Source organism: Urocampus carinirostris, chromosome 1, assembly GCF_059441175.1.
Source record: "Urocampus carinirostris isolate Australia breed hairy pipefish chromosome 1, RoL_Ucar_1.0, whole genome shotgun sequence".
NCBI classification, from domain to species: Eukaryota; Metazoa; Chordata; class Actinopteri; order Syngnathiformes; family Syngnathidae; genus Urocampus; species Urocampus carinirostris.
This window is the reverse complement of record NC_142349.1, coordinates 28,815,438-28,937,333: the sequence shown is the minus strand read 5'-3', so window position 1 is coordinate 28,937,333 and position 121,896 is coordinate 28,815,438. Positions and strand designations below refer to the sequence as shown.

At 39.2% G+C, this 121,896-nt stretch overlaps 4 protein-coding genes across 6 annotated transcripts in view; 2 read left to right on the top strand and 2 right to left on the bottom strand.

Moving 5' to 3' along the window:
• The first annotated feature begins 1,195 nt into the window (after positions 1 to 1,195).
• Positions 1,196 to 38,411, top strand: llgl1 (LLGL scribble cell polarity complex component 1). Of its 2 annotated transcripts, none has more exons than XM_088333660.1 (24): positions 1,196 to 1,545; positions 7,467 to 7,564; positions 15,341 to 15,422; positions 15,505 to 15,665; positions 16,910 to 17,056; positions 18,328 to 18,490; positions 18,648 to 18,783; positions 19,539 to 19,593; positions 19,835 to 19,989; positions 20,132 to 20,352; positions 23,950 to 24,017; positions 24,458 to 24,632; positions 25,454 to 25,558; positions 27,085 to 27,377; positions 27,459 to 27,609; positions 27,691 to 27,829; positions 28,600 to 28,913; positions 30,320 to 30,511; positions 30,588 to 30,660; positions 30,734 to 30,839; positions 34,702 to 34,766; positions 37,027 to 37,162; positions 37,244 to 37,330; positions 37,412 to 38,411. In XM_088333660.1, exons 1-23 carry the CDS (start codon positions 1,465 to 1,467, stop codon positions 37,320 to 37,322), a joined length of 3,195 nt encoding a protein of 1,064 aa, XP_088189786.1. In that variant the 5' UTR covers positions 1,196 to 1,464; the 3' UTR covers positions 37,323 to 37,330; positions 37,412 to 38,411. The 2 variants fall into 2 exon arrangements, with proteins under 2 accessions (XP_088189786.1, XP_088189778.1); XM_088333652.1 differs by having other exon boundaries at positions 1,198 to 1,545; positions 37,024 to 37,162.
• A 551-nt stretch (positions 38,412 to 38,962) lies between these two features.
• flii (FLII actin remodeling protein) lies at positions 38,963 to 57,614 on the bottom strand. The gene is made up of 31 exons (XM_088333639.1): positions 57,476 to 57,614; positions 55,032 to 55,142; positions 54,317 to 54,388; positions 53,122 to 53,202; positions 52,376 to 52,623; positions 52,158 to 52,261; positions 51,875 to 52,050; positions 51,182 to 51,339; positions 51,006 to 51,090; positions 50,782 to 50,929; positions 49,929 to 50,059; positions 49,736 to 49,843; positions 49,560 to 49,664; positions 49,309 to 49,488; positions 49,131 to 49,213; positions 48,953 to 49,027; positions 48,766 to 48,849; positions 48,481 to 48,652; positions 48,292 to 48,399; positions 47,962 to 48,153; positions 44,561 to 44,659; positions 44,396 to 44,485; positions 44,179 to 44,318; positions 43,896 to 44,103; positions 43,679 to 43,833; positions 43,554 to 43,614; positions 43,348 to 43,476; positions 43,135 to 43,241; positions 40,969 to 41,074; positions 40,839 to 40,904; positions 38,963 to 40,767 (listed from the first exon to the last, which is right to left on the bottom strand). The coding sequence occupies exons 1-31, from the start codon at positions 57,536 to 57,538 to the stop codon at positions 40,633 to 40,635; spliced, it is 3,780 nt and encodes a 1,259-aa protein (XP_088189765.1). The 5' UTR covers positions 57,539 to 57,614; the 3' UTR covers positions 38,963 to 40,632.
• A 3,391-nt stretch (positions 57,615 to 61,005) lies between these two features.
• Positions 61,006 to 67,522, top strand: LOC148374205 (desumoylating isopeptidase 1-like). Its single transcript, XM_088333626.1, has 6 exons — positions 61,006 to 61,186; positions 61,456 to 61,477; positions 61,677 to 61,746; positions 63,033 to 63,142; positions 64,935 to 65,057; positions 65,979 to 67,522. The coding sequence occupies exons 1-6, from the start codon at positions 61,096 to 61,098 to the stop codon at positions 66,067 to 66,069; spliced, it is 507 nt and encodes a 168-aa protein (XP_088189752.1). The 5' UTR covers positions 61,006 to 61,095; the 3' UTR covers positions 66,070 to 67,522.
• A 26,951-nt stretch (positions 67,523 to 94,473) lies between these two features.
• Positions 94,474 to 121,896, bottom strand: part of LOC148374201 (protein shisa-8) — a 113,973-nt gene continuing 86,550 nt past the window's right edge. The window contains exons 4-5 of one of the 2 annotated variants that reach the window (XM_088333588.1): positions 111,264 to 111,380; positions 94,474 to 99,230 (exon numbers count right to left, since the gene is read on the bottom strand). In XM_088333588.1, coding sequence (XP_088189714.1) covers positions 98,728 to 99,230; positions 111,264 to 111,380 — 620 coding nt within the window. In that variant the 3' untranslated portion in view covers positions 94,474 to 98,727. The remainder of the gene's footprint in view (positions 99,231 to 111,263; positions 111,381 to 121,896) is intronic. The other variant, XM_088333596.1, reaches the window with a different exon arrangement.

Genomic DNA, 121,896 nt, shown 5'->3' with positions numbered 1-121,896 from the left:
CAACTTAATTGAGTTTGAAACACGTGGTGTACTGGTTTACATTAGGGGCACCTAACCCCAAGCCCACCAAGCCGGTCCCGATTAAGCATCCGCGCACCTTCGTTTTGGTATTTTTGGTACACAAATGTCCCAGCGAACCTGACATTTAGATGACGGATGTATCACAAATGGATGAAAGTTCTGCTTGAAATACATCTCTTCACAAAAAGCTTTTTTGGGGAAACGAGTATTTTCAAGAAGTTTAGCAACGTTCAACTGTTGTTTACTAAACAACAGTAAAAACTAGAAACTGACTTCTTTTATAGAAAGTGAGGGTTTAAGCTTTCTATACATCTACAGAACTCCTTTTTTGTAGGCCTTCCAAAATGAGTCAACATAGTGGGAATTAAATATTAAAATGTATCGTTTACCAAATTGTTCGAATTAGTTATCTGACTCCATTAACCAAACACAACCTACATTCACCCAACAATGCGCGCTCGTTTCTTGATGGAAAAGATGAACAAGAAAAGCCGACACACGGGGCAGATTTAATTTAATTAACAATTGAACTAAGTGAACTCCATCGTAAATGGCCGAATTAGTCGAATTAGTGTTGTCGGAATCTCTTGGAAGCCGTCTCTCTCAAGTTCTCAAGCTTTCTCTTCTCGACCCACGTGTTTCTGCAAGATGGTGTGCCGGCTCCTCCCATGGGCGTGCCAATGAAGCCCAGCGTGAGCTCCACCACCTCGCCGCGATGTCTGGAAAACTCAAAACATCGGAGAGCGTTTCTCAAACAATGCCTGCCGTCATCCGTCATCAGGGCCTTTCTGCGTCGTCGGATGTGCTGACTATCTTATCAGCCTCACGTCCCGTTCCTGCCATTCCTGTAAACATCATTCTCCACTAGGTTGCCCTGAACTTTCACTGCTCATTGAAGTTAAGCCTACTCGGTGAAAATCTTCATTGAACTCAATCAATGTAACTTGTATTCAATCGTATAAAATCCTCTATAGTCAAATGTATAAAATCCTTCAATGGAAAAAAACGTGACTCTTAACATTTGAGAGAAACGTCCGACATTGAATGAGTTCATTTGTGGGGATCCGGCTCCCGTCGATCACTTCCAGGAGCCGACTTATAAAGCCGTTTTGTTCGCTAACGACACCTCACTCATACCGTTGGCTGTGTGGGCGTCTCCGAGTGATTGGCTGCAAATTTCTCGCTTCCCTATTGGTTAGCAACAATGGGCTCCGTGTGAATCGAGAGAAGGGGGAGCGGCGGCCAAACCATCCCGGAGTCCAGCCCAGCCAGAAGAACTAAATCGGAAGAGAACCGCGCGCAGCGTCGAAGCCTCGTAAGCTTGGCGCTCTCCCTGCATGGGCTAGTCGGCAGGCTATTAAGCTAGTTTAGCTTGAGGTCCGACTACGCCGCCAGGGTGTGCCTCAACCTCCCCCATTTGCGCCCCCTCAGCCCGGCTTGAAGATGATGAAGTTTCGGTTCCGTCGGCAGGGCACCGACCCGCAGAGGGAGAAGATAAAACAGGAGCTATTCGCATTCAGCAAGGTAAAGTCGCGGTGCGAGACACCCAAACTACAGCTAATGTTCGAGGCTCGCCGCAGTATTCAGCAGTGTTTCGTGTTTTCTGTTTTCTGAGCTTTTCCTAAAGCAGTAGAAGAGACCGAGGGGCTTTTGTTGATAACTTGAGGGCAGTCTTAAGTTGTTGCTCGGTGTGTTGATTGAGCAAGGGCCTGCATTCCACTTTAACAAACCCAACACGAAAAACGGACTGTCACGGGCATGATCATCTCTCACCTTTAGAATAGATGTACCGTTTTGAAGACAACTCTGTGAATAGTGTGGATCCGAGGAGAAAATGTTTTGTGTTGGAGAGGGAGGCATTGTGAGAGTTCCTAGAGTCAATCGGGCAAATGAAGTGGTGCATTTGAATTAGGGGTAAGAAATACCTGTCAACCTCCAGGGCTCCATCCCCTTTACAAACTATCGTAATTCCCCTTGCAACATATTTTTTTCCCAAACGTGTTTATTTATGTAGTCTAACATGTTATATTGTAGATGTGTTTCGTTTTATCATATATATTGTTAATTAACATTTTGTTGTGGGATACTGAGTTGCTCAACATGAATGAGGTTTATTATAAAAAGTTCCAAAATTAAGTAGCTTGGACGTTCACTGTAGAAGGAAAAAAATACATGCAACTATAATTAAGTAGAATGAAACATTTTCTTATTCAAATTATGAATTCATTTTCTGCATTAAATTATTGTAATATACCGCTTAAAGGGATAACCACAATCCTGTCTTTTTTCATTTTCTCCTTTTTATACTTCCTTTTTTTCTTAAGTTCTTTATACAACAATAATGATTCTTAGTATAATGCGTCAAAGCAAGTGAGCCGTTTGAGAGCCGGCTTTCTTTAATGAATTGAGCCGAAAAAGCCGGTTCTCTAAAAAGAGACAGACTTCCTTTCACTACATAACTACCACATGAAATCCGAGGCAGCAGATGCATGCGCACAGTAGCATCAAACCGCTCGCTTCGTTTGCAACAAAAAATATAGAGATAGAGGCTACCGCGGCGAACTTGTTTGGCTTGATTGATTTGCGGTTTCGTCATAGTCGGTGTATACCGGATGGTACCCATAATTGACAAATTTGCGTTTTTCCGTACATATTTTCTTGTATGTCGTACACATCTTCAAATGCATAATAAACGTACTTTGTACGGCAAGAACGTACAGGTTGACAGGTATGCATTACTTCAGGTTCGAATCGGTCCGGCCTTCTTTCGCTGACTTCTTAACTCACCCTTGGCGCGCGTCCATAATGATTCTCAGTTTATTTTTCTCCGTGGAGGATATGCGCTTTGGATTCTGTCCCACTTTTGCACAATGCATCCTTAGCCTGACAAATTACCTTCATTTGAAGGACTGAGCCAGAAGCAAACATGAATTTTCATATTTTATTCGAGAGGACTTTTTTGTGAGGAGGAGAACTTCTCGCTCGCTGAGTTTTTAGAACAATGATCCACCGGCTTTGTTTTAAGTTTAGAATCCGCGCAGTGGATTCTAAACTCGCCAAATTTGTGTTTACTTTGGGCTCAGTCCCTCAAATAAAGTTAATTTGTTGGGCTCAGACTGGTTCAGGCTTCAAAACCTGCTGGCCAGGTTGGGTCGGGCTGGATTTCTTAGGCCCTATCTCACCTCTAGTTTGACTTCAAATAAACGTAGTTTGCGCGGGCAGAAGATACCTACTGTAGTTATTTGTGTGCAACTTGCACTACATATTTTTTCTCACTATCACACTTATTGGCGGTACCAGGGACGAATGTCAGAAAATGGACAAAACGGAAAGTCATTGAGATATAAATAAATATAAAAAGAATAAAGCACAACGTGGGAAACAACTCTTTGGTGTATCTGATGATGAATCTAACTTTTAAGGACATTAAATACATATTGTAAATGTTATGTTGGTATTGTGTTAATAGTTGTCAAGAAATTGTTTTAATCACGGCTGCACATATTCAACGTTTGCTTAGTTTGAGCTCAAGAAAAAGTCAAACAAAATGTTCTACCATTTTTTTTTTTAACCAAATATAAATACAATATTTTCTCCATACCCTTCTCACCTTTTTAAGCCGTATGCCATTTTAATGCCTACTTAGTTCCAAACAGCTCTGCTGGTAGCAATCATCCATCTGTAAAAGGTTTTTATGTGTAGAATTCTTAAGTGAGATGTGTGGACAGTCCACTTGAACATTCCCTAAATTAGCAACCTCTTCCCAACGCCTTAAAAAACGCACTTTACTTGCTTGTGTGAATCCAGATTTCCACGAAAAAGTCTTTGGGTTCAGTACACTGTCAACTTATTTGACCCACTGAATCCAAATCACTTTTCATTTTCATTTTGTTATTTGTAGCAATCATTTTACACTGTTTTGGAATAAACACAATCCGTTCTACAAGCACAATGCTGTATGCAGGGTTCGTATGGATGCTGGAAATCCCTGAAAATACTAGCATTTTAATGTTTTGTTTTCAAGGATTTAAAAGTGCTTGAACTTTGGGTGAAGTGCTTGTAAATACTTGACATTGTTGCCATTCAAGTCTGCTTAAAAATGACACAAACACTGCTCTCTGGTGGCCTCGCTTTGCCATTAAATTTATTTTTCCCTCGTGTTTTACTGCAGCCAGCATTAGTTTGTACAGCCTTGCCTTGCGAGACGCCCCCTATGGGTTGTGCCCAAGAGGACAGGTGCATGTTATACCTAAACAGGGTACTATGAATTGTGGAATGATTATGTATCCATTATTAGCCTTGCAAAAAATTAACATAGCTTTTCCCAGTGGTAAATTGTAGTGGGAAGAACTTCCTGCAACTGAAAATGTAAGCTACATATTACACTCATTTGTATCCAAAACGTACTGTATATGCAGAGATATTTGGCTCATATACAGGTATATTTGTAATTCCAAAAATCGTATGTCTTGAAAAATGCACTTGCAAGATTAAAAATGACATTATATTTGTAAATCATGGATATACATGATTCACAACGGGTTTTTTCTTTTAATGGATCTGGAGATATTTGAAAATTCGCTTTGAAAATCTGTATCTGATCTGTTTAAGTCCATCTGAACACACCAGACCCAGAGCACTTTCATATAGGGTGCTAAATCAGATATATATCCAATATTTTTAAATGTGACTGCTGTGTGAACGGTTGAGACGTATTAATACGACTTTTACATAATCCATAGGCTTAATCATGACTATTCTGCCTTCAACCGGGCGGGAAGAAGCGGAGAAATCAACAACCACTTAGGACAAAAACACGGAGTGTCAATAAATACAACATTCATAGAATATAAACACTTGTTTATTTTGTAACTCCCAGAACAACCAAAATTGCATCGCAGATTCACACGTCGCCCGAGTTCATCAAGCAATAGTATCCTCTAGTAGTAGTTAACAGTATTTATGTTCAAATCCCACTACACAGACATCATTTAATGAGGTAAAGCAAGGTTTTGGATTTGATTAATATTCTGGGGGACACTGCTCGACTGGTAACATCCATGACTACTTGCAAAGACATTAGTGAATTGTGTGTGACATCACGTGTCCTTTTCTGCGCATGCTCGACAATTGTGGCCCGTTCACACAGGAAAATCAAGTCCCATACAAGTCCCATTTAGAAAGATATTTGAACACTCTCACAAAAACATCAGATTTCATCCCAAAAATCCGAATTGAGCATGAAGCTCCACCGTGTGAACCTAGCCTTGGTCACTGACTATTGAAAGGATTCGTCGAGTAATCAGATATTTTTTCCTTAAATTTATGATTGTGATGGTCTGTATGAATTAACTTTTAACAACAATTGAAATAGCAATACGAAGTGCTGTAAACAAGTCAAGTTTTACCATGAAAATTATTTTGTATTTTATAAACATTAATACGTTTTGTGGTGCCCTGGTTTTGGGCCATGGACACTTTTAAGTTAATAATTTACTTTCAAAAAGTCACACTTTTTGTCAACATGGCGTTGTAAATGTAAGATTAGGCGTAAAAATCCAGCTGACCTAGGCCGCGGGTATAAAAGCCTGAACCAGCCCAAACATGACCGATTAACTTGATTTGAGGGACTGGGCCCAAAGCAACCAAAGTTTCATTTTGGCGCTGTGCATACTTAGGCACCAAAGTGTCTTTTTCGGTTGAAGTACGCGCAGTGCAGAAATCCAGCAGCTTTGGGTTTACTGCGAGCTCAGTCCCTCAAATCAAGTGTGCACTTCAGCACAGAGTATTTGCGGCCGCGAAGTGCACCATTTCGGTGCCAAAGTACGCGTGGTGCTTAGGTGCAGCGCCAAAGACTGTTCCTCAAGTAAAAGTACAGTATAAGTCGAAGTAAAAAGTAGTAGTCATCCAAATAATGACTTGAGTAAAAGTGCATATTGTGCAGAACCTCCACAAAGAAAAACACTAAAGAATGTGGCAGGAGTCTGAATTGCATTGATTTTCACATATATTAAATTTCAGTTATAGGTAGTTTCCTGCACAAAAAACAAGCTGTTTAAACTTTGCAGAGACCTTAAACCTGAGTCAGCCTCCCATCAGTTTGGACAACTTAACCTCATTTAATAGTTAGTGCGGTTGTCATGGCAGTGAAGCTCTCGCACTCTTTATCCTTCTAATTTTCTTTCCTAAAATGTGAAACTTGCAAGGTCGTGTTTTATTTTGGGACGCTGGTTAAACTTAATTGGTTCTAAAATGCAGGAATTGGAAGTAACTCACTCGAATCAAATCACCATGAACAACACAGAAAAAAATGACCCAACATAACAATGCTTACAGAATCATTTGACATTCAAAGGTATTATGTGTTTCTATGCTTCATATTGAAAGTATCCTGTGAAATTTAGTTTCTTGTTATAATATAATTGTTATCACTATCATGGATTACAACATAGTGTACATTGTTCACAATTAGATTAGACATGGCACTCCTAAATAAATATGTAATAAAACACTTCAAAGAGAAAAAAATAAAGATAACGATTGGGAAAAATACATACATACATACATACATACATAGGCAATATTTACAAGGTATTGCTTTTTGACTGGACTAGGTAGTAAGTGCATCATTAAGTACTGTAATGACATTCCTGCCACAGAAGTGTTGGTTACACTGTAAAAAAATAAACACATCCACACATACTTTCATCTGCGATACCAGCTGTATAACCAACACAAAGGTGCTCTCTCAGGAGGGGTTCGTGCCTCTCGGACCCCAAAACACTTCAAGCCAGTTTCATGTTTGACTTAAATCAAAGTTCTCCTCTCTTGTTTATTCACTGAGAAGACCTTAACTTCTTATGCTTTTTCTCTTCAACATTTATACTGCATATTTTACCCTGGAGTGTCATGTCAAATCTTGTTGCCTACAATGTTTCACAATGCTGATATCAATTCTTATTCCATCCCCTTCCTTTCACACATAGCACGGTGTGATAGGAAAGAAGAGCAGTCAGCTGAAGTCAAATCTGATAAAGATGCTATTGCTTCTGTTAACAAATAAATGCTTTGTTAACTCAAGAGTCCACAAGATGGAACCTTTAAATGGATTTAATTTTTGTGGGTGATCTTTTTCTTTTAAAATGAAGGCTGCCATTTTTGTAAATCCTTCACCAATTCAATTAAGGGTATCCTCCCTTTTAGACGCCTCAGTCAGACCTATTCAAACACACGCAGACATTAAGAAGATGTGTCTTAAAGGATGTTTTGCCTTAAATGAAACACATATAGGCTTCACATTCATTTTTCAAAGACAATATTTGGGGAGATTTTCATGTAGGGAAAAGGTTGATCCTTGATCATACACATCTGTCCACATTTGGGGAAATATCATTTTAAATCTGCGCATTCATTGTGTGTTTCTGTCTGTGTCACTTTCCCCAAAGACTGTAGAGCATGGATTCCCACATCAACCCAGCGCACTTGCTCATGACCCCCAGCTGCAACTCATGGCTATTGGCACAAAGGCAGGGGCCATCAAAGTGTATCCTTTCTCAAGGTTATATCCAAATGGATAGTATGAGGAGTAGGTACATTAGCTAAGTCTTTTGGAAATGTTTGTTTTGTGTTATTTGAGGGTTTGCTGTAAAATGTTTCATTTTTTCACGAGTTAGTGTAATTCATTTTTAAACAAGGCTGACGGAAGTTGGGATCCAATAGGTGGGTCTTAAGCTAATGACAGCGCTTAATAAACTGGTGTAAAATTAGAAATGATATGCAGTCAAATCAAATGAAAATGCCTGTTTTAGCTACCGCTCAAACAAATTTTGATGGACGAAGTGGTACGTAATGTGACCTAAATTTTGGTCTTAGGCTTTTACTTATTTCACACAAATTCAGTTTCAAGTATGGTCACTGATCTTTCTTTTCAAACAATGTTTTAAATATTGTAAAATTTGGTGAAGTCGTGCATGTACCTTACACAATTGTTCCATTTGGTGGGAGAACACTGATTTCTGGGAGTTTGCAAGTCACTGCCTTACTAAGGAACATTGGACTATATGATACAATTTTACCGGTAGGTCAAACACATTTGAAATATCGATGCTCAAATTTGGATATTACTGTAGCACCAAAAAAAAACGTACAAACTGTTCCCAGCTGTAATTAAACAACTTCTATTGTGCTGGTCGGATACAGCCAGAGCAAAAACAAAAATTGATTTCCAAGCACGCTCTTTCAGACTGTTGGAAAACTGTTACCCTTGTTTTCAACTTTCGTTTATCAAAACAAAGACACACTTTTCTGCCCAATTCTGCATTTTTTAAGAGACAAGGTCACTACCGAGATATGAGGGATATTTCCTATTTTTAATGTTTATAAACTTGGTAGGGTATTATTTTAGAACACATCATTCCCTTATATCTGGAATTTGGAACTTCTTTACTTGCTGCTGCCATCTCCTGGCTTAGTCATAATCGCAGCCTCTGTCAGCCCACTCATTATGTGTGTGCTAGAATGTATATTCCTGAGACACACTCGAATAAACTAATCTTGGGCTCTGGGTTGGTTTTGATTATGACATCTTTTCTTTCACCATTGTAATATTACACTGATAAAATAAAGTGGGGGGAAAAAACGTGGAGACTAGTATGACGTGACTTCAGCCCCCCCCCCCCCCCATCCCCCAATCTTCCTTTATAATGTGTTCTGCCTCGACCAGCTTTGCTAAAAGTAAGATTAAAATGAAACAAAAGGGGTTTTGAACTCAGTTGGGCATTGTTAACACATACTTAAAAAAAATTAAAAGTTAATTTATCTATTAAGGACACCTCCAACGATGCATTTCACCTTTAACTGCTGCCGTGAATTGCAATTTAGCAACAGGTACAGAAATATTGGTCGCAGTGTGTGGTGGAAGTTGGCAAGGACAGACACAAATAAAAGATCCTATTGAAGTTATGCTGACTGATCTGCATTCTCAAAACATTGACGTTGGATCACAAAGGAAAACCAACAATTGGCTCATAAGAGATTTTTCTGATGAAATTTTGGAATCCTTTACATTTAGAGCTTTGCCTGGTGGCAAGAGGATTCAAGCACGAGTCCAAATTATTTCCTTTTGACACATGTTGTGACGAACACTGGCACTATGACTGAGGAGGTTTTATTGTTGGTTGTCAATAATTTTTAGTTGGCATGCTCTTGCTTGTTGGTTTTTAGGACTGAGTGTTAAATAGATGAATGCTATCAAACGGTGGCCAGGTTTCTTGTTTTCTATGTTTGTGTCATTGTGTGAGGTGGACATAAAAAGACAAACGTGTGTGTGTGTGTGTGTGTGTGTGTGTGCGCAAAAAGAGAATCAATTCTTTGAAATGCCAGTTTCAGTGTTTCAGAGAGGAGGGGGATGAACAAGATAGACTGGTGGTACCAGGCTATTGGAGGGGGGAGAGAAAGAGAATGATGTAATGAAAGACTGCGTATTGGAGTGATGCAGTTAGATACAAGCTATATCGAAGAAATTTCTCTTAAGAGTGTCAAATGGGATGAAAAATAACTTCACTGCTCTCCCATAAGGAATGATACAGCAAAATCCAGGCAAGTCTTCCCCATGTTTTAAGAGTCTCAAATGCTGCTGGAATTTCTGAAATTCAGCACAGACTACAGAGCATACAATGTTGAGGAAATGTGCAGCCGCAGTCTGGAAAACTTGAATTGAGTCATTTTAATGAATTAGGCCACACCTACAAGCTTGCAGAGCAGTTCACATGATTTGTTCACATGATCCACCTGCAGATAGCAATGGCATTTTGTTTTCTATTTCTGCAAAAACATTTGGCTAACCCAACTGCTTATGTCTACCATTCTGTTGGTTTATTAATGTATGTTTTCCGGCAATAAATACATGTATAAATTGCAAGTCTTTCTGTAGCTTGTAAGATGAGATGGTCTGTTTTTTTCAGATCTAAAAGCATCTTTTACCATGCTAAAACAGTATTTCATTATTTATAAATTTCCCAAAAAAGTAAAAAGAAAAATCTGATTCATAATTGATTGATAATTTGATTCATTGATTATGTGCAGTTGGCAACTTTGTCTTTGATGTAAACATATAATTTAAAAAAATCTTTATGTATTCTAAATCACTAACAGTCCACAATAAAACACTTGATGTAATAGCAAGCATGTGAAAATAAAAGGTGGCATGAAGCACAAGCGCCCACTCGGGTTATAGTAGCAATACAACAAAGTAATTCGTGTGACCCCTATGGGGATCAACCTCTCCCAATCCTGGCTGTGTGTACAGACATTTTGGTAAGTGTCTGCCATATTTATTTTCCATGTCCATGTTTACATTCCCCTAATAATTTCAGGCTCCTTAACAAGGTCTTAACCTAGAGGCCCAGGTTAACATACTTGTTCTACAATTCACACTGTACATTGTTGCCAGATGTTTGAGGAGTAATATTACAGGCTTTAGTTTTGGTCTGAATTACTGTCTGGAGCTTGTGCAGGGAGTGGGACAATGTGTGTGAGATATTTTGTTTCCATTATGCATATGTCAAGAAGCATAGCAAAAGATCATGAGTGCAGGCAAGGAAATAGTCATGGACTCCTGTCTTCTGTCGTGGAATGTGTGCCCTGAGTTAACCCCTCTGTGTGTGTGGATCGTGAGTAATAGCTTTGTTGCTCAGTCTTGTCTTAATAAAGGGAGCTTTTGAACTGGTTTCCAAGACAACCAGTCCAGTTGCCCAGGATAAAGTGTTCTTACCAAAAGACTTAAATCTGCATCCCTGCTCATCTGACAAGTGTTAGCTTGGCTTACCCTAGAAAAGAGTTAACTTGAGGTTGAAGTGTAGCCAAGTCTGACTTTATCATATCTTGTACTCTCTGGGCTAAACTCAACAAAACGTTTGTGACGGCACACGTCTAGTATCGGTGACTAACTCTCTGAGGATGAGCTAATATTTACACATTTGCTCACAGATACATCATTGCTGTGTGTGTCAACGTGTTTTCAGCAGTTCAGTACATTCCAACGGAAAACATTTGAGTTCATGGTACGAATCAATAGCTACGCCAGTTGAGTTGGCATAAGTTTGTTTACACAACAAGAATCCTGGTAATAACCGGGTTAATTAGCGTATTTTCACGACTATAAGGCGCACCCCCAAAATAATTTTGTTGTCATATTTTCCATACATAAGGCGCACCGGACTATAAGGCGCTACAGTGAGAATGACAACAAAACAGTCAGATAGTTCAGTCAAACTTTTTAACCCCCCCTTAACATTCTGGCGGCTTGCAAAGAAGCAAATACGGTGTCTGAACGATGTCACCAATCACTCAAATTCGTCATTCCACATACCATTAGGAAGGTTGTTAAACTCTTGGGATTCAAGATTTGCCAACCATTTCTTAGTTTCTATTTTCTTGTGGACAGCAAAGTAAGAATTTCATTGTTCAGGGAATGCGGTGTGGTTCTTTACTGTGCATATAACAATAAACACTTTGATTTGAAGTGAATATGAAAATTGACTCATCACAGAAACCTCAAGATCAAAATGAAACAAGATACTGGGAAAATATAAAGCCAGGGTAGCTCATCAAAGTCGTCTTGCAGCAACTGGTCCGCTTATACCGTGAGTGTAGTAAATCCAACCGTGTGAAATATTTAAACACTCCGAAACATGCCATAATGCTGACAAATAAAAGAAAAAATCCGCCGAGAAGCATCTGCACTGATGGACATTGCTTGTTGCCAGCTGTCTGTTTAGCCACATAATTCCTGTTAACAAATACAAAGTAAAACATGTTTTCTCCATGCCGTAGAGCAACCTAACGTGTGATTCACATTTACCTTTTTTGGCCAATTGCAGACTTTTTTTGCCCTGCTTTAGCCTACGCGAGCCTGTAAATGCTGAAAACGACCCGCCTCCTTTACCCCCGAATAACTATATAATAGCCAATAGTGACCGATTCAAATAAACATCGAAACATTGGTTAGGAAATGAAACACTGGTGTATATATATCCCAGCATACACCGCGGACTACTTCTCCTACGGGGATAATCTAGTCGCCGGTTGCGAGACCTTGCGACTCAATATTGATCCATATACAAGGCGTACTGTATTATAAGGCTCATGGTCGGCTTTTGAAAAAAAAAGGCTTTTAGGTGAGCCTTATAATCATGAAAATACTGTACATTGTTTTTAATATAGTTAGTGTTAGCTTACAAAACTCGAATTCTGACAGTATTTGGGTTATTTTTGGCAAGTTATGAGGCATTTGTTATGGAATCCACACCCACTCACTTTCTCTACATAAGGTACATACAGCTGTTGCATTTAATCATTAAAAAGTAATGCAAAGTGGATAACATTTCAAATCCAGAATCTGGCGTGATTCTGCTGAGGTGTCTTAAAAAGGCTAAACTTTAAAGTTTTATACGTGCAAATCAGAGGGGTATAATTGTTGCTAGATTCATAGCAAAACAACATGTTTTTATTCGGGGTATTTCAGAGGATTGATGCCGTGGTGTAAAATATTGCTCAGCTCTTGATGCGTCTGTTGGAGATTTCAAAGTGACTATATCAGTTACATTGTTGGCAATTGGGACACATGAAATCCCAGTTGATGTAAAGGGTGGGGATTATATGAAGAATGTTTATTTGCATAGCTCTAAATCACAAGAAGTCTCAAAGGGCTGTATCACGTACAGACGTCTACCACACCATGCCCTGATCTGAAACCTACATCAGGGCAAGGAAATACTTAAAAACCTGCTCATAAGGAAATTAAGAAATCTTGATATTGTGTTTCTTGATGGGGGTTGGAGTTTCTTAGCTTGTTTTTAGTGTGGACGATGTGTGTGATAATAAAGGTTGAAGTCAGGAAAATGTTTGTTTTTTTTAAACATTTTGTTCTGGATTCAAACACATTTGACCACTTATCGAGTGCCTTTTTAGTATGCATTGTCCTCTTTTTACAAAAATCCTACGTCATCCGTTCTTTCTGACATCCATATATTATTTGTGTGTGTGCGTCATTGGTTGTCCTGCCTGTGTCGTGTGCGCATGGAGTACAATGTCTTCTGTTTGTGTCTATTCAGACCGTGAAATCACTTTATCCCTTATGCCTCACTGGACATATATCTATGTGTATAGTGTTTGAAATATTGTGAGTTTATGCAGACACCATTGTTAACATTTGGAGCAAGGAAAGAGACCTATCTATAAATTCATTGGGCTATTCAACAGGTTAACAAAAAAAAACATGTTAGAAGATGTGACGTCTCTTAATCTAGTCTTTTGATATATGTAATGTTTTCTTGTAAATTTTCACTTTTTTGTTGCCTGTGACTTACTGTTTGAGTATTTTGTTTTCCCCCTCCAAGGATTGTTTCTAATTAGCGCCTTGCTGGTATTTCTTACTTGTCACGTACGATTGGACTTTACTGGATCATGTGCATTTGTCTTTATTTGAAGTTTCTGAAGTTCTTGGCAAAGCTTTCTGTTCGTTTGCGGCGGCTCCCTTCATGTGTCAGTTTTGTCCAACTTATGTTGTCCTACATTGAGCACAGTTTTATTTGACATTTTAAAATATTTTTATAAATGGAGTTTTGATGGAATAGACAAGTGAGTTTTGATTCTGTTTTTGTATTGTTTGTATGCTGTACTGAAAAACAAAGGGACTTCCTAAACAAAAGTAAAACATTAGCAGGCTATTTGCGTTATTGCCTTCCACATTTGAAGCCTTATTCACTGTAATCCATGCTTACTTTATATTTCTTGATGGGATTGGCCAAACCTTTCTCTTTTGCATTGACTGAAATAACTATTGTTGTAAAAATATGTGCTTTATATATTTGAACGGTTAATATATACATCAGTGAGCGTTTTATTATCAATGTATGTTACACATTGAATTACCAGGACAATGGTGGACTTGTAGTATAGCCTATGCATCTATGGGGAGGGAAGTTGACTGAAACACATACACAATGCATTTATGGTAGATGACATTCCTTCTATGACATCATCACTAATGCCAGGAAACATCTGGGGAGAGTGAGTGATTCTAGATAGGAACTTGGAATTATGAGTTGTCATCGAATCTCAGCTGTGTGTGTGCCTAATGTATTTGAAATACATCCATCCATATTCTAGACCGCTTATCCTCAGAAGTGTTGCGGGGGTGCTGGAACCCATCCCAGCCATCTTTGGGCAGTGGGCAGGGGGACATCCTGAACCGGTTACCAGCCAGTCGCAGGGCACACAGAGACATACAACACTTCTTTTTAAACTCTTGTGCTCTATTCATTTCACATTAATGGCCCCATTTCCTTTAAGAAGTATTTCCGACAAAGGTTGTGTTAGTGTTTGAATCGCCTTGAAATTACAGTACCGTAAAATGCTCTTGGTCACTGAATAACGCAAAGTCACCCCTACCAGCTTAATACACATTTGTGAATTAAAAAATTTCCTCAAATTATTTTACAGAAAATTAACAATACTAACATTCAAGTGACTCTTATGGCACTAGTTAATTTTAATTGACTGCCAAAAATTTAATTTTACCGCAACTATGTTTCAGTAGTCCAAGTCAACTGTAATAAGCGCTAACAATGATACAAAGTAGGAAACGATAGATGATAATATAAGTATGCAACCATTAATCTACATGGAAATCTACAAATTTGATCATTCATTTATAACCACCTATACAAAATTCCTAATGAAATGTTATTTTGCTAGTTCGCGATTTTGAGAACACACCAGTGAACACTAAATTGGTGACCCTTTTAATCACAGCAAAAACAGTGTTTTTTTTTTTTCTTCCGACAACATTTGAAGGAAGCTTTTTTTACTTAGAAGTTGCAGTGTCAAAAAGTTTTACTTGGAAAAATTCGGAGCGCCCACGCACTCCGCCAATGTGGATATGTGGTGCAGAAAATATGTGGTGGATAGACTGCAGTGTGGAGGCCCGCCTTCTTCACGAAATATTTAGATGGTGAAGATGGCTGGGGTGGTTGGTTGGTAGGGGATTTGGAAAGACAGTGGGAGTGTGTGAGTTGCCAGCCAAGTCAAGCTAGTTCTACCAGATATAAACTTAATGGAAAATTAAGGATTTAATGTTATGGTAGGGCAGCACGGCGGCTCGGTGGTTAGCGCGTGTGCAGCACAGTTCTAAGGTCTTGGGAACCTCCTGTGTGGGTTAAAATCCAGCTACCAGCCTACCTGTGCGGAGTTTGTATGTTCTCCCCGTGCTTGCATGGGTTAAAACTATTATATTTGTGGGTCTTAACATTATGCTCAGTTATGGGGCACCTGGTGTGGAGTTCACAGGACTACACAAGGACATTACTGCTGTCATACAACTTCACTTCCTGCCAGGGCAGGTAAGCACAAAGCTAGTTCTTTTCATGTCTTGCTAATAAAAATTGATGAGACTACACAAGTTTGTGGTGTTATGTTTTGCAGGGTCGCCTGTTGTCACTTCTGGATGACAATACCATTCATTTGTGGGAGCTGACTGCAACGGCATCCAGGCAGGGGGGCTGGTTTAAGAGAGAAAATGTGGTAATTTTGCAGGAAGTGGGTAGCTACTGCCTTCCAGGAAGACCGGGCATTGAGACCTGCAGGTATTGATCAGCAAATGTATTTGTTTTTGTTCTATTAGAGTGTTGAGTCAAACTTGGGCCTTTATGAAGCAAGTGCAAAAGGTTGGAAACGGAACAGTGTCAATGTTTTGTATCAAAACAGGCTCGTCAAACTTTATACAGGGTTTGTATGGAAATACATAAAAACACTTAAATGTTGTGTTTGGGTAAATAGCTTGTAAATGCTTGAAAATGTTGCCATGTTTCTAAACAAGTCTTCTTAAATGAAGCTGATACTGCTCTCTGGTTGCTTCGCTTTGCCATTGCATTCCTTCTTCTCTTGTGATTAACTGCTGCCGGCATTAGTTCGTATGGCATTTTTCTATGAAGCGTCATCACTCGCCATGGGTTGTGCCCAATGGGACAGGTGCATGCTACGCCTTAACAAGGCACCATAAAATATGTATCAGTTCAAGGATTATGTATCACTAACAGTATGGACATTTATTATTGGCCATGTAAAAAAATCAAGGTAGCATTTCCCAGTGGTAAATTGTAATGGGAAGAACTTCCTGCCACTGAAAATGTAAGCTACATATTACTGCCATTTTAGCAAACACCTTTTTGGGGAGAGACTTGTCTCGAACATATATGTATTTGATTGACAAACTATCTAACATGTCTTGATTAATGTACACCCATGATTAAAACTCGCTTATGTAAATTAAAGATATATTTTTGTCTTTACACATAACATTATTTACGTCTGATTTTATTGTTTCGTTTTAATGGGACTGGAGGAATTGAGAAATGTTCTTTGAAAGTTGCTTAGGAGGTAGAGCGCTCGTCTTGGGATCAAGGGATCCCAGTTCGAATCCCGGCTCGTCCGTGTTACTTGTCGAAGTGTCCTTGGGTAAGACACTGAACCCCTAATACCCCCAATAAGCAGGTTAGCGCCTTACATGGCTGCAAGGTTGCTATTGGGAAATGTGGAGCACATTGTAAAGCGCTTTGGGAAGTCATTGACTTGAAAAGCGCTATATAAATGTTGATCATTTCATTTCTATTTTAAAACTGCTTGAATTCGGCTATGAAAGAGGTGTACCAACCCTGTTTGTAACATGCCTTTCTAGGGCTATGATCATTTAAAATTTGTGACCATCATCTTAAAAATTTGGATACTCACACTTTTTGTAAGAGAAAGCAAAATAAAACTTAAACAATTTAATTTCTTCTTATTTCTTCTAAAGAAATAACGAGCAATCTTCTTTCCTAATTCCCTACAGTACCACACGAGTGACTGTCCTCCTCCTGCTGAGGTCACATGAAACCCTCTGCATCGGAACAGAGGGTGGTGGCGTCTACTTCCTGGATTTGTCCAGTATGTCCCTAAAAGACAAGCAAACATTGCTCCAGGATCGGATCACACAGAGGTGAGATGCTTGCAAATGTTATTCTTACAAAACAAGTTTAAAAATGAATTAGAAGTTGTAAAATTGAACTCTACTTAATGGTTAAATCAGTGTTTTGGTATTGATACTGAATTTTCTTGTATTTTTGCATGTAAAGTCAGACAAGTTTCATTTTTCCTGGGTTGGCCTTTGGTGACGCAGCAATGATTTTGTACTGTGTTACTGACTGGCCCACCAAATCCCTCATTTAGCAGTCTTGTCTAAGTAAGTAGGCAGGGCAGAGGCTAATGAGGATACTGATAAGTATGTGTGTGTGTTTGCGGGGGGATACAAGGGATGGGAGGTTTTGCACAGTGAGACTTTGTACCAGCTGCCAACACGCAATGTTCCGGGTGGGGAAGTGTCTGCTGAATATGCAACACATCGACACACACATACATGCACATCCTCGAGTCCCTTTTTGCAGGATGCCTGATTCCCTAAAAATACTTATAAAGACAATGGAATTCTGTGGTAGGGACGTTTGTGCCCCTATGATTCTGGAGCAGATCATCCTTGCCTTGTGTGAAGAGTGTGATTAAAAAAAGCATGCAAGCATTATTTTTCACAATAATTAAGCTCAGCGCTACTTTTGTTTTGATTCGAATCCGCCGCCCTCCCCCACTCTCTGACCACTGTTTCCTCCCACTCTCTTCCCTGTCCTATAGCTGATGGAATCCTCCTACATTTCAAGGGTGTGTCCTGTTGAACATTCTTCCTCAGAGGAATGTCTTGTTTGTGAGGTCCAGGAGTTTGGATCCTGCTTATTATCCACTTCTCTCCTGGTGTTAGAAAAATAACAGCCTTGGCTTACATTTATGCAATACTGTATTTCTGTCATGCATGCAATTTATTTTTCCAAATTATGCCTTTATTTTAATGGAAAATGTGTTCTTTAAAAAAAAAACATGACAATCAGAATCGAGTTGTCATTGAAGAAATAACTAGACTTGGCCTTTATGTCTGCAGACATAATCGTTTTATCTTGGTTAAAAATATACATGATTCACACCGGGTTTTTTCTAATAATGGTCCTGGAAAAATTTGGAACGTTGGCTTTGAAGATCCCTGAAAAGGGCTCGTATGGCCATGAAAAAGGTGTATGAACCCTGTACTATATTTCATCATTTCTTATTATCTAAATACTTTTAATGAGCAGTCAACTTTTTTCAACTTTTAAATATTTATTTTTTGAAACTAAAGGTTTCAGATTAAGTTATATTGCTATTAAACAAGACATTCAATGTTTTCAGCCTGCCAGAGGACTACAGATGTGGGAAATCATTAGGGCCTGTGGAATCTCTTCAGGAGCATCCTCGGCAAGCAGGGAAGTTTCTAATTGGCTACAGCCGAGGCTTAGTGGTCCTGTGGGACATGAGCAGCTGCAGAATAGAGCAGCTTTTCCTTGGGAATCAGGTACTAGCGCAAACTGGTCAGATGTTCTGTGGGGTTTCTTTTATTTGTATTTGTATTACTGCATAAAATATATAATATATATCAAATATCATGGTTTTGACATTCTGTAATTGTTTCTGTCAGTCTTTTGATCATATCCTGTACAAATTTTTTACAGCAGTTGGAGAGCTTGGTGTGGGAATGTTCGGGAAATCTATTCATCAGTTCTCATAGCGATGGTGGCTACTCTGTGTGGACAGTTGCTAATGGTGATGGCAACACTCAGCAGCCAGTGTCCTCTACCATTCCGTATGGTGAGAAATGGTCACATATGTCTGTATTTACCAGCTGAAATATATTTGAAGGGTGTTTAAATGGGTGCCCATTTGAAATGATACAGCACAGTGACATAGGGTTCCCTTCAGGGCTTCAGTTTAGCTGGTTAGAGAAGCTAAAAAACTTACTTTTCTTTTTAAGCTAGTCATGTATCTGCAGCATCACATTTGCGGGTGTGATCAATATGTCATAATGGCCTGGAAAAGAGAACCTTTGTGTGAAACTCGTCAATCTATTCTTGTTCTAAGAAACTGAATTGCCAAGATATCCTACAATATTGTGTACTACTCCCTCAAAGAATGGCACAAATGGGCTTTAACCAGAGTAGAAAAATGACAAGTATTAGTCTCTAGTGTGAGAACTAGACATCTTGCAGGTTCTCAACTAGCAGCTTGGTTATATAGTACCCACAAAACGCCTTTGTCAACATCTACAGTGAAGAGGCTACTCTGAGGTGTAGGCATTCAAGGCAGATTCGCAAAGAAAATGTCATATCTAAGACTGACTGACAAAAGGAAGAGATGAATATGGGCAAAAGAACAGACATTGTACAACTCATTGGATAAACAAATGTGCGACTTTTTCATGGAAATTACAACATCGTCTGAGTGACCCAAACCGTTTGATATCTAGTGTATTTTCACTTCATATTTTGCCTTTCATGTTGCTTTGTATGTCCATAATTTTCTAGATGCAATACAAGACTAGTTATTTTATGTGGTTATCATTTCAGGTCCCTTTCCTTGCAAAGCAATTAACAAAATCCTATGGAGGACAACAGAGACTGGGTGAGTAAAGTTCCTATTTAGATAAAGATTATCCCATATAGTTACTTATAACATTAGCAGCGTTTTATGCCATTTTGACGTCTGGATGGTAAATTCACAGTTTGAAAATTACTATGATGACTATACAGATACAGTACAAAGGTAATGATTCTACATTGGATTTGTTAAGTTCGCGAAATAACTACAACAAGTTTCCAAGATGACAAATGAATAACCACACACATCTTGTTTGCCTCTCTAGGTCACCAATTTTGCTTTACAGCGGGGGGATGCCTAGAGCCAGCTATGGAGACCGTCACTGTCTGACCATTCAGCAAGACAAAGAGCATGTCACCCTGGACTTCACTTCCCGGGTCATTGACTTCTTTACAGTCCACAATATTGAGCAAGAGAGAGGTAAGGGTATTACCAAAAATTGAGATTACCAAGTATTCTATTCGCCTACTTTGAACGTTTCTGAATGCTAGTTGTTGATCTATTGTTTCATATAAACCACATTAACTTATGTAAGAGATTTAATGTCAGTTTCTCCCTGTAGATTTTGATGACCCATCTGCACTAGTGGTCTTACTTGAAGAGGAGCTAGTTGTGATTGATCTTAAGACTCCCGGTTGGCCTTCTATGCCCACTCCATACCTGGCTCCTCTCCACTCATCAGCAATCACATGTTCCTGCCACATAACCAATGTCCCTCCCAAACTTTGGGAGAGGCTGCTCAATGCTGGCAAAGGACAGCAGGACCATGGACACACACTCCGAGTGAGTCAAGATTTACTAGTCTGAAGTATGGTCTTTGGGAACTCAATTATGATACCCACATTTTGGTTAGCGTGTACTACCATGAATAGGAGACTGAAAAAAAAATCTAGATTTTTTTTACTTCTCCTCATTTATTTAACTTAAGTATATTGTACAGGGCAAACTAAATAGTTGTAATGGTTCACAGTTTCATTTGTTTGACCTCTTGGTTCCATCACATAACTTCCCTTTTCGGCTAGCCACTTGGCCTTGTTTCCACTTCCCCCCCTTCCATTTCTTTGGGTGGGATAAGTAAAAATTTCAAACATAATTCATGACGACTCTGTCATCACTTTGAGCTGCCATTATTGTGACATATGCGACAATTGTTCATTTTTTTTTTGCATTTATAGTTTTTCAATTTCAATCAACTCAAAACAGTAAGGCTCAATCCCAGCTTTCATTTACCCATTCAACCTTGTTATTTTTTCTCATCCACCTACCACCTTTTTGTTAAAGGAAAAAGAACGATTTCTTTATGAATTATGAAAGTACTTCTTGCTTAGCACTCCATTACTTTTGGCTGTGGCATGCCTCTATTGTTCCTTTTTTTTTTTTAGCTTTATTTCGACAGACGCTAAAGCGGTTATATTAAAAGGGGTTACAACAATAAACTCTGTTTTTTAACTTGCATTAGAAATAACTGCAGTGCTTATCTGGTGGAATACTTAATTCTTATTAATTCTTCATTTTCCCGCAACACCTGTGCTTTTCCTTCTCTTCAAGTATCCTATGTTGGAATTTACATTCCATAACACAACATGAAATCATAATTGGTTCATTCACTCCCAGGATTACTTCCAGATAGTTGGTAATGCTGAAGGGGCGTGGCCAGGGAGAAGCTAGGGTCGTCCTGACCTGACTTGGTGAAAAGGAGCTTGTGTCACTCAGTCATATAGCTCACGCTACGTTTTTCAGAGGGTTTGGACTTTCTTACTGTTATCTTGAACGTGCTTTGCAAGAGTAGGGAGTAAAATTCCCCAGAGCCGCCTTTCACTCCTGCCCTTGGTACTTTACCTGGTCTTGAATCTCCCTTAGGGTGGAGCTCATGTGACCAATTTTTTTTCATGTATTCTTTTCTTACCCCACAAAAATGTTCCACTTCCACCAAAAACTACACAGCAGAAGTTTCAGTCATGTAAGTTGATATTTACAGGGAGCTCAATCACTGTATGAATTTGAATTAGCGCCCATGAGATGGATAGATAGATAGATAGATATATAGATAGATACTTTATTCATTCCCGAAGGAAAATTCACATTTCCAGCAGCATCCCTGAGCTGAGAACAGTACAATAATAAAGCCAAAAGAATACAATATACAAATACCCAGTGTGACGTGCAAATGCCCACTGTAGCGTGTTATATAGAGTAACTAAATAGTGCTTCACAGAATACATATTGCAGTAAGATTCAGTAATATCCAATGTAGGTGGTGTGGTTTAATGTGGGCCTTTACTCTGCCGGGTGGAGTTAAAGAGCCTCATGACATGAGGAAGAAAAGATCTCTTCAGTCTGTCCGTAGTACAAGACATTAAGCCGGTTACACACACAAAATAATGATGTCTTAGGTAGATAATAAAAACAAGAAGAAAAACTCATCCTTTATTAGAGTCTCTTTATGCCTGTCAGGAAAGGTTGTGCAGTGTTTTTCAGCAATTTGCAGCAGATGCTTCAGATCAGTTTTATCTTTTGTGATATGAGCAGAGTATTCCTGAATCAGCAACACACCTAGTCCTGCAAGATCATTGACCACACTGATCCCGTGAACAGTTTCCAAAGCTTGTTTGAAATCATCCCGGAATTACCATTCGTGTGGTTCAACATCAAGCTAACCAACAGGAAGGTCCATGATTTTAAAGAAAGTGCTAGATCTAGAGGACACAAAGTTTTCTAGACATTTGGTAGTAACGGTGTCTAAATCTAGATACCCTCTTTTGAAAATAGAAGTTTCATCTATGTTGATCTTGTTTTTCCATTGCAGCCACCCTAAGTTGTTTTGTTGATGCACTGACTTGATTGTCAAACAAAGCGAGTGTAACCGTTTCTGGTGTTGGATACCACAGGCAATTGGAAAATTTCTGAAGAGCAGCCTTAGATTTTGCAGCATTTACGTTTGAATATTCCACCAAAGACTTAAAAAAGCTGCAAATCAGTACGAGGGGCACTTGGAGCAAGAGGTGCCTTGATCTAGGCCTTCAAGTAGATCGAAACATCCGTATTTTTAAAGAATAAATCTGATTTGTCATAACTTGTTCCTGGTTTATCATCTTCCGAACTACTACTGCTACATGATAATTGAACTGACTCATTGGCAATTCTTTGCTCAGCTTCCGATTCTAGGTGTTGTGTCAAAAAGTTGAGCATTAGCATGAGCAATGTCAAACAAGTCATCAAGTTCTTCTTTGAACTCTTTTTCCTTGGCTTTTTGTGTTGCTGTTTGTCGTCCTGTGTTCTTTTTTAGCAAACGCCATGCTTGATAATGCTTTTAAAGTTTAGTCTGACAATTTTGTGGATCTCAAATTGTAATTCTTGCTTTATTCCAAAATGATGATATTTCTTTCACTGTCACTGCGGAAGACGCTCTGATGGGCTTGTGCAATTCCAAGTGTTGATAAAGAAAGAAACCAAGAGCCATGCAAACTGATGACAGCTCTCTTCCAGTTAGTTCAGACACATAAGTACCAAGCAGATGCACTTCTTTCTTTGATCTAGTTGAAACCATGTTGTTCATGGGAAGACCGCCTGCAACATGAATGAACATTGATTAGAGAGTCTCGCCATTATGTTTCCTGACTTCATGCAGATGTAATATCTGTATCATGGTGTGACAAATGTATTTTGTGCAAGCTGTGATCAGGAAGATAATGTAAGTGAGAAATGTTTGAATGTACTGAATATTTACCTGATGCTGATCTTTGAATGTCAATCACTTCTTGGAGGACAAAGAAGGTCTGCTGACCTTGTCCTCAAAAGTAGGTCAAGGGAAATTACACCAGTTGAATTAGACTGATCTTGCTGAGCAATGACTTGTGGTTCATAATTGTTTGGGATATAAATTTGCACATCTATGGCTTATCCCGGCATCTCTTGAACTCCCATTTAAGAAAACTGATAGAAAACGCCAAACTTCTCAGCATTTTAGCTACCTCTAAAATGTATTTTATTTAGACCAAACTGCACAGCGATTGTTCTTTTGTGTAATGGAACACAATTAGGGGGTAAGACAGTGACTTTTTGCAACTTTGAAAATTAGCTCCACCCTAATCTTTCTCCCTAGGAATTTAAGTTCCATAACACAAAATTGACACATATACATAGATTGATTTCCTGTCAGAAGGGTTTCCAGTTAGTCAGTAATGGCAGATTGACACAGGTTCAGAGTGCTATAACCTTTCATATCTTTATAAAAGTAAGTTTTTGTCCGATACTCTTCCCCTTCCCCTACTCTTTGCAGAGGAATGGGACAGTCTTTAAGTCTCCTTTTGTCCTTTTGATCTGTTGTCTCATTATTGCCATTTGAAATGATAATCTTGTAATTTGCTTTTGTTTTTATAGAGCTGGCCCATTTGCGGAGGGAAAAACCTGGCTCCTCCTTCGAAACAACAAGAACTGCTTTTGACAGGGTACCTTCACATGCGCACACATGTACAGACATGTTTGGTGTTTGTCTTTAACCAAAAGTTACAGCCATAACATATCAACGTTTACATTTCTTAATGTTGTGCCTCAAGGATTTTCATTAAACATTATTCACTGGTTAGAATTCTCCTGCATTGCTATGGCAACAACTAATAAGCACACTTTAAAACATGAGTGGGGCACATGTTTTGCAGGGGCGGTCTTTGCTCATTGCAAAAATAAAAACACAAATGAATGTGATGTGTAGTAGGTGAAACTGTAAAATGAAGCAAATGCATTACGTACTTATTGTACATTTACAGCAAACATTTGTTTTAAGTATTTCTGTTAGTATTTTAATTGAAAACAAGGGTACATTTATTTTAATCCATTTAATATATTTTCAATTTAGGTAGTTTTTCGATGACACAATTTGCATTAACAGACATGAGGACGGCACAGTGCGTTTCTGGGACGCGTCGGGGATCGCCCTCACGCCGCTGTACAAATTGAGCACGGCCAACGTCTTCCACACAGATTGTGACCCCTGTGACGAGCCCCATGATCCTTGCAATGACCCAGACATGCAGCAGGAGGAGGAATGGCCCCCGTTCAGGAAGGTGAGAACACAACAGGTGCAAATGGAAGACTGGGTCATAGCTCTTATCGAGAGTAAAGTGATGTCCGGGCCACATGATCATCAGATTGATCTTATATGTGTTTGGACAAAGTGAATACAGTATGTTCCCCCGAGTGATGTGTGTTGAATTACCTTCAATAAAAAAATAAAGACAGGAGCAGTTGATGAATATTGAAATTGAGTAGTAGGACAACATTGTCGACGCTTTTTTTTTTAGATATGATTGAGACCTTTTTCTGAAAGACATTGCAGCTTGTCAAGATGGATTTCCTAGTTTTCAAATTCCACACCTGTTTGGCGTGTTTTTATATTCCTTTTACTTCCCACGCACTCGCCTACATGGAACGACACACTTATCTGCTGTATCCTGTGGTAACCTCGCTGCATGTTTAGGAATGGGGCCCTCTAATAGGAAAAGAGAGCCCTCCCCCACCCCGAAGCCCTTCAGTAATGAAAACCAGACCCATCACCCCACTTCTTTTCTGTTAGACTTCCAGCAAATTCTATTCAAATTTGGTATGTGTATGTGAAAGGCGGTTTCATAAATTTTCCCCAAGTGTGTTTTCAGTGTGTTCAGCTCTAAAATTGAGCTGCTTTAAACTGAAGTGAGGGACTATAGTTTTATAGTTCTTCAGTTGGAGAGGGGGGAAAGGTTTCCTCTTTGTTTTTATATGCTCAAACTCCTGACTGTGTTGATGACCTAACTGTGGGTGTATTCCAGCTGGCTTCTATTTTCCTCTCCAAAGTGGCACAATCGTATTACATTGCGAAGGTTTCCCTAATAAAGTGTTTTGTTTTTAGGTGGGCTGTTTTGACCCGTACAGTGATGACCCCCGCCTGGGCATTCAGAAAATAAGCCTATGCAAGTACAGCAATAGGTTGTTGGTGGCAGGCACGGCTGGCCAGGTAACTGAATGAACAATATTTGTACATGACTTAACAACCTTGCTCCACTTGCGTTGTGTGACTTTATGCGTTTTTCATTAATATTAAGCAAAATTTGTGGGTAATTGGTCGCTGTGTCGATCCGTACCTATGGTTATTATGAAAAATATTAGTGCTGTCTTTTCATTTTCAACCAGTCCACTATTACTGGATGTGTGCTCTCTCATCAGAATATACACGTCTTTATTGTCATTGTTAACAACTGAGTGAACAGTGTTTGGAACAAGATTACACATGGCACTTCCAAACAAGATAAAACAAACAAGATAAAGACTTAAAAGAGAAAAGTAAAATAAAAGGTCAGAATAGATAGGCAAAAATCTTAGTAGCGTTTGTCCTTAGTTGTAGGTGCAATCGTCTTATGTAATATGAGTGCAATAAAAAGTGGCGAAATAACCTCTAGCGGCATCAAAATGACCAAATAAGGTATGAAATACCCATTTTTCCATACAACTGGCAAGGGATATATTTTTCACTGTTTTGCTTGTTTTAATGATGTGTATGCCTACATTGGACCTAATTTGGGTGAGAGTATGATAAAGAACAACTTGGAGAAATATTGTAAATACAATGTGCGTTTGTAGTCAAGTAGTCAACTAAAACCAACTTTAAATGATGGATCAACAGTGGTGAGTGGTTTTATTAATACAGTATACCGTATATTCCGCACTATAAGGTGCACCGGATTATAAGGCACAACCCCTAAAAATGTTTTTATGATTTTTTTTTCTTTATGTAGAGCACATCGGACTTTAGGGGGATCAAATTAAATGTACAGTAAGAGCTGTGGTTGCAAAACAATTTTAAAAGTCTGTATTTGTGAATTGATAAGTTGGAATATATTACTGATCACATAAGCCATAACCTTGTATGCAACGGGAATTGAACCGGATCGCGGCTGTATCCCATCAAATGGACCACTCGGAGATGTCATCTGTGACCTTAGTTGTCTAGTGGATAGAAACTGGCGCTCTTCCTGCTCTGTATGCTTTTGTGGTCAGTAACTCATTTTCCTTGCGAGACTGGGTGATTAAGATTCATTCCTACCCGTGCTATCCGGTTTGATTCCCGTTGTCATGATTGTTATGCACCTGTGTTCAGTGATAAAATTAATCAACTGATAAATAATTACACAAATATGGGAAATCATTTCCATTTTTGTCAGCATAAAAGGCGTACTGAATTATAAGTCGCATGTACAAATTTCTGAGCAATTTTAGTTGTTTGTGCCTTTAAAATACGGAAAATCTGGTATATATTTTTTGCTCCCTAAAGTAGCAATAGCTTTGTGCAAAACTTAAATGATACCCCATAAGGGAAATTTGTGTTGTGCTTGGGTCTAGTCCAAACATCTTCCCTTCTCTGTGTTTTGTTGTCAGCAACCCTATGATATTTCTAATTTTTTTCTGTAACATTTCCACTTGCTGGATACCCTGGAGGCCCTTGTTTTGTTTCTAAGCTCCCCTGCGTGTTTTGTGTCTCCTTAGGTGATCCTGCTGTCGCTGAGTGACGAGCGCTCGGACCACACAGTGGACATGTCTGTGGTGGACCTGCTGCAGGACAAAGAGGGCTTCACATGGAAGGGCCACGACCGTCTGGAGCCGCGCCTTAAACCCGCACCCTTCCCTCCCGGTTTTCAGCCTCAGGTCCTGGTGCAATGCATGCCTCCGGCTTCTGTCACCTCTGTGGCGCTGCACGCTGAATGGAACCTGATCGCCTTTGGAACCAGTCATGGCTTTGGCCTCTTTGACTACAACAGGAGAAATGCTGTCTTGGCCAGGTATGACAACAATTTTACATAGTTTAAACAAAGTGTGTTTCTGCTGTATCGTTCTAACTCAGTTCAGTGTTTTTCCTTCAGATGTACCTTACACCCAAATGATTCCTTAGCTATGGAGGGTCCTCTCTCCAGGGTCAAGTCCTTGAAGAAGTCCTTACGGCAGAGTTTCAGGCGTATCCGCAAGAGTCGGGTGTCTGGAAAGAAGCGCACAATTACCGCACCCACAAGCAAGGTGTGTTCTTGCTCGTCCCAGAAACTTGAGAACAATTGATGGCCTTGATATGATTCTGTCATTTCGTTGTGTTCTGTCAAGGTCCAAGAAGCCAACGCAGCCCTTGCAGAGCACGAAGACATTGCTCCAATCCAGCGAAGGATTGAACCTCGATCAGCTGACGACTCATTGTCGGGAGTCGTTCGATGTCTGTGCTTTGCTGATACCTTCTTGCGGGATGGTGCGTTAATTTGCTCACTAGTATTATCTCTGTTTTGTATGTCTGACAATCGATTCAGCGAGTAGAAATTTAATACAAATTGCACAGGTCCCATTTTTATCTCTGAGCCATATGTAATCATGAAAAGAGCATAGGTTACCGACCCCTGCTCTACACAAAACTGTGTCATTTGTACCACGACATCTACTGGGCAAATATTAAACAATGCCCTTTATATATAATATTCCTGTCTAATTGCTAGTTTTTTGTTGTAAAACCGACCACTATCCATGGGATCTACTGTGACAATCAGCACTTGTATTGAAAGAATGACCAGCCTTTATTGTCATTAGAATATGGACTGTATCTGAAACCTGTTTTTTTTTACCATTTTCATGCTACACTAACAAAAATCTGCTATGATGAGCACAAAGTTACACTTCACCCTTCTTACCCCTTTTCTTCTTGCTATTGTGTTGCACGTCCTGGGTTACCAATGCTAAAAGTTAGATAGGCGTGGAAGAAAAAAATATAAAACTCAGTTTGGCATTGTTTACTCAATATTAAGACAACATTTTCCCCTTCAACTTATAAGGACACCTTAAACGACGCTACCCAAAATAAAATGATCCTCTCGAGCAACTGCTGTTGGCCACCCCACTAGGTACCACCTCTCAAGGGCCCCAAAAAATAGTCAAATTACCAATTTAACTTGTATTCCTTCTTTGTTCTAATGTCTGCATGATTTGTTAACTCCAAATGGAAGCTGATGCTTTCTGATTGTTTACCAGGGACCCACCACGGACCCACTCTGTGGGCAGGGACCAACTCTGGCAGCGTGTACGCGTACGCGTTGGAGGTGCCCGGTGTGTGTTCGGGCCGTGGTTCCGAACGGGGAAGCGCCAGTGAGAGCGGCGCCTGCGCGGAGGCTTTGTTAGGAAAAGAGATCCAGCTAATGCATAGAGCCCCGGTAGTGTCCATTTGTGTGCTGGACGGACGAGCCAAACCGCTGCCCGAGCCGTATGAGGCCTCGCAGGACCTCGCCATTGCTCCCGACATGGCCAATCCTCATTCTGTGCTCATCGCCTCTGAGGAGCAACTCAAGGTATCCTTATACCAAAGTGGTCGGCAACCTTTTCTGTACCAGGGACTCCTTTCATTTCTGACTATATTCTTGTGGCCCAAACCAATAAAATATATAACCACAACATTAATTAACTGTTCTAATATTATGCCATAATCAACTGTGTAAACACTAGACACTGGGGATCTAGATGACACAGTTAAAAGCATTTGATTTGATCTCATCATACTATTTTTGCTCATGGTCCAACATTGTTTGGATGAACTCTTACCCATAATGTTCTATTACAACCAGAGGTGGGTAGAGTTGCCAAAAAAACTACTCATGTAAAATTACTGTCACTTCATAATATCACTCAAGTAGAAGTAAAAAGTAGTCATCCAAATAATTAGTAAAAGTAAAAAAAAGTACTTGGTGAAAGAACTACTGAAGTATTGAGTAACTGCAGCAATATCTTATTTAAAAAAATAATATAAACAACCATTCAACAAGATCCTCAAAATCCATCCAATCAACAAAAAAATTACATTTAATTTAAAATAGATAATAAACAAGGTAAATTAAGTACTTTAATAACCAATAACATTATAATCGTAAAAATCAAAGAACTACATTAAGCACAAGTAGCACAGTATTTAAAGTCCAAGTACTTTTTAAGAGGCTCTGCAGGCAGAACAACAAGCTAGCCCAGGGTTCCGCACCCCAAAATGTTGAAGGAGCCATATTGGACAAAAATAAATGTCAGGAGCCAAAAAAAATTAAATGCTTTTTACAAACCTTATAATGAATTCAACACATGCTGTCGGTATTTTCAAAATCACTAAGTTAGATGCAGCACATCCTGTGGAGAATGACGTGACTATCTAATCTGTTGTATCATACCTCCTCAAGGTAATAATGAATTACGGATGTTCATGTTGACAATGTCTGTGTATTGTTTGTTATTGCAATTTCTGTTGCAGCCAGGTCATCCTGGAAGGGGGATTACCTCATATGCACCCCTTCTTAAGGTTTCTTCATTTTCCTCATACTGAGGTTTAGAGTTTTTCCTTGCCTTCATGTATGTTTTAGATCAGGGGATGTTGTAATAATAGTCTGCGGTTTGCAATAATCTGTGAAAACTTTTGCAGATTAGCCCTTTGAGACTTCTTGTGATTAAGCTGTACAAATAAACATGTCTTGACTTGACAATGTTTAATTGTTTTGATATACTGTAATTAAAGAAATGCAATTAGGAAATCCAATTCCTTATGTCCTTTTATTTTGAGGATTAAAAAAACAACAAAGGTGCGTAATGTGCCTTTTATCTGGCCTACAAAAAGAGTGGTAAATAAAATCATAATTATTACACTTTATTTACACTTTCTGTGGAGTTGTTTTACCCTTTTTACCTTTGGGCTCCTAATATGAGATATTTCTGTCTGTAGGTGTTCTCCTTGCCTAAGGTGAGCGCCAAGACGAAATTCAAGCTGACGGCTCACGAGGGCTGCCGGGTAAGGAAGGTCGCGCTGGTGCTCTTCAGCTCCACGGCTCAGGAAGACTACAGCGAGCACACGCTGGTCTGTCTCACCAATATGGGTGACATGCACCTTTTCAGCATACCTGGCCTCAGACCGCAGGTAGATTCAAAGGTGTTAAATAGCTTTTATAAGAAGCCCCCTCAAATCACACTTTTTGCCTCTTGTGTTGTCTTAGGTGCGCTACGACTGCATCCGCAAAGAGGACATCAGTGGCATTGCATCATGTGTATTTACCAGAAATGGACAAGGTGAAGTGTCAAAGACTGTCCATAGTTGTCAACATTCCAAGCGCGTCTGTCTAATGATCGTGCGTCCGCGCAGGCTTCTACCTGATCTCGCCCTCGGAGTACGAAAGGTTCTCCTTGTCTGCAAAGGTTTTCACAGAACCACTGTGCTCTGTCGCACTGGAGCGGCTCACGTTGGCCAGGTAACTTCTCTAAATGTAGACATTTTTTTCAGTAGAAAATAAGTGAATAAAAATGCAGCCCACCAATGAGCGCCTCCTTAAGGCTGGTAAATAAACAGAACACAGTTCTCTTTCATTTTTAACATATGATCATGACAATACTTACAAAAACAAACACATTATATAATATATATAATATATATATATATATATATATATACTGGACTGTCTCAGAAAATTAGAATATTGTGATAAAGTTCTTTATTTTCTGTAATGCAATTAAAAAAACAAAAATGTCATACATTCTGGATTCATTACACATCACCTGAACTATTCCAAGCCTTTTATTATTTGAATATTGCTGAATTTGGCTTACAGCTTAAGAAAACTCAAAAATCCTATCTCAAAATATTAGAATATCATGAAAAAGTATACAAGTAGGCTATTCAACTAATCACCTGAATCATCTAATTAACTCGAAACACCTTGCGAGGGTTTCCTGAGCCTTAAAAACACTCAGCTTGGTTCAGTAAACTAAATCACAAGTATGGGGAAGACTGCTGATCTGTCTGCTGTCCAGAGGACCATCATTGATACCCTCCATCAGGAGGGTAAGACACAAAAAGAAATTTCTCAAAGAGCAGGCTGTTCACAGAGTTCAGTTTCAAAGCATATCCACAAAAAGTCTGTTGGAAGGGAAAAATGTGGCCGGAAACGCTGCACAACCAAGAGAGATGACCGGAGCCTTAACAAAATTGTGAAGAAGAGCCGCTTCCAGAATTTGGGGGAGCTTCAAAGACAGTGGGCTGAAGCTGGAGTCCAGGAATCAAAAGCCACAGTTCACAGACGTGTCCGGGAAATGGGCTACAATAGCCGTATTCCCATGGTCAAGCCACTTCTGAACTCAAGACAACGGAAGAAGCGTCTGACTTGGGCTATGGAGAAGAAGCACTGGACAGTTGCAGAGTGGTCCAAAGTCCTCTTTTCAGACGAAAGCAAGTTTTGCATTTCATTTGGAAGTCAAGGCGCCAGAGTCTGGAGAAAGGCTGGAGAAGAGCAAAATCCAAGTTGCTTGAAATCCAGTGTGAAGTTCCCACAGTCAGCAATGGTTTGGGGAGCCATGTCAGCTGCTGGTGTTGGTCCACTGTGTTTCATCAAGTCCAGAGTAAATGCAACTGTGTACCAAGAGATTTTAGAGCACTACATGCTTCCATCTGCTGAAAAGCTCTATGGAGATGAGGATTTCATTTTCCAGCATGATCTGGCACCTGCCCACAGTGCCAAAACCACCAGTAACTGGTGCACTGACCATGGCATCACTGTCCTTGATTGGCCTGCTAATTCCCCTGACCTGAACCCCATCGAGAATTTGTGGGGTATAGTTAAGAAGAAGATGAAAGACACCAGACCTACAAATGCAAATGAGCTGAAGGCCGCTATCGAAGCATCCTGGGCATCAATAACACCTCAGCAATGCCACAGGCTGATTGCCTCCATGCCACGCCGGATTGATGCAGTAATCCGTGCAAAAGGATTCCCAACCAAGTACTGAGTGCATCAATGGACATTTTCAAATGTTTGATTTAGTTTTGCTGTTATAAAATTATTTTTTTTACTTGGTCTGAGGAAGTATTCTAATATTTTGAGATAGGATTTTTGAGTTTTTTTCAGCTGTAAGCCAAAATCAGCAATATTCAAATAATAAAAGGCTTGAAATAGTTCAGTTGATGTGTAATGAATCCAGAATGTATGACATTTTTGTTTTTTTAATTGCATTACAGAAAATAAAGAACTTTATCACAATATTCTAATTTTCTGAGACAGTCCAGTATATATATAAACATGTTTGAACCCGAGTAAACTGAAGCAACATGGTCTATCCAACAGTTTAATACATGTTCTGCAGGGTGTAAAAAGAAGTATATAAAATCCGTCCATCACTGAATAAAGATAAATATATTTAGATAAATATATCAGACTAATGTTTTTACCCAAGATTTATATACAAAAAATTGCGACAACAGTAAAAAAAAATATCAGTTCAACACACTAAATGCTTATTTAAATGAATTTAAAAAAACATATTGATTTGAATAATAAGCAAAAATACATAAATACACAGATGAACACGCATTGTTAAGTACCCATAGGTCAAGAAATCGGTATTCATTTTACATGACATGAGCCTCACCAAGGCGGCGCTGACAAAGTTGTCCACCTTGCTGCTACGGGTACCCAAAAACCAAAAGCCTTGTGAAAGGCTGGGTAAGAAAAATGTTGTGGTTTAGTCTCCATAGTTCGTTATCTTCGTTGTGCTTAAAAACACTTGTTTTAGGTTTCATGACAGTATACAGCGACATCTAGTGGTCGAATATTACACAGTGCCCCTTCAAGCCTTGATACTTATGTACATTTTAATTAAAACCCAACTATATCATAGAGAAGGGGTTGGCAAACTTTTTGAGTAGCGGTTAAAAATAATTTGGCATATCATTTTCGGTATCTCGACAATACATAAGGTAAGAAAAGAAGATGTAGGCGTTTACAATTGTTTTCATATCGTTTTCTTCATTTCAAAGGGATATATCCCAATTTTAGGCACTTTCTTTTCTTTTTGGCATATTTGCACGTTTTTCATTGTAAACATTCCATTCATGCTAAATATCTTTTTAGAATAGCAGCGACTCTAAATCAACATGCAGACATTTACTTGTTATAACGAGTTTCTGTTGTCTATAGTCCATTTCATTCAATTGGTTTTAAAACATTCAGAAATAAAGTAAAAAGTAAAGTAAAGCCATTCATAATGTCTACATATTAAAGACTAAAGTTTGATAGCGCTAAAAAACTTGAACTGAAAAGGAGCTTGAGTGTTTTTCCATAAAATGTAACAAATATCTTGATGATTTCACAAAACATTTAGCCAGCAATTTAAAAGTTAGCCTTAGTGCAGAAGAAATCAATGCTTCCTGAAAACAATCTGTTTTATCGGGAGAGACGCACAAAAACACTGGAGACGAGCACCATTTTATATAATCATTAAATTTGTTTTTTGTTTGGCGGGCTGGATTAAAAAGCTTGACAGGCAGTGTGTGGCCCATGGACCATAGTTTGCCCACCAGTCATAGTGTCGTTGTATTTTTATTTATTTTTTTGGGGGACAAATCATCCTTGTCAGAATAATTTTCCCTTACATCACTTTCAGATATATACTTAATACTTGTTCATGTATACATACCGTATTTACTAGTGTATATCGCACACTAGTGTATACGGGCAACCCTTACTTTTGATTAAAAAAATTATAAAAATGTTGTTTCACTTTTCCTCAACTCAAACTAAATATCACAAGTGACAAACGTTGAATATGTGCGGCCATGATTAAAATCATTTATTGACAATGTCAAGTATCAACACAAGACCAGCATACATTTTCCATTGTATTTAATGTCCATTCTGATTCATCATCAGATACACCAATGAGATGTTTTCCCCTTTTTGCTTTTTTTGCATTTTTTTTTTTACATCTTTCAGGGCAACTTATTGGTTTTCTCCATTTTCCTTTTGTCTCTGGTACCATGACTAGAAATAGTGATAATGAGATGAAATTGAATGCCTTTTCATATGTGTAATGGTTAGGATTCGCTGTCTCTAACGTGACCCGGGTTCAAATCCCGTTGTATCCAATGTTTTACGATTGCTGTCAGCGATATTATTCGACAGATGATTGCACAAATTCAGTTTTATACTGTCGCCGAAACTTGTGTGTAACACACTCCCAAACTATGAGTTCTTTTTTTTTTCCAGTAAAAAAAAAGCGTGTTATACCCAGTTGAATACAGTTTCTATGTAGTTAACTGTGTGTGTTGATGGTTCTCGTCAGCGATGGCACGACGGCGTTGCTACAGGCCAATGGAACGCACAGGAAACAGACTGCACAGGCCGAAGGTAACGCACAACAACAGTCCCACACACGAGTACACGCAGGCTTGTTTTCTTTTTTTTTGTCTGTGCTCCATTTTTGTCCCTGCTCATTGCTGGGGTGTTCCTTTACCCAATTAGGGGACCCCTCTGGTTTCCATGGTGACAATTCAGCACGCCCCAATTGTCTCTGCTGTTTGGTAAACGAAGGCCTGTTTCTTGTCTATCATGTGTTTGATGATTATTGTGGCATGCCGGCAAGTGCTTCTAAGTTGTGTCGCATGGGGTTTCATGGATTTTGTACTTCCACAACGTTTTCAGTTCCAGAATCCACATGCTTTGCCATTCTTCTGTCCACCCATGTCAACATCGACAGGAGCTACAAGGAGTTTAATGGCCATCACCTCAAATAGATTTTCGACCGTTACTGGAGAAAAAAGAAAAGTTATCGTTACTAGTAATTTTATTTGAAAATCAATCTCTTACCCCCTGGATAATTGACACTCAAAAGTAGTCTGTTACTCTGAAAGCAACTATCTAGGTACAAACTACCATATATGTCGTTTTTTTCTGCAATATAAAGCGCACTGTATTGTATGGCGCACACCCCCCAAAAATAGTTAAAAATATTTTCCGTACTTAAGACGCACCGGACTATAAGGCGCGACAGTAGGAATGTCAACAAACCAATCAGATAGGTCATTCAAACTTTATTAACCCCTGAACTGTTGAGAAGCAAATACGTGTCTCAGACACATACATACAAAATCCCCGTACGATGCCACATTTCACCGGAAAGCTTAAACTCTTGGGGTTCAAGATATACCGACCATATGAATATATACTAATAACAGAAACCTCAGGATCAGTCTGAAACAAGATACCCGAAAAATATAAAGCCGTGGTAGCTCACCAAAGACGTCGTCTTGCAGCATTACATTGGATGATAATACACAACTATGGTCTCTTCCGTGAGTGTAGTGAATCCAAACGTGTCAAATATCTACATACTCCAAAACACGTGAGAATGCAGAAAAATAAAAATTCCGCCGAAAAGCATCCCAGCATCGATGGACGTTGCTTGTTGCTAGCTGTCTGTTTACCCCCATAATTCCTGTTTACAAATAGAGTAAAATAATTTTCTCTAGGCCGTAGACCACCCTAACTTGTGATTCACATCTTTTTGGCCGATTGCAGGCTTTGTTTTAACCCGCTCCTGCCTATACAGCCGGTAAATTCTAAAAAGTATCGACCTCCTTTACCTCCGAATAACCAATACTGACTGATTCATTGATTGGAAAGGAAATGCCTGTATATACATTCCAGCATGCACTGCGCACTACTTCTATGGGGGAAAATCGAGTTGACTGCTGCTTACCGTAGTTGCGAGACTAAATATTGATCCATATACGAGGCGCACGGGATTAAAAGGCGCATGGTCAGCTTTTGAAAAAAAAAAAAAAAAAAAAAAAAAGGCTTTTACGTGCGGCTTAGACCAGAAAATATGGTACTCGCACCAAAGCCGACAACCTAAAGCTGCTATAAAATTGCCACACAATTAAAAGAATTAAACATGTTCACTAACCTGTGGAAGCGGTGAAGCTTTCACATTTTTTGTGTAATCTTGAGAGCTTACAAACCAACACTTAACCGAGACACTCCATAGTCACTTGGTCTACGGGCCTTTAACAACTCGAAGATCTCCTTTTCCATTGCTTAATACAGTCCAAGTGAGTTTTTTTCCCCCCAGGCAAGTTTGTATCGCAAAAAAACTTCGGCACTTTTATTATAAATTCTGTTCTCATCTTTTAGCCATTGGTTCTTTATTCATGTATAGGCCGTGCCCCCTCCCCACGCGCTACCTACCGTATGCTAGTGACACACAACCAAATTTAGACATTTAAGCAGACCCTCTGATCTGAATATTACATCTTATAGTAGTAAATACAGCTTAGATGCGAGTATGTACAGTAGAGAAAAGGCCGTCCTTTGCAGAGCCGTACACGCATGCCAACTCCTTTGACGACCCAATTTGCAGTGTGAGACCAGCAGACCAAGGGTTTATTCATTCCTCCTGACAGACGGGTGAACAGGATTTAATTAGATGGTGGTGAAAGTCATCAACTGCTTTAGTAGAAGAGTAACGCACACTGTCGTGACGACATTTGAGCCACACATTTTTCACAGCGACGCGTTAACAGTACCCGTTACCGAGAAAATGCGTTTCAGCAAATGTGTCGTGAGTTATGAATTCATTCTAGCATTGTTGTGACTTGTCCCCTAGCAGGAAGAGTCGATGAGTCTCCGAGCTCCCTGTCCTCCCCCGTATCGGACACGCCCCTGGACTCCCCTCTTAGCTGTGCTGACATCACTCTGGAGTCCACTGGGGAACTCACTGTGGAAGACGTCAGGGATTTCCTCACGTAAACAAATCTCTGCTTGACTTTGTTGAAATCTCCTTAAAAGTGAATTTGGCCTCACCATTTTCTTACTTGGTTGTGAAGCACCGTGGACGAGGAGGAGAACAACCTGAAGAACATTCAAGAGGAGGAAGGTCGTCCTGCTGGCATCCTCATCAATTAAACACGAAGGTCAGTCAACACAACAGAGGAGGTTGAGATTTTCCTTTTGTGTGATCGCCAGTTTAACAAAGACTTTGTTGCTCTTTGCAGGAAGGCGCTCAGGTGGCTGTATGGACTTGATTTCAGTGCTGGACCACAAAACATCTCACCATTCCATCTTGAGCCCACAGTGAAGCCCCCCTCTGTTGCAGTCTTCCGTCTGGGTTCTTTGGAGCCCACAAACCTCTGGGGAGAGCATCATCCATTTAACCCCCCATCCACAGACAAACTTAGAACCACTTACCAACCTCACCCATTCCATCTAACATAGGACCATTAACTACTCTGTTTAATTCATTCCAGAGGTTGGTGACCTGTGTCTAGATTTGTAGTTCCTCCACAACACCAACAATATAGTACAGGCTGCAAAAAAGGCCTTATATGGAAGTCGGTGTTGCATGTTCAGGAAGGTTTTTATTGATATTGTAAAGGTTTTTGAGGAGGCGGTGGTTGAGATTTTTGGACGCCCAAGCACTGGTAACACTGCTTTTGTGCACGAATAGTTGGGTTGGTCGGAAATCCCGATTCGCATCCCGCAGAAAACTGAGACAAGTGGCGACTGAGGAAAAGTAAGCTTGGATGACAAGTGTGTTATATGAGTGTGAAGAATGCACCCGTTTGGCATACATTTGGGTGGAATGTATGCTGGCAGCAGAACTTGAATCACCAGTATTTTTTTTCCATGAACTTTTACTATGTAAAAACAAATCTATGTATACATACTGTACCATGTCTTTTATGTAGGGTACATGACATGAGTCACATGTTCAAGCCTAGACTAAAGTTTTCAGCTTCTTTTAAGTGTTAGACTGCCTAAAAAGGGACCTTACTACCAACTTTTTTAGCCTAACTTGTAAAAAGCTTCCAACATGTTTAGTCATTTTAGTTATGATTTGTGGATTCCTCAGACAAATTAACAACCGCTCGGCAGTGCTGGCAATTTTTTTTAGTTTCAGGCACCCCACTATTCTGTTTTGTGATTTTAATAGTATTTAGCATTAGCATTTCAGCTGATGGATTGTGAATGTTAATAAAAATTTACTCTAAGGGACATTGTTTGTGCTGGGTTATTTTTGAAAGTATGAATTTGAAATTGAGATTCCATAACTATTATCAATTTAATAATAATAATAATAATAATTTCCTTTGTATTGTCATTCTTTGTAACAATGTACACAGAACGAAATGTCGATACACCTGACCCGTTGTAGCGAGCCGATGCAGCCGCAGCCAACAGAGGGCGCCGCCATTTTACCAATGTTATAAGTCTTAGGTATGACTCGGCCGAGGCGCGAACCAGCGACCTCCCAGTCTCAATTTAACGACAAAGTCATGTCACTTATTTGTATAGCCCTTAATCAGATTCTCAAAAGGGCTGCATGAGTTCAGTAATAGAAACCATATCCCCTGATCTCAAACCTACATAAAGCCAAGGAGCGTTCTGGGGGTCTCCAATAGCATCTAAATGTGTGTTTCATCCCAAATTACTTTTCGAACGAGTTTAATATTTGTATTCATAAATTACATCACGATCTAAATCCGTTATTCATAGGCCAGCTGAAAACTGCCAATGTTTCTAACAAAAAAAACACAGTAGAGTAATGGAGGGATATAGATCTGATTTTATTTTTTATAAAATAAATAAAGCATCTGCAGGTGGCATCGAAAAGCTCGCGCACATTCCCACCTGTACATAGGGGAGGCGCACATTAAACAGGCACACAGGGCACCCCAGAGGAATTCCAAAGATTTGCAATGATTGTGCTAAGATGTGTTCTTCAAATGATAAAAAAAGTTTTCCCATTGCAGTATCAACCAAACACATTTAAATCTACTATATTTCATAATAAACTTTGCTTGCTAAAGTGCCATAAAAGCAACTTTAGTAAGCATAGACGCAAGGATATTCAAACCAATGCACATTGTGTCACTCAATAGCATCAAATAATGGATGTTTGGTGTATGCTGGCTAAAAGGGTACAGAATGGGTATCTTATCAAGTATGTGAAAAAAAACATTCCATGGTGGAGCAAGGGCATTTCCTTCCTGGTCTCAATGACATCATAATGTGCTTCAGATGAATTGTGCAAAATGGTCCTGAGCATGGGTGTCTTATCCAAAAATTTTCAGCGGATGTGCAGGCTAATGGTCTGTTAATCGAAATCACGAAACTAAAATACATCCGAGAGAGCCATTCACGACTTTGAGGAGCAGCAACTATTTCCTCACAACTAAAACAAATCAATGTTCTTGTATCCATTTATCCCTTATCTTCAGGTGGAATCTGGTTGGTGGAGCAGCAGCTTCAGCCACTTGTCAAGCTCATCTAGGAATCTCAAAGGGTTCCCAGGACAGCTCAGAAATGTACTTCTGGGTAGTCCCTTAGACCCACTCCAGGTGTGAGATCCCCGCAAAACCACCAGAAGTGTCCAGATGCTGGCGCTGACTCATTTGAACGCAAAGCAGCCGCTCTACACAGAGTTTTTTTGGACTACCAAACTTCTCACCATCTCCAGGGGAGAGCCTAGCCTAAAACATAACTCATTTCCACTGCTTCTATCTGGGTTAATGTCCTTTTGGTCATGGCCCATAGTTTGTGACCCCCAGGTGAGGTACAGCAACTGATCGTTTTGCAGATGTCAGGATGAGCTTTTTCTGATCAGGTCCTTCATCACGATGGACCGGTAGGGAATGCACATAACTGCGGACGCTGCACTCGAGATTCTACACTCTTCTACCTGGGGCAATATTTAATCCCTGACCAGGATAGGGCATGCCACCTTCTCCGGTTGAGAACAATGGTCTCTGAGTCAGTTGTGAATTGCTCAAGGCTTGAGGAAGCTAACAGCACATTCTCTGCAAAAATCAGATGCAATTCAGAGGACCCAAATCCAGACCATTGCACGCCCTTGTGTCTAGAAATCTCTCCATAAAAGAACAGAATCGGTGACAAAGGGCATTCTTTGGAGAAGTCGAACTTACACTGAAAATGAATTAAATGCTGACAATGCCACATCAGACTGTCAGGGACCCCATACTCTTGCACTTGCTAGAATATTTGAGAACAAAAAAGGACATAATGGCCTTCCTATCGAATAGAGGGTTTTACCTTTGATATAGCTGTTGATTTCCAGTTGGTATATTTTTGTTTAGGCCAAATACAATTCTGGCAAGACAAAAACACTTTATTTTGACCTACTTGTGTTGGTCAGCTGAAAATGTTTGGGACACCCTGCAACAGAGGAATTAGGCAGTCTACTGCGTGAACGCCTCTATGCTGGAGGAGTTTTGAAATCCCCCCAAGCGTGGAAGCAGCGTGTGAAACAGTGAGGCTCGTTGCCCTTGCGCACCAGTCGCAGTTTTCTTGGTTGTTGGCTTTCTTTAGAGCGCATGTGCTGGATGTACACCTGCCGACAATTTACAATTGAGTTGAAAGAAAACTCAAGCGGGAAATTCAAAAAAAGATTATTCCACTGACCTGACAGGCTTTGAGACTCAGCTTAATCTCTACCTGGCTGGTCTGGGTACCGACCCACATGTACACCTAGTGGCGATACAACAAAGTGAAGCATTGTTGGGTTTGATTTCAAATTTGAGAAATTTCTCACCTCTTGGCCGTTATCGAGCAACATAATGTCGTCGTCGGCCAAGTCATCCTGGCAGAAGTCGGAACACTTCTCGGACACAGAGAAATAACCTCTCTCGTTGGAACATCTGCAAAGGGATAACAAAGCCGCAAAGGTCATTAAATAGAAATGCAGTCGAAAACGAGGACTGCAGAGTAAAGCCCCGCGCACAGCTACCTCAAACGGGTTGTGCCCCAGCTGGCAATCAACATTTTGCCTTTGGCGTGAGGTTAGCAGGGGGAACTTTCTCGAAAAAAAAAAACGACACGGTGCCAATGATGTCAAGTATCCAACGTGTTTGATCATTTTGCCGCGCGGTCGCCAAATTTCTTCAAGTTGCGCAGCACAGAGGAAAATGACGAGCTGCCCTTTTCAACAGGTGCACTCTCAAAAAAACAAAAACAAACCACCGCAATGAAAAGCAGCCCTGGCCAAGCCTGTATCTCACCAACACCATATCCATTACCCGTGAAACTGATGGCATGGAGCTACAACTTCAGGGAAACTACTACATTCATGACTTATGTATTTTGATCATCGCCAAGACCTGGCTCAACCCAACCATGCCTGATGCTAGGGTGCAGGTAGCCGGCTGCTCCCTAAATCGCTTTCTTACACTAAAACGGTAAGCAATCCAATTTCGTTGTACGGTACTATTGTATAATGACGATAAAGACCATTCAATTACAATTCTGTGTTTTTGTCTCTAGATCTATAGTCATTTTGTTAGTCATACATAAAATTACTGATGTCTAAAAAAATCTATAGATGTCACATACAGGTTTTGACTGTATGGAATGCAACTCCCCAAAAAACAAGGGATTACTGCAATACATAATGAGCAAAATAAGAGGTTTGACAGTTTGAAATATTGAATAAGTCCTCAATTTCCACATCTGAATTGAAATGGGAGTTATCAACAATGCTACAATTCTCTTTCTGTATAATTTGAGTAATTGTCAGGACTGGGGATTCCTTTAATCTTGGAGCAGGGGTGTCCAAACTTTCCAGAAATCTGGCCAGATTTGGTAAACTGAAAATGTGTGAGGGATTACTATTTAGCCTGGCATTCTTTGAAAAGTTTCTAAAAAATTCACCTTCAATAAAAGGTTTTCAGTGCTTGGTAATTAGCGTCGTAACCTCATAGCCTGCCTTTGTGACATTTTTGTGACAAAGCGCTGTTAAAACAATTTCCAGTTTCACCTTTACAAAGCGTTTATTTCCAGTAGGCTTTTTGTAGTTAGCATGTTTGGTCTGGCAAAGCCTCTTGATATCATTCTTTGAAAACAGCCAGTCTCTTGGCAAATTACGTAGACGCAATTTTTTCCGATTTAGCTGAAAACATAATCAGATTTCCACTTGTCCTGAAAGACACCCATGCTTTATACCCCAGTCAACATTACTGGTGGGCCACGTATTAATTTCATGATAGAGGCCGCAGGCCAGTAAAATTGATCATAGGCCGTAACTGGCCCCTGGGCCTGTCCTAGACGACAGATGACAAGCAAATGCAATTTGTTCTGTTGCTAAACCACCAATGACAACACAAATATATGACTTTTCATGTCTGTGTTGCAATCAGGCACTATTATTCACGGTATGGTTGCCCTGTCGTCGAGAAACATAGGCTCGCATTTTCCACGATGCAACTTTCTTTCATGTTTTCTTTCAATGCAGTAGTAACTATATGCTTGTCTTCGTAGTCGTTATTTTGAATCGTCACTTAATCCAATAACACGACGTAGACATTTTGCAGCAGAGCTGAAAACGGCTTAAGATGTGCAGGCGCACGGGACCCTGCAGCCAAAGGAATCCAGGCTAAATTCCCCATGCAGTTGGTGCAAGGTACGCACCGGGATTTAGTCAATAAATATCTTGACTGTTTTAAAATACTGATATGGTTTGAGATCATGTTTTGTGCTCTCAAACATTTTTTTTTGTTAAAAGCCTACTCAAAGATCTGAAAATTCAGAATGTGTTAATCTGAGGCACTGATTTTGAATGATATGAGTGAATTTAAAACACAGCTACTTTTCCAAATCCAAGTTTCATTTTCTATGAAAGTTCATGTGATTTCACATTCCATTCTGAATAGATAAACAGTTTCGTGATTTGGCAAATTGGATGGCAACAATGACAACCACTCACCTGAATAGACGAGCATATTTCATGTATTCTGCGTCCTCGTCGTACGGATTCTGCGCTCCGATGCCCACCCAGAAGAAATTCTCTGGTTCTTCACCTTCATTGATGACCTATGAAAAACAAACCATGCCGCCACCATTGTCAAGCTTTAGTTTTCTTCCTTGGTTCCTAGTAGAAAGCATTTGTTTGCAAGCGTGCGTTTTGGCGTAATGTCACCTGTTTGCTGTAGCTGTCGTCAAACATGCTGTTCATGATGTCCTCGGACAGTTTGGCCTCATCTGGGTCAGCAGCTCTACCCACCCAGGTGTACACGATGCCCTGGTTGTCCGTGCTTTCGAAGGGGACCTGCACATCAACATTCAAGGAAGCTCTCTTAGTGCGGATGTGAAAATCCTCAATCAAGATGAAGATTGAATACCCACTTTGAGAATGAAGCAGAACTCAGAGTTGAGGTTGCTGGAGTCTGTTCCAATCTGGATCGTTCTGGTGATGTTGCAACCACAAATTGAAGTTTCCTGCTGCTATTCAGCAGTGGTTCATCCCTTACCTGGTGCAGAGTGCACTCCCGTTTGTGCGGATGTGGTAGAGGGACGGCTGGGCCGAGTCAGTCTTCTGTTTCCGCTTCCCCTTGTGAATGATGATCTTCCTCTTGAAATGGGACAAGAACTTGAGGTTCTCCTGCTGTTGGGTCATGCGCACCACCTGGAAGCCAACGAGAGCAGTTGATTGCTAAACTCCAGATTGACCTCGACTTACATTTTTACCTTGAGTTTTCCCGGAAAGAGACTTTCAAATTTCCTCTGCAGAGAGAAGGTGAAGGTGAGCCAGCCCATGTTAGAGGCTTGCCGGCCCTGCCAGAAGTAGACCACGCACTGGAAGTCTTCCTCTGGCTGTTTGTCATCCTCGTCTTCTTTTTCTTTATCTCCGCCTTCTTTCCCCTCGTCATCTTCGTACTCCACGGGCACCCAATATCTGCCCAAACACGGAGAGATGCTTAACGAAATCTCTTTGCTAACTTTCTATTATGTTAAGGTCATGCATGGACACCTGCAGAGAAAGACGTAGCAATCTTGAGTGAAAAAGTGTCCAAACTCCTCCTCCGGAAGCCGTGCAAACTTTTTGCCCTCTAACACGAATCCTTCCATGCCGTCCAAATCCTCGTTCCACTCCTCCATCAGCTGCTCGGCCTACGTGTGACCCACAAGTGGAGGCTGTCTGTTTGTGGCCTGCTCAACAAATGCACGAGTGTCCATGAACACATTACCTCAGTAAGCGGCATGGCCGGCTGCCTGGGCAGGAAGAGCGCTGTGAGGTCAGCTTTCATCTGGTCTTTCTGCTCTGTGTCTTTCTTCACCTGCCAGACAAGACAGACCGGCACCATGTGAAGCAAAGCCAGATGACCAAAAATGAGATTCGCCTTATCACTGACCTTGCCCTGCAAGTTGTCTGTCTGCTGCACCGTCTCTGCCGCTCGAGTGTAGTCCACTTTCAGCACATCGTCCCAGTTCTTGAATTTGGACTTAAACACCTAATCAAGAATGGTATTGAACGTAGAGTCAGTGTTTCCCATAACATTCTATGAGAACCAGGTGGGTGAAATGTCTAGGGAGGTCCAGGGGCATGCTCCCCTGGAAGGACATTTTGAAATTCAAACACATCCATCTGGTGATTTTGAGCAAAAATCGAAAAGCTAGATTTATGATGAATAGCTTCCCTTGTAAGCTATTGAATTATAAATACACTAGTTACGAAAGGCAATGAGCAAGCAAACAAAGGCATGGAAAAGGTAACAGGATGTTAATGGAAATATCTGCGCTTCATTTTAAGATATTGTGTCAGCGAGTAAACAGACTAAATCACTGAGTTTTTAATGTAATACTCATTGATCAGGTAAATGACAATATACCCCAGTATATTACTATATACTATATACAGCAATCACAAACTCGGTATAATACTACCGAGTTTGTGATTGCTGCTTTGACAGGATGCTGGTTCTTCTTTGAAGGTTTCCAGGAGGTTATTGTATTTGTATAGGTTGTTGGCACAACTTATGAGCTAAAGTTGGGGCCAGTGTCCACCAAAGCGTTTTCCTTCTCTGAGGGAATTTTTCTAATTGCTTGCAATGGCAGCATCATATTTAAGTGTGACGAGGCTCTGGGCTAGTTTTCTGTGCCAAACGGTAAGCGCTAAACCTTTTTTTCTTGTCGCATGCCACATTTTACCCAGCCATCTAAACACCAAGATAAAAGAAAAGGGGTGCATGCTTTAACACGGGAGGAAGAGCTGACCGAACAAGATTCCTTCTGAATGATATATACATGACTGTCTCAGAAAATTAGAATATTGTGATAAAGTTCTTTATTTTCTGTAATGCAATTAAAAAAACAAAAATGTCATACATTCTGGATTCATTACACATCAACTGAACTATTTCAAGCCTTTTATTATTTTAATATTGCTGAATTTGGCTTACAGCTTAAGAAAACTCAAAAATCCTATCTCAAATTATTAGAATATCATGAAAAAGTATAAAGGTAGGCTATTCAACTAATCACCTGAATCATCTAACTCGGAACACCTTGCGAGGGTTTCCTGAGCCTTAAAAACACTCAGCTTGGTTCAGTAAACTAAATCACAAGTATGGGGAAGACTGCTGATCTGATCTGTAAGTTCGACTTCTCCAGAGGACCATCATTGATACCCTCCATCGGGAGGGTAAGACACAAAAAAAATTCTCAAAGAGCAGGCTGTTCACAGAGTGCAGTTTCAAAGCATATCCACAAAAAGTCTGTTGGAAGGGAAAAATGTGGCCGGAAACGCTGCACAACCAAGAGAGATGACCGCAGCCTTAGCAAAATTGTGAAGAAGAGCCGCTTCCAGAATTTAGGGGAGCTTCAAAGACAGTGGGCTGAAGCTGGAGTCCAGGTATCAAAAGCCACTGTTCACAGACGTGTCCGGGAAATGGGCTACAAGCCGTATTCCCATGGTCAAGCCACTTCTGAACTCAAGACAACGGAAGAAGCGTCTGACTTGGGCTATGGAGAAGAAGCATTGGACAGTTGCAGAGTGGTCCAAAGTCCTCTTTTCAGACGAAAGCAAGTTTTGCATTTCATTTGGAAGTCAAGGCGCCAGAGTCTGGAGAAAGGCTGGAGCGGAGCAAAATCCAAGTTGCTTGAAATCCAGTGTGAAGTTCCCACAGTCAGCAATGGTTTGGGGAGCCATGTCAGCTGCTGGTGTTGGTCCACTGTGTTTCATCAAGTCCAGAGTAAATGCAACTGTGTACCAAGAGATTTTAGAGCACTACATGCTTCCATCTGCTGAAAAGCTCTATGGAGATGAGGATTTCATTTTCCAGCATGATCTGGCACCTGCCCACAGTGCCAAAACCACCAGTAACTGGTGCACTGACCATGGCATCACTGTCCTTGATTGGCCTGCTAATTCCCCTGACCTGAACCCCATCGAGAATTTGTGGGGTATAGTTAAGAAGAAGATGAAAGACACCAGACCTACAAATGCAAATGAGCTGAAGGCCGCTATCGAAGCATCCTGGGCATCAATAACACCTCAGCAATGCCACAGGCTGATTGCCTCCATGCCACGCCGGATTGATGCAGTAATCTGTGCAAAAGGATTCCCAACCAAGTACTGAGTGCATCAATGGACATTTTCAAATGTTTGATTTAGTTTTGCTGTTATAAAATTATTTTTTTACTTGGTCTGAGGAAGTATTCTAATATTTTGAGATAGGATTTTTGAGTTTTTTTCAGCTGTAAGCCAAAATCAGCAATATTCAAATAATACAAGGCTTGAAATAGTTCAGTTGATGTGTAATGAATCCAGAATGTATGACATTTTTGTTTTTTTAATTGCATTACAGAAAATAAAGAACTTTATCACAATATTCTAATTTTCTGAGACAGTCCTGTATATAGCACAAATACACACCACAGCATTCATTTAGATGAGGACTTGCCCGATATGAGAGAAATCGCATTTGTAAATTTTTAACTCACGAGTGGTGCACCTCCGCTGTCTCAGGGACATGCAGGACGAGACAGTCAGACACTTGTGAGGATATCAGCCTCAGGCTTTGAAATCAACAAACCAAGTCGGACTACAAAAAAAGACTATGCGTCTCAGCATACGCAAACCAAAATGTTCAGGTGTATTAAGCTGGATAGGCTTGTGGAGGTAAATCTCAAGTTATAATAATAATAATATTATATTTTCCTCATCTTTTCTTTTCACCCAATCCATCCATCACAGAACAAATTCCCAATTTTCACTTAAAAAAATAAAAATGTGCCTGTTATTTTAGAAATGTTTTGATGATCGGATTTACTTGTGAATAAACATAGTTATTGTATTTTGATTAATTTATGTGTGTGTCATCTTCAAGAACAGACAAAAATACAGATTTTCCAAATGGTTCAAGTACAGCTTCAGTTTTACTTTGGGTGCACCTTTCAAGCTGTTCAGGTAAAAAAAAAAAAACAGGTGACCTGCAACAGAGCTGGTAACTTGTAAAATCAATTAACCATAAATTAAAAACAAAGTGTAGCTCCTTTAAAATTATGAAATCGATCTTTGCTCTAAGGTAATAGGATGAACATTTGGCGTCCTCTTTTGGAAATCTGAGGTCATTGCAATCGGCCCACTCAGAAATCCTTAATGCAAAAAACCATTGCCTTTAAACACCGAATAAAAATGCTTCATATATCAACACAAACAATGTCTGACTCTACAGGGAACACTTGAATAACAAGAATTGCTTTCAGCTGCTGGCTGGTTCCAAGTCAAACAGAATTCAAAGGGAAACATTACCTGGCACTCTGTGCCTTCGAGATTCCTTGTGACACTTGCGTGTTTGGGCCGGTGCAGCATGGAACAGATCTCCTGACCCAGTTTTAGGGCGGCGGCTCGGACGAGTCGGGGAGATTTCCTCCCTATCCAGATGAAAACGTCAGACATGCAGTCCAGGATGTACACGCACTTTGTGTCCAACAGCGACTGCAGCTGAAAAGAGTTGAGTAAGTATTGAAGTGGGTCACGTGCGCAATGGGCCCTTTGATGGGAGAAGCAAATGTATTCCATATACGATTTGCATGGATCACTTGGGATTACTTGTGGCTAATCAAAACGCAATTAACATACCAGTCTGAGCTCTGGCAATGTGTCCAGTTTGATATGGCGGTCTTTGTGCTCCACAGACAGTTTGTAGTTAATCTGAGGAAGCTCCAGATAGCCAAGTCCTAAACCCACCTGAACCACCAAACAACAATCCTATCAGTCAGCACTTTTATTGTGTGTATTAGGCTGCTACATGAATCTAAAAATTATGACCTTGTAAAGTTTGGGTCTGACAGCCGAGAAGTCGTCCGGGACATGTCTCTTGATCTCCTCCGGTTGTCCACCCAGCAACTCCCAGAAATTCGGAGGCTCCTGGCTCTGCTTTAAAGTTGTGATCTCTGCCTTGCCCTTACGCTCATTCTTATTAATTTTCTCAGCAAACAACCTAAAAGGCAGAAACCTTTTAGGTTATACAGCACTGAAGCTATTTAAACAGACTAATAACCTGGACTTCAAGAAAATAAGTCAAGAAAATAAGTGCATGATTATCCGCCTGACCTGGCCTTTGTGGTGCCGCTCAGTGTGGCATTGGCTCCCCTCCAAATAAAAATTTCCAGTCCATTGTCCACCAGGAACACAAAGCTGCAAAACAAAAAGAACATATCCCAAAAAAAAAAAAAACATTATTAGAACAGAAACCCACCCATTGATAAAAACTAAATTTGCGACAGTGGTAGTGTGTCACCGTGGATCAAGAGAGCAAGACTTGACAGGCACAGACTCCAACCGAATGTTTTTCTTGCCGTAAACCCTGTACAGCCTAAAAAAACACACGCAGATGATTGTTTTTTTTAGCACAGGCAAAAAAAAATTAAATAAATCAACACATGACCCAGTATGCCATACACAGGAGTATGCCCGACCTGACAGAATAATGCGTGTCCTCCACAGTATAGAATCCACTGGCTGTACCTCCCTCAATGTATGAGATTTCATTGTTAAATACCTTCAACGTAAGACAAGAATTATCGTTCACAATTGCAAATGAAAAAGCGGTCTGAAAATTTGGAATGAGACACGTGAGCAGCCGCCATGACGTACTTCACTGAACTCTTCGCTCTCGTCCCCCATCTCTTCCCTTATTGTCCTGCACTCTGCTCCAAGGAAGTTCCTTAGGTTAACGGCATGGATAGCTGCTCCTGCCTTCTTGTCTAGTGTGGCGTCCTGGCCAATCCAGTAAAATATCTGCCAGTTCAATGCTCCGTTGTCATCCAGAAATGCCTATGAATAAGAGAGTACTTAAAAACAAGTTGGAGCTTGGTACCGACTAGTGAAAAGTGATGGATGGTTACCTTGAGGACAATGTAGCAGTCTGCCTCATAAAATTTCCCGTGGAAGGTTTCGTCCACTTGCATGGGAACAAAATTTTCTATCTGCCACACACTCACACCTGGCACCTGCAATGGGGAGGACACATCCAGGCGGTGCATTACTAAAACAAAGTGTCATTGTAAACAAAAGTCCTTACCTGCCCCACGTCATCCATAAAGAATTCTGAGTAGTCCAGCTGAGGTTTTTCTAGACCCTGATCCCAGCGCCGCACCTTTAAATCTCGGTATTTTAAATCCCCGTTTTCCTGCAAATCGTGCTCAAAGACATCAATCTTCCTGTGCTCATTGATAAAAGCTTCTCATTTTAAGCCTCAGCTTTTTTTTTTCTACCTCCATGTTCTTCTTTTCCTGCGCAACATCAGTCATGCCCTTCAGCACCTGTTTGGCCTGATCATCCTGAGCACAGTCTTTTCTCCTCCTTAGCCTCATCTTTCTTGCCAGGGGATCTTTGGGGCTGGCACCTGCAAATGAATGACAACAAAGAATGACTGGCCGCTAAGGCGGTACAATAAGTTGAAGTATTTCACTTACATTTTTTCAATTAATTTGTAGATTTGCTAATTTTTGAAATAAAGAGAAGGCATTTAAGGGATTGATTTTAATTACTTAAAGCTAGTGATGTTTAACTATAGTAATAGTAATCACAGTCAATGACGAGGTGTAATTTTCTTTGCAAGAGCTAGGTGCAATGAATAAATATGGTCTGAACATGTACGGGATCTCTATTAAGTATGTGTTAAAAATGCCCATGTGAGTTCAAAGAGCCATTATGCTTTATTTTCCACTGCACCCTATCTCCTTTTAGCTTACTTTTAATGAAGCTGTTCGGGACAGAACATATTAGGTTTGAGGAATGGGAGCAGTGCTGGAGAATGATGTCATGATCGTCCTCAAAAGTTTTTTACTTGTATTTGTCAGTGTAACATGAAAATTGTGATAGTAAGAAAAATACTGCTTCTAATAGAGTTCAAATGCCAACCCAAACTCCCCCCCCGCAAAAAAAAGAGCACATCTATGAAATGCACGTACATCATAAATGAGCAGAGGATGCGATCATGACTAAGTCCGGAGGTGGTGGCAGAGAGTACAAAAGTTCCAAATTTTGTACAGCTACTTTAAGGAGACCCCAAACAATGCACCACTCCTTTAATAGGTCAATATTGTTTGCGAGTGAACATTTTACCTCCTCCAGCGGCAGCTACAGTGGCTGGGGAAGCTCCAGCTAGCCGCAGCTGGTTCTGCAGGGAAAAGTCAATGTTGTACCACTCGGCACCTCTATCGACTGGTTTGGGAGGCATCACAAGGTTGGGGTTCTCGCGCACATCCAGAATCTACGACGAGCAAAATACAATTCGCATTTGAAAACATGCTCCGGTTAAAAGTGCTTTGGAACCTATCATCTTCTACCTCCAAGTCAGTCAGGAAATGGACGGCTTCTGGCAGTGTCACAAGGCGGTTTTTGTTCAGCACGAGCTTCTTCAGCTTGCCGCACCTACATGACGACAAAGATAAATGTGATGACAACGACGTGTGTGCAGTGTAATCCTTTCCTTAGGCATTGTGTGTTACATTACTCTACTCACCTACAGAGTCCCTCAGGGATGAGTTCCAGGTTGTTGTTAGCTGCCATGAACTCTGTGAGATTGGATAATTTTCCCATTCCAGGCGGAATACCATCAAAATCCAGTTTGTTGGAGTTCATGTACAGCTTTTTCAATTTGGAAAGTTTACAGATGGCTGACTGCGTGAAGGTATACAAAAGTTGGTATCGTTACTTTTCACAGCAGAGGGTCATGCACAGTGGCCCCTTTACTTAAGAAAATAATCATTTCCCGGATTGAGCTCATACTTAGAATTTCTCAAATCGCGAACAAATTTTCCCCATTAGAAATAACCGGAAACAAATTGATTCGCCCCGGGCTCCCAAGATCATTTAAGTTAACCCTAAAAAGCAAACACCTCTTCCTGACAACTATAATATTATATATTACAAAATTGCATTTATATAACTAAGACCTGTTTTCTAAGCACTACGTTTAAAATATTTTTGCCCATTTGTCCGAACAGTGTTTTATTCTTTTTCCTCGTCAAATACGCCATTACAAACTGTAGCATCTGGAAATGTTCTTAACTTGGATTTCTCTCATATCGGGCAAGGTCTTTACTCAAAAGACATTCAACATGCAGTAGATAGAGGGGCCACTGTACAGAAAAATAACAACCCTTCCAAAAAAATAAAAAATAAAAAATAAAAAAAAATAACCCAAACTATGTACAGGCAATGAGGTGAGGATGTTGCGACTAAGGTTCAGCGTTTCCAGTTGGGACCACTGGTCGATGCAGAGCGACAGTTCTGATATCTGATTGCTACTCAAGTTGAGTCTTTTCAAACTGCCCAATGAATAGAGGCACTCTGGCACACGAGTCAGGTCATTGCAAGACAGGTCCACATCTGGAGGGCGAAACAAAGGACATCACTCAAAGTTGGAAACTTCTGGAACAAGCTGTCGCTGTAATCCAGAATAAAAGTGTGTACAACTGCACTTGTGTCTGCATTACCTGCTAAATTCAAAAGCCCTTCCAGACTCGTAGGCATATTGCTCTGTGTTCTCTGAGTGTTCCTCAGGTGCAAAGTTTGCAACGCTACCATGGCAGGCAGCTGGCTGCTCACAAAAGCCCAGAAGCAAAATTAAACATAAACAAAAGAAAGTCCTCGAGTACCATACAGTCCTTTTTGTGGCATAAGTACAAAAGGACATCAGTGGAGCATATCTCACCGCAACTGTGCGTGCATCAGCGGGTTGTTGTTGAGGATGAGCGTCTGCAGATGAACCAAACGTCTCATCTGAGGTGGCAGGCTGTCCAATTTGTTGTCACTTAGATCAAGATAGAGCAGGTCTGTCAAGTTAATGAACAGCTGGTTGGGGATCGAGTCAATGCCGTTGTGGCTCAAGTTGAGGACCAGCATATTCCGGCTGTTCTCCAGGTCCCGGGGGACTTCGGTCAGCTGGTTGTAGCTCAGGTCCTAAAATTTGGCAGAACAAGTGTAGAAATTATTCATATAATCTAGGGATTCGGGATTTGCCTTGCGGTCAGTTGCAACACTCCCAAACATATGGATTTGAAGCTCAATTTCCTCAGTGGCTGATCATTATCCAACAGGAATTTAAAATTTCCATCACTGAAAAAATGCCTTGTAAGGTTGCTGAGGTAGTCAGCAGTCAAATATGATGTGACTATGATAATTTATTTTTTTGCAACATAAATCATATGCAGTGACAAATGGACAATAAGACATGCACAACATAGCAAACTTGGTATATTGTATATTTTACAATAAAAGGCAACCCTAATACCAGATGTAGCTAAAAATGAAGAAGTGTACATTATCAACATGCAGTTTAAATCAATAGTTGGATCATCACCGGTTGTTATCCACAACCTGTTAAATAAACCACAATGACCAAAGGCAATCCTTGAGCATGTTTTGTAGTTAGTAAGAAAAACGTTTAAAATTGGTTACCAGCACAGAAAGGTCATCAAGTTGAAAGATGTCATCTGGAACTCCTGAGTTTTTTAGATTGTTGGCCCGGGCAACCACAGCCTGCGCAAGAATAAGAAAAACTCATTTAGATTACTGATGAGTTGAACGAATGGAATGTTAAAAGCAAAGCAAATATATTTATATTACGACTACACCTTTTAAAGCTTTTGAAACCATTAAGTTTATAGTTTAAAAAGAACTCAAAAAAATGAGCTTTGAACTTTAAAGAACAAGAGAGGAGTGTGCAAAAACCCTTCACAATGTCAAATTTCACATTTGTTCTTAAAGCTCTCCCCTGAGCAATTTCTTATCAAATCTCTTAGGTTAGAAAAGCTGATCAGCTCTAAAGGGTGTGGATGACAAACAATACAAAAAGTATTGGCCCATAGTGACAATGATGTAAACAGTGCATAATAGGTGAAATAGCCAACAAGAGTGAGGTAGAATAGTCAGAATAAAAAAAACAAGCATTGTATGCAATATCCTTTGCATGTGACAAATGTTAAAAACTGAATTAATGTATCAAACCTTGTCTAATCATTTAAGACAACTTCATTGGCTGCATAACTAACTAACAACTAATGTGAAATTCTGCTGAAGGAAATGTGTGTTGTGGTTTGTGTGCAGAATGTACCGCCAACGGAAGATCTATACTTTCACCTCTACACTCAACAGGTCAACACTCTTAATAAAAGAGGAATGTACGACAACACAATTCAGTCTTCATCTACACGTATTGAATAGTTGCATAGTCTTTCTATTCTTACCATAAATGTAAATGGTCTGCATTTATACAGTGCTTTTCAAGTCAATGAAGACCCCTTAAAGCGCTTTACAATGTGCTTCACACTTTTCCCATTTACACACTAACTGATAGCAGCGTCAGCCATGCAAGGCAACTACCTGCTATCGGCGGCATTAGGGATTCAGTGTCTTGCCCAAGGACACTTCATAATGTGGGGATTACATGGAACTGGGTTTTATTGTCAACCAACATTGTATTTTTTATTTTCAAGGGGTGAAATGATCCTTTATACTGTGTCTATTCAATAAAAATAAAATTCCTAACCTTGGAAACATTTCAAGAACATATCTTTGTTTTCAATTATCAAATCAGATTAGGTTTAATGTGAAAGTTTCCAAGCAATTAATTTTTTATTCAAATGCTAATTACCCTTAAGTTTGGCAAACTGGAGAGCTCCCCATGTAAGGTGGTCAAACTGTTGTGGCTCACTGAAAGGTGCTCCTGTAGGACATAAGAGAAAACATTATCCAATCAAATTATTATATACAAATTAAGATAATTGTATTACTAAAAGGGACATCAGATATCCATCAAATAATTACATTCTTTGTCCACAATGGGGCTGACTAAGTAAGAATCTATAAACAAGCTATGGCAACTACAAATGCAATGATACTAAGACCCACCATACTGTCTTCATATGTCAGTCATATTACAAAATCAAGTGACTTAAAGTATGTTTGTTCATCATCATGCTTATAACTCTTCACTAAAAAAGTTGATCTCAATTTGATTTAAATGACCAGAACAAAGGTTTTAGGTTTGGTGGCCACTGTAATCCAATCAGAAAAGATGGGCTTTTGAACACTCAGATGATACTGAAAACGGAGTTTCCTCAAATGAGTCTACTGACACAAGCTTTTCTTGCAAAACCCCAATTTTGTTTTGCGGATGAACACTGTTACGCATTGGGACATAATGACACATTTTGGCTGACCGCATGAAAATGTCAAAACTGAAAACAATCTAATTGAAATTTTGATTCTTTTTGCATTAGCTGTAATCTACTCAAAAAAATTGTAACTGTGATTTCTAACAATAAACATGCATCATGCTAAAATACAAACAGCAATATTATTCTCACCAGCTTCTGCAGAGAGGAAAGTTCCTCCGGGAGATAACACAGCCCCGTCCTGTTCAACTTGAGCCATCGTAAGCTGCTCATGCATTTGACATGTTCAGGGAAATATCCTCCCTGGAAAGGAGTGACAATAAAATATGAAACTAACAACAAAATCCTTGAAAAAACGAATCAGTTGATTGTTGTTGTGGTTGTGTGTGAGGTAAACAAGCACAACCACATTAAATGGTACTAAAATCCATGACCTAAAACTCAAATTCAGCAATAACCGTATTAAAATATTACAAGTATGTGGCTATATTTAGGTTGAATATTGAAAGTTGCTAATTGTGGTATGTGCACTCCGGTTGTGCGTATGAGATTTTGAACAAGTTTAAGAAGGCGAACGAAGGAAACATCTTAATAATTATTCCATCACGTAAACCTTTTGGGGAAAATACAAGCACTGCATTGACAGTAAAATGAACATATTCAAAATGTTTTCATTCTTAAAGCCACAGTAGGTAGTGTTTGACCACAAGATAGCACTGTGTTGCCAGGCACAAGCGAGGGCCAGTGTCACAGTGCACAGAACGGTGGGTTGGGACCGGACAAACAAGGCGGACTTAAATGAGATTCCACTTTGCAAAAGAAATACAAATTTCTTGACCAATGATCTTTTTTTCAAGAAAACATTGGGATTATAGTGGCAGCATGGCGACGCAGTGGTTAGCGCGTGTGCGGCACAGTACTGGGGTCATAAGATCGAACCTCCTGCGTGGAGTCTGCATGTTCTCCCCGTGCTTGCGTGGGTTTCCTCCGGGGACTCTGGTTTCCTCCCACATTCCAAAAACATGCATATTAGGTTAATTGACCGATCCAAATTGTCCCTAGGTGTGAATGAACGAGTGAATAGTCTGTCCCTGTGTGCCTTGCGACTGGCTGGCAACCAGTTCAGAGTGTCCCCTGCCCACTGCCTGAGGATAGCTGGGATGGGCTCTAGCACCCCTGCGACCCTACTGAGGATAAGCGGTGCAGATAATGGATGGATGGGATGATAGTTCATGTATTTTTGCCAAGTATTCAAATTAATGTTTTTTTTACTATATAAACATTTTTTGTACCACAAAGAGGCGTGAGATATTACACACTGTTGCTTTCATGTTTAGTGTTTTAAAGTTTTACCTATTAATTTACTAAGATTTCTCAGCAGTTCATACATTGGAGGGGGATATTAATCTCATGTGTACACTGAAAAAAAACAACCCAATCCTATTCAGACAATATTGCTCATTACTTTTTTGTGTTTCACTAAATGGTATACGGCACATACTTAAATAAGATACATTATTTTCCTTATTATGTCTTAAATGAAAACATATACATGTTTTACGATATGCATTACATTTATTTCCCTAATTTCAACCGGAATTTTTTTAAATTCAGTATTCTTCGGGTTATAGTTCTGTTGTTTTCGCTTAACTTCTAAAAAGTTAAGATCAATAATTTACAAAGAAAACTCCTTAAACTGGATTATTTTCTTTGTGCCGGTGTGGTTACTTTAATTTTAAAAAGGAGTCACCTCACTTAGTAATATCACTAGCGAAAAAGTTTCCAGTCATGGCAAAAGCATCTGCTGCTGCATTAAAAGTAAATAAATATTGAATGACTAATTTGCAAAGGCCATTGTTCCGCTGGTTCGAGAGCGTTCTCCATCCGGGCACCGGTGCTGTGGAATGCTCTTCCCCCTGAGATCCGATCTGCAACTTCAGTGGAAATATTTAATTCTAAGCTTAAAACTCACTTCTACTCTATAGCATATGAATAACCTATACTTTTCGTGGAAAATATATCTGTATTATTTGGGATTGCAACATCCTTTGCTGTCTGGTAATCCTGGAAGGGGGATACCACATGTGCGGTCCCTTCTCAAGGTTTCTTAATTTTCCTCATGTTGAGGTTTTTTGAGTTTTTCCTTGCCCTCATGTTGGTTCCAGAGCAAGGGATGGTGTAATAATAGTCTGAAAAGTAATCTGTAATATAGTCTGTGTGATATAGTCTGTGTAAAAACCTGTGAAGCCCTTTGAGACTCTTTGTGATTAAGGGCTATTCAAATAAAATTAAAAATAAAAATGACTTGACATTAAATTCCCTCACATAAATTAAGAAAAGTGTTTAAACTGTGAGCAATATTAATAACTTGTCCATTTTTTAAAGAACGTTTTTTGGGTTTAAGGGCATATAACATACAAGGGAAAAACTATAGAGTTAATACAATAAGAAGCACATTTTGCACATATTTAAGCCCCAATGGTTTGAGGATATGTCATTGCCAAACAACTGGCTAACGCCCAGCTAACAGTGTGAAGCTAACCCAGTGTTTTGCTCTAGCTGTTTTCCTCTCACCTTGAGCGTATTTCACATTTTATCAACAGCAAGAAAGCCATATTAATGTAATAAAGCCTTACTTTAAAATCGTTTCCGCTGAGATCTACCCCTCGTATAAAGGGAAGCACTCCGGTGGCTGCCATTTCTTGTGTTGGGTGATGTCAACTGCTCAGCCTTCGCTGAGCTATTTTGGTGCGGCTCAGGTTAGCTCGGTTCTTCTTCTTTTTTCAAATATTTGGTTCTTGTCCTCGTTTTGAAGACTACCGCCCCCTTTTGCTAAGAATTTCGACGGCATCGCACCTCGTTTTTTTTTCGTCTCAAATGAAACAATAAAAAATACATTACCGTGTTCATTTTGATAACTGCTTTGTACCACCACTATGAATGTATGTTTCATAAATGCCAACATCGGCCAATTGCTCCACTTATCAACATTTCCCCTCATCAATAGGGGTAGGCGATACTAGAAACTTTAGTATCGATACGATCCAAGAAAATACATTGTGGTTTCAAAACGGTACCGATCCGATACCAATACGTTTTTTTTGCCTGGGAATGTCATGATCATTGAATAATTGAACCCTCTCCCTTGAATTAGTTGATATTTATGATAAACACAGCACAAATATTGCAGTGGTGGGTAGTAACGGAGTACATTTACTTGAGTAAGTTTTGGAAAATGTTATAATTTTAGGAATATGTTTAAATCCCTATGCATTATTAAAGAGAAGAAAAACACGGTCCTTTCCCCCACTACATAAAGTCAATACTTTGTTTTTCAACACAGAGAGGTTCGATCTAATAACCTCAGAACTGTATTGCACACACGCTAACCACTGCATCGCCATGCTGCCTATCTTGTGAACATAAATCAGTGGTCTCAAAATCGCGGCCAGCGAGGTGATAGTGTTAGGCCCCGGCCTTAATATGAAAGTTTAAAGGGACAGCGTGTATTATTAAGCACCTCCTGGTGGGAAAAATATAATCCATTAAAAAACAAATAATCAAGTCAAGTCATGTTTATTTGTATAACCCTTAATCACAAGTCTCAAAGTAAAGTCAAGTCATTTTTATTTGCATAGCCCTTAATCACAAAGAGTCTCAAAGGGCTTCACAGGTTATTACACAGACTATTTTTTTCAGACTATTATTACACCATCCCCTGATCTGAAACCAACATGAGGGCAAGGAAAAACTCAAAAAACCTCAACATGAGGAAAATGAAGGAACGTTGAGAAGGGACCGCACATGTGGTCTCCTCCTTCCAGGATTACCAGACAGCAAAGGATGTTGCAATCATAAATAATACACAGATCTTACCCACGAAAAGTATAGGTTATTCATATGCTATAGAGTAGAAGTGAGTTTTAAGCTTAGAATTAAACATTTCCACTGAGGTTGCAGATCGGATCTCAGGGGGAAGAGCATTCCACAGCACCGGTGCCCGGATGGAGAACGCTCTCGAACCAGCGGAACACTTCTTGGCTCTTAGGATCACCAGAAGACCGGCGCTCTCAGAACGAAGGCTTTGGACCGGAACATAGGGGGGAATCAGATCTGAAAGATATGAGGGAGCAAGTCCATGTCTGATTTTGTATAATACTAAGAGAACCTTGAAATCACATCTTAGGCTAACAGGGAGCCAATTCAGGTTAGCCAAAATCGGGGTGATGTAATCTGACTTTTTTGTCCTAATTAAAAGCCTCGCTGCGGCATTTTGTACCAGCTGAAGACTCTTGATTCTGGACTTCGAGAGACCGGAGAGTAGTGCATTACAGTAATCGAGACGGGAGGTAACAAACGCGTGAATTATATTCCCCGCATCCGACTGAGACAGTATAGGACGAATTTTTGCAATGTTATGAAGATCGAAGAAAGCGGTTCTAGTAATTTTCTTCACATGTGTTTGAAAGGACAGATCGGGGTCAAATATGACACCTAAATTTTTAACTGAGTCACTCTGTGTGATGTGACATGTGTCAATGTTTACAGCAGTTTTTGAGAATAAGTCGCGGCATTTAGATGGACCAATAACTAACATTTCGGTCTTTTCAGAGTTAATAACATTTCGGTCTTTTCAGAGTTAAGACGCAAGAAATTGAGTGACATCCACTCTTTTATCTCAGTGAGGCAGGCCTCCATATTTCCACAATTTAGTGTGGCAGATTCCTCCAACGGAAGATATAGGCTGCACAGAACACAGATTACTGAAAACTACAGACTAGTATTACACCATCCTCTGATCTAAAACCTACTTGAGGACAAGGAAAAACTCAAAAACCTCAATATAGGGAAAATGAAGAAACCTTGAGAGGGGACCGTACATTTTCTCTCTCTTTATGTCTTTCTGTTTCTTTGTTCCAAAATTTGTCACTCATTTTTTTCCTTTTTTTTCCCACGTTCTCTTATTCTTTGACTGATTTAAAAGATAAGCAAAAATACACGAACTATGAATTAAACCATGATGGATGAGTGGTTAGTGTGCAGCCCCACGGTGCAGAGATTCAGGGTTCAAGTCTAGCTGCCGCAGCCTCCCCGTGTGGAGTTTGCATGTTCTCCCTGTGCCTGCAGGGGTTTCCTCCTGAAACCCCAGTTTCCTCCTACATTCTAAAAACATACATGTCCAGCTAACTGGCTGGTTTTATTTGTCCCTCGGTGTGAATGTGCTGGCAACCAGTTCAGGGTGTCCTGTAAAAGCTTGGATGGAATGGGATCCAGCACCCCCACGACCCAACTGAGGATAAGCAATGCAGATAATGGACGGATGAAATAAACCTCCATGTTTAAAAATCCTTATCGTAGAAAAATTTGCATTTATTTTACATAACATTAGCCTCACTTAAACGGAGCTGACATCCTTGTCAGCCATCTCGCTGCTAGAGGTATTTCCCTAAACAATCCCCCCTTTTAAACTTGTTTTTGCTAAGCTTTTCTTTCCTTCTTTCTCTCCTATTTCATCCCTTTCTTTCTTTGTCTAAGATACCTTATTATCTTTTTCTCCTTTTTGTATTTTTTATTTGCATAGTCGGTTTTGGACTAATCCAAAACCAATCAACTTAGATTACAGCAATATTCTGGTATTTGTAATACATTACTGATTACTATTTTAAAAGGAAACTAGAAATTGTATTCGATTATATTTCTAAAGTAACCCACCTAATCTTCTTCATTTAAGTTTAAGGTAAGTCAAAACCTATTTTCTTTAATGTTACAGATTATATATTACTTTCTTGTTCCACCAAACATATGAATGAATGAAATGCCTGGTCATTTTTTTTCTGTATAAGTGACTGTGCCTTACCATGCATGAATGCACTGCACGCGTTGTTAGGTCAGCACCCAGTGAACTGTATCTACGGGTAAAATGGTAATGGTCTGCATTTTATATAGCGCTTTTCGAGTCAATGAAGACCTCCCAAAGCGCTTTACAATGTGCTTCACACTTACTTACTTATATTTAAAGTTGAATAATATAAAAATACAAATGAAATAAAATACAATAGAATAAAATGTACAATATACAATATAAAATAATTGTATTTGCCTGTGAACGGTGTTTTTGCCTAAATCTTTTATTTTGAAAGAAATTGCTCCGGAAGTTCTTGTTTAACATTGATGTAATGTTCATAAGCCCTCCCTCAGCGGTGACTCGAAAGATTTTGACTGTTAACAGCTATTACATTTAGCTGAAGGTTCCACCATGGATACGAATTCTACAAGACACAATGTCCAGTTATATATTTACGATCTATCAAGAGGGATGGCACGCAACCTCAGTCCCATCATGCTGGGTGAGTACAGACCAATAAATATAGATGCTCGACTAGCATAACACTGCCGGATTTATTCTTTGACTTTTTATGTGTGCAAAATATGTCCGTCAAAGTCTGAAAATGTGCCCTAATAACTTGCTTAATTTTGTACATTTTCCATGTAAGTTACATCTTTGGAATGTTTAAAATACCACAGAGAACCCATTTTATTGACATACAGTCGATTCTTTAATTTTAAATATGAATGTGCACCGCATTCAGTTCTAAGATCTCTTTCTCCTTTACAGGAAAACAACTCGACGGCATATGGTATGAAACCAAATCTTATTCATTTACCATGTCACTGAAAACGCTTAGTCATTTCCACGCATTGCTTGACTGATAATGGGCCCCGGATGAAATTACATAAATTTAAACCAGCTCCTGGCGTTCAAGGAATTACACAACTTACTCATCTTAATACATTATCGAGGATTATTACAGCACAGCGCATGCTATTTATCCGCAGGCATACAGCCATAGTGGCCTATGGAGATGAATTCTTTTTTGGAGGAGAAGGAATTTCCAGCTGCCCACCTGTAAGTGCACTTTACTGTAGTGTTTCCTAACCTTTTTCCATCCAAACAATCTCAAAGCACACGGTCTGTCGAACATATTTAAACATTTATTCCTGTCACCAGTTAAATCTTATTTTGAAGCTTAAATTACCCCGTTGCCTAAATTGTACGTTTTCTTCCTTAGATTTATGTTATTATTTTCTGCCTACTGCAGTTTTAAACAGCTTCATCTCTCAAATTAAGTTCCTTGCACTACCTTATGAGTAAATAATTAGTATGGAAACATGGTTAGCTTCTGGCACCTACTGAGAATAGATGTATGTTACAGAGACTCCTGCCATGGAAGAAAGCAAATATCCAGAACAATGTCATGATTTCTTAATAAGATTCAAAATTGGGCAATTTTCCAGGGTGCCCCATTACAGAATTTAAAAAGCACTGTTTTACTGTGCAGTCTTAACTTGCGTTACCTCATTTTGCCTGACCTTCCTCAATTCTGGTTATAGTTTCATATTTTGAATAACTATATTATAGTTAAAAATGTTTTTATTGTACTTTTACAGTAATCTCTCCATTAGGACACTGTGTTTGGGATTTTCTCAAAGGGACAGTGTGTAATATTTAGTGCCTCCCAGTGGTGAAAAAAATATTCTAATGGTTTCACTTGACCACTAGGGTCGTAGGGGCAACATTTCTTGTGGTGTCTTGGGAAAGTACAGACTGGTGGCGCCCATCCCTCTGCAGGCCCACAAATGTTTGGTGAAAATACCTCAACTATCATATCAGTGTTAATTTCTATTAAAAAAAAAATCATGGGTCAAGAAATTTGTATTTCCCTTACAAAGTGGAATCCCTACCTAAGGTCGCCATGTTTGTCAAGTCATGTCAATTCATGTTTATTTGTATAGCCCTTAATCACAAATTTTGCTGCTATGCAGTGCAATGTAGCACTTGGTTTTCGTTCGCATTAGACAATTCAGTGCCATCTAGTGGTCAAATATTACACACCGTGGCTTTAAGTATGAGCCGTACAAATAAGCCTTTTAATATTATTCTGCAATTATTGTTTTACTGATTATCAATTTTGAATTTGTGAGTGTCATTTCAAAGAGAGATACAATTGTTTGCTTCCTGATTCGTCACATTTATTTTCAGACGTATTTCAATAAAATTCCCATCACAAAATACAAAAAAAAAGAACTTTCTCCAGTGCAATTATGTTAATTCTTCGTACATTAATTCCCCTTCAGTTTGTTTTTTTTGATGTCATTGTTTTGGATTGAAGCAGTCTGATAATGTGTTTTAAGGGTGGAACAATGCTGGGGCCTCCAGACACAGTTGTGGAACTTGGTGAGACTGAAGTTTCAGAGGAGATCTTCATGGAATATCTTTCATCCTTGGGAGAAAGCACTTACAGGTGCCTTATTTGAAAAACTTAACATTCAAATACTTGATATACCGTCTTAGGATTTTGTCTTTATTTTGCAGTGAATTGTAGGTGTTTTTTGAGCAGGTGCATTCTAAATGACATATTGTGAGAAGAGGGCACTCTGTGTCATAAAGCGCGTTTATATGCAGTCTGAAAGTACACAGGGGGGGACTATTTCCCCTTTTCATCTTCAGGACATACTTGCACATAATATACTTCAACAACCTAATACAAAACAACTATTGTTTTGATTGTTCAAAATGTTTTGTTTAACAATCTGATTAACATTGCATGTTTTTGCCTTATTAAAGAATTGAACAACACAATTAAATTCCTTGTTGACACCATCATACATTTAAGAAACAGGAGAAGTTTTAATAGTGCTAGTAAGATGAAGCTTGAAATCTCACCAAAAACTACCCTTGGGTTCCCCATTTTGGCCCCAGTGCTGTGGAATGCTCTTCCCCCTGAGATTCAATCTGCAACCGCAGTGGAAATGTTTAAATCTAAGCTTAAAACACACTTCTATTCTATAACATATAAATAACATATATTTTATGTTGACAATATCTGTCTTATTTGTCATTGCAACATCCATTGCAGCCTGGTCATCCTGGAAGGGGGATTATCTCATGTGTGGTCCCTTCTCAAGGTTTCTTAATTTTCCTCATGTTGAGGTTTTTGAGTTTTTCCATGTCCTTATGTAGATTTTAGATCAGGCGATGGTGTAATAATAATCTGTGGTCTGTGCAGCCACAAATAAACATGACTTGATTTAAGACAAGATGTCCCCGTATTGTGTAATACGTGGGCCAGCAACAGGCAGGTCTGGAACCTCCTGCAGCTCTTTCGCTCTCCCTAGTGGCTCTCTGGCGATTTTTCAAAAAAGTTTGATAAAGAAAATTGATATGGTTCCTGTAGGAAGACAAACATGACACAAGCATTCTTAATATTTTATAGTGAATATAGATGTAAAGTATACAGTATCTGTATATGGTCTGTTTTGCCTTCCTTGTAAGACTTGTATAAAGCTCACAAGATTTTTGGTTTTTGTGGTACCCGTCGTAGCAAGATAGGGGACAATGATGTCAGCTCTTTCTGGATGAGCTTCGTGTTATATAAATAAATACAAAGTTGTTGTTCTTGGATTATTTTTAAAAAAATGCATGTCCATCTATTTTTACCCATTATTCAAACCAATATTGCTTTTTTCCTTGTCTGAATCTAGCATTTTTTACGAATATGAGGTACTAAATAATGTGTCTTTTAAGAAAAGGTGCATTCCATTAAGATTCATGTGCTCATGACACCATCTGATGGCCAGTTTTATAAGGACTGGCAGCTAGATCATCACACAACGTATCATAAAATATGATTTTAATGATCGTTTTATTGCCCTGCAACCGGTCCAGCGTGTCCCCTGCCCACTGCCCGATGATTGCTGGGATGGGCTCCAGCATCCCCGCGACCCTACTGAGGATAAGCGGTGCAGCTGATGAGATGAGATGATCGTTTTATTTTTAATTGTATTAAATCATTTATTCTGTGTTTATTTGACTTGCATAAGTGAATTTGCTGTACAACCCCCTGCCCCCATTTTTAGTTAGGTGTTATTCTTATACCTTCTTTTGCAAGGTTGCAGGCAAGACATTTGCACTGCCCCAGTTGACCCCTGTTTGTTAATTCTCCACATCAAAGTGTTTTTGTAATTGTTAGATAACTTCATTTTTAAATGAACAATGTCAGTTGTGTGTAGTATTTGCTCTATCGTGTTTTACAGAGGCGACAGGTATCGACTGTTTGAGCACAATTGCAACACTTTCACCAATGAAGTGGCTCAGTTCCTAACCGGAACATCCATTCCCTCATACATCACTGACCTTCCATCTGAAGTCCTCTCCACGTGAGTTTGACCATCAATGATGCTTGTTTGATGCCAGGATTATGGTTTTTTATGCAGCCTGTTTTTAGAATGCAAATACCATATTTTCTGTACTGTAAGGCCCACCTAAAATATACAAATTGGCCAGAAATTGCCAGTGCATTTTATAATCCAGAATACAGTGTACAAGATTGAAAATGCATATAACATTTCTAGGTGTGCGGTACTACACAAGGTTTTACGGTATACCTCTGTATTTAAGCAATGATTGATCAACTGATAATCATCGTAAATTTGGCGGTGACGATTTTCTCTTTTCTGTCTTTTATTAAAACATTGTAAACGTTTTTATACGCACTATTACATACTAAACTGCAAAATTATTGATGCAGAGGTCAAGAAGTGGAAATACTGTTTAACCTAAAAAATGTACCATGCAAATCAATGTATCTGGCACCATAAGAATAGTGTGATAATGGTAAATGGTCTGCATTTATATAGTGCTTTTCAAGTAAATGAAGACCTCCCAAAGCGCTTTACGTATGTACCACTGGCAGTCTAGTGGTAAAATGTTGGCGCAGCTCAAAGCCACGACGGGGGTTGGCATTTCGTTGCAAACAATGTTTTGCGAATTGAGTCAGCTACACTTTTTGCCTGCTCAATTATTGCAGTAATCCATACCGTAAGTGTAGAAAGATCCCAACGTTTTACACAACTAAACATGGTAGCAGCTTTAACCGTTGTCTCCATTTCATGCGCCTTATAGCCAAGTGCATAAGCCTTTTTTTTTTTTTTTAAATTGCACCTTTTATAAGCCGGACTGGAAAATATGGTGATGTCTAATGTCTTTCCATGACCATCAGGTTAATTGAAAGATAAATTTGTTTTAAAATAGTGTGTGATTTTGTAGAGGGCATGAATCCAATGTGCTTTCCTTTTCAGACCTTTTGGCCAGTTATTGCGGCCCATTCTGGACTCGATTCACATTGCCCCCCCGGGTGGTAATGTCATTAACGGAGGAAGAAACGTATGAAACAGAAGAAACAACTCAAGGCCATTGGAGTCAGTCAGCAATCATAACCGATTCTCATATGCGTTCCTTTTTCCATCTCGTTGATTTTGTTGGGCCCCTTTAGACAAGAGTTGCCAGATTTTCTACACTTTTGAATCCAAACTTGGAAAGTTATCGCAGAATTATTCCTTTGGGTTTAAAGGCGGCATCACAGATTTATTTAAAATGGAAAACAACCCAACATTTTGTTAGGAAATTCTTTGGGTTGATGTCCACTTTAAATTTGCTCTTACTGAAACAGTGATACACTTGCACAATCTGGTCCATTTCATCAAATATTTTGGTGTCCCCGTAAAAACTTTTTGGGATTGAAGATGTTAAAGTAATCCTAACTATCTGATTTGTGAGACACTTTCTGCTGACTTCAATGGAAGACATTTTTCAAATGAATCCTTAATATATTGTATTGAGATGATAAATTTTATGTTTTGAGTCTGTTTGTAGCGTTCAACCCATTTTAGTATACAATGTTCAGGTAATTTTCCATCTCATCCTTTATTAATATTTGATTCAACACATAATTTTCCGCCTTCTTACCTTAATGCCCTCATTCTATTTGTTAAATTGTTTACAATACAAGCGTATGATTGCGTTTGTAGCCTCTGCAGTTTTAGAACCAGTAAAAACAATTCCCCAGTATTTACTTTGATATGTTAACAAATTCCTTCTTTCTACACTTGAGTGTGCGGTACTGCATATCTGTGCCTTCATATTCCTATTGTTTTGTGGGACAACTCCGCATCAATGGATGTGATCACCTTTAAACGTAGATGCAGGCACTAACTATCTTTTGAGTTTTCTCAGCATACATTTTGAGCTTGGCTTCCATAACCAAGATTTCTTTCTGGCTTTAGTCCCTTTAATTCCTGCATCTGCTTCAATAAGAGTTTCCTTTTCAAGAGCAATCATCTCAGCTTTCTTGACTGCTATGCTTGACTATTACATATTTAGAGATGATGAGGTACTGTCAATTGCAGGTTAACAACTCATTGGTAGAAACCATCCGAAAACCGCATCACTTTTAGCCTGTGATCTTGGTGCTCAATCATCTCCTATATAACGATTCTGAGAGCAAAGCAAAGGATTGAAGAACTAAAATCGCAAGATGGATTCAACCAGCACTAACCCTTTTTAAGAACTTGAAGAACCTCATTTTACCCTGTCACCAGTTGTCTGCGTTTAGTGAACCCCACCTCGATTTTTCCTTCATCCATTAAAACCCTCCAAAATGTTTTATTGTAAAATGATCTTGTGCTACTCAACTGACATAGCTTGACCACTGAAATGTAAATCTTTTTATGTTATCACGCATTATTTATAGTTAAATATTCCTCCTATGTTATTGTGTATTTTTGCTATTGTGTGATCGTTTTTGTAACATGACCTACTCATAAAGCCACTGTCTATTATGTGATTATTTCTGTCATTTTATTGTCAAATATGCCATATGTACAACATACAGCACAGACGCAAGATACACTCAATATAAAAAACAATTATTTTAAAAAGTAAGCATATTAAGAATATAAGGTTTAGAATGGGAAATGTGCAACCTATAAGCTGCAATCCAACTAGTGCAGTTGTGCATTGATTTGGCAGTAAGCAGAGGGTGTGGGGCAGGGACAGAGTTCCGAGTTCTGACATCCCGATGGAAACAGCTGTCCTTGATCCTGTTGGTTTTTACCTCGGAGACTGCAGTGTTTTCTCTGACAGCAGCAGGTTCAAGAGGCTGTGTGATAGGTAGGCGGGGTCACCTGCAATCCTGCTGGTTTAGTGGGTGAGAAAAAAGTTGTAAATGTTCTATTTTTCATGTCATCAGTTTAAAACGTTTTTCGAGTTTAATTTCAACAAGAGGAGTAATTTGCACTTTTTGCCAATTATAACATTGGGGTTAAATTAGCTCTCACTATTTGTGATTAAGGGTATTCCACGATATTTTGTTAAAGTAACTGTAGAATAATGCTGTTCTTTAGTTGTCATTACAATGTTAGCTTTCCCGGAAATGTTTGTTGCTTTTCTACATAGCCAGTTCGAGAAAAGGGCAGAAAAGATTTATTTTTCCCAAGTCAAGTGACTAAACAAAGTTTAAAATAATAATTAATCCTGTTGCATAGAGAAACAAACCATGAACATGCATGAAGAATTGGTAGGTAATAATTTACTGCCAATTACTACTTCGATGTACAATATTGAAATTGCATTTTTGGGGATATTAAATTCTCATTTGGGTAAAGATAGGTGAAGGTGCTGTAATAAAATGTACTTGCAGTTCTTTGAGCAGCCACATGATGGGAGTGTTTATCTTGTAGTTCTTAGGCGTTCCGGATCAGTGAAATAATGTCAACTTGACATTTTTAGCTTACCGTAGTTGTCCAACACTATATCCAGGGTTGGGTAGGGTTACTTTTACTTGATTACTTTCGATTACTTTTGGATTACTCCAATACCAAATATGCTAATAAAAGACAAACGAAACTAAATATGAATAAAATTACTAAATTTTGTGCAGGCTTGGGGAGTAACAGAATACATGGAACGGCAAAAATGATGTTGGCAAGCTGTTTGGATTTATTTTTATTTTGTTTCTGTCGCATTTTATGTTAGTTTTGCCGGAGATCAAAGAGATCAAAGCCAGGAGAGAAAGCTTACCACGTGTTGTGAGTCATAATTTTATTCATATTTAGTTTCTTTTGTCTTTTATTAGCATATTTGGTATCGGAGTAATCCAAAAGTAATTGAAAGTAATCAAGTTAAAGTAACCCTACCCAACCCTGGCTATATCATTGGCAATTTTGTTGGCCTATCATACATATAATCATGGATGACAAAGGACCTTTTCTCGGCATAATACATTGTTTTCAAGTTTGGCTTTGAATGTGTAAAATGGTTTATTTAAACAGTTGAGTGAATTCAGTTGTACACTTGCACGAACTTACTGTGGTACACAATCTCAAGCCGGAGCTATGAAAAAATACAATTATCGTAATGGTTTAAAATGGATAAAAAAAGGAAAAAAAAAGATTTAGCAGTGCATGGGCTATAAGATTAGACTACATTAGATCAAACTACTAGGCTGGGTCCACTAAAGCTGGGAGTATATCCTTTACGACCCTCTAGCTATCAGAGGCAGCATTTGCTCTGGATTATTTTTAAGACTAATAACTTTTGATTGACATGCCCTAAAGCTTCATTTTTTGACATACTCCGAAATTTCTGGCAGGCCCGTATTAAATCACCCAATGGGCCAGGTATGGCCCGCAGGCCGTAATTTTGACATTACGACTTTGACGCTCTTATAGGAGGTCTCAGGGGAATAAAATGAAATTTTTGCAGGAATTTTTTTTTTGGGGGGTGCCAAATTTGCCACGATCCAAAAACAGGCCAAGTAACCGTCAAAGGTGAAGAAAGCTGTCAAGAGTTGCGTCCTCATTTGTGACCTGATGACCCATGCGGTGTAGGGATCCGTGAACTGTGAAAGTTTTATGACAACGTTACTACACTTACTTACCGTATATATAATAAATCCAGTCCGAGGTAACAAAGTGATGATGCTCAACAAAGTGGAGCTTTTGTTTGTGACTTGCGCTTTATATACATCAGTGATCCATATGGGATAATGAGTAAAATACCTTTTTAGGACAGCAATTTTAATGGTTGAAAACAGTGGCTCGGATTACCAGTTCATATTTACAGTAGCTTCATTCACACATAACTTAAACTCTAGAGAATTGACCTTCTTTGGCTTGCTACTGCCCTAAATACATTGTAAGTGTTGGTGGGATCAATAATAATAGTGACAATAAATCCATTTTTTTATTATTGAATAATAATGAATCTTTTATTGTTTGACATTTTTATTTTGTATCTACTGATTATGATACACAACGTTAAAATGTATTTGAAAATGGGGGAAAAATGGCTGACAGAAGAAAAAAAAAAAACAGGGAGTATCTGGGTCCTGTCCTTTTAACAAAACACTTTTCACATTAATAATGTCATGTACTCAGATTTTTATAACAAGGCATTTCATATCACATAAATTATATCTTATCCTCACACGAGAGAAAAACCATCGAAATCAGCATAATTAAGTAGATTTCAGTAAATGAATATAATTTTCTTTCGTTTTTTTCTTACTTTTCATTTCATTGACTCTTCATCTGTTTGCCTTCACATCTGGGCAATTGGGCAAAGAGTTCAAAGGGGTGTGTTAAAAAATAGCAGTGTGGCAACCAATCTCTGAGTTTATCAGTTTTTTAGAATGAAAAAAAATACAAAAACAGGTGTGAATCAGGTGTAAATTGGGTGGCGCCTATTTAAAGATGATGAAGCCAACACAGGTTGAACATGTATTTGAGGAAAATTGGTCATTCAAGACAATGCTCCAAAGAATAGGATTCTTCAATTAAAAAATGTTCAGTATTGAGAATGGAAGAACCCGTAAAGAGGTGCAAAATATTTTGGGATGTTCAGCTAAAATGATCGCCAATGCCTTAAAATGGGACATTCCTAATGATGTCCAGTCACTTCCTTTATTGGAATGCAGCCACAGGTTCTGACGGTGCTTTTAAAAAGGCCTGTTTACTCTGGGAATGTAAAAAAACCTGTTCCTTAAGCCCCAATGTGTAATATTTGACCATTGGATAGTAATGTGTTGTTTGGTTTGGCTGAGCATGGAGGGAAGATGCCAGAAAAAACATCGCGTGTATTTGAGAAGGGATTCCAGTGTGAAAAAGAAACATACGTTTCTCAACCTACGATTTTTTTTTATAAGAATTCACATTCGTATGATAGTTAATGTATTTTTGCCTAGTACTCAAATCAATGTTTTTGTTTTTTGGTTTTGGTAGGCACTAAGAAAGGGGTCTATTGATTGATATAATGAGAAAAAAAGTGATTTATCACATACAAGAGGGTATACACATATTTTTAGGTATATGGATGACAGATTACCAATTTTGATTTAGCTGGTCCCAGGATGGCTTTTCGCAACGGCTCAACTGTTACTTTCGTTCCAACGCTGCATTCGGCATCTGATGGTGAGTCTTATGATTTTGGCATCCGTTCATCTCCATTTTCTGTTTTGCTCTTACAAGAGTTTACTCACATTTTCTCCCACTCATTCCCCCCTGCCAGCTACTCATTTTAGCCACTTGACTGCGGCCTATAACTCTCGTTAGCCGCTGTTGATGTTGTTTGCTACTCCTGGTAAATAAGGCTTGCTGAGTGTTTCAGTGCCATTTGCTTTCCACTGTTAGTAATGCAAGTAAAAAGCCTACTGTGAATATCTAGTTGATACTTGCAAGCTTTTATTTGATTTTTTTAAGCTTCGCTCATTAGCCGACTTCAACTAGTCACTGTTTTTGATGGTTCCGCGTTAATCTAGCTCATTCTGTCTTTAGTCGCTAATATTAATATACGGTCACATTAAAGAAATTGTTGTATTAGGCATCCCTCTGTTCACTGTGAAGTGGAGTCACTTGGTCTTCTGGTAAGCAACTTTTTCAAATTCAAACACTTAAGCTCCATTCCATTAAACAGTGACCTCTAGTGGCCAACTATCACACACTGGCTCTGTTATCTATCTATCTATCTATCTATCTATCTATCTATCTATCTATCTATCTATCTATCTATCTATCTATCTGTCTGTCTGTCTGTCTGTCTGTCTGTCTGTCTGTCTGTCTGTCTGTCTGTCTGTCTGTCTGTCTGTCTGTCTGTCTGTCTGTCTGTCTGTCTGTCTGTCTGTCTGTCTGTCTGTCTGTCTGTCTGTCTGTCTGTCTGTCTGTCTGTCTGTCTATCTATCTATCTATCTATCTATCTATCTATCTATCTATCTATCTATCTATCTATCTATCTATCTATCTATCTATCTATCTATCTATCTATCTATCTATCTATCTATCTATCTATCTATCTATCTATCTATCTATCTATCTATCTATCTATCTATCTTGGTCATATCCCTCAAGAGGGGTGACCAACAGCAAGACAAACACATACAATAACAAAGAAAAGAAAAAAAGGAAAAAAAATTGCAAAAAACACACACAAACATTTTTGGACCATGGCCAACCCAAATGCCCAAACACCCAAACAAGTTAGGCACCTCGGCACCTAAATTGGTCATGCTTTCGTCACTCCTAACATACTCCTCGAACACTTCATCTCAAAAACATTTAATCTCCTTGTCAAATCTGCGTTCAGGCTCCAAGTCTCTGCACCATACAACACAGTCGGCACAATCACACTCTCATACAATCCCTTCTTAACATCCATACTCATACTCTTGTTGCTCATCACTCTCCTCAGAGCACCCGAAACCTTGCTAACTTGATTCACTGTGTGCAATACCTCGCACTCCATCCCACCAACTGCAGCCACATCACAACCCAAGTATCTAAAGCTTTCGACTTCTTCCAGCACCTGTTCATGCAACCTTATTTCTATTGCCATGCCCACTCCATCACGTGAACACTTCATCACTTTACTCTTCCCAACATTCACACATAACTTACGCCTATCACATACTCTTCCAAACTCCATTACCAACCTTCTCAATGTTTCCTCAAAATCAGCCACAAGCGCTGTGTCATCTGCAAACAACAACTGACTTACCGGCCACACCGTTCCACTGTTATCGATCATCTCTACACCTCTGCCAAATACTCTTGCATTCACCTCTCTCACCACGCCATCCATCTACATATTAAAAAGGCATGGTGACATCACACACCCCTGTCTTACACCAGTCAACGTCAACACAGGGAACCACTCACTTGTCTCACTCCCTACTCTTACACATGCTCTGCTGTTCACATAATAACTCTTCAATGCTTCCAACAACTTTCCACCCACTCCATACATTACCATCACTTGCCACAACGCCTCTCTATCAACTCTGTCATACGCCTTTTCCAAGTCCATGAAAGCCAAATAAACATCCTTACCTTTTGCAAAATATTTCTCACACACTTGTCATACTGCAAACACCTGATCCACACATCCTCTTCCTTTCCTGGCTCTGTAATGATACACAAAAACTAGAATGGCTATGTGCCGTTAGAGCATTAAGAGCATCATTGATACAACGTCCTAAAATCTAGTTAGTGGCCAATGTGAAAATCAAATGTAAAATTTCCCACCCTATAAGAATACACAGATGATCTAAGCCGTTCCCTCATATGCTACAACAGGAAGCTAACCCACTGCGTGCCAATGGCAAAAGGTAGTATACAGATAAGAAGTGTCATGTCAACACTGTTGATTTTGTGTTTTTCCTTGCTCTCATGTTTTAGATCAGGGGATGGTGTATTAATAGACTGTAGTCTGTAACAGTCTGTGGTCTGTGCAGCCTTTTGAGAATTCTTGTGGTTAAGGGTTATACAAATAAACTTGACTTGACCCACGTTTAGACACAAAACCATTTTCTGATGAGTCAAAACAAAAAATGTCAACCCAGCTGTTTTTTGGGGCAGTTTTCATATCTGTAGTAACCCAATTGACTGCCTGTAAAAGGTGGTGTTTTAGTCAATGTTATTCTGGCCCGGAAGAGTGGAATGTTCTGAGAAAAAAATGCTGAGTCAACAAAACCAAAATTGCTGAGTCAGGTGTTTTTGGCAATTTTCACATTGAAGGGAACCTACCTGACTGCCTGTGAAATATGGTTGTCATATCTACACCTTTTCCCTTTTCTTGGGTAGACAGACACACAGGCAAGTCATGTTTATTTGTATAGCCCTTAATCACAAAGAGTCACAAAGGACTGCACAGATGATTGCAAACCACTGACTATTATTACACCATCCTCTGTTCTAAAACCTACATGAGGGCAAGGAAAAACTAAAAAACCTCAACATGAGGAAAGTGAAAAAACCTTGAGAAGGGACCGCACATGAGGTAATCCCCCTACAGGATAACCAGGCTGCAACGGATGTTGCTAAACAAATAATACACAGATATTCCATCCATCCATCCATTATATGCACCACTTATCCTCAGTAGGGTCACGGGGCTGCTGGAGCCCATTGCAGCTATTTTTGGGTTACCCTGAACTGGAATGCCAGCCAGAGCACACAGGGACAGACAATTCGCTCGCTTATTCATACCGCGGGACAATTTGGACCGACCAATTAACCTGACATGTATGTTTTTGGAATGTGGGAGGAAAGCAGAGTGCCCGGAGGAAAGCCACGCAAGCACGAGGAGAACATGCAAACTCCACACAGGATGTTCGATCTCATGACCTCAGAACTGTGCCGCACACGCGCTAACCGCTGCGGCGCCGTGCTGCCTTACACAGATATTGTCAACATAAAATATAGGTTATTCATATGCTATAGAATAGTAGTGTGTTTTAAGCCTAGATTTAAACAGTTCCACTGAGGTTGCAGATGGAATCTCAGGGGGAGGACCATTCCACAGCACCGGGGCCCGAATGGAAAACGCTCTTGAACCTGCGAATCTCTTCTTGGCTCTTGGGATCACTAGTAGACCAGTATTCAGAGCAAAAGCTCAAGACCGGAACATAGGGGGAAATCAAATCTGAAAGACATGAGGGAGCATGCATGATTTTGTATAACACCAACAGAACCACAAAATCACATCTTAAGCTAACAGGAAGCCAATGCATGTTAGCTAAACATATACTGTATATATATATATATATATATATATATATATATATATATATATATATATCATTTACAAAATGGATTTTTTTTTCTTTTTAATTAGACCTCCGTCCCATTCTAGGAGTGAACTACATCATAAGGACTCAACGCTTCAATAAGCGCGTGCTATGCATAATTAAGTGTTTCATGTAGCGTTTTTGAAGGTTACACCTGGCACTTAATTTGTGCATTTTTTAATATGCACGACACTGCTCATGTAAACCGAATGTGTGAATGTGCTGAGATTAAGGTTCATAGTTTGTATAAGGCAAAAAACCAATGCTGAAAATCAAAGTATGTTTATGTATTCATGTCAGTGCATCAAAAGTTTGGGGTTCATGGAAAATCGCAGTCATTGAGCATGATGGTTATTCTTGTGCGGTCATGCTTGTAAGATGTATCCGCTATGGGTGTCATTTGAAATGAGTCACATTGTTGCAGTTGACTCTTTTAGCAAAGACGAGAATCCAGAGTACAAGTATGCCTCTTGTTGTTATTCTTGAGACGATTTCCTGGAGCCCTTTTACAGAGAGCTTTCTAGTCTTTCTTGTGAACTTGCTTTCCTTTGTCTCATGTATGTATTTTATTTTGATCCTATCAATTGACTCCCAGCTCATAATTACTGAGAGACCTTTAGCTTGAGTGCACTTTTACTACACTTTCCAGTTTTATTTCATTTCTATATTTTCTCTTCTCAGTGCTGATGTTTCTTCCACAATCATCTGTCATCATCCATTTTGTTTTGTAAGTCATACATTAAAAACATCTCTGCAATAATATTTGTCCTTAACATGGCTTTTCACACTCAATCATGCAGGAGTCCATTTTTCCCTTCACAGTTTGTAGTTTTTACACAGCAGCAGATTCTGAGACATTTCCCCTGACGCTAAGCTTGTTTAGTCCTTGAAGGTATTCACAAAGACAATTTTTCCCAAATAGGCACAGAACATGTAATGTTCGTCCCCACAATTGTGCAAATATGTTGCAAAATATCCCGTGCGCCAGGGGACTTGAGAAATGCAGTCTCAAAGTTGACCCATCTTGCTTGTTTTCCTCTAGAGCTGTGATGTCAATGGATGAACACAACAGTTTTAAAATGGCGAATCCCGTTAACATGTGAGGCAGCTCTGAAACAGATGACAATTTTAGTGAACAGCGATTGCATACTGCTTATTTCTGCTTTGCGAAATTGGAACTTTTCTTACCCTGTCGCTGGGGGCCTTGTGACTGTTTTGCTGAGTTGCGTGCTTTGCCCTCCTAAAGCTGCATTGGGTTTGTTAACCTGCTGCAGTTACAGAGTGTGCTCCTTGTTTGCTCTTGATTGTGGCTTTCTAGTTTGTGTTTTTGCATGTGTCACAGTTAGTATAATGTTGTCCAGCTAGCTCTCCGTTAGCGCCGGGGCTGCTGAGGACTTCCAATTTACACGTACACCGATATGCCGACTGGCTTTCTAGGGTGTGGGTGTTCCTCATACAACGTCACAGCCCAGAAACTCAAAGACGAGACAGGCTGTCTTCTAAATGCATTATCTTGAAAAATCATTAGAATACACCAATAAAATATATAAAAATTGCATGCAGAAAACATTGACTATTTTCTTACATTTTGCATGTTTTAGAATTTGGTGAGGAACCTTTAAGTGCTCACAAAAAGTTCAATACGACTGTTTTATCTCCAAGTTTGAAATGCCATGTCAAAGTCATTCTTTATGGCCTGCTACTTACTCCATGGAGTCCCGCCCTGTCTGAGGATCCCTGCCAACCTGCTGGGGAGCCTGAACAACCAAGCACCTGGCCGGGTCACCCATTTGGAATCGCTTATTTCAACAGCTGCTGAGAGCTCCTTGTCTCTGTCAAGCCGCTGCCATGACCTTGCGTATTAAATACATCGATGCATAAATACAGGGGAAATGCGAACATGCGGCATTCACTCTTATTTGCCAGAATGCCCTTGGCTCGGCCCATCTGGACGCTGCTGGTGGAGAGTGCATCTGCCTGCCTGTGTGTATTTCTGTGGATGTCAAAGAGGGTGTTTATCTTTATTTAAATTTGTGGAAAGCCACACTATTACTTCAAGAAGCCCCATCAGTTTAAACTAAATAGGCACGTTCCATAGTGTAAGCTATATCTTTAGCATGCAGGGAGTGCTTGATTCATGACATACTTGACCAACAAAGCTTATACTATTCCCTGTCCACCATTAGGTCTCCAGCACCGAATTTCAACCAACTTCCAACCTGTTACAACAACATGAGTGTTAAAATGAACATTCAAATGTGGTTTTTAAAAATTAAGATAGTGCTATATTTTCCTCATTAAATGTATCTTCAGATCTATTAATGCTAAGCTTTCATGAGACATGATAGGGAATTAGAGCTGTCTGCCTCTCTCATTGCAAATGTTGAACACTTGTATGAGGTCTTCTGGCCAAATGCACCTCATCCCTTACCCCCGAATTTCCAAAGTTTACTGCAGGAACCCCGGATTCTCTCATGTTAAAATGAGCATTTAAGGCTTAGAAGAAACTTTACATGTGACTATTTTGTTATGCATATCTTGAAGTACGCAAAGAGATCATACAATGCTTGGAGCAACATATCTGGCGGTCGTCCAGGGTTAGTGAACCATAGTTACATTCTGAACTTTCATTTTATATGTAAGAGAACCTAGTTTTGGATGTCAGTACTTTGATTCTGTCAAATTAATGATTGGGTTAATGATTACAGGCCTTTTGCCTTGACCCCTGTAATAATGAAGTGCTTTGAGCGGATTCTTTTCAAGTACATTAGAGACTTCATCCCCACAGACCTTGACAGCCTTCAGTTTGACTTCAGAAGGAATCAGTTCACAGAGGATGCAGATTCCATAGCTCTGCACAATGCCCCTTACATGCTAACCTTTTGACATTAAAAACTTAGTTTTTATTTATCTAAAACATAAAAAAACATTCAGCATGTGCTTGCTTTAAACCATAAAAGACTAACTTTTACCAAAATGTAAATCTAATGCAATCGTTTAAGCGGTTTATCCGCACACACAAACTTTGTCTCGCTTTAAAATAAAGCACTAAAAGACTAGAATATTAGTCTTGAGTCAAGATTTTTGTTGCTCTTTAAATTTTAAAAGCATTAGATTTAAAAAAACTTAGTAAGCATTTTTAAGGAAAGTAAAGCAGTAGTTTACGCTTAAAGTGGTGCTGTTGGTGAGTACGAATTCTCTAACCCATACGCAGAAACCAAACACATATTCCAGGATGCTGTTTTGTTAACTGTAACTCAGCTTTGAACTCCGTCATTCCAGACAAGCTGGCGCTGAAGCTACACACAGTGGGTCTGCCTGCATCACTGATCAACATGCCTCAGATAGTGAGAATAGGCAAGTCAACCTCATTCCTGGTCATTAGCACGGGAGCGCCACTGAGGCTATGCTTAGCACCTTGAATACTTAAGACTGTGTCGCCATCCATTCCATAAATACAGTCGTAATGTTCGTGGATGATACTACAGAGGTGAGTCTCGTCTCTGGAAACAACAGGACCCTGTAAGGTTAGGAGAACCACCAGTTCACATGGTGGTGCTCAGCAAGCAACCTGGTGCTGAACACTGAGATGACCAAGGGATTGTGGGCTTGAGGAGGTCCAGAAAGACTGATCACGGCCTCCTGGATGGAAATGTGGAGGAGCATGTGGACAGCATCAAGTTCTTGGGCCTCCACATCACATAAGCATCTCCTGGTCTACGAACACTTGCCGCCTGGTGAAGAAGGCTCTGCAAAGGGTCTTCTTTCTAAGGAAACTCAAACGGGCTGGTCTCTCCCTTCAGCTGCTCCTCAACTTGTACAGGGAAACAATTGAGAGCATGCGCTGCCTCATTATGACTGTGGTATGGCAGCTGCACTGCAAAGGAGAGAAAACAACTGGCACGAATTGTTAAAACTGCCTGGGGCTTCGCAGGCTACCCTCTCCCTGTGAAAGTGGTACAGGATCATCCATGCCACCCCAAACAGCTTTTTTTTTCCAGAGTTGTCAAGTCCATCATCCCCTTAACTGCAGGACAATAAATTATAGCTTTTGAGCAGTGTTCCCTCTAAGCTGCGCGCGTGCGCAATTGCGCACTCCTCGCACATTCTCAGCGCAGAAGAAAATCTCGCCAGCGCACAAAAATTAGGGCTCAAAATTACTATTTAAGAAGCGACTCAAGTCAAAGTTACAGTGCATTAAGGTAAAAATACACGGGTTCCCCTGACGTTGTGTCCTAAATGCGGTGTTTTGAAGTCGAGTCGAAGGAGAACGAAGTTGTGTAGTTAGTAGAGTTTGTCGGGAAACCGGCTTCTTCGGTTCGGCTCACTAAAAGGAACCGGCTCTTTCGGGTCCTAAACGGCTCTTCGGGTTGTTTTTGCTTCTTTAATCCGAACATGACCAAATATTATGTAAAATTATGCACAAAATGACTTAAAGGAAGGGGGGGAATAGAACAAAAAAGAAAAAAATACCAAAATGAAAAAGTAGTGAAAAGCTGAGAAAAAAAGAAACAAAAAGAAGAGAATAAGAAGGACACATTTAGAAAAAAGCCAAAAAAAAAAAAAAGAAAAGAAAGAAATGTAGGAAAAAAGTAAATAGAGAACAAAAAGAAAAAAGTCACAGCTCGGAAAAAATAAACATAATGAGATTTTTTTTAAAGGAATTAAAAACACGGAAAAAAAGAAGAAAAAGTTTGCATTCAAATAATTTCCAATTATATCAAGTGAATCTTGTTGCCAACATTGTACTTCCACTAAAAATGTGATTAAGTACAGTTCTGTATCTTACAACCGACTCAATAAGCCCCCCAAAATGTTAATATTATGTGACAAAATATATCAGGAAATAAAAAGAAATGGATATCTTGTGAAAGAATTGTAAGAACAAACGACGTTTGTAGGCCGTACAGCCTTTGCAATAGTGCATGAGTCAATTCATTCAAAAGAGAAAAATAATTTTGCATTGCAGGAAACTCAGCAAAATGTAACTTGATGTCAAGTTTTGGACATGTTTGATAATTAATTATCTAGCCACACTTGGGATTATGGTTGCTACTGTTGTTTTAAGCGCTGCTCACCGACTTTGTGTGAATGCTCAGACCCGTGGAAAATTCCAGGGAACATTGCTTGTGAGCCACAGCACAACACACATTACTAATACTCAGCCGCAACTTGATGTACATCTACAACAACAAATAGTGTATGTATTTTTGTGTGTACATTTTTGAGTTTATATTTAAATTATTCTAATTTCATCAAAATTGTTTACCGTTTGCAAAAAATATCCTCTGAATTTTTATGTTAACACAATCAAATCTTAAATCATAAATAGAGATTAGGTTGTGCTCATATCTCTGTTGATGTTGTTCATCACCAACGCAGACAGTGTATCATTTACTTCTTTACGCATGACTTATTTTCCATAACTTTGTGCAAATGTAAGGTATTGACTTGTAGGGTATTGACTTGTTAGTTTTAGGTGCAATATCCCAATTGTGTATTGTTTTTATTTCAAATGTGAATACTTTATATTAGAGGTGAACTCTTTATATTTTTCTAGTCACTAGTCTTTATATTCTATATTTTAATATACATATAAATTTAGATAATGATGCAGTCTTGGAATGGCCTTCAATGCCATTAATAAAATATTATCATATAAATATACACTTTGTTTTGTAACCTGAAAGACATGTTTTCATCATGGTTTCGTACGTTGGGGGCTTTAGCCTCTCGATTACCAGAACCTTTAAAAACCGTCGGACAACAAGAAAGGGAAGTACTTATATGTAAAAATATTTATTCCGGTTATCTTCACGCAATATCAAAATAGCAAAAATAGATTTGTGTACGGAAGAGTCTTTGGCTGGGTCTACAAGTGCATCTCTTTCAGGTAATGTCTCCTATTGATCGCGTTGTGTTGAAGCCTGGAATGATGACATATTAAAAAAAAACATTCTAAAACACTTGTTTTTGTCAGACTGACCCTGTCGCTCCCATTTTGGCACTAATCCAGATAGTCTTGGTTACTGGTATCAGAGGACAATTGTCGATTAATGTATTGCAGTGTTTTTAAACCAGTGTGCTCTGAGACTTGAACAGTGGAAAATTTCCCAATAATATCTTTACGAAAGAGCACGTCATTGGTTTTTTTCTTCAAATGACCAGCCAAATAAGTAGCAAAAAATACTAACATGCGTATTTTTATATACTAAATATAAACTTCTCAAGCTGCATAATAAAAGAATAATAAAACTAAGTGAACATTTTGCAGGTAATTTTACTGATAAATGAACTTATGCGGTAAAAAAGCCTGCATGTTGCGTTTTTAACAGGGCGTTTGCAAGCAACACTTTGAGAGATTCAGTCCTGCTGCTTGAGAGCATGTTTTCATTCAGACACTAAAATTAGAACAAGCCTGGAAGCTTTAAGTTTCTCTCAAGCAGCAGAAGATTTCCATTTAGTCTTATCCTCCTTCCCCCACTGGATGGCACCAGCTCAAGTATTTAATAATTCGGCTCCTACTGAATAAGAAATATTCTTAAAAATACACCGGTGGGATGCATAAACCGTTGTTCAATATAACAGCAATGTAGAATTCCTCTTTTTTAGTGTAACCACTCTGACTTAGTAAACCAAAATAATTCCAAGTAAAGTTTACAAACATTTTGCATGCCGTATTTACAGAATGGTGACCTGGCCTGGAGAGAGATGGGCAGAATGGTGCCCCTGCGACTCTAGTGGTTAACGGAGCCAAGACAAAACAGGAAGACAAGATATGCAACAATGGTGTGACGTTCCAGTGAAATAGTCGCAACTAGGACCTATTGTCACTCTAAAATATATATTGGACTGTCTCAGAAAATTAGAATATTGTGATAAAGTTCTTTATTTTCTGTAATGCAATTAAAAAAACAAAAATGTCATACATTCTGGATTCATTACACATCAACTGAACTATTTCAAGCCTTTTATTATTTTAATATTGCTGAATTTGGCTTACAGTTTAAGAAAACTCAAAAATCCTATCTCAAAATATTAGAATATCATGAAAAAGTATACAAGTAGGCTATTCAACTAATCACCTGAATCATCTAATTAACTCGAAACACCTTGCGAGGTTTCCTGAGCCTTAAAAACACTCAGCTTGATTCAGTAAACTAAATCACAAGTATGGGGAAGACTGCTGATCTGACTGCTGTCCAGAGGACCATCATTGATACCCTCTATCAGGAGGGTAAGACACAAAAAGAAATTTCTCAAAGAGCAGGCTGTTCACAGAGTGCAGTTTCAAAGCATATCCACAAGAAGTCTGTTGGAAGGGAAAAATGTGGCCGGAAACGCTGCACAACCAAGAGAGATGACCGCAGCCTTAACAAAATTGTGAAGAGCCGCTTCCAGAATTTGGGGGAGCTTCAGAGACAGTGGGCTGAAGCTGGAGTCCAGGTATCAAAAGCCACAGTTCACAGACGTGTCCGGGAAATGGGCTACAATAGCCGTATTCCCATGGTCAAGCCACTTCTGAACTCAAGACAACGGAAGAAGCGTCTGACTTGGGCTATGGAGAAGAAGCACTGGACAGTTGCAGAGTGGTCCAAAGTCCTCTTTTCAGACAAAAGCAAGTTTTGCATTTCATTTGGAAGTCAAGGCGCCAGAGTCTGGAGAAAGGCTGGAGAGGAGCAAAATCCAAGTTGCTTGAAATCCAGTGTGAAGTTCCCACAGTCAGCAATGGTTTGGGGAGCCATGTCAGCTGCTGGTGTTGGTCCACTGTGTTTCATCAAGTCCAGAGTAAATGCATCTGTGTACCAAGAGATTTTAGAGCACTACATGCTTCCATCTGCTGAAAAGCTCTATGGAGATGAGGATTTCATTTTCCAGCATGATCTGGCACCTGCCCACAGTACCAAAACCACCAGTAACTGGTGCACTGACCATGGCATCACTGTCCTTGATTGGCCTGCTAATTCCCCTGACCTGAACCCCATCGAGAATTTGTGGGGTATAGTTAAGAAGAAGATGAAAGACACCAGACCTACAAATGCAAATGAGCTGAAGGCCGCTATCGAAGCATCCTGGGCATCAATAACACCTCAGCAATGCCACAGGCTGATTGCCTCCATGCCACGCCGGATTGATGCAGTAATCCGTGCAAAAGGATTCCCAACCAAGTACTGAGTGCATCAATGGACATTTTCAAATGTTTGATTTAGTTTTGCTGTTATAAAATTATTTTTTTACTTGGTCTGAGGAAGTATTCTAATATTTTGAGATAGGATTTTTGAATTTTTTTCAGCTGTAAGCCAAAATCAGCAATATTCAAATAATAAAAGGCTTGAAATAGTTCAGTTGATGAGTAATGAATCCAGAACGTATGACATTTTTGTTTTTTTAATTACATTACAGAAAATAAAGAACTTTATCACAATATTCTAATTTTCTGAGACAGTCCAGTATATATATATATATATATATATATATATATATATATATATATATATATATATATATATATATATATATATATATATATATATATATATATATACTTCATCTCATCTCATCAGCTGCACCGCTTATCCTTAGTAGGGTCGCGGGGGTGCTGGAGCCCATCCCAGCAATCATCGGGCAGTGGGCAGGGGACACCCTGAACTGGTTGCCAGCCAATCGCAGGGCTATATATATATATATATATATATATATATATATATATATATATATATATATATATATATATATATATATATATATATTAGATACTATCAAGTACATCTGCCATGTCTCATTAATTTTATTAATTTTATATGCATTAGTTATTTCCAACAAATATATTAAGCAGATGGCTGTCAGATGCAACATGCTGCACCCAAATAGTAAAAAAGGTGCTTGCTTTTCAAAGAGGAATGGAGAAAATAACAAAAACAAAAGTCTGCACGATACCTGTTGTTTATTTAGAAGCCCTTAAGTTGATTTACGATTATTTTTAGTGTAGCTTCACTAGGATGATTTAATTTAAGTAAGGCAAATTATTCAGGTGGCTCCAATAAAAAGTATGCAAGTAAATAAAGGTCCATAATTCACAGTAACATTTGCAGAGTCTGCAGCTGTCAGATACTGTTGTGGCAGTTTAACTTGGTGGAATTCATTTATGGTGTTTTTTCCAAATATTCTTAAATGCATGTAAATAAAATAGTAGTTAGTTCATCAAATTAGCTGTAAAGCGGCTGAAGTCTAACAGCATAATGGTAAATGCCAAAGTCATGTTTTCGTCACTGTAAATAAATGAACACAAAAAATAAATAAGTTCAAAACTAGTTGGGTGGTTCTTGATAGGTGTGGGTGTTACCATGATTTTTGGCACTAATCCGATCCAAGTAAAAACAGGATAGTATCAATCGATACCGATACGTTTTGCATGGAAATGGAATGATCAATAAATAACTTAAACCTTCCTACCTTGAATTAGATACTCAATAAAATCAGCACAAAGATTGTTGGCACCAAAAAAGTCCGTTTTTTATGAATAACTTCTATGAAAACTTTAACAGCATAATAAAATAAATATAGATATTTATATTACAACTGTTTCAGAACAAAAGTCCAAATATCAAACCAAAATAAAGCAGCAATATAATGAAAATACAAATAGAACAAAGTCAACATTACAATTATGTTACTTTTTATTGCACGATATTTTGAAAATAAAGTCATTGTGCAGATAGTGTAAACAATACTGCATAAAACACTTAACAGTAAAGATAAAATACTTCTTCTACAACCACTGTTTCAGAACAAAATTCAAGAGAGTCAAACCGTTACTTTATAAACCTCTTTTACTAATAACGACATAATCTATTTGTGTGTTAGCATTGTTTCGATTTATAAAAAAATAACACTACACAACTACATACGTTTTTTTTATTTAAGTCAAGCCAGGGAAATTGTCCAGTTTTAGTGAACTGTCACTTGATGATCTCAAACAGGTGGTGAATGCGGCCAAACCGACAACTTGCCAGTTCGACCCGCTCCCAGGTTCACTTATTAAAAGTCTTTTTGGCGTCCTTGGACCTTCAGTTCTAAATATTATAAACATATCACTCTTCTCAGGTGTAGTTCCAGCAGCTTTAAATTCCGCCGTTATTAAACCCACACTGAAACGACCCAACCTTGATCCAGAAATCTTATGTAATTATAGACCTGTGTCAAACCTACCTTTCCTTTCTAAAGTACTTGAAAAAGTAGTGGCACAGCAGCTGAATGATTTCATACCCGAGAATAACCTTTTTGGATCTATGCAATCAGGATTCAGGGCTAACCACTCTACTGAGACAGCTCTGATCAAGGTAACAAATGATCTCCTACTGGCAATGGATTCTGGCGCTTCATCACTTTTGCTGCTGCTGGATCTTAGTGCTGCTTTTGACACAGTGCACCACAATTCCCTACTAGAACGGTTGGAAAAATGGATTGGTCTCTCAGGAACCGTCCTCTCGTGGTTCAGATCCTATCTCTCAGATAGGACGCACTGTGTTAAATATGGCGAAATGACAACTGAGCCCTTTAATGTTACCTGTGGTGTTCCGCAGGGTTCAGTGCTTGGCCCCCTTCTTTTCAGCATTTACATGCTTTCATTAGGTGATATTATTCGCAAGTACAATATCAGCTTCCACTGCTACGCAGACGACAATCAACTATATCTTCCGTTGGAGGAATCTCCCACACTAAACTGTGGAAATTTGGTGGCCTGCCTCATTGAGATAAAAGAGTGGATGTCACTCAATTTCTTGCGTCTTAACTCTGAAAAGACCGAAATGTTAGTCATTGGTCCATCTAAATGCCGTGACTTATTCTCAAAAACTGCTGTGAACATTGACAAATGTCACATCACACAGAGTGACTCAGTTAAAAATTTAGGTGTCATATTTGACCCTGATCTATCCTTTGAAACGCATGTAAAGAAAATTACTAGAACCGCTTTCTTCCATCTTCGTAACATTGCTAAAATCCGAACAATACTGTCTCAGTCGGATGCGGAAATTATAATTCATGCGTTTGTTACCTCCCGTCTCGATTACTGTAATGCACTACTCTCTGGTCCCCCGAAGTCTAGAATCAAGTCTCTTCAGCTGGTACAAAATGCCGCAGCGAGGCTTTTAAGTAGGACAAAAAAGTACGATCACATAACACCGATTTTGGCTAACCTGCATTGGCTCCCAGTTAGCCTTAGATGTGATTTCAAGGTTCTCTTAGTATTATACAAAATCATACATGGACTTGCTCCCTCTTATCTTTCAGATCTGATTTCCCCCTATGTCCCGGTCCGAAGCCTAAGATCTGAGAGTGCCGGTCTTCTGGTGATCCCAAGAGTAAAGAAGTGTTCTGCTGGTTCGAGAGCGTTCTCCATCCGGGCACCGGTGCTGTGGAATGCTCTTCCCCCTGAGATCCGATCTGCAACCTCAGTGGAAATGTTTAAATCTTAGCTTAAAACTCACTTCTACTCCATAGCATATGAATAACCTACTCTTCTCGTCGGCTGAAAAATAGTCTGTGTAATATAGTGTACTAATCTGTGAAGCCCTTTGAGACTCTTCGTGATTTAGGGCTATACAAATAAAAATGACTTGACTTGACTTGACCTGGCCCCATTGCAAAAATGTAGGGAGCTCAAGTTGAGATTTTTGTACTTGCTGTAGTTGTTGTGTGCATCAAGCTATTCTGATGGCAGTCAAACTAGAAAGAAGTCTGATGAGGTTGCCATAAAAATTTCAGGCATGTATGGTCAGCTGAAAGGTGTGTTTTTGGTGGAGATTCTCCTATCTGAGTGATTGTGTTAGATTCGAGGTCAGCTCGGGTGAGCAGACAACTGAATGGGAGCTCTGATACTTGCTGACTGATATACTAAACAACGTACTGACTTAGCTTTCAATGAGTCCATTTAAAAGGGCACACACGGGTGAATCCAATAATTTCAGACAGGTGCAATAATTATTGTTTTCTTTAAGTTTAATTAATTTTGTGCAGTTTGTCGTAGTTGTACCGATCTATCAACTTTATGAGCTCTGTGCTGTCCGGCGCTCGACTGCTGCTCGTTTCCTTTTAAAGCTGATCTATTGATCCAACCCTGTCCTCATTTTATGAAGTAATCACAACTGCTTACATCTTCATTTCTCTGTCTTTCTTTTTTTCTGGAGCTATAAGAGGGTTTTTAATTTCCACTCAATTCTTTCATTGCTATTTGCTTTGTTGATGAATAGCGACGCTAGAGTGTTCTCACTTCATTTTGCCAATATTTATCCCGTCCTAAGAGATTGATTATCTGGAAAAGGCGCAAAGGCAACAACAAACCAATAATGCATGAATAATGGTTATGTATGATGGGAAATAGAGGTTTGGCTGTTCTTAGGTTGCCTCAGAATGCAAGCAGAGCTCTATATGGATTGGTATATGTTGCCTTCAGGAAAGCGCTCTTCAATCGAATTTACGGAGCGCTGAATGTGACAATTGCCAGAAGGCATCCATCTCAAAATACATAAGGGCTCTTCTCTTCATCTTCTCACCCATCTGCCTTATAACTCCATTAGGTCCAAGCTTTTGGATTGCAACTCTACCCACTCTCCTCACCCAATTTTATTTCTTGATGTCTTCGTGTGCTGTCGCTCTTATCGCCCCCTGTTTTAGAGACTATTTCTTTCTCTTTTAATCATACTTGCACGGCTGCTACCAACGGAACCTGTACAGCTTCATATTTCCATGTGCGTGTTGTCCGTATATCTGCTTATGTCCTTGCATGAGCTCCGATGGATGAGGGAGTAGGGACTATCAATAGAAGTTGAGAAAGAAGGAATGCAAAGACACCTTTTGTTTCATATGTGCAGAATGTAACGCAAATGTTTGCCAAGAGAGATAAAGAAGGGGATATGCAGGCCTCCTCTTGTGTCTGCATGAGTTGACCGACTCCTACTACATTAAAGGTTGCACAAGTTGCGGCGGTCATTAAAATTCCCCGCCCGCAAGATCGTAGCATGGAACTTCTTTTATGAGCTGGTAACACATAATTAAAACATGAATAATTCTGTAGCTCTAGGCACTTCTTACAATTTGGAATTGTAATTTCCCTTCAAGTAACCTGAATCAAAAATGTGTGATCACATTAAAATGTGTATGTAAATTAATAAAATGATGTAAAAAAAAAGAAGTAATTTTTCACTTTTTTTCTATTGGCATGTGCGAACGACCCAGTAGAGCTCTTGTGTTTGTTCAGCTAATCAGTCTTGACTATTTAGGAGGTGATCAATCACCTGTAAGGCTTTCAAATGAGCTGATCATTTAAATCACCTTTGCCGGAGGCACAAAACATCCCAAATAAGCAGGACTGCACCTGTTTAAAACTAGATTTCCTCATCCCCCATCTGACATATTGCTGTGCTCAGAACGGTTTTGGCAGAAAGCGGGTGGACTTTATTGTTTCAATGTGAAATAGGGGAATACGAGATAAAAGTGAAAATAGGGTGGATTTATTCAAAGCTGCTATATATTAATTTTTGATTACATAAACATGATCAAAATATGCATTAAAATTGATTTATTTCTTTTTGTTGCTCAGCAACAGACAGAAAATCCTTACAGATGGGTAATCAACACAGCCCAGAAAATAATTCTCTGCTCTCTGCCGAGCCTGGTGGACACTGCTGGCCTGCAATACCGCAGCAGAAATTAGAACATTGTAAAGGACTCTTCTCACCCACCGCCTCGTTGACCTGTTGCCCTTTGGTTAGGCACTGCAGTAAAACAAGAACTGAGACGCTCAGAGACAATTTCTTCCCCAATCTTAAATAACGGCGCAAAACTGTGAAAAATTTATATCTTGTCAGTTGCATTGAAAAATGGGATTTTATTGCAGGACCTCTCATTGCACTGTTGTTATGATGCACTATTTTTCATTGCACGATATTGCAACTTGGACAAAGAACTAACGTGTAAATGGTTTTGCTTATCTTTACTGACATCCTTAACGTGTTTTTCTCTTTAACTCTTTATTACTTGTTTATCCTGGAGGGCCATGTCTAATTTTGCTGCAAACAATGTATACTCTGTTGTCATAAATGTCAGTAAAACAATTCAACTCAATTCTACATTCTAACATATTGAAATGTTTATTGAAATGTTTATTGAAGGTATTGTTGGATACATTAATCAAAACATGACACAAAAAAAACTAATGCTGAGAGTGAGCATGGCCAAATATGGTCACCTTACGCCCCCTCCCCTAAGGAAATTTGACAGATCTGTTTCTGCCAACCTTTGCTTAAAGGTTTGCACCGTATTTGCACTAATAACCCGGTCAGGCAAAAAATTCCAAATTTTTGGTATCCTGAAAGAAATAAAGTTTCCATGCAAGTTGCTGGTAGGTCTAGGCACCCGTAACTTATATCTGTGACCGCGTAAACCATCAACACGACAGAACTCAAAAAATTGATCAAAAGGCACATCGATCATTCCATGCAGTACTTTGAACACAAAAATTAAATCAAATCGAATTCTACGGAGCTCCAAAAAGTCCAAGTTCAGTTTTTGTAGTCTTTCCGGATATGACAAGCTGTGCATCCCAGGTATCCGCTTCGTATACCGTCGTTGAACTCCTTCCAGTAGGTTAATGTCCTTGAGTAAGTAAGGGTTCCACACAACGCTGCTATATTCTAACCCGGGTCTAACATAAACGCAAAACATTCGAACTAAGAATTCTGGGTTCTTGTTGTAAAAGTTTCTGTAAATGTTTGATGCTATGTTATTGGCTTTGTTGGTAATTTTGGCGATATGCGTGATAAACTTTAGGTTTGAAGTAAGAGTGACACCCAGATCCTTATGTTCAGTAACAACATGCAAATCATGATCATTAATGTTATACAGCGGAACAGAACCATGTAAAAACGACTGTGCTAAGCATTTATGAGATGACAATTGCAGTTGCCACTTTTCGGACCAAAGAAAAACTGATTTAATATAATTTTGGAGAGAATCAATTGTTCCTGCAACCTGGGTTTTTGGTAAGAAAGTCGACAGTTTAGCATCATCGGCAAAAATTGAGATGTCACTACTTTGAATGGCCTCAGGTAGGTCGTTCACAAAAAACAGAAATAATAATGGTCCTAGTAGTGAGCCCTGCGGTACCCCACTACAAACTTCCGACCACGCTGAAAGAACATAATCAATTTTTACGCATTGTTTACGATTTGACAAATATGCTGTTATCCATTCAAGCAGTTTTCCACTAATACCATAGCATTTCAGTTTTTGTAAAAGCTTGCTATGAGACACTTTATCAAAAGCCTTGCAAAAGTCTAAGTAAACAACATGACCAGCCATATTGTGAACAAAAAACATACTGGTAATATTATTCAAATGAGCTATCAAGTTAGTCATGGTAGAATGTCCGGACCTAAACCCATGTTGTTTAAACGTAAAAAGATTGTGCTCCTGTATAAATTTCCATATGGCATCTGAGATAATTTTCTCAAACACTTTACAGACGCAGCTAGTCAAGCTAACTGGTCTATAGTTGGCTGCACTTGTTGTGCTCCCCCCTTTAAAAATCAGTATGACAATAGCACTAAGCCAGTCCTCAGGCAGCTGTGAATCCTCAAAAGATCTAGAGAACAGGTAAAATAATGGTTCAGACAAAAAGTCAGCTAGCTTTTTAAGCAAGAAATTTGGAATTTTGTCAGGGCCGGCTGAAAATTTGCTGGGAAGTTTTATCAAGTATCTATGAATTAAAAAAAAGTTCCACAGAATTTAGAACAGCTGAAGTTCTGCTGGGAAAGTCGGGTGAAACACCATTGTCACGACCAAAAACACTGGCATACTGATAATTTAATATACGGACATTGTCAGCATTATCTGTAGCAACGGTACCGTCAGATGCCTTCAGGTTGGGAATAGATGCCCTAGAAATTAGTTTACGGTTGATGTATGAAAAGAATTTACGAGTATTATTAGCCTCTAAAACTTTATTTTCCTCAGCCACCCTTTCCCGCCTGATGGCCCTCCGCAGTTCCCTTGAAGCATCTTGATAACTTTCCAAGTATGTATGGAAAGTATCTCATGCCATGTAGATCACAGTCTTTAAAATTTATGTAATTCTGAGCAGCGGTGTCTTTTTTAAGAGCCAGGTTAAGTTGGAAAGTAACAGAATCGTGATCACTGGTAGAGAAACTCGGCCCAACGTCAATGTTTTTAATCAGATATCTGTCAGTGGAAAACACAAGGTCTAATACGTTGGACCCCCTGGTTAGTTTATCGACATGCTGAAAGAAACCTGCATTTGAAACCAAGTTTTTGAACATTGAAGTTAGATTAGTATCAGAATTTTGAAGAAAACTGTGGTGAAGGTCAGGAAAGTTAAAATCACCCATAAGTAGAATTTGCAATTTAGCATCAAAAATAGAATTCAGATGTTCGAACATAGCGACGTTGGCCTGAAAAGAGCTCAGACCAGAGCGATATGCAAGCACTTTTCTCAGCTTCACCCCAGAAATAAGAATATCACATCTCAATAACTCAATTCTATCAAATTGATAATTAGCGACAGAAAACACAGTTATACCATGAGAAACCATGAGCAAAACTCCTCCATGCTGGGCATTTTTACGGTCAGTTCTAATGGTCTGATATTCCTCTATAGTTGGCCCTGTGTCACCAGCGGAGTACCAAGTTTCTGTAATTGCCAAAATATCAGGGGTGTAGAAATTGATGTACGAGACCAAGTCATCTGCCTTAGAAGTCAAACATTGGGCATTAATGAGATGAATCAAGGGGCTGTTCAATAAAGGCGAAGGCGACCTTAGGCATTTCCCGGCTTGACAATAATTTTCCCGTCCCGTATAACAATGTTTACTTCACCTTCGTCCCAACGGCGCTTAAGTTCGTCCTGTAGTTCCCTGTCGCGTTCCCTTTCTTTTGGTGTCATATGTGGACGAACAAATCCAGAAGACAACGTCGGGAAGGTACTTTTCACCCGATTGAATCCACTGAGAAACGCCAGCCTTGATCTTGTATTCCGGAATCGGATCTTCACAATCCTGGGTTTACCATCATTCCTCAGCCTTCCATCACGAAAAACTTCCAGAATGTCCTGCTTTGGCGACTTCCTGAAAGAGCTGGGTATCCTGGACAGCTTCCCTATTTTCTCGATGTGTCTTTGCTCCAACCACCACGAGATTATGCTTCCTAGCCTCCTTTGCTAGCATTTCCTCCATTAGGCTAGTCGACATTCTGGCAACTTCTGGCATCATCTGCGTCATGATCTCTCGGACCAAAGTTGGTACCATGGCCTTCACGGTTTTACGGACAGTGGAGACCAAATCAGCAGAGTTCAACCATTTGACAAATCTTTATTTTGCCTTTTTAAGTGTTTAGAGTGGTACTGCACTTTCATTTTGGAAAGTATTTCTTTTGGGAGATTTTGCTGCCTTGTATTTCATGTTTCTGTAACACTTTATACAAATTTTGAGTGGTTTGACCACAAAACATTTCTGATGTGCTAAAAGGACAGAAAACTAATTGGTACTGGCTTGTCCTTGAGTGGTTGAACGGGCAGCGGCCATGTTAGCTGTTGTCAACTCTCGAGTGACAGCAGGATTAGCCGTTATACTGCTTGTTTCCCGCGTTGGTTGTGTGGATCTCCTTTACTTTCCTACTTTGCATCAACGCTTGCATATGCCCTTCAGTTGTTGCTGCCTTTTTGGTTTCATGTCACCTACTGTTGCTTTGTTGCTTTTACACGCTTCCTCCCTTCCTTCCTTCCTTCCTTCCTTTTTTTATGAAGCTGAAAATGTCATCCTCCATCCATTTTTATGTTGTCTTTTTTTCTTTCTGCATTATCTAGGACAGTCTAATTCATGCCATCATTCTCCTTTTGACGAGCTTTCTTCAGAGGTTTGATACACCCCCTTGCCTTCTTCTTTCTCCTCCATTATTTTGTGTGTTATTCTCCCCCCCCCCCCCATCTGTCTGTCGTGTGTAGTCAATAGCTTTGTGTGGCAGCTCCGGTCTTATCTAGCTCTGTCAGGTGCCAATTGAAATTTATGCTTTGGAAGGGTGTACAAAGGTGAGCTGGTTAAATGCCATTTCTACCTTTTTGTTGGATTGGGAGTTGCATTTTTCTGTGGGACACTTTCAACCACTTGGCAAAAATGAGCCTGTTTATCTAATATTCACAAGCATCGCTTTTTAGCTCCCATTGTTTGTTGCCGTGATAATGAATACAGAAGATCCACCTTCCATCTTTTTTCTATAGAGCTTGTTCCCATTTGGGCGAGAGGTGAGCTGGTATCTGCAAGAAATGTAGTTAATCCTGGACTGGCCGTGGGCTCATTATGCATAACCTATTGAAGTTGACAGAAGTTGTCAGGTGGAGTTTGTTAGAATTTTGCAGGATATCAATAGACAACGAAAACATGTAAACATAATGCGAGCAATTATGGTTCACCAATCAGTCTGGCTAAAACTAGACTTGGCAAAACACAAATCAAATGGTTATTGTCAAATTTATAAAGTGCACTTTAGCTGTTTTGAGTAAATAATGCACAGAGCAATGAATGCTGCCTTTTTTCTTTTAATCTTCAGTATGACTGAGATTTTTTTCACTTCATATTATAAAAAAGAACAGCTAATGTCTCTGTGTTATTGTTGAACCTTTTAGCTGTTTACAATAATTTATATTTGGTAGTGACCCTCAACTCACTAACAAATAATTATTAACTCTAAATTGCATGCTTTATTACAATTCTGACTCAAGACCTTGAAAACTTTCATGAACTGAAGACAGCTGCAAGGACGACGACCTTGTTTTTGTTTCAACCATACATCAACATGAACATATCATCGACAAGATGAGTAAGTCTCATTTTGTATTTCTTGTAATTTCTTTTAATCTTTTTGCTGTATTATAAATCCAACTATGGATTAATAGAGACATCTGTCAGTATGATGCAGCGCCTATACGAAGCACAACCAGTCTGACAAACATATTTTAGGAAAATACAAAATTTAGTAAATCATTATCCAGTTCCTAATCCAATCAATTGTTTGAGTCAGAATAACTTTGGATGACATGATGATATAGTATGTTTTTGAGTTTTTGTAATTGTTAGTGTTGCAATCAAAATTAATAAAAAACAGTAAACACAAAGACTTGTTATATCACCAAATTTAAAGACATTACTACTGGCTCTGAAAATATTCTCTTGTACACACACATACAGTCTAGAAAATACAGAGCCAGTGTGTAAGCCACAGGAAACACATCTGGTTGAGTCCTCCATGATGTCAGAACACTTCACTGTTTAAAAGCGCCATACCCAAGGCTACGTATTACAAAGCGAGAGAGCGAGAGAAACAAGGATGCAAAACAAACATCGAGAAGTGTGATGCTTTTATGCGCTATATTTTTCTGTTTGAGATGTTTTTTCATTCAATCACCTTTTCCAGCTCTTCGATATAATATACATATATAGCTAACCCCTCACATCAAAAGGTCAACACCCACAAGCTTTTCCCGGCATATCAACTGTCGGTTGTCAAAGAGCTGGAAGGAAAGGAGTGCAATGTTGACATCATCCCTGGATAGTATGGATTCAATGTACTGTGTTAATGTGCAGTCCATTTAAGAGCAACACAAAATGACCCGTTTGTCACAAAGATTTATTCAAACAAGACACATAGGCCAAAGCCATTTTAATTGTTTTAATACAGTATGCATGAAAATTCATGTATTATCTCGTCATCCCTAAAAATAAAACTCAAAATAAATTTGCCTTGAGTTACAGTATGTGACATCAGATTACCCAGTATGCTTTAATATCGAGAAAAAGCCCTTATATATCGTAAGCCAAGAACTCAACACATTTCACAGCAGACAAGTGGTACAGCATACGTACTGTACATACAGAGCTAGTACATAGCAATCAAAGGCAACCTACTGCTGCCTGATACAAGTTAACAACAAATAATGCATGGGTGTATTTTGCTGTTGTATTTTTTCATTTTTCTCAATACAAATCTGAATCCACCTTTCAACTAATGTGTCGGTAAAGCACTTTGATACAATGCAATATCACATTAATTACATGAGGGCATGTGGACCAAACAATGTTAGTAGATCACAAGCTTCAAACATATGACATCCTCCAGCAAGAAAGGAATGCAGGCCGAGGCAGCGGGATGAAGATCGTGCAGCCATAAGTCTAAAATCTGGAAGCACTCCTAACTTTCATTAGTCTGATGAATGTTTACATATTTGTATATATTTATATATTATTTTGTTATATTTTCATTTCTTAAAAATGCACAATACAAAACCAATCCAACAACCAACAAAAACACGCAAATCCAAAAGAAAGAATTGAACCATATATTGTAATCTATATATTGCCATGTATTATAGAGCCCAAGTACTACTACCAGGTTGCATTCGTGTAAACCTGTTGTAGAATACTTGTGTTTGCATTTTGGATAGATTTACAGTCAGTCAGCTCTGAGTGGATTCGGCACTATTCTTTCACTATAGGGAGCAAATGCTCATTTATGATCCAAAAATCTCAAAGCATATACTAGGTGTTTTTCTTTTTCTCCCTTTAACAGGCCACAGCTTTTTTGGACGTTATGTAGAAGATATCATTAGTATTATAAATTTACTGTACATTGTCTTGGGCTTCAAGGGCCTTTTTTTGCAGTCAGTCCAACATTTAAGAAGGAAAAAAAACATGCTGTAGTATTTCTGGATTGTTGACATCTGCGACGGCGAGTTTCTCAACATGAGGGTGGAGCGAACTATCAGCAAAAAAATGTTACCCACAGCTTGTAATAAATTCAAACCCTTTGCAGTAAACAGTGCAGGGGTGGGGGTGCTGATTCCAAGTTCCACTCCGTAGAGAAAGAACTGATACATCGAGTCAAATCTGGACATGACTTCATATTTCGTTTGCCTCCTCCTCCTCTCATTGACTAAACTCCTGCTACTTCATTGGCGTGAGGACAGTTGGCCACTTATTGCTTCCCTCACACATATTGCTTGTTTACTGTCATTGCGCAATGGTTCCAAACCTCAAATGCTTTCTAAGCTGTCCAGGACAGACGCTTGCGGAATATTGTCCTGCAACAAGGTGACCCACTATAAGTCAGTCTGAAGGGGAGGCTGCAACAAAGGAACCTGCAGCAAGCTGGCCGGAGCATCAGCGCAAAAGTGTTTGATGCACATCCCAGTGATGCTTTTGTGTTCATCATCCCCGTTGTCATCTTATCCCTTTTTGCAAAAGGACACTAGCAGCACGGGGCGTCTAACAGGTTTTTCACATCTCTGAGTGGTAGTGGCGAAGCGGTCGCTGCTGCACAAGTGTGGCATTGTATTGCTAATTTAGTCCCTCACATTAATGTTTAAGTCTGGTTCCTTCCTCCTCTCACTTGTGAACACTCGTAGCTCCTTTATACTTTTAGTAACCTCTTAATACTTATAACAAATGAGCAACTTCTATGTTGCAATTGATTATGAATTTGAATAAGAGGAACATTAAGGATGGAGACAATCCAGGAGCAGGGTCACGGCGTGTGGTCTTCGAGAAGACTGTGAGTCAGTGGAGCGAAAACAGGTGCTAAATTGTGCGTGCCCCCACTAAATGATCCCGCTCGATTAGCCTCCATTGTGATGCTCTGCGGCATAGCTACCGTCCTGATAAAAACAATTGAAGGTGAATTGAATGAATAAGTCAGGCTATTGTGCACAGCACTTCAGTAGGACTGTGGCGCAAGGATAAGAAACTTCGGTTCAAAGAGTCCCGCTGCACCAAAGTACTCCTCTGCATTTAGAGAGCATACTAGAAAAGTATGCATCGGTGGACTCTAGTAACATGGATGCTTGGACGCGCTCATAATTTTATCATTAGCATTGATGTAGAGGCCTCCCTTGCCCCCAAACACATTTATGTGACTCATGAAAGGTGCACGTTGTTTATTCTATATGAAATACTTTAACCATGCATCAATTGCACCTTTCTATTTGTATTTTCTCAAAGGAGAATCGCAAAGGAGAAATCTCAATCCGATACTGTGAGGGGGGATATTTATCAATTGATCCTGAATTCAACTTAAGATTGACATTCAAAATATATATTGACTTTCGTATTTTTAGAGTGTTTAACCTCCACTCGACAGTGGGTCTCATAAACTCTTTTGAAAAGATAATCTGTCAGTAGCAGCCAATATTGAGTATTTTGACTTTCTTTCAAGTCTTTCAGGTAATTGTTTGCTAAGATTTTATCAAAATGCAGACTACTAAATGATAGATTGGACCATAAATACCACCCCCGCCACCCTCAAAGTTTCAGCAAAATCATATTTTTGAGCAAATTTCAGAGAAAACTGGTTTCGTGAACACATGTATTTCTTGCAGATAAGGGTTTACATGTGCTTTTAATCAGTCTTTTAACTGTCTTGGAAACTCAAAATTTTAAAATACTAACTATCTCCTTTTCTCCACCTTTGCTTTAAGCTAAAATTGATTTTCTCAGAAAGAGGCACCAATGATAACTAGTGGACGAAAATAGTCGGTACAGTATCAGAGTGGCAGGCATGGCCAATGCTATGCCTATTCCAATCAGAAAACGTACTTAACGTCACAAAGCCGGAAATCAATGTTCAGGTCCCCCCTTGAAAGCACTCTGCTGTCAATGGCACTCAAGGAGAAAGAACAATAATGAATACCACATCTCAAGTTTGTTATACTGATGATCAATGGTTGGGCGCCACTTTGAAATAAACAATTTGCATGGTGTTCCTTACGGCATGTCCTAGTTTTGGGCGGTGGGGAACAAACTACCCTGTTCTACAGCCAGGACGGTTAAAACTCTATATTAACAATTAAATAAAAGGATTTTTTTTAATTTGCCAATTCCCATGCAATTTTGTCTGTTCCAGTTGAAACGAATAATAAAGGGTTTCTCCATTCAAGCATGCATATCTCGCTACTACCACTGAAATCGTCATGCTGATGTGAACAAGTTTATTTTAAAGCTGTTTGATGAGGAAAAATTTCTTTAAAACATACTGGTCTTTGCAATGTTCTGCGCCGCTCAACACATTTTCCTTGTGGAACATTCTGTAGGATGTTTAGCATTCCCTTGAACACAAGGAAGGTTGACTCGAATTAGAATCTGCCGCAACGCAGCACTCTTAATCACATGCACAGTTTCAGATTGCGAGAGGAGCGTAATGTTTTTTGTACCCGCTTTGGGGTGGATGCGACTGGTCTCTGACGCTTCTGGGGACCCTCTATAATTCTTTGACAAGAATGTGCCCTGCTCTTGTGGTTCACATCCCATTCATCCTCTTATTTGCCCCTATTAAACAGCAAATAACCCTCACCCTCCTCTCTGGTATGAATTGCCAGGCTGATCCCTGAGCCAACCCCCACCCCCGGGAGTTGGTGGGAACTGACAACTTGATGGTATTGTCTCTGGTGATGCGAAGCTTCAGTCTTGCGGCCAAAACACAGACCGGCAGACTGGTAAGACAAAATGGGTCCATTGAGCTGGTGCATGCGGGATGGGAGGAACCTTCGTGTAGGTTTGCCACGGGCCATGCTGAGTTGCTCGAGTGAGAACGAGCTGGGTAGAGTTGAATTGAGCGTTGAGCCAACACATTGAGAAGTCCGATCAGTTATTTACATCACGGCCGCCACCTTCTTGGCTCGAATACTGTTTTGACCCCGTTATCTTACAAACTGCACTCATGTTATTATTATTATTGTTATTAATATCAACAATGATAAGGAAAAGGCAGTAAAAAAATCTTATCATACACGATATTTGCCTGCCCTTCCTGCAGTTAGGCGGTGGATAAAAAAGATATCAGAGCACAAGTTATGTGTATGTGAAGTGTCGCGTTCACACAGTGACCTCTGTCTTGCTGTTGGTCGGGAGTCCCTTGTGCTTGGGGTGCACGTGCGGCGATTGGCCATAGTTGAGCGGCTGTGTGAAGAGCTCGGGGAGCGTCTCGATGCTGAACTGCCGCTTGTTAGAGTAGGCTTGGCGCCGGCTGTTGGGCTGATGGTGTAGCGGCTGGTGGTGTTGCTTCTGGATGGTGTGGTGATGCTGCGGGCCTTGGAGGACCACGTGCGAGGCGGCCGGGCGCTGCAGGTAGCTTTTGCTGGGGTCCCAGGCTTTGAAGGCTGACCCCGACGTAAGAGGGTGCGTGTTAGTCTTCGATATCTTGGGTTTGGGGATCTGGGAGGCGTTGATGGTAATGGCCAGCGGTGCATGGATGTCAGGCGGTGGGAGGAAAGACTTTTCCTTTGGGTGGAAATTGATTGGCTGGAAAGTAGGAGGAGACTGGCGGTGGGAGTAATCGACCATAGGGTAGCTCTTGTAGTAGTCTCTTGGTGTTGTATCTGGATTTGTAAGGAAGAGAAACAAGTCAATAACTGACTAGAAAACCCTATTATGATGACATAACTGTCACCCTTAAAGGGAAAATGTGTATTATTTAACGCCTCCTAGTGGTGGAAAAAAGTTATATAAAAAATTATATTGAACTAGATAATAAGCAAAGATACATGAACTGTCAAATAAACATGCGTTTTTTTGAAGGGGCTGAATTTGAAACTTTTTTACTGCCTGCTGCCATTTTCTGGTTTAAAGTCAAGAGTGCAGCCTCAGTCAGCTCATTCCTCAGGAACGTGCATATCTTAGAGGCGCTCGGATGAACTCCTTTATTTGTATCTTTTTGGGGGTTTGGTGGCCATTTGAAACAGGCCTTTTCTTAATCTTACCATTTAAAAAAAAATATTATGAGCAGAAGCACGGTGACGCAGTGGTTAGTGCGTGTGCCGCACAGTTCTGAGGTCATGAGATCGAACTTCTTGTGTGGAGTTTGCATGTTCTCCCCGTGCTTGCGTGGGTTTCCTCCGGGCACTCCCAAGAACATGCATGTTAGGTTAATTGGCCAGTCCAAATTGTCCCTAGGTGTGAATGAGCCTGTAAGCTGTCTGTCCCTGTGTGCCCTGCGACTTTCTGGCAACCAGCTCAGGGTGTCCACTGCCTGAGGATAGCTGGGATGGGCTCCAGCACCCCCACGACCCTACTGAGGATAAGCAGATAATGGATGGATGATTATGGGCATAAAGTCACTCTTTGATCAGACCTGTAATTTATAAAACGATTTGCCCACAGGTGGAAAATTATTACTTTTAAACTGTAAATGTAGTTTAAAATGTACCATTTTACTAAATGTTATGAGGACTTAACTATGGTTTTAGTATTTTAAAATCGTGTTTTACATTATATATCTTCTATACAGGCTTTAAAGAGCAAAACCTGGAAAAAAGTTTAAATTAGCAAATGCTAAACTTAATATGTCAGGTCAAGTTATTTCATTTTTATTTGTATGCTTAACAATTGTTACAAACTTTGCATTAGTAACTATGTATGGTTGGATTGTCTGTGGTAAATAAAATAATAAATGAAATTAAGTAGAAGGCTACAAAACAAATGCCGGTTTATATTTTTTCACATTTAACAAAGCACACCAAAAAAAGTAGTTTACATGAACTTCCCTCTAGGTGAGACTTTTTTTTCCAACTTACAAGTATTTAAAAAAAATCACTCTTATATAATAGTCCATGTGTTTTTGTTTATCATGGAAATCTCTTTTTTTTGTGGTAAAATCATAAAATATATGCTTCAAATAAGCTAAATTATCGAATTGCATCAGCTATTCAGCTAAATCAGCTAATTCTTAAAACTAATTTATGAAAATAATTAAAATTCAGAAAAATAATTTGCTATTGTAACAAAAAATATCGCTCAAAAAGATGTTTCTTATTGGCTGTTCTACAATTTTCTGTAATTTGCCAACTGGAGGGTTTTGTGATTAAGGGCTAGAAAAATACATTTTGAATGACTAGTGTGCAATTTTTCAGTATTCGCTCCTGGCACGGAACTTGGTTGGTAGGCCAAAAATTGCACCTGAGCCGTCATTTGGAAAACTCTTATCTTGAGCATTTGTTTCTTGATGAGGCGTTAATTCCCAACTGACACATGTGGGAATTCATGTTGGTCACATTTGGGGCGACAAATTTGGCCCTTAAAGCCGATTGCAGGCATGGCAAGGTCTCCATTTCGCCCATGACTACTTTAAATGCATCTCACACAATACCATCAATTAATCAATTATGCCCCTCCGTAGTACACGGCTAATCTGTCATCTAAATACCAAATTTAAAACAATTAATGCAAAGGAGATGAAACCTGCAGGCTTATGTGCACTCTGGAGAATTCTCATACATGTGTATGATCTGACCTATAAGAAGTGAAGAGAAACAGGATGCAAAATGCTAAGGGAGCGTTACTCAAAACTGTAGGGAAGGAAAGTAGAACGGGTTTGGCATGTCACATCGGATTAGCGCCGGGTCCCCGCGAAAAGCGCGACTCTGCTGTTTGGTCATCACCACTGCAGCCGCCTCACTCCCAAAACACACAAACACACATACCCACACTTGCCTTAAGACACCATCGACCTTGTTTTCCCTATTTTATGAATAATTTCCTTCCTCAAAACAGCTTTAAAAACAGGTGTCTTCTTTCCCCATGTAAACAGAGTGGCTTGTGCAGTACAGGCTGTTGCAAAAGTCTTGGGAACATTTGAAGTTCCCATATACATATATTTAAATGTGAAAGGTAGTAAAATAAAAGTTGTGCCATTTTAAAGCTTATTTTACCTTTTAAGTTTTTTTACAAGACAATTGATTTTTTGAATTATTTCAGACCCGTTCATGGCGTTCACTCAACCAGAAAGGGCTTTTGTGTGCTTGTATATGCAAAAACTGCCTTATAGACTGTTTTTCGACGTGCGTTTTGCAGAAAATCCGGAAAGGAGCCACCACAGAGGAAATTCATAGTAAGATGGCATGGTAAATTCATAAGGGATGGGTGCTTATGCCCAGCTAAAAGAACAGGACGCCCCTATACTTCAGATGATGTGATTGAACAAGTTCGAACAGCTTTCCAGCGGAGCCCCTTTCAATCCAACAGAAGAGCCAGTGGGAAACGTCAGTGTCCAACAACTATTTGAGTGTCTTTAGAAGACGACTGCTCATGACACCTTACAAGCTACAGTTGGTCCAACAGTTGAAGGACAAAGCTGCTCATCTTGATTTTTGGACTGGAATGCAAAACAAGATGAAAGATGACGACCAGCTTTTTTATAGCGATGAGGCAACTTTCCAACAAAAGGCCAAAGTTAACAAGCATAACACTCCCAATTGAGGTACTGAGAACCCATATGAACTTCTTGAGAATCAGTGAAATTCCCCAAAGGTGACTGTGTTTTGTGTTGAAAAAAGCCGTCTACTGACCATTGCAATCTTTAAGGGCAACAGTCAATAGTGAGATGTACCTTAACATGCTGGAAAATTATAGATACATTTAGTGAAGACAATCTGGTGACTTCATTTTCCAACAGGATAGGGCAACTCCATACTGAAACCTTCCGAACACAGCACTGCCAGTCAGATGGATAGAATGGTTTGGGCAGAATCTTCACAATCTCATGTCCTGGTCACCCAGATCTTCGTCATGCGATTTATTTTTGTGGACATTTGTGAAAGTATTGGTCTATGTGCAGGGTTGGGTAGGGTTACTTTAACTTGATTACTTTCAATTACTTTTGGATTACTCCAATACCAAATATGCTAATAAAAGACAAAAGAAACTAAATATGAATAAAATTACTAAATTGTGTGCAGGCTTGGGGAGTAACGGAATACATGGAAAGGCAAAAATGATGTTGGCAAGCTGTTTGGATTTATTTTCATTTTGTTTCTGTCGCATTTTATGTTAGTTTTGCCGGAGATCAAAGAGATCAAAGCCAGGAGAGAAAGCTTACCATGTGTTGTGAGTCATAATTGTATTCATATTTAGTTTATTTTGTCTTTTATGAGCATATTTAGTATTGGAGTAATCCAAAAGTACTTGAAAGTAATCAAGTAACCCTACCCAACCCTGTCTATGTGCCCTCTATTTCAAGATACATGGATAAGCTGAAGGAAAGAATAACAGAAGCTGTTGCAACCATTGACAAAGGAATGCTGGAAGCGTTTGGCAAGAATTTGATTGGTTAGATGTGTATCATGTGACCAATAGTCCTCATATTGAACATTTTTGAACAATCCATGTAATTCTATTCTATACTTCTTCTATTCTAAAAACCGAGATTGCGAGCTTTACCTGATGTGTTTATATATCCTTAATAGATTCCATTCTCAAAATATGCCCAAGACTCGGAACACCCTCTTTTTTCATTACTTTTTGTTTACAGAAAAATTTGCAATGCATTAAAAGAGTTGCCTAGGTTACAAATGAAATTGTTGGATCAAACGTGTTCATAAATGTGCAACTGGCAAAGTTGTGTGAGATTTTGTCTGAACCGTCCGCAGTTGTCAACTCTCAGGAAGCCGATGTTCAATTTCCACCCAGATCTTAATTCATCCCTTGTAATAAATAATTCAAACTTGGGTCCAACAGTGCTTGGCTGTCGTGCCTGTTCTTTTCCAGTGAGTAATATTTTTCTGGCTTTGTTCCTGTCTTTTGTCGTTGTCAAAATACACATTTTACTTGTAGCTGTTCTTTTGGGGAGTGCAGCACTAGATTGTGGCAGTTTTGGGGTAATAACATTAATAGTATTGCAGCTCCTGCAAATATGTCTGTTGTCATCATTTTTTTAAGGATATACCCAGCTTTCTCAACTTCCGGTGCTTTTGGCCATTTAAAAATGCCAGTTCCTCACTTTTTTCAGTGTAATGACCCATCTGTGGGAATTCTGACACAATCTTGATCCCAAACCAGGCATTTTACGTGCCAAAATCTGACTCCCCTGCTAATATGGACCCTGTTTGACTTCCAGGGTAACCTTCTGTGATATAAATATGTCAGCACAGTGATTTTGAAGAGCTTCAGAACATTTCTCATAATATTACTATTATTCATAATAATAATAGTAGTAATAAAACGAACTAGGTTTGTCGAACACCTATTCAGTAACTTATCACAAAGTGCAGGTATTCCTCTGTTGTTGGATCCCAAAGCCAAAAAAGCATAATAGGTTTAAAGTGTGTATTACTTTGCAAACAGTATAGGCAGGGAAGTCCGATATTAAATGAAAAAAAAAAAGATTTGTTTACACCGCGGGATCCAATGCAACCAGGATTTCATTCACAATAAAATACATTACATATGGCTATTATAGTACACTAAATAAAGGCTATTTGTGTACAATTAGTTATGATCGTGGATATCATAGCGTACATTGATTCTTCTCCGGTGGTGGTGACTTTTTCTTCCATGTTAACAAACGAATATTGTGGAATACGATCGCGCTTTATTGTTTTAATAAACGTGTTATATAGACTACGATCGCTTAATTGTTTTAGTTAGCTCGCTTTATTGTTTTTTTTTTTTTTTAACTTTTTATTTCTCACACCAATTTTGACAGAGGTTTGATTCCTCCATCCTACATCAACACAAAATATATACACTTGACACACTCATAAATAACAGAAGAAACAACAAAGAAGAAAAAAAAATACTATTAATAGAAAGGAAGAATAAATATTCATACAATACATCCATACAAAAAGAAATATATATATATATATATATATATATATATATATATACATATATATAAAATAATAAATCAAAATATACATCCAAAAAAAAAACAAAAAAACAAAAAAAAAAAACAACGGACATAATAAATAGGGGGAGGTGTTTAGACATCAAGTAAAATTTGTGTGATAGGCTTCCATCTTTTCTCAAATTGGTCAAGTTTCAGTTGAAGTCTTGCAGTGATTTTTTCCATAATGTACATTTGCTTTAATTTGTCTCTCCATTGTTTTATGTCAGGAGGTTGTGGTTTCAGCCAGGACACTGTGATCATTTTCTTTGCTACCAGAAGCATTACCCTTAGTATATATTTCTGTTGACCAGATAGTAATTCTTCTGGCAAAATTCCTATTACGTAAGCCTTTGGGTCCAACCGCAACTCCCAGCCCGTGATTAATTTTATTTCTCTCTGGATACTTCTCCAAAAATTTAATATTACAGGGCAATTCCAGAAAATATGCGTAAAGTCACCGACCCCCCCACAGTTACGCCAGCATAGATTTGAGGTATTTTTATATTTTGAAGTGATAGAGGGTGTATAGAAGAATCGCATTTTTACTTTCCATTCAAACTCCCTCCATGTCGGGCTGTTGGTTATTTTGTGTCCCTCTTTCAATGTTTTTTCCCATTCGTTGTCTTTTATCGCTACATTAGTTTCTTGTTCCCATTTTTCCTTAACTGCCATGTCCTCATTACTGAGATCCATTCTCAGGGCTTTATATAGTTTTGATATAACCCCCTTTATTGATTGTCCTTTTGTATACGATATTAATAATTCCTCTACCTTAGTTGGCTCCTTACATATTTTCCCCCATTCCTCGTGTTTCTGGAGGTAATGCCTTAGTTGCAAATATTTGTAAAAATCATTTCTGGGTAGGTCAAACTCTTGTTGGAGTTGTTCGAATGATTTCATTGCCTGTGCTTCCAATACTTGGGTAATCAACATCAGTCCTTTTTGGGCCCATTTTTGAAACCCTACCTCCATACCCCCAGGTTTAAAGTCTGGATTTTTCGCTATTTTGGTAGCCCTATTCACAGATCTTGATATTTTTAATTTTTTTTGTATAGTTGACCAAGTTTTAATAGTTCCCTTAATCCATTCATTCTGGATTTTTAATTTCTTCCACCTCGTGACTGATATGTATGGTAACGATTCCACCAGCATATTTGGACAAGATCGTTGCTCCATGTCCACCCATATCGCATCTTTGTCTGTTGTAATCCACAAGATGAGTGCTTTAATTTGAGCTGCCCAATAGTAATATTTAATATTAGGTAGGTCTAGGCCCCCCTTTTCTTTAGGAGCTAACAGGGTTTTGTATTTTATTCTAGGTTTCTTGTTTTGCCAAAGGAATTTTGCTATTAACTTATTTAACATTTTAAATGTGGATGCCGGGATCAGAATTGGAAGGGATTGAAACAGAAATAATAGTCTTGGTAATATGTTCATTCTGATTGTTTCTATCCTGCCGATAAGACTTAAGGGCAAAATTTCCCATTTTTCCAAATCTTTCCTTATTTCTTTTATCAACATTCCGTAATTTGCATCAAACAGCTGTGTGGAATGTGGTGTAATGGTCACCCCCAAATATTTAAACCCTTTATTTGTCCATTTAAAATCAAACCTTTCAATCACATCTGTTGGACATTTTCCTGATATCATCATTGCTATTGATTTGCTCTCGTTATTTGAATACCCAGCTACTTCTCCATATATTTTAAGGCTCTCCAACAGTGGTGGTATTGATAACGAAGGTTCCTTCAGCATTACCAACAGGTCGTCTGCAAACAATGATATTTTATGTTCTGTTCCTCCTTCATCCAATATCCCCCTTATTTGCTCATTTTGTCTAATTGATTCTGCGAGTGGTTCTATGCTTATTGCAAACAAGAGTGGGCTTAAGCAATCCCCTTGCCGGACTCCTCTTTTGATTTCAAAGAAATCTGAACAGTGACCATTTACTCTAAGACGAGATTTCGGATTTTTATAGATAATTTTCACCCATTCAACAAATATTGGAGGGAAGCCAAAAGCTATAAGTGATTGATGTAAGAAGCTCCATTTCACCCTATCGAAAGCTTTTTGTGCATCCAAGCTCAGTAACATCGAGGGTTGGGTCTTAGATTTTGTGCTCGTAATTATGTTTAGTATCCTCCTAATATTGTTTGCACCCTGCCTTCCCGGAATAAACCCTGTTTGATCATTTCTAATTAATTTCGCAATAAATTTCTGCATTCTTTTTGCCAGTATGCTTGTAAGAATTTTTAGATCATTACAAAGTAAACTAACTGGTCTATAGCTTTCACACAATATTGGGTCTTTTCCTTCTTTGTGCAGGACTGTTATGATGGCTTCCGACCATGATTTGGGGGGATCTCCTTTTGTTAGAGCATAGTTAAATACTTTCTGCAGTACTGGTGTTAATTCTTCCTTAAAGCTTTTGTAGAACACCCCCGGGAATCCATCCGTTCCTGGTGATTTATTTATTTTTAAGTTATTTATTGTATCTTGTATTTCCTGTTTTGTAATGGGGCGAATAATTTCTAATGTATCCCCCCCTGTTAGTGTTGGTAAATGTAGTTTTCCTAAAAAGTTTTGTGCCGTGTAGTTATCTAAGTCATTTTCTGAGTCCTTGTATAATTCTTTATAATAATCTGCAAATGCTTCTGCTATACCTTTGGGTTTTACTAAACATTGTTTAGAGATAGGATGTTTTATTTGTGATATAATTCTATCTGTTTGGGCCTTTTTAAGTTGGAAGGCTAGCAGTCGACTGGCTCTATTGCCCATTTCATAGTATCTCTGGTTCACAAAGCGCAGAGCCCCTTCTGCTTTATTTGTCAAAAGTTCATCTAATTTGCTTCTGGTTGTTTTTAATACCTGTAATCTGGATTCATTTGGTGTTTTTTTATGTTCTTCTTCTAGTTCCTTAATCTTATCCTCCAATTCCTTCTGATTCTTTAAGCGTATTCGTTTCAGCCGGGACGATATTTCTATTAATTTCCCCCTTATTACAGCTTTCCCTCCTTCCCATAATATTGTTGGAGAAACCTCATTGTTGTCATTGATTTGGAAATATTCTTTTATACACCGTTTTATTTCCTGTACTACGTTTTTATCTGAGAGGAGAGATACATTCATCCTCCAATACCTAAAATGGGGTTCATTGTCTAAACTTAATTTCAAAGTAATTGGAGAATGGTCACTTATAGTAATATTCTCTATACCACACTCTACTACTGTATGCATATGTTGTCTTGAAATGTAAAAGTAATCAATTCTCGAGTAGCTGCCATGCGGGTTTGAATAGAAAGTATAGTCTTTAGTTTGGGGATTCTTCTCTCTCCATGGATCTATCAATCCCAATTCTTTAGTTATGTTATTTAACATCCTCGACGTCTTTGTATTTGTTCCATGTACTGAAGGATACTTGTCCACTTTGCAATTCTGTACAGTGTTAAAGTCACCTCCTATAAGTAACATTCCCTTCGCACAGTTGGTTATTACTTTAGCTAATACTTGAAAAAAAGTCCCCTTTTCCTCAACTGGTGCATAAACATTCATTATTGATATTTCCCAACCGGCCATTGACCCTATAATCATTATATATCGCCCCAGATTGTCCTTCACTTCTTTTTCGACTTTAAACGCCACCCTTTTTCCAAGTAAAATTGCTACTCCCCTCCTTTTACCATAGGATGCGTAGAACACCTGGTTCACCCATTCTCTTTTTAGCTTCTTATGTTCAATCTCGGTCAAATGTGTCTCTTGTAATAATGCTATTGAGCTCTGCAATGTCTTGAGTTGATTCAATATCTTTTTTCTCTTGATGGGGTGGTTTAGCCCATGTACATTATATGAAACAATATTTAGATTGCTCATGTTTTGTATTGAGTCTCACTGATTTTTGAAGCATACAGAAACACTACATTAATTACTAACACCTCCATTGACAAAACAAACCAAATTACTAACAAACATATTGACAAGCACACATAATTTCCCACCAAAAAGAAAAAAAACACACCCAAAAAACAAAAACCCATGTCTTCCAAGAGTCCAATTGGAGAGTTGTGGCTACCCTCCTGGAAATATGCACTCAGTGCGTGAACAACTTTTGTACCGTCGTCCATAGTTATAACTAACTAAATATTTTAAAGTAGCTCTATGCCAATATATGTACATACATTGTTTTAATTTAAAGATAACAATTTTACTTGGTATTTTACTTACTTCTAACTTATTGAATTTATAATAGAAAGGGCATATATGGTCCTTACTCTTTCTCCCCAAATCCGAATATGGCTTCGTTTTGCTCCATAGGAGCTTGTAAGTCACCTTCTATGATGGGGGTGTTCCCTTGTCTTCCTCTCGATTCCGGTCACTGTGGTCCAAATGTTCTTTGACAACATCTTTTGCAGTGTCTCCGTGTTGTCCTCTTCCACTTCGATCCCCATTTCTTTTAGCAATGTTGCTGCCTCCATCAGTGTAGAGAATGTTCTTATTCCTGAGTCCAAAAACATCTTCAGCTGGGCGGGATATGGTGATTGTGCCTTTACGTTCTTTTCCTTTAACTTTTTGATAACGTCCCTTACTTGTTTCCTCTTTTTTTGGATTTCTGTGGTGTAATCTTGGTTGAAGTAAACGGTCTTGCCTTCGTACGTTGTCTTCTGCTTCCATGCTTCTTTCATTACGGATTCTTTCACTATGTAGTCGGTGAAACGTACGATAATTGCCCGTGGCAGTGCTTTACCTTGAAACTTGTTCCCCAGTGAGCGGTGTGCCCTCTCAATGCGCACATCCATATGTTCGGTTGTCGGAATGTTTGATTTAATAAAGTTTGTTATGAAGCCGATTGTGTCTTTTCTCTCGGCACCCTCGGGAATCCCATGTATCCTAATGTTGTTCCGTCGTGATCTCGACTCCAAGTCCTCACACTTTGTTGCTAGTTTGGTGGTTTGTTGGAGCAAGGAGACTGTTAATTGCTCTAGTTTTGACGTTCGCTCTTCCGTGTTAGCATGTAGCTCCTCCATGCTTTCCACCCTCCGCTCCAGCAACACAGTGCGCTCCAGAAGTTCTTCGATGCTCTTTTCCAGTCTTGTCATCGTAATCTTGCTGTCCCTTGCTGCTTCAGTGTGTTCTTGCCGTAATTTACGGATTTCGTGGAGGATGGCCGAGTCACGTCCCTCGTCGACCGATGCCATTCCTTCTGCTCCCTCGATCTTTTTCTCCTTAGCGCCCTTTTCCTCGACAAGTTTCCCCTTCTTGACCATGTTTTGTTGAATAATTTGTCTTTAATATGAGTCACAATTTATACCTTTTCTGTCTTTCTCCAAGTAAGTATTACATTACTCTTTAGTGATTTTTGTCAGAGCTACTTTCCTTGCTGCCGTCTACCTCATTGCGCCACCGGAAGTCCGCTTTATTGTTTTAATAAACTTAATATATAGAATGTGATGGCTTTTGTCGGAGCGCAGCAGAATGGGCGTTCACGTGAGGGTGGGGAGGATTTTTTGAATAATAATAATAATAATTTCCTTTGTATTGTCATTCTTTGTAACAATGTACACAGAACGAAATGTCGATACACCTGACCCGTTGTAGCGAGCCGATGCAGCCGCAGCCAACAGAGGGCGCCGCCATTTTACCAATGTTATAAGTCTTAGGTATGACTCGGCCGAGGCGCGAACCAGCGACCTCCCAGTCTCAAAGCGGGCGCCCTACCATCTAGGCTACTGAGCTGGTATGTATCCGCCTTTGCAGACTTGTTCATATTTCGTCTCGTTATGACGTTTAACACTTGACATGCGAGGTACAACAATCTCGAGGTATAATGCACAAACAGCACGGTCATTTTTTGCACAAGGTCCCATTCGTCTGTTTTTCCGCTCGAGAAGCCCTCATGATTTGGCTGTCATGATTTGTTCATTTATCGCGCGCCGGTGTTTCTGTGGGAGGGTTAAAAGAGATCTCTCCTCCTTTGCGAGGTACTGCACGGACACACGCTCACCATAAAGCCGCTAAACAATGAAAGCGAGCAATGAAAATGTCTAAATTTCAGGTAAAAATGCGCATTTAAAAAAAAAATCATTATTACCTTGCCATGTGCTCGCGTGTCACTGGTTAACCCCTCGCGTGCCAGCAGTGACACTCGAATATATATATATATATATATATATATATATATATATATATATATGATAATAAATAAATATAATAATATATATATATATATATATATATATATATTCAGACACCAAAGCATTTTATTAGAATATTTTTGAGTTCTGGTGACAAGTGTCCCTGCTCTCCACAAAATGTGTGAAAGGCAAGCTATAATAAGTAATTGTTGATTGTGAAGGCTCTATGAACCATGGGATATTCTTCCTTTGACAGTGAAATGTATTCATCCCTTTCAGTTGACTTTTTTTTCAAAAGCTCACATTTTTATACAAAGGTCAGCTGTCAATAACTGTCAGCATTTTCGTGGCTGAGCGAGAAAGATGAGTAATGCATCTATAAATATCTGATCCCAGTTGTAATCAATATTGGACGGTTTTATAATGCTAATGGACTACTAATGCAGTTAGTTATGAATGATCTTACAAAGGAAACCAACTACAAGATGTTTGTTATGTCAGAAGATGGTCAAATGAGTCATTTTTAAATTTCTGAATGTTTACACTGACATTCCTTGACATATTAGGCATACAAATGTTTCTCCCATAGAAGCTTTCAGGAATGTGGATGAAATGCTTACCCGCACCCTTGAGCGAGGAGTACTTATTGAAACCAATTCCGAGGTTGTTATGGGGGTGAGACAAGGCCATGGCTGGACCAAGAGGAGACAGGGCTGCATTGTTCAAATGGTTTTGATCTAAAAGAAACAGAGAAGGAGAGAGATGCCTGCTTTACGATTTTGCTGCACATGTTAACACAATGACATGAAGTTAATGTAGCGTTGCTTTTTTGTTGTTCATTGTAACGGTTGCATTCTCTTGTCAGCGCACACATAATGATTGTCTGAGGGGACAAATGGCCTTTTATGAATGTGCGTCAGACCTGTTACATAACATTTCAACTTGAAATATAATCCCAGGTAGTGCTGAGGACAGTGACAACTCAAAAAACAATGACATCATGTCTATTTCTCCCAATATGACCTTTTCAGCTTTGTTGCTCATGCTCCATGAAATGTTCTCATCAGTTGTTTTATGGCCACTGCAGGCAGCTCTTAACTCAAATAAAACGCTCATCAAGGCTCTGCATGCTACCTGCACACCACCAACCTCTCGGAAAACAAATTTAGCGACTGACACAGGATCTACTGATTGAAATTGTAGTCAGATTGTTGCCCGTTTGTTTTTGTTTAAAATGGTATTTACTTCAAAAGAACAGTTATCATTGCTCTCAGTTAAGCACACATATTTAATATTAACATATTTTAATTAGCTATGTGTCGATTTAATTATTTTGATAAAACACAATGCCATTTGATCAATATAGCAGTCATATTAAAATGTTTGCGAACTTCAGATCTTTTTTAAGATTTTCTTTTACAAATCATCGGTTGGGTGGGTAAGCAATTTCAGTCAAATAAACAAAGAGTTTTACTTTGGCCTAAGTAAGTATGAAGTGTAAATCCCATACACTTAACTTTATTATGAAGGCTATTCTATTTCCAAGGGATGGGTAGAGCACCAGTATGATGCGCCAGGGGTAAACCAATGAAAGCTGTCGGGCCCTGTTGTTGAACAGAAGAGTGTGTGGTGTCACCCTGACCCGAGTGACATGGCCGCTTTCTTGTGTTCCTTTTCATCTGGAGGGACAAAAGCATGACCAACTTGGGTGCAGTGGTGCTTAACTTGTTTGGGTGTTCGTGCATTTGGGTTGGCCATGGTCCCAAAACATTTTGTGTGTGTTTTTTGCTCCTTTTCCCCCCTTTTATTTTCTTTGTTTTTGTATGTGTTTGTCTTCTGTCGGTCACCCCTCTCGAGGGATATGACCAGGGTAGATAGATAGATAGAATTCTAGATATACAGGCTGTTTTTAATGAAAGTGATATCCTTCGAATACAAAGAAATTATTATTATAATAAATATATGTATTTCCCTGTACTAATTTACGGCAGATAATTTGTATATGAACGGAAAAAAAATTGTAATTTGCTGAAGATTGTTACCGAAAATATGCTTCAGCGTGTTTGGCAGGAGCTGAATTACTGACTTGATGTATGCCATATATCAGGCAGTGCGCATATACTGTTAAACATTTTTTAAATCGTTCCCATGTTCAACATGTTTTTGAATTTCTTATTTGAATTTGGAAGAATAAATATTTTTATATTAACCATTATCCATCCATTATCTGGACTGCTTATCCTCACAACGGTTGTGGGGGTGCTGGAGCCGATCTCAGCTATCTTTGGGCAGTAGGCAGGGGACACCCTCACCTGGTTGCCAGTCAGTTGCAGGGCACACACAGGGACAAACAACTCACTCACTCAGTCACCTCAGAGACAATTTGGACCGGCCATTTAACCTGACATGCATGATTTTAGAATGTGGGAGGACACCGAAGAGCCCGCGGAGACCCACGCAAGCAATAATATAAAAACTCCGTACAAGAGAGCTGGTAGCTGGCCTTTGAACCAATGATCTCAGGCGGATGTGCTAACAACTCAATTGAGTGCTGCCCATTCATCTTTCTCCTTGGCATTCTTACTTTTTATTTTAATTTCCTTGTGATATTTACATCTCAAAGGATACCTTTTCTTAAACACCCTGTACATATTTAATCAATAATACAACATACAGTAAAAACTATAAAAAAAGGAATGAAAAGCATAACACAAACTTTAAAAATTCTCTCATTTCCAGTGTAATCTTTCAACAAACCCTATCAAGGATCGTAATTATTTCATTTCACGAGTACCCACTAAAATCAGAAGAAAAAGCAATCATATCCATCGATTCATTTTCCATAGCACTTGCCTCCATCGTCTCCTGGGGACATTTAGAATCTTCGTAAACATTTCATTGGTGGTCAAAATTTTACATCCTCTGGGGCAAGCGACCTTAGAAGCTCCACTTTATTCTCAGCATTTACAGAGTCAACTCATAACGCCAACACCGGCAGGCCCGCCAGATGAAATTGGACAGGGGGGCGATGTAGGGAGACTATCGTGGAGTGAGGGATGTGTCACCTACACGGACTGATTGAATTGGAAACACATCTTCACTTCTCCGTGTAATTGATATGCAGCGATGAGACGCTGTGTGCAGCACGCTGAGCTGAGAGGCACAACAGCGTGATGTCATTTTGCTGCGCGTCTAGCTGCATGTGGCGGTCGCTTGTTGTCTGGCTGGTGCCAGCTGCACTCCCAAAAAAGACATTTACGACCCTGAAATCAACCTCACCAAACGTCTCTAATAACATTGATATAAGGATGAGTCTTTGCTCTCCACGTGTCCCACAACCTCAAGGATTCTTCGAGTGGGCCAAAGGAGGAAATAATAGAGTAGACAGGGAAACAAAGATGAACCGAATCAGAGAGAGAGTCAGCCAGAGACTGCAGGGGGAAAAAAAATCAACTAATTGATGAAAAGATCCTTGGCCGGTCTCCAGTTTGACCACAGGGCTGTTCCCAGCCACCAGAGAGCTCCCAGAGTACGGCGCAGCACTAGTTCTGCCTCTTTTATTTTTCATACAGCTCCTGAATTATTTCAATACAACTATATTTACTGCAGTGCACTTTAGTTAAGTCCAGCTAAAAGCAGGAGATAATGATTTTGCTCCTCAAAAGCTTTGGGAGAGAAGTCATAATGATGTTGTAACAAGCATATTGTATATTTTATGACCTTTATAAATGTAAATGTAAATGTATCCTATTTATACAACCCCTTACAACAATCCATTCTGTACATGAAAGTTTTTCAAAGTAGATAATAAACGAGAAGGAATAAGTAAAAACAATCCAAAAAGAAAAACAACAAAAGAGAATAAGACAGCAAAATAAAACAGGATCAAATAAGAATAAAATAAATGTGTCGTCATACTCCTGAGTATTAAAAGCCACCCTGAAGAAGTGGGTTTTACCCTGGATTTAAAGAGGCCCAGGCCAGAAATAAGACGCATCTCGACAGCGAGCTGATTCCAGTGCCTGGGAGCGGCAACAGAAAGGGTTCGGTCACTCCAGCATTTATATTTTGACTTGGGTACTTCCAGCACAGTTTGTTTTCGGACCTCAGAACCATATCAGGTTAGCTAACAGTTAAAAGCTCAGAAGGGGCAAGGCCATTAAGAGCTTTAAAAGGACGGGTAGCCAACGAAGGGAGATAAGAACAGGAAACATATGCACATGTCTGCTAGTATTGGTTAAAAGACTGGCAGCAGCGTTCTGCATGAGTTGAAGGCGACTGCAACAGAAAAGGCATTACAAAACCTTTGTTTTTTTAACATGTTTTAAGCATGCATAGATGCTCACTTTAGAGGAGCTCAAAGTTTAAAAAAAATGTGAGAAAAATTTGAAAAATATTCTTTTCTGTGTGGCTGATTAGTATTAACCAAAATATATTTTTGATTGCAACACATTTTCCTCTTAACTAAAATGCCCATCTTTGTTTTTTTCTGTAATGTGCTCTGGCTCATCCCTGAAGAGCAGGATGGTGCTTTACACCAAAGAATAAAAGCGAATACATGATGAAGGAGCTGTATCTGAATCCGATTGGGAGGCTCCTTCTGCTACTTGTAACCATCGATAACAAAATGATCTGTTTCAACAGGGTGAACAAAACGAGACCCCCCCAAAAAACGGCCGGGATAGGGGTGGGCGCCACCAGACTGTACTTGCCTAAGACACATCACAGGAAGTGGTGCCTCTTTGACCCATGTGGTTAAGAGATCTGTGTACAGCAAACGTGAAAGTAGCATGATAAGTTGATTATGCTTTGAATACTGGGCACCTGCAAAGGAGATTGCATAGTATGCCAGTTCTATATTTTGACTATTAGTTTCACTGAATTGTATGTCTTGTCATTGATAACAACACAGTGAACCTTTTTTTGCTACGAGATTAGACATTGAAATATAGGATAAACACGTAATAAAGAATTAAAAGAGACAAATAAGATAAAAGATTGCCAGGGTAAAAAGGCAAAAATATTATATTTAGAAGGCAGTGCTTGACAACTGGCCTAAGGTTTAATAATAGTGCACCGAACAACAATGCAATTATATCCATCCATCCATTGTCTGCACCGCTTATCCTCAGTAGGGTCACAGGGGTGCTGGAGCCCATCCCAGCCATCCTTGGGCAATGGGCAGGGGACACCCAAAACTGGTTGCCAGCCAGTCGCAGGGCACACAGGGACAGAAAATTCCCTCGCTGTTTCACACGTCGGGCCAATTAACCTTAGATGCATGTTTTTGGAATGTGGGAGGAAACTAGAGTGCCCGGAAGACACACGCAAACTCCACACAGAAGATTCGATCTCATGACCTCAGAACTCTGCCGCACACGTGCTAACCACTGCGCCGCCGTGCTGCCCTGCAATTACATTTAACAGCAATATCATACCTCACTGTTGTTTTGTTACTTTGACTAGTGTGCATTGTTTACAGCATTGTTACTATCGACCAATAAAATTGCAGTTCTTTAATCCACATCCTTTAGGGCGGATCTTCTTTTTGTAACCTAGGAAATTGATTAAAAGGAAAGTGCTTGGAGGAGGGCTTTTAGAAAAGATTCAGAATTTGGCTTTGTGAGTGTTTTTTTTGTACAGTCCTCTTCCGTTGCAAGTATAAAATTCATTGAAGTAATTTTTCCTTATTTTGAGTACCTCCTAAACTATTAACTTATCAGCCATTGAATCATAAACTTTTCTTTGGGACTCTTGCAAAATCCATTTTCACATCTTAAAAACAGACTTAATCACAGTGCACAGTCACGCGGTCACTGAGTGAGAACTGAACTCAAATCACATAAGTGAACCACACCTATATCCATGCCTTAGATTTGGTTTTAAGAAAAATTTGAGCAGCAAACATTTGTTTTGGATAGAAGACCTAATTCGGTGGCTGGGGATCATAGAAAAAAAAACACATAGGGCACAAACATGCGGACCAGCGACTGCTCCATCTCGTTTCTAATTACGTTACTGATTACAATACAACAAGTGACAAATTCTGTATCAGATTACGTTTTTAAAGTAACACCCCCAACCCTGAATTTAAAGCATAAAAGTAAAACAAAAACGACAGACAGATAATAAAGAAATTATTTCGTATTTCTATCGGAACACAGGATAATGAGCTCATTCATATTGACAAGAAATGAAAAGCTGACAACTATCAGTTCCTTTGTCAAAGGCATGTGTTCATTTAGGGACCGTATCACATCCCTAGCCTATCCTCCATTTTGTGCGCTTTCATGTGTGCTTCCGGATGTTTCCCGTCCGCTTTCTCACTGTTGTACCATTGTAGAAATAATGTAGGAGAGAGTGAGAGAGCAGAGCCAAAATAAGATGTTCCCTGTGTTTCGTATTCTTGCATACATTTCCTCCAATGGCCTATTTTTGCCGTCTGATTGTACGAGTATCCTTGCTTATTTTTTGATGTGCTATAGGATCGGGGGAACGCTTTGGGGAGAAAGCCTTGTACTTATTCAAATGTATGCTCATTATGAGAGTCTAAGAAGCAAATAAGAACTTAATCAGTGTTTGAATGTGATTCAAAAACTTTGCGAGGGACACAGTAAAAGAGAATAAGGGAACAGAGATTTTCGTTTTCATTTGAGTAAACCGTTTCAGTAAAATAGCCAGATGTCCACCAAACTACTTCAGTTGGAGCATGCTGGAAACACGTGCGCAACATTCAGTGTTTGTAAGTGTGTGCATGCACGGCATGGAAATTGAGGACTGTTGCAAGGTTTTCTGCTAGCCTCATTCTTGCATAATAACTGACAACATAAGCGATGTAAGTAGAAAGATGAATGACCCGGGTGACTTGGAAATCAAAGTAAGGCTCTTTGCTGTTTAATTCATTAAGCTTTCTTACTCATAAGGTCACCAATGAGGCTTTTATAATTTACTGTTTAAGAAGAAGCCTCCCACGTAAAACACAACCATTCCAGACCGCACAACATATTTTTGTAATATTATCTCTCACTCGACATAACAGAAATAAACTAAATACAAACTAAAGCACCCCAGGATCGAAATGTATTTTACCTAAAGTATCTAGACATTGTTTTAAGTAATGCCCTGAAATGCCTAACTGGGATACAAGAATGAAAAAAAAGTGGAAGGGATGTGCAATAAGTGCCAAATTATGTCATTCATATATTCTTTTTAAAATTAAGGTACATATTTTAGATGATTAACATAAAGATCATTAAAACTATAACAATCCCACCAATGATTAATGTCTTTACTGTTTTACTTATAGTGTAAAGTCAATTTTACAAGATACATTGAGCCAAATAATAATGATTAAATAAATGAGTAAGTTACTTATTACATAAAACTGAAGTCAGTCCTAAAAGCTAAAACTCTTTGTTGTAAATTTTAAAAAAAGAATCTGGTACCTGAAAGGTTTTAGCATTTAAAAAAAAATCATTGAGATGTAAAACCTGAAACTTAATCTTGGGTACTCAAATAACATTACTGAGAGATTGGATTGGATGGAGATACTAGTATATTCACGGAAATCTGTAATTTTAGTGCACTTGAATGTGTAATCATCTAATACGAATTTACAATACATTGAAACAAAAATAGCACACCAATAGCACCTTGATGTTCAATATATACAAACAAGTAGACAATAAAACATATTTTGTGCAGGTAAATACAAACAAGAAAAAATGAATTGGCTTATGTTATCTATTTCATCATGTATTGCCGAGGAATCAGATTTAAGACTTTCTTTTGGCAGATACAAAAAATTAAATACATCAGTCAGCTATTCAGTTTCTCTTTCTCTGTGTAACTTTTCAAACCAACGCAGCCAACGACTCAAAAAGTTGCCTCACCCCTGATCTCAAACATAAAACATTCCCGATTTATCATGTTTTTTTATTTAGTTATACTTTAAAGGGACAGTATGTATTATTTAGTGCATCTTACTGGTAAAACCACTTCATTTGTTTTTTGTTCTAGTTATACCTAGAAACCTCAGAAGAGGCTGGCGAAAATATTCTGCATTCAATGGTGTGTTTTAGTCACTTAGAGTTACCATAGTTTGTAGTCTACCTTGTACTTTTCATCACTGGTTTCTCTGTTGCACTACACCGTACAGTGACATCTAATGGTCTAATAATACAAAATGTCACTTTAGTATCATTTGTAACATATATGACATTTGTAGGCAACCAGTTCAGGGTGTCCCCTGCCCACTGCCCGGAGATGGCTGGGATGGGCTCCAGCCCCCCCGCGACCCTAATGAGGATAAGCGGTACGGCTAATGAGATGAGAGAGTAAAAAAAACCTGATTTGCCTATTCTTTGTTTAGGAATATCTGACAAATACATATTTGGGGGATTTGCAATTACATTTGGATAGGTTAGCCACTAGTAACTCACATTATTTCATCACCTTTTTTAACCTCCACTCTTGATAATGATTTTTTAAGGGTGTGGGCTGTTTTTGCTTTTGCAGACACTGGTAACAAAGTCTTGCTGAGTACAACAAGTATTTTGAAAAAAATAAAATAAAAATAAAAATACAATATCTCAATTCAATGACTTCTGTAAATTTTGCACGGTGTTGGCGTAATACCTTCAATTTTTTGATTGCTTCAGCATTTTGGAGGGAATCCTGTTAATAGACAGTCAGAGCGACCTCTTTCCTTTCCTGAACTTGTGCACTAGTCTTGATACGGAGGAAGCACAACCATGCCCCAATTTTGTAGATGATGAGGGGGAAAAAATGGTGCATGGCAGCAAAGTGTTTAACGTTTAGCTACACTTAAAGTCAGTGAATGACGACTGATTTTGTGTTCTACTTTCTTCAACCTTGGAAGATCCAAATATAAGTTCAATGTTTCATCTGTTCATGTGAGAGCGAAAGAGAGTGAAGAATCTCAAATGCATGCTGGGAATAGAGCAAAAACTAAAAGGGCTTAAAATACATGTTTATGAGTCAGACTCTCCCTCTGGCAAATGTGCACTTTTAAACTAATAAAGCATAAAACTTGCGTGCGTCTTCCCCCCAAAACTGAGTTTGCAAGGATTTTAATTGCGTATAATTCGCTCAATTTCTTTAACTGCCTTGGAGCAAAAACATACCTACGGGAATGGAGGATATCATCTTTTTCTCTCACTACATTTTTTCTCATGCGTCCTCTAAAATCCCTTTCTTCTCTATCAGTTTTCAGGTTACAGTGCTAGGTGTCTTTAGCCTCTTATTAGAGAAAGTTTAAAAGTTTGATCATGTCACTATAATTTTACCCACCCTCCACCTGATCTCTGTCAGTTTAACATGCAATTTTAAGATTCTGATGCCAACATACAAAAGTTTGGATGGACTTGCTCCCTCTTATCCCTCTTATCTGACTCCCCCTATGTTGCTGCTCAGAGACTCCGTTTGGAAAATTCTGGTCTACTTGTGACTCCAAGAGCCAAGCAGAAATCTGCAGGTTTCGAGAGCGCTCTCCATCCGGGCCCCGGTGCTGTGGAATGCTCTGGAGACGCTCCATCTTCTGCATTGACCAACTTACTGATAAGGGAATATGCATATTTGATTTGTTGGACTTCTTGAACAATTTAACATTTTACCTAGATAGATAGATAAATAGATAGATACTTTATTCATCCCCTATGTTTATTGTTGATGTAGACTACGTTTGGTGTATTGTTACCCAATGCAACATCTATCTCAGCTGGAAAGGGGATTCTAAATTTACTCATGCTGAGGTTTTGAGTTTTTCCTTGTCTGCATCTTGGTTTTGTATCAAGGGATTGTGTAATTGTGGCATGTGCATTCCTTTGAGATTATATGTGATTAAGTGTATACAAATAAATGTGACTTGACCATTCCTTTTGGTGCAAGTGCACGGGTTAATATGCTAGATATGGTCCGAGGTACCTTTCTAAAACGACTATTTATTCTATTTCAAATTGTGGACCACTAAGAGTTGTGACCAGAACCAACTAGCTATGTTTAAAGCAAACTAACAAGAGAACGACAGTCACTTGAACAAGACACTAAGGAAAGAGGGAACTCATTATTGGACAAAAAGGGATGGGCTTGAAAAAATACTCAACAACACCTAAAAATGAAATTAAATCAATTCTGATCACAGATCATTAAGGAGACTGGAACAGCAACAAATAAACTTAATATACCAATGACTTGGAGAACTAAATAATATATTAAATAAAACAGAATTCAAGAATGTACACACATTTAAGATATCATGATGTAATTTATACAGTTTTCAGTACTTTAATCAAAGAAAAAAATCCTTAGATTAAGCGTACTTATCTGACATAACAGAATGTAAAGAGGTATTGTTTATATTCTTTTTTTAACCATGGTTTCAGAATACTACTTAACAAACAAAATGATCGGCCATCAGTCACAATTTAAAATTTTTGCCAATGCTCAGATATGAAAACACACATCTGGAAGCAGAGCAATTAGGGAGAAGTAATGAAATAAAGCTGACAGACAATTTGGTTTTAAGTAAAAGTATTCGTGGACAAAATATAATGACATCACATGATTCAGATATGTTTTAGGCCAGCAGAGAAGGCTTTGCATGCTCTGACAGCCCACATCTGAAAGTCAGTTTCGTTTAATTGGTGTTGGGGAAACAATTCCTGTGCCAGAGGTGCTTGGTTCTACGTCAGCAAAAGGGTTGTGCACGATGCGTACAGATACCACATAAGTGACCTAAGGAGTTTCATTTTTGTGTTGGTTAGAAGCGTCGCCCCGCAAAACTAGGCCGGGTTTGACCCTTTTTTCCACTTTTTGTGTTTGCACAACCCCCTGCTTTTTCCTCGCAGGGCTTCCCCAAGGATGCTCTGGTTTCCTTCCACTGACATGCACGTTAGCTTAATTGGACATTGTTGCTTGCAGATGTTATTGTGTACGCCTGCGCTTGTGTGCATGGGAGTGAAAAAAAAATCATATCTATGATCTGTCCTGGCTGTACCTCCACCTCTGACCCACACTGTCAGCTGGGATAGAATGTAGCGCTGCCACGGAACCATGCATCACGGCAAAAAGATTCGGGAAAGCATTAATCAAGGCCTTTTTAAATTATAAATGGTGCTCCCAAATGTGTTCAAAATATGATAGATATTAATATGCACTCTCTTTGCCTGATAGGGCCATAAGAATATTGCTGAGGAGAAGGTCTCCATTGAAATCTTTTACTAGCTACCAACC

Excerpts from the sequence above, each read along its gene's own strand:
- llgl1 (XM_088333652.1), top strand. The coding sequence starts at position 1,465 with ATGATGAAGTTTCGGTTCCGTCGGCAGGGCACCGACCCGCAGAGGGAG. Across the intron at positions 15,666-16,909 it reads CCGGGCATTGAGACCTGCAG|TACCACACGAGTGACTGTCC; the intron begins GTATTGATCAGC and ends AATTCCCTACAG. Across the intron at positions 18,784-19,538 it reads GTCCTCTACCATTCCGTATG|GTCCCTTTCCTTGCAAAGCA; the intron begins GTGAGAAATGGT and ends TTATCATTTCAG.
- flii (XM_088333639.1), bottom strand. The coding sequence starts at position 57,538 with ATGGCAGCCACCGGAGTGCTTCCCTTTATACGAGGGGTAGATCTCAGC. Across the intron at positions 48,154-48,291 it reads CATTGCCAGAGCTCAGACTG|CTGCAGTCGCTGTTGGACAC; the intron begins GTATGTTAATTG and ends AACTCTTTTCAG. Across the intron at positions 43,242-43,347 it reads ACGACAGCTACAGCAAACAG|GTCATCAATGAAGGTGAAGA; the intron begins GTGACATTACGC and ends TGTTTTTCATAG.
- LOC148374205 (XM_088333626.1), top strand. The coding sequence starts at position 61,096 with ATGGATACGAATTCTACAAGACACAATGTCCAGTTATATATTTACGAT. Across the intron at positions 61,747-63,032 it reads GAATTTCCAGCTGCCCACCT|GGTGGAACAATGCTGGGGCC; the intron begins GTAAGTGCACTT and ends ATGTGTTTTAAG. Across the intron at positions 65,058-65,978 it reads CCATCTGAAGTCCTCTCCAC|ACCTTTTGGCCAGTTATTGC; the intron begins GTGAGTTTGACC and ends TTTCCTTTTCAG.